General features: G+C 29.2%; 17 protein-coding genes, 1 long non-coding RNA gene and 1 pseudogene across 28 annotated transcripts in view; 11 read left to right on the top strand and 8 right to left on the bottom strand.

Moving 5' to 3' along the window:
* Positions 1-481, top strand: part of LOC112759512 (short-chain dehydrogenase reductase 3b-like) — a 1,092-nt gene extending 611 nt beyond the window's left edge. The window contains exon 1 of the mRNA XM_025808052.3: positions 1-481. This exon is cut by the window's left edge and continues 611 nt beyond it. Within this exon, the coding sequence (XP_025663837.1) occupies positions 1-278 (278 nt within the window). The 3' untranslated portion in view covers positions 279-481.
* Positions 439-4,537, bottom strand: LOC112759486 (carotene epsilon-monooxygenase, chloroplastic-like). Of its 2 annotated transcripts, none has more exons than XM_025808050.3 (9): positions 3,864-4,537; positions 2,848-3,144; positions 2,561-2,758; positions 2,316-2,417; positions 1,754-1,894; positions 1,538-1,645; positions 1,172-1,254; positions 889-1,051; positions 439-733 (listed from the first exon to the last, which is right to left on the bottom strand). In XM_025808050.3, exons 1-9 carry the CDS (start codon positions 4,347-4,349, stop codon positions 704-706), a joined length of 1,608 nt encoding a protein of 535 aa, XP_025663835.1. In that variant the 5' UTR covers positions 4,350-4,537; the 3' UTR covers positions 439-703. The 2 variants fall into 2 exon arrangements, with proteins under 2 accessions (XP_025663835.1, XP_025663834.1); XM_025808049.3 differs by having other exon boundaries at positions 1,538-1,663; positions 3,864-4,401.
* Positions 4,538-9,995: 5,458 nt separating this feature from the next.
* Positions 9,996-14,573, bottom strand: LOC112759460 (probable 2-oxoglutarate-dependent dioxygenase SLC1). 2 transcript variants are annotated; one of them, XM_025808048.2, is made up of 6 exons: positions 14,438-14,573; positions 14,009-14,162; positions 13,822-13,876; positions 13,158-13,405; positions 11,252-11,612; positions 9,996-10,445 (listed from the first exon to the last, which is right to left on the bottom strand). In XM_025808048.2, exons 2-6 carry the CDS (start codon positions 14,155-14,157, stop codon positions 10,185-10,187), a joined length of 1,074 nt encoding a protein of 357 aa, XP_025663833.1. In that variant the 5' UTR covers positions 14,158-14,162; positions 14,438-14,573; the 3' UTR covers positions 9,996-10,184. The 2 variants fall into 2 exon arrangements, with proteins under 2 accessions (XP_025663833.1, XP_025663832.1); XM_025808047.2 differs by having other exon boundaries at positions 13,822-14,162.
* A 16,360-nt stretch (positions 14,574-30,933) lies between these two features.
* LOC112759443 (purine-uracil permease NCS1-like) lies at positions 30,934-33,251 on the bottom strand. Its single transcript, XM_025808046.3, has 2 exons — positions 32,720-33,251; positions 30,934-32,494 (listed from the first exon to the last, which is right to left on the bottom strand). Exons 1-2 carry the CDS (start codon positions 33,114-33,116, stop codon positions 31,182-31,184), a joined length of 1,710 nt encoding a protein of 569 aa, XP_025663831.1. The 5' UTR covers positions 33,117-33,251; the 3' UTR covers positions 30,934-31,181.
* A 2,169-nt stretch (positions 33,252-35,420) lies between these two features.
* LOC112759411 (protein RGF1 INDUCIBLE TRANSCRIPTION FACTOR 1-like) lies at positions 35,421-37,467 on the bottom strand. The gene is made up of 4 exons (XM_029293849.2): positions 37,339-37,467; positions 37,011-37,149; positions 36,683-36,898; positions 35,421-35,934 (listed from the first exon to the last, which is right to left on the bottom strand). The coding sequence occupies exons 2-4, from the start codon at positions 37,113-37,115 to the stop codon at positions 35,701-35,703; spliced, it is 555 nt and encodes a 184-aa protein (XP_029149682.1). The 5' UTR covers positions 37,116-37,149; positions 37,339-37,467; the 3' UTR covers positions 35,421-35,700.
* Positions 37,468-45,324: 7,857 nt separating this feature from the next.
* Positions 45,325-47,374, top strand: LOC112759427 (vacuolar protein-sorting-associated protein 37 homolog 2-like). The gene is made up of 7 exons (XM_025808045.3): positions 45,325-45,499; positions 45,773-45,904; positions 46,397-46,484; positions 46,612-46,651; positions 46,772-46,818; positions 46,904-47,024; positions 47,131-47,374. Exons 1-7 carry the CDS (start codon positions 45,474-45,476, stop codon positions 47,289-47,291), a joined length of 615 nt encoding a protein of 204 aa, XP_025663830.1. The 5' UTR covers positions 45,325-45,473; the 3' UTR covers positions 47,292-47,374.
* LOC112759395 (uncharacterized) lies at positions 47,287-49,614 on the bottom strand. The gene is made up of 3 exons (XM_025808043.3): positions 49,146-49,614; positions 48,139-48,469; positions 47,287-47,817 (listed from the first exon to the last, which is right to left on the bottom strand). Exons 1-3 carry the CDS (start codon positions 49,418-49,420, stop codon positions 47,725-47,727), a joined length of 699 nt encoding a protein of 232 aa, XP_025663828.1. The 5' UTR covers positions 49,421-49,614; the 3' UTR covers positions 47,287-47,724.
* A 1,028-nt stretch (positions 49,615-50,642) lies between these two features.
* Positions 50,643-54,175, bottom strand: LOC112759379 (DEAD-box ATP-dependent RNA helicase 38-like). Its single transcript, XM_025808042.2, has 8 exons — positions 53,462-54,175; positions 53,057-53,350; positions 52,644-52,871; positions 52,380-52,445; positions 51,598-52,002; positions 51,383-51,506; positions 51,050-51,135; positions 50,643-50,886 (listed from the first exon to the last, which is right to left on the bottom strand). Exons 1-8 carry the CDS (start codon positions 53,699-53,701, stop codon positions 50,824-50,826), a joined length of 1,506 nt encoding a protein of 501 aa, XP_025663827.1. The 5' UTR covers positions 53,702-54,175; the 3' UTR covers positions 50,643-50,823.
* A 5,559-nt stretch (positions 54,176-59,734) lies between these two features.
* LOC112759331 (aspartic proteinase 36-like) lies at positions 59,735-63,993 on the top strand. 2 transcript variants are annotated; one of them, XM_025808039.3, is made up of 10 exons: positions 59,735-60,239; positions 60,879-61,008; positions 61,116-61,363; positions 61,491-61,718; positions 61,942-62,104; positions 62,452-62,525; positions 62,614-62,710; positions 62,811-62,874; positions 63,203-63,274; positions 63,363-63,993. In XM_025808039.3, the coding sequence occupies exons 1-10, from the start codon at positions 59,980-59,982 to the stop codon at positions 63,524-63,526; spliced, it is 1,500 nt and encodes a 499-aa protein (XP_025663824.1). In that variant the 5' UTR covers positions 59,735-59,979; the 3' UTR covers positions 63,527-63,993. The 2 variants fall into 2 exon arrangements, with proteins under 2 accessions (XP_025663824.1, XP_025663825.1); XM_025808040.3 differs by having other exon boundaries at positions 59,846-60,233.
* A 2,999-nt stretch (positions 63,994-66,992) lies between these two features.
* On the top strand, positions 66,993-68,994 carry LOC112759358 (serine/threonine-protein phosphatase 7 long form homolog). The gene is made up of 4 exons (XM_025808041.3): positions 66,993-67,061; positions 67,479-68,221; positions 68,307-68,394; positions 68,479-68,994. The coding sequence occupies exons 1-4, from the start codon at positions 66,993-66,995 to the stop codon at positions 68,992-68,994; spliced, it is 1,416 nt and encodes a 471-aa protein (XP_025663826.2).
* Positions 68,995-73,438: 4,444 nt separating this feature from the next.
* On the top strand, positions 73,439-78,088 carry LOC112759275 (polyadenylate-binding protein 7-like). 2 transcript variants are annotated; one of them, XM_072222260.1, is made up of 10 exons: positions 73,439-73,876; positions 74,960-75,078; positions 75,184-75,377; positions 75,532-75,791; positions 75,890-75,996; positions 76,070-76,259; positions 76,524-76,813; positions 76,958-77,080; positions 77,407-77,589; positions 77,675-78,088. In XM_072222260.1, exons 1-10 carry the CDS (start codon positions 73,666-73,668, stop codon positions 77,870-77,872), a joined length of 1,875 nt encoding a protein of 624 aa, XP_072078361.1. In that variant the 5' UTR covers positions 73,439-73,665; the 3' UTR covers positions 77,873-78,088. The 2 variants fall into 2 exon arrangements, with proteins under 2 accessions (XP_072078361.1, XP_072078362.1); XM_072222261.1 differs by lacking the exon at positions 73,439-73,876 and adding an exon at positions 74,251-74,366.
* A 618-nt stretch (positions 78,089-78,706) lies between these two features.
* Positions 78,707-84,150, top strand: LOC112759186 (splicing factor Cactin-like). Of its 3 annotated transcripts, none has more exons than XM_025808008.2 (14): positions 78,707-78,961; positions 79,543-79,903; positions 80,003-80,094; positions 80,301-80,400; positions 81,245-81,316; positions 81,433-81,495; positions 81,600-81,740; positions 81,886-81,981; positions 82,145-82,429; positions 82,521-82,653; positions 82,761-82,909; positions 82,995-83,171; positions 83,255-83,521; positions 83,769-84,150. In XM_025808008.2, exons 2-14 carry the CDS (start codon positions 79,574-79,576, stop codon positions 83,886-83,888), a joined length of 2,025 nt encoding a protein of 674 aa, XP_025663793.1. In that variant the 5' UTR covers positions 78,707-78,961; positions 79,543-79,573; the 3' UTR covers positions 83,889-84,150. The 3 variants fall into 3 exon arrangements, with proteins under 3 accessions (XP_025663793.1, XP_072063370.1, XP_072063378.1); XM_072207269.1 differs by having other exon boundaries at positions 78,771-79,065; XM_072207277.1 differs by having other exon boundaries at positions 78,777-78,961; positions 79,561-79,903.
* LOC112759198 (peptidyl-prolyl cis-trans isomerase FKBP16-4, chloroplastic-like) lies at positions 84,142-86,570 on the bottom strand. Of its 4 annotated transcripts, none has more exons than XM_025808032.3 (11): positions 86,299-86,548; positions 86,167-86,204; positions 86,052-86,100; positions 85,907-85,968; positions 85,729-85,784; positions 85,280-85,337; positions 84,997-85,071; positions 84,812-84,901; positions 84,659-84,736; positions 84,463-84,503; positions 84,142-84,376 (listed from the first exon to the last, which is right to left on the bottom strand). In XM_025808032.3, the coding sequence occupies exons 1-11, from the start codon at positions 86,381-86,383 to the stop codon at positions 84,349-84,351; spliced, it is 660 nt and encodes a 219-aa protein (XP_025663817.1). In that variant the 5' UTR covers positions 86,384-86,548; the 3' UTR covers positions 84,142-84,348. The 4 variants fall into 4 exon arrangements, with proteins under 4 accessions (XP_025663817.1, XP_072063385.1, XP_025663815.1 ...); XM_072207284.1 differs by having other exon boundaries at positions 85,907-85,962; positions 86,299-86,534; XM_025808030.2 differs by having other exon boundaries at positions 86,052-86,204; positions 86,299-86,570.
* Positions 86,571-87,364: 794 nt separating this feature from the next.
* On the bottom strand, positions 87,365-89,812 carry LOC112759180 (protein CHUP1, chloroplastic-like). Its single transcript, XM_025807998.3, has 3 exons — positions 89,169-89,812; positions 88,376-88,826; positions 87,365-88,010 (listed from the first exon to the last, which is right to left on the bottom strand). The coding sequence occupies exons 1-3, from the start codon at positions 89,552-89,554 to the stop codon at positions 87,552-87,554; spliced, it is 1,296 nt and encodes a 431-aa protein (XP_025663783.1). The 5' UTR covers positions 89,555-89,812; the 3' UTR covers positions 87,365-87,551.
* LOC140176397 (uncharacterized) lies at positions 89,379-90,031 on the top strand. Its single transcript, XR_011867728.1, has 2 exons — positions 89,379-89,517; positions 89,769-90,031. It is a non-coding gene; the product is annotated as an uncharacterized lncRNA (long non-coding RNA).
* A 17,402-nt stretch (positions 90,032-107,433) lies between these two features.
* Positions 107,434-111,501, top strand: LOC112759169 (threonine dehydratase biosynthetic, chloroplastic-like). The gene is made up of 9 exons (XM_025807991.3): positions 107,434-108,023; positions 108,782-108,961; positions 109,076-109,345; positions 109,431-109,637; positions 109,898-110,146; positions 110,230-110,300; positions 110,438-110,555; positions 110,701-110,835; positions 110,923-111,501. The coding sequence occupies exons 1-9, from the start codon at positions 107,550-107,552 to the stop codon at positions 111,061-111,063; spliced, it is 1,845 nt and encodes a 614-aa protein (XP_025663776.1). The 5' UTR covers positions 107,434-107,549; the 3' UTR covers positions 111,064-111,501.
* Positions 111,502-117,557: 6,056 nt separating this feature from the next.
* LOC112759158 (probable glycosyltransferase At5g03795) lies at positions 117,558-121,761 on the top strand (annotated as a pseudogene).
* Positions 121,762-123,806: 2,045 nt separating this feature from the next.
* Positions 123,807-128,077, top strand: LOC112759148 (probable glycosyltransferase At5g03795). Its single transcript, XM_025807972.3, has 5 exons — positions 123,807-124,204; positions 125,076-125,305; positions 126,022-126,370; positions 126,577-126,706; positions 127,393-128,077. The coding sequence occupies exons 1-5, from the start codon at positions 123,899-123,901 to the stop codon at positions 127,926-127,928; spliced, it is 1,551 nt and encodes a 516-aa protein (XP_025663757.1). The 5' UTR covers positions 123,807-123,898; the 3' UTR covers positions 127,929-128,077.
* A 583-nt stretch (positions 128,078-128,660) lies between these two features.
* LOC112759131 (uncharacterized) lies at positions 128,661-130,741 on the top strand. 2 transcript variants are annotated; one of them, XM_025807957.2, is made up of 4 exons: positions 128,661-129,394; positions 129,577-129,762; positions 129,853-130,106; positions 130,397-130,741. In XM_025807957.2, exons 1-4 carry the CDS (start codon positions 129,067-129,069, stop codon positions 130,643-130,645), a joined length of 1,017 nt encoding a protein of 338 aa, XP_025663742.1. In that variant the 5' UTR covers positions 128,661-129,066; the 3' UTR covers positions 130,646-130,741. The 2 variants fall into 2 exon arrangements, with proteins under 2 accessions (XP_025663742.1, XP_025663749.1); XM_025807964.3 differs by having other exon boundaries at positions 129,004-129,394; positions 129,586-129,762.
* Positions 130,742-142,077: the final 11,336 nt, after the last annotated feature.

The following is a 142,077-nucleotide window of genomic DNA, read 5'->3' as shown; positions in this document are numbered from 1 at the left end:
TGGGTCTTGTGCGTTCGGCATGTGGTGAGCTTGGAGCTCATGGAATTAGGGTTAATTCGATTTCGCCTTATGTTGTGGCCACGCCTTTGGCGTGTAGAGAGCTTGGTATGGAGGCAAGTGAACTTGAAAGTGCTGGTGCTGTTGGTGCCAATTTGAAGGGGATTGTGTTGAAGCCAATTCATGTTGCTCAAACAGCTTTGTTTCTTGCTTCTCATCAATCTGCTTATATTAGTGGCCATAACTTAGTTGTTGATGGCGGTTTCTTAGCCCGCCGGTAATCTGGCGCGAGCGCCACTCTCAAAAAATAAAGGGTTTAACTATCCTGTGTCTTAAGAGCACATTTTAAAAGTATAATAATAAACTTTTTTTAAGTTTTCGATGTATTTAGTGCGTTTGAAAATGTAAAAAAGGTTCTCTTTTCAATAACTAAGAAATTAATTAAAATGAAGCAAATAAAAAGAGTACTTTTTTCACTTTTCAATTCAGTTTCTTTACAGCATTTAGAAATTATAATGAATGATTGAATTGTTGAAAAGAATTTCTATTGAATACATATTTGCTAGATATTTAGCATGTGCCTTTGTGCTAATCATCTAGGGGGGAAAATGAGGGGGAAAAAGAAACATCATAGGAGTATAATATGATGATTATTATTATTATTAAACAATTTCGTTAATTAAGAAATAGTTAATGTTAACCTTGTCTACCGTTTGCTCAGTTTCATGTACAAACCCTGCAGAAACAAAAAGAATATGTGTTTGGTTGTTAAGAAAATACTGGTATCAAAAACGGTTTTCAGCTATTAACTTTATATGAAGACAACTACATATGATTCTTTACCTTATTTTAAAGAATGTATGCATAGCGAGATTGTAATTAAAACCTTACATTTGTTGTATGTATTGTTGCTCCTGTGGTCATACTGATATTCTGATCAGGAACCAGCTCAAAGTTCATGTTCTGTAGAAAGATTGTAAGGGCAACTATGGCTTCCAATAATGCGAACTGGTCGCCGACGCATTTGCGAGGGCCTCCGCTGAATGGAATGAATCTGTCATATGTTTCGAGTCAAAGTCTAAGCTAGCGTGCACAACAAGTAACAGATGTAGCAAAAAGTGACAGTGACTGATAAAAAGAATTACTATTGTTGTTGCAATGATATGATGCAAACCTGAAATCCGTGTTCGTCTCATTCGGCACCGGCCCATCCATGTCGAATCGTTCTGGCAAAAACTCTTCAGCCCTGTCCCAAACCTTGCAAAATCATTTGTGGAATAGATCAAAATGGTGAATTTGAAAGTAGGCAAAAGCACTTGATTATGCAACACAGTGCATTAAGATTTAGGTAAAAACTCACATGTGACTATTTTCATGTGAAGTTGACAGTTGAAAACCGTTAGATGACAATTTAGTCAAACTTGTCAAATCATCTAACAGCTCTCAACTATCAACTTCACATAAAGACAACTACATGTGAGTTTTCACCTTTAAGATTAACATGTAGCAAAGTGAAAATGAAAGAAGAAAAAGAATATACCTCAGAAGAATGATGTATATTGTATACAGAAATCATAATATCTTGACCAGCATTGACTTTGTAAGAACCAGGAAGTTCATCAGGAACTTGAGCTCTTCTTATCAACACCTTCAGGATGAAAATTAGCTATATATTTATTCACAATTTTAGCCATCAATTTTCAATGTTATCAACCCAAGTTATTACAAAATCATTCTGAGAAGCATAGGAACCTACTGGAGGATGTGGATAGAGACGGAGTGACTCGATGATGCAGCGTGTCAAGAACTTAAGATCTTTAATATCTTCATAGGCGGGACGTCTTCCCTGTAAAACTCTGTCTACCTCTTCTTGTGCTTTTGCCAATGCAGAAGAATCCTGCGCAAAATGGAGGTCGGGGGACGAAAAACCATGGTGAAACTCTTATTTTTTCACTCAATGCTAGTAATCATATGGAAAAAGATTCTCTAAAGTGAGGAGAATTGTAAAGTAATAAAGTAAGGTTAATCACTATTGAATTTGTAACTTCTATCATGTGAGAGTCCTACCATCTTAATTCAAGGGTGATTAGACTTTCACTTTCTCACTTTAGCAACTTCCTCGCTTTAGAGGAGGTTGATCCATAATGATATGTCAAAATACATAAATAGAGACACAAAATATATGCAGCGAGCAACTCATTGATGCTGAGGTGAAATTGGAGGGAGGCTTACTAATCAATTCATAAAGTCGATTGCGAAAAAACGGAAATCTTATCTTCAAGAAAGAAGAAAAGGAGCAAAGAAAAGCAAATTTGTACCTTACTTAGAAGATAAAGGGTCCAGGTTAACACTGAACCAGTGGTCTCATGGCCAGCAACTAATAGTGACAAAAGATCATCCCGTAATTGCACACTCGAAACCTGCAACATAAGAACCATCAAGAAAAATAATCAACATAGAAAAGCTCTTCATACCAGAAAACAATTTTAAGATACAATTTACTTAGCTAAGCTATGATCAATCAATATCTCAGTTTATGTAATTTAGCATTAAGTAAATGAACCTCTTCTCTGCTGGCAAGCAAGAACCGGAGAATACTAGGATCGGTGTCATTCACATATTCTTCATCATCAATTCTTTCTCCCTCAGCTTCTACGATTTCTTTACACTTTTTAATAAGATCTTCGACTGTCGTCCTGATAATACTAACGGCCTTTTCAGCCTTTATTTGTCTGGGGATAATCTTGCAAAGAAAGTTAATCTGCAACAAAATAAGAAGAATGAAAAGTGGCATAACCAATACAGAAAGAAAACTCTCATCATGGATTGGCGAAATGAGAAAGAACTTGCCTTCCAATATGGCAAAAGATCAGTGGACCGAGCCTCTGCCTCTTTCAATGCAGTGTAAACAGCTTCGATAACAGGACTATCGGAATTCAGCGAATCGAAATTGTAGTTGAATACAGATAAACCGATAACATCAAGAGTCAACTGCGAAAACTTGTCCTCCATGTTAACTGCAGTTCCATTGAGTGCATCAGGTTGTAGCTTCTCCACTAATCTCTCAGCACATCTACAAAATACCCTATCGACTATAATCGACAAGTATCGCTTGTGAAGAGAAGGAACCACAGCCCTGCGCCTGGCCTAATACATTTCAGAAAACAGCTGTAATAAAGAGCTAGTTGCCTAAGAAAGTATACAAAATCATCACAAGCACAACCAGTACCAATCTAACCAAAAGAATACATGGTTTACACAACTAAGTGGTTGTTTTCGGGTTGGGCTCGTAGCAAAAATTTAAGTGAACCGGCAATAAAGTAAGCACAATACATTTTACATGAAAACACCCTTCCAAAGATGAATGTTAGCCTTCAAAGTTCAATCGACACTCTCCCTCCCCCTTTACTTTCCGGCCTCCACCGGCACTTGTACCCAACATTTTGTGCCTACCAAGGAATTAAAGCAACGACCTTCACTCAGACACAAGTTGATGGTTCAAGTGCAATGACTCTCCTAATTAGATTAACCAGGTTAATGGCTTAACTCCAATTTAAATCTAACTAGTGATAAAGAACTGGAATTCGTAGGACCACATAATCAAGCACTTCTATTCTAACTTATGAACTAGCATTACTTAAGCCTATTTCACCATAATCCATTGCCAACAAAGGCATTGCATCTCATTACTTCAAATTAACAAGTTTCTAAACTTGAAAGCACAAACAAAGCACACAAATTGGTATAACCCCACAAAAGATTCCTATTCTCAAAAATCCAAATCAACCTTATAAACACATAAACACCTTCAAAATTGAAAATTGAAAACATGCTCATAAGAAATTCAGTGAAGAAGGAAACATTACTGTCCAGAGAGGGCCTTCAGCTATGGCAAAACCAGAACCAAAGAGAAACTCAGAAACCTCAGCAACAAGACCCTTAGCATATTTGCCATAGTTCTTGAGCACATGCTTGGCAATGGCAGGGTCACTAACAACAACAAAGTTCCTAGGCCCAGCAGCCAAACGGTAAATGGGTCCATTCTCTTTCATCCACTTGAAGAGAGGCAAGAATAATGCACCACCAAGAAGGTCAGAAACATCATCAAGCTTTGCACTTGCTATGGGGATTCCAGAATCATCATCTTTTCCATTCGTGAGGGACCTTGAGAGTGATGTGAGCCAATCTGGACTCACCCATGAACTTGTTTTGGTGTTGGTGGTGTTCTTGTCAATGGAGGATTTGACTGAGAAGCGCTGAGGGAGTGATGGTTTTGGTGGGTTGAGTTTTGTGTGAGGAGGGAAGAGAGAGAAAGATGAGAGAGAAAGTAAGGAAGAAGAAGAACAAGGCATTGTTTGTGTTAAGATGATGAAAATCTTTGTTGGATTTTCATGTTTCCATTGAATAGAAATTATTATATAATATTATAATAAGCATTTTTATCCATTTTTTTTACTCTCTATAAAAAATGTTAAATAAATTTTACTTTAAGAATATAAAAAAAAAGAAGAAACATATTCACTAAAATGAGGTTAAGGACAATACATTTATCTTCTATTTTTTCTTTATTTAATGGTTGGAAATTTGTACATGAAAAGATTTTGACATTTTTAAATTAATTAATCCTATTAAAATGGGAAATTAATCATTATATTTAACAAAAAAATATAAAAAAATTAACTATAACTAATCGAGTAATCGATTCATAGTTTAATTAAATTTTGTAAAATTTAAATTTTATTTTTTATATAGAATAATTTATTGTCTAACTAACAATAAATTCTTAAATGCAACCTAATTAACTTTTAGGAGGGGGAGGGAAAATGGAAATGGAAATTGGAAAATATCTCCTAATAATTATGATAAAACAAAAATCTATTTTGGAACTATTATTATTTTTTTTTCTTTTTTTTTTGGTCATATCATTATTTTTCTTTTATCAATTCCTCTCGTTTTTGTCTTAATATTGGGCTGATCTTGTATCATTTCTTGGGGATTGGGCCTATGATTTGGTAATTTCAGAAATCAAGGCCCAAACAATTAACAGAAAACTAATCAGATCTTCAGAAGGAAAAACCTTTCTCTAAATAAACCATATCTAGTAACCCAAAAACAAAAATAAAACTACCTTTGATTTACAATTGAAAATTTAAAGTCCAAAAAAAAAAAAACTTGTAAAAATTTAGAGAAAATTTTCAAACCAATATGTTTGTTATCTTACATTTCAATGTTATATTTAATAAATTTTCCACCTTTATCCTTCATACGGATGTTATTTAAGGTTAAAACAGTCATAGGAGCTTAACACCTTAACTTGCTTTTGCTGTGTGTATTTCATGATTTATTTAATCAACCAACTATGAATATATTTTGAGTAGGGATGATCAAATTCTAAAAAGTATACGTGGATATGTGTCATTGATCTATATTTTAAGCATATGGTGGGACTTAACTATTTATGGATTAATTAAATTGACAACCACCGAAACGAAAAAAAAAAATTGGCAAAAGGTGTTGAGCATTAAAACATAGTAAAAGAATGATTGAGAAAGGAAAAAATAATATCACTTTAAATAATATATCTGTTATTTTGCAAAGTTTAATGTGATAATATTAATTGAACTTTTTTTCTTTAATTTTATTCTGAAGACATTGTTAAACACATTCTATAATGAAATATTTAGATCACAATTTTATTATTAAATAAAGTTATTGTTGTAAATATTTTTATATTTTATTTTTATGTCATTAATAATTTTTTAAATCAATAAAAAAATACATAAATACTATAAGAAACATTGTTAAAATATCGATAACAAACCGTCGAAAAATATCGACGAAAGAGATAGTTATCGATTTATTGCATCGAAAAATACGTTTTTTAATATAGTAAAAGCAACACCAAATATATAAATCAAGAAAAGCAAATTAAAATAATCCTTTCTACAAGTAGTGAAAGTTATATACATACACCAAACAATCTAACCAAAAAATAATTGTGACTTCTAATAAATAATATTGATTTTAGACCTAGAATCTAAAGGATCACATCGGTTAAAAACTAAAACATTAAAACGAAACATATTTTATAAAGACATAAATATTTTTCTTTTGTAAATATCTTTTGTTAGAATATAATTAAGATCAATTAGTATTATTTAGTATATCTGAATATTTATTATAGGAGATTACATATTTATTATTACGATTCTTTTAGTACCTATAAATATCTTTTGATATTGTATCATTTCAGATAACTTGAATACACTCAATAATACACAAATCCTTTTTTCAGCATAGTATCTTGTTTTCTAACATCTTTTTAATGAATGAAATAATTTTTGTCCTCCATCAATAACAAAATTATAAGACTTGAAATATCAAAGCTGGCAATATTCTTAAGTGGATGAATTGGACTGTTACATATAAAATCCATATTTACAATTATATTTAATATGAACACATGGCAAAGACCAAAAATAAAAAGTATGAACACATGGCATGTTTTGTGTATATTTGGCGTAGAAACTACTTTTTAGTCAAGTGATACCAAAGACCTAAATATGGGTGGCTTCTTGAGTCAAAGTCAATCCAAAAAAAGTCAAGGTATGCGCACACAACACTTTTTTGGCTACTAAATATGGATTTACCAAGTAAACCAAGACTTGAGAATAGGGCAAAGTTAATTAAAATATTGGACTTATTGTAAAGTTGTTTAAAAAAAATTAAGCACGTTGTATTAATAAGTTTATCAAAATCTTAATTTGACATTAGCTTATTGATTTATCAATAATCATCAATAGACATCAACTTTTAAGTTTAGCATTATTATTCTTCAACAAAAATTTAGATACAATCAATTTTACATAAAATTAATAGTTAATAATTGTTAAATAATTTAATAAGTTAACTAAACTGTCATCTAACGACTCTCAATTATTAATTTCAGACGAAGTTAACTGCACCTGAATTTTTACCTTATTCTTTTACTCATATATAAGTTTTTTGTGTGCTTTTTTCCATTATCATCATAATTATTACTATTCATTGGTTTTATTTATTTATTTATTTATTTATTTTATTGTTGTATGAAATCTAATGACTTTGCGACACAAGAATCAACAAAATGCATGGCCCCATTAAAATCAAGAAAGAAAATCGGACGAATTATTTGACTGCTTTGTGAAGCCATGCATACAATCTAGAATGCCAAACTTTGTGGAATTAGAAAATTAAAAGAAAGTCATAACTTTTGACAAGAAAAATAGAAAAAGACTGTAAACTATTAGTTAGAATATAAAATTATATAAATCACTTATTACTTATCAGTACACGTAAGGTTTGAAAAACTTACAAAAGATAAGATATCAAACAAGCTAAACATATATATATGACGAATTCTGTTAATTATATAAAATAATGATGATATTTAGGGTTTGCATGTATTTTAATTTTACACGCATATAGATATAGTTAACGCTTTCCTCTTTTGGTCTCATTTTTATTTCAAAAAATAAAAAAAGAATTGACAGATATTACTTGAATAAGATTGTGAATTATCTTAGGGTTTTTTTCTTAAAGAAAAGACAAATATATATTAATTAATTGATCATAAGTTTGTTCATATCTTATTAATAATTTACGTTCACATTTTTTGAATGTCATTTTTCTAGGGGAAGGTCAAATCATCAATCCGGGAAAATTTCAAAATAATAATTGATTATCTTATTCTTAATTGGTGTACTAAAAGACACAGTAATTAAATTATTTTAAGATGGAAAATTATTTCCATATCTATGCATATATAGGGTTGTTTAATTTATTTGATCACTTGATAAACCAAAAAACAATAAATGTGTTTAATTTTTACAGAGCAATATACTAATAAATTAAATATTTAATTACTTTGTCAGTTTCTATAGTTTTATTGAATTTTTAATTAGGTCATTATACTTTTTTTTTTCTTTTTGATTGAGTTCCTATACCATATCAGATTTTGTAATTAAGTCCCTACTGTAACAAAAATGATAGAATTAATAGAATATTCCGTTAAACAAATTGAATATGCCTAACACTTTATAAAATATTCAGTATAATTTAATATAATATTCCGTTAATTTTAACATTTTGGTCATGGTAGAAATTTACTTACAAAATCTGATATAGTATAGGGACTTAATTAAAAAAAAAGTATAAAGACCTAATTAAAATTTCGATAAAATTATAAGAACGGAGAGAATAATAATTAAACTTAAATTAAATTAATTATTCAATTCAACCGTATATTCTTTGTACGTACTACATACATACTTGTAAGGAAGATCAAAAGTAGCAAATGGATATTTATTTTTATGCTTTATTTATTAATTACTATACAAATTATTATTTCTTTGGTGCCACCATATATTATTCGGTTTGACAGTGCGAATATGAAGGATATCTTGCACTTGCAGGATATAATATTTAATTACTAATTTTATTTATTTATTTTGCGGCTCCAATAGTACAAACCATGCATGTATTGAATTATATGCTTTACATTTAATATATAGTTATTAGTTAATTAGTTGGATCACAATAATGTTCTTTCACGAGTGTATATATAAAAAATAGGGCCTGTATATATAGGGTTCCCATGTAGGCATCAAGCATCACGAGCCTGATGATAAAATAAATAAATAAAATCGAGTTTAATATAATGAATGTGTATTTATATAACTCAACAACCTAAACAGTATTTAATTTGATATTTGTATGGATTTTTTTTTTTTTACAATGATATATAATATGTGGAACGAAGTTATTAGGCTCAATAATAATGATGATGATAAATATAAAAAATAATATGTCAGGGAGTCAACAACTATAATCAGATAATTTCAATCAATAAACAAACAAATTTATACTATGGGAAACACAAATTAGTGTCAGATTTAACGTTGATATTTTATGTAAATTCAATGAAAAATATCGTTATTAACGTCGAATTTATAGGATTTGACGGAAAAATATTTCAATATTAATGTCGGATTTTTCTGATGCAAAAAGTTTTTATTTTGACAAATTATATTATCGAAAATAAATTTACCTCATTATCATCGGATAATTAGACGATAATTAAAAAATATTTTAAAAAAATTATACCTGTTTAAATATATATATATATATATATATATATATATATATATATTCATAATTCTGGGTTCAGAATTTATTTTTAAATCACTATTAGACAAATAAAAAATTTAATAGTATTTTATATTAAAATAATAAACTAATTAAAATGTCAACAATACAAATTAGAGTGTACAAAATAAAAAACGCATTACACAATAGAACAATTAAAGTGTATTATAGGTCTATATAATTATTTGCATCGTTTTTTTTTCTACAGTCATATATCCTCTTACAGTATCAGTGATTTTAAAATATTAATCAAAACGTCACATTTAAGTTAATATAGAAATAATCCAACAGTAATTATTTTACCAATTTTTTAAATATTTTTATCATTAGATTGCCAATTTAAAAAACAATTTACGTCTAATTTAGCGACGGTTTATAAAATTCAAAAAAAAAATTTTAATTTTACATTTTATCCATTATTAGTAGACATTTTCATAATAAATCAGCTATTAACATTTTTCTCTTACTATTTTTCTCAAATTAAAGATTATTCTTAGATGTTGTAATTAGGTAAAGAAACATATTCTAGATCAAAACTACAAACATTATATAAGCAAAATAACTCACATTAATAGACATATAATTATTGTTGACAAACAACAAAAACTTACTGAAGAAGCTAAGCAAAGTAGTTATAATAATGTACTCATGAATTAATTAACTATATATATATTTTATATATAATTCTGATCCGACCGACCTCACAATGAAATTGTAACAAAATTTCTGAATTTCTAACAATATTTCTAACAAGATAAAAATATTGCAGAAAAAGTAAGCTAAAAGTCTCTGTGACAAGTGGTCCTACCATGTTGAATCATTGATGATTGATTAATATGTTATATTATATGATAAAAATAACAAAAATTTCTCTTCCTCCAAAAATCTAACCATCACCAATTATTGTACGTGCATGTAGGGCACATCTATATATGGCACTTCATTTCAATAATTAATTAATAATGATGCATCTTTTTTTTTTTCCTTCTATAGTTGATTAATTAATGAGAAGTGAAGGAAGTCAATTTCCTAGAGTGAAGGAAATCCTTTCCCTTGGGCTCTCGTGAGGAAACATAAGCAAGAAATGTATGAAAATCAGTGTCTTTGTAACGCTTTGGATTAGCGTCATTAATGAGTTTTAGCGACGGTTTCACAGTGCAATTGAATGGAAGGCTATGCAATGATGCCACTGAAGTTCTACTCTTTCTTGCATTCACCAATACCCTATGTAACACGCTCTTGTATATCCCATTGCTAAATATCTGATCATAAATAAATAAATAGGATCAGCAACCAAATTTAATTTAGGATATATATAATAATTAAAATATCAATTTTAACTCTTCAATTTTTTAATATTATGATTTTAAATAAATAAAATTATTTTTTTAATTACTAGGTCAGATAATTTTATGATTTAAATATTATTATCATTACATATTTTAAGTAAAATCTCTTTTTTCTATACCTTAATCAAAATGGTTGTCATTTAAAGAAATGATAAATAAACTTTTTACATTATTATCAATATAATGCATAAAAAAAGATTTAATTACTTTTTCAGTTCGTATAATTTTACCGAATTTTTAATTAGGTCCCTATATTATATCAAATTTTATAAGTAAGTCTCTACCGTGACAAAAACGTTGAAATTAACAGAATATTCTGTTAAATTATATAGAATATTCAGTAAAATATTACTCATATGCATATTCGGTTTGTTTAATGGAATATTCTGTTAATTTCATCATTTTTGTTACAGTAAGGACTCAATTACAAAATCTGATATAGTATAAGGACTCAATTGAAAAGAAAGAAAAAAAAAGTATAAAGACTTAATTGAAAATTCAGTAAAACTATAGAGACTGACATAGTAATTAAATCTTAAAAAAATAAATTCATAAATATTTTTTCTTTCTCTTTTAGAATTTTCTATTTATTAAAAACTTTATTAATTGAATGAAGTAACGAGTCTTACATTATATCCTTATTTTAAATTGTTACTATTATTGTTGATGTAAAATATAAGCTAATAATAATTAAGGGTGATTATGAAATAATTAATTACCTCTAAGTGGTCACCAACATTGACAACAAAGGCATTGGAAATGGGTTTAACAGTGAGCCAGTTTCCTTGAAATTGAATTTGCAAACCCTCAACCTCTTCATCTTGAAGTAGCAATGTTAGAAGCCCATAATCTGAGTGAGGTGGCATTCCAAGTGTCAAATCTGGCTCAGGACATGGAGGGTACAAATTTGCCACCATCATTTGGCTCCCACCTTCTTCCAACTTCTTCATAATATTATTATTATTATCATCTTCATCTTCATCTTCTTCTTCTTCTTTGATCCCTAAACTCTCCAAAATTGCTTCCATTAACTTTAAAAACAAGTTATTGGTTTCTTCTGCGTAGGTAGCCGCCACTTCCCTTCATTTCATTTAAAAACAACATTAAAAAAAAAAAACAGTATTATAGGTCAGCAAATTTTATTATTTTTTACTAATACTTAACTAAATAATAATATTTTTATACATATATATATATATATATATATATATATATATATATAATACATTAGTATATAAAAATATCATACTGGCTAACACTGATTAAAATTGATAAAAAAATATTAACTCCTTAATTTTTTTGAAAAAGAAAAATATTTAGTATATTTAATTATGTTACAAATTTTAATTTTATATAAATATTAGAATATAATTAGAATCAATTATGATCAATTAGTATTATTTAGTATATCTGAATATTTATTATAGAAGATTACGTCTTTATTATTATAATTCTAACATCCCTCCTCAAACTCAAGTGATAACTTGAGTTTGAAACCTTTAAAATAACTAAATAAAAAAAAATGCAAAAACTACGATTATTTCACCACAAGAAAATAATCTATTCTATTCAAGGAGGATACCGTGGCTCTGATACCATGTTAGAAATAAGATACTAAACTGGAGAAATGATTTGTGTGTCTATTCAAATTGTGTGATCAAGTTGTCTAATCAAATTATTTAAAATGATACAATATAAAAAGATATTTATAAGTATTAAGAAAATAAATCAATTTTTAAATAAAAAATTAGTCAAAAAATCAAAATTTACAAAACACGCCATATACTTGTGAACAAAACCCTAGCTAATAAATTATTAAATAACAACCTAAAAGAATAGGGTAAAGTACTAGTTAAACTTGTCCTTATTATGCAATAGTAGTGTAGATGCTGCTATATGAATAATTAAATATAGAGGTTATACACTAGAGCAAGAAATGATGGAGCCATTTATATTGTCGACCATGTATTGAGAAATGTGCGTCCAATCAAATTAGAAAGTAGAAACTAAACCAATGGTGGACACCCTCTAATTATATTAAGACCTATTTTGATTTAAAATATTATTGTGCACGTAGGGATAAAGGAGAAAGAGAGAAAGTGGGAGTGTGCTGGAATTTGATTAATCAAAACAAAAGAATAATTTGTTTAATTTTCTTAACTAAGTCTTTTTTTATTTAATGAATTCGGCTACATGAAATAAATAAGATCATTTAATTTTGAGTGTTTTATGATATTATATATATATATTCACACTACTTAGAATTAGCAATGTTAATAAGATGGTGAGAAAAAATTAGTTAGAATACGCTTTAGATATATTTATAAAAAGAATAGATATATGGATCAACTTTTAATTAATTAGTCAAATTATAAAATTATTTTTTAATTTAATATTTATAGTTTAAATTTTAAATAAAAAATAATTTTAAAAAGTTAGCCGATATTATGTGAAAAAAATTAACTCTCTAATTAAATTGTTTATTGTTTTGTAATGTGGTTAATAATTAAGTAAGACTTGTTAAGAAATTAAAGTAGCTACTAATTAAGTTTATTTTTAAGTAATTTGTGTAATAATAATTAAATAAAAAGCATATAATAATAATAATGAAGAAGAATGAAGTACCTAAGGTCCATAGGGGATTGAGGCCAATGAGGAAGGTAATGAGACAAAGGATGGCAAAGAAGCTTCAAGAAATCTCTCCAACAAAAGACAGAGTCTTTGTTTTGGCTGAAGCTTGTTCCATACCTAACAGCAGCTTTCATGTCACTTGTCATATGCTTTGCTCTTTCCTCATATGCTTGGTTGAAGAATCTTCCCATCACATCCTTCATCTTCCTTATAACTTCCTCTGAGATCCCATGATTCACCAACTGCACCAATTTTGTTCCAACATGCAACCAAATTCAACTTTATTTAATGAATTTCGGTCCAGTCATTATATATTTATGTATATTTCTTGTATCTCGTCTAATAAAAAAGTATGTATTTTTTAATGGTCGAAAAAAAAATTTAAATATGCTATTATAATACGTCATTTACGTTGATTTTTAATTTAGGGTTTGAAACTTAAGATTAATATCGATATATTTAAAATGATTTATTACTGTAAGTTTTTTACTTACCATAAAAATTATAATATATAATATTAATATATTAGAAATTGAGAACGTAACAACTAACCCTAACAATAACTTTGTTAAAAATATTGTATGTCGATCATAAATAATTAAAAATAACAGTATCGTCTATGTATCAAATTTAAACTCAGTTATCGAATCATACTGACCTGAAAAAATCCGTAATGTTGACAAGCATGGGCTAATGATTGAAGAGCTTGAGGCCTATTTGGACCAATCAATTCGAAAAAATCAATGATTGGCAACTCAATTTTTGGATTTCCAACAAAATTTGAATCATCATCTTGTTCTTCACTCGTAGTGATGATTGGTCTGTCAGAAGCTGGAAGTATGTACCTTTGAGGCAGTGTGTGGATTCTTCCATTCTCAACAAGCTGCTTCACTCCCTTTTGATATTGATGATGATAAACTTCTCTCTCATCATTATCTTCATAACTCTCTTCACTTTTCATCACCATTGCAGGGGACATATGTGCTACTAGCATATAACCTATAAATTGAAGTTAATTAGTTAATTAATTAACTAATTAATTATTAAGAACATAATGCATGTTCATATACATAATTAACAAATAAAAAAAGAAAAAAATTCAATTTTTTATATATTAATATACAATCATCACATAATAATTGAACAGTAATTTTAAACTGTTGCAAATAGACAGTTTAAACCGTCGCAAAAACTAATTTTTATGCTGTGCTAGTTATATAATTCTAACATATCTATGTTATTGAAATTCAAAACTACTAGAATTTTTCACATACCTCAATAAGTTGTAAAGACAAAAATAAAAAAACAAAATTGATGAAATTTTGGAAATTGGATAGTGTGATGATGAATGTGGTGTTGGTGTTCATGGTATATATAGGGAAGGGAGGAAGAGAATATAAATGATGAATAGTAAGAGGTTTTGAGAAACCAGGTTCAGGGCTTTGTAAACAAGGGAAGACAATTTCTATATTCCGAAATTTCCAATTAACAATTCCGTTGACTAAAAAGTTTCAGTCATACCACGAGTACTAATATGTAGTAGTAGGGTCACAGACAGATACTATTTCATGCCTCTTATATATAATTTATTTATAAATTCATTTAATTTAATTAATAATTATATCCATCTCTATATATTTATATATTTATTTATTTATTTGTCCCTTTCCTACCATCTATCTACACCTATTTGTTTTAACAAAAATTTAGGTGGGTTTAGAACTAATCATTTGGAATAATAATAAATTAATAATAATATATAGAGAATATATATCCCATTTTATGTATAGAGCTATTTATGGATTAATAACTATTAATTAATTTAGAATCTACAATTTTATAGGATATCTATTTAAATATTTCTCATCATGTGAGTTAACTCACATTCAAATAATATGACTTACACGGATATATTATATATATCGTTTAATTATTTTGTTGGTCCCTATAATTTTACGAAATTTTTAATTAGTTTTTTGTACTTTTTTTTAATTGAGTTATTGCACTAAAATATTTTTTTAATTGAGTCCTTATATTTTTTTCTTTTTATTTAGGTCCCTGCACTATTTTTTTTTTGGTTAGGTCTCTATAAAATTAAGCCAATTACTGTTAAGAATGACCTAATTAAAAAAAAAATAGTATAAAGACTTAATTAAAAAAAATATAAAGACTTAATTGAAAATTTTGTAAAACTATAAATACCAACAGAATAATTAAACCTATATATATTTATAATAATATTTTAATCTATTGATAGTTACATATGATAAAAGTCTAAAACACCAGCGTATATATTAAATGGTATTTGTGGGAATTGCATATAATTATTATCATAATAATAATTGTGACTATTTGTTTATTATTTATCTACCGCTGACTTTATACATGTATCATTATATGTTTCAATAAGTAGCTAGAGAAGCTTGTAGGATCCTTCATAATATTTAATTAATTTTATTTGAATTCATAAATAAATATATATAATGATTTTCACTTTTGATGGCTTTCAACAACTGTATATGTTGTATGTCTGCCATGTTTGAATCCTTTTCAGCTCAAAAAGAAAAACACCCACATTCTTAAGTAATCTCATGTCTTTCATTTTAATTAGCAGCCCTGGGAGGAAGTTCTTGATGGCTTTTAACCTTCCCACTTTAATTAGTTTATTTAATATTTTCTTATTAATAATGTGGATGTGAATTCAATTATTTATATCTTTACCAACATGTCCTCCAATAAAACAGACTAATAATTAATCTGTCATAAATTTGAATTTTATTTAATAATGTTACTGTGTATATATATAATAGAACTTAAATTTTTAACATTTTATTAGACAAAATTTGAATGATTTATATTGTTGGCATAATAAATATGATCAACCCAACCATGCAAAATTTTGTCATAAAATTTAAATTTTGATGTGTCACGACCAAATTAAATTAGAGCTAACTGTGGTGACCACTTAGACAATAATCTAGTTTAGATTTTGTTATGTCAATATTTTTCATTAATTATGTGATGAAAAAAGTTTTAGGTATCATACTTCTTTTTTAACAAACTTAAGAAAATATTAATTAGTTTAGTGGCTTCCAATGACAATGTACTTGAAAAATAAATCATTGAGTATATATGAGAACACTATTAATAATTGATAGGTAATTACTTTTTTTTTTACTTAACAAATTGTTTCTACATAAATCCAACAATTAAGAATTCAAGAAGCGTTTTGTCTCGACCTAAACCTAATATCTTGACCTAATAAGCCTTAAGACAACACCAATTGAAAGCAGCTGAGGCTTAGACCCAGTGGCAGAATTTATTGCCTTACAAAGAGTTACACAATTAACTATAAATCCATTAAATATCAATTGAAGTAATATTTATTATAGAATTAATTAGTGTATATATCCGTACGATTGCATACAAAATATTTAATTTTTTATATTTAAAGTATATTTAATAAAAAATATTATTTGATATATTTAACTTTAAATTAAGTTTATATATTTTTTCCCGTTTATGCCAAATTGCCAATACTAAATAAAACAACATAACAAAGAAATTTACAAAAAATTTATATTAATTAAAAGGAAAAAATATAGTAGGCAATAAATCAATATTTTAATTTTTATAAAAAAAATATGCGTACATTTTTTTTTAAAAAAATCTAAAACTTTAATTTATATCTCCAACATTGATCATTGTACATTCATAGGTCGTAGCTCTGATTCTGTATCAAATAAAATTTTAATTTAAACTTTAATCTCTATTAGTATTTTCACATTTAATCAAGTGATTTTCAAGTCTCCTAACCTATGGTTGTGTACTATTGTATAAGTTATTTGATTGATCTATATTCTTAAATAATATTACCGGAACACCAATAATCTTAAGTGTGAGCTTATGAGGTTGAAGACCATAAAAATTAAGAGCATTTAATACTTCTAGACAAAAAAAATTTCATGTGACTTTTTATATTATCTTTTTTAACACAAAAATTGTCTAAACTAAGATAGACTTTTTCATCACCAAGAACAATTGACAGTAATTGACTAATTATCTTGTCAACAACGTCTAGGGTCGGTGTTAGTAATGTTCGATCATTAAAGTAATTACTTGACAAAATGGCGAAGCACTAAGTCCAGGAAGACAAAATCGATTAACTCATCAAATGTCTGTTCGAAATCTAAAACTATCATATCCATAGAAATCTCAATATCTAACTCTCCATCTAGGCTATCTCCTAGTAGACCATCACTAATTTTTAACAATCAATCACTACATTTCTTGAATTTCTATTAATTTCTATTTTCACATCTCATAATTAATCTCATGTTTCTCGACAGTTGTAAAACTTCAGCGAACTCCCAAAAATATAAAGAATTTATAATTGTATGCACTATATTCTCTTGAGATCCTCTTGTAATTACAGATAATATTTGTCTAAAATCTCCACTAAATACAACCATTTTTCTTTCGAATAGAAACTCGCAATTAGCAATTAATGTGTCCCTCATAACAATACATACTATGTATAGGTACTTCATCTCATATTAAACATGTCCTTTTCATTTTTTTAATGAGTGAACATCCAACCCAGTTTCTGTCCTTTTTTTTTCGAAGGACATCGCGATCCTTGTCCAAAAAAATAGGACAAATCGGTCACTATCCCATACTTCCATGGGACGTCGCGGTCCTTCTGTTATCTCTCCTTATCAAAACAGACAAAAATGTCATATGTGTCAGTTAACATTAATGATGTGGAGGTTAACACTCTGTTAAGTTCCTCGTTGGCCATTAAAAAATAGACAGAGGTCGATCTATCGCGCGTTATAAGTAAAAAAACAACGTTAAAGTAACTAGTTTTAAAGTTATATAGGATAATTTTACCTCCTCTAATTGAGGGGCATTCTGTGACAAAGGAATCTCTTGAGATTGACTGTCTAGACCTACACCACTTATTTTTTTTTCTCTTCTCTTGGTAGTTTTTTCTTATTTTTCTTAGCTTTTGTCTAACAATGATCACAATAGCACCACCAAGAGCTAAATACATATAACAGTATTATTCAGTTAGGACAAAAATAACAAAACAGCCTTAGGGACAGTTATAGCTCCAGTCACATTAATGGCCTTATTGCAATTTTTCTCTCCTCCTTCCTGTTATCATATGTAACAAATTAACATTACCGTCATTTTTAAAGACAACTAAATCCTTGATCAAAATAAGTTAGGATATTTAAACCCCTGACCACTCAATGCTAAAGACAAATCGATCCCTATATAACTCCAAGACAATGTACCTGCACATTGGTGGTGTTTTCTGAGACATCAATTCCAATCGTTTCAGCTTTCTTCTTCACTCCATTTGCCATCCTCTTTTTTCTGTCGTTGGTTTTCAGTTTATCAGTTGGAGGATTGGTGCATGTTTTATAATAGTGACATTTCTGGCCACATCTGTTGCAAGTGACTTCGAATATTTTCTTTGCCTTGTTTGGGTTCATCTCAGTTTTCACTGGATCAATTCTTCTATTTATCTTTGGTCGATGTGCTGATTTTTTAATTAGTGGAGGTAATGGTTTTGGTACATCAGTGAGCTTCTAGTACTCCTCATTATTTACTGGTTTCATTGTGTGGGCGTAAATAGTTCTGGTTACATCCATTGTTAGCCACGTGTGAACCAAGTCTTCAGGTTTCACACCAATTTTGTACATTGCTGCTATTGCATGTCTGAAAATTTGATGATGAATAATGCTCTCTACTACCAATCATGGTCGTCTAGGATTTGTATTTGGGTTGGGAGAAGAGTGAGAGATTAATTGCGTTGAATCACTTTTAAACCATTTTGTTTCAGTGAAGACAAAAAAATGACATCGATTTTTGTTTTTAATGCGAGACAGATCGACTTCTATCCACTTTTTAACGGTCAATGTGAAACTTAATAGAGTGAACATCTACATCATCAACGTTAACTGACACATAGGACATTTTTTTCTATTTTAGTCAAAGAAAATGATGAAAAGACCGCGATGTCTCACAGAAGTATAGGATAAGGACCAATTTGTTCTTTTTTTTTTTGAAAAAGGGTCGCAATATTATTCGTAAAAAAAAAGACAGAAATCGAGTTGAGTGTTCACTCCTTTTCTAACTTCACAAATTATTCCTGCATAAACCCAACAAATAAGAATTCAAGAAGCATATTGACCCAACCTAGACCCAATATATTAGCCCAAGCCTTAAGACGAATTACTAGGACCTAACTCATCTTAGATAAAGCATATTAATAACTACATTATTAATCACGCAATGAACATCTATCAAATTGATTGAAGTAATATTCATGATAGAATTAATTAGTTAAAAAGGATAGTAGGAGAAAAATGTAGTTCCACGTGAAATGTGTAAGTTTATGTGATGTCATAAAAGATAAGGGTATGTACCAACAGCTCAGCAATTTTAGATTATGTAGTTGGCCCTTTTCATTCGGATTGATTATTAATTAATGTAAATAATTATGACTATTGCACAACAGATAATTGGGCTTTTCATAATTAACATTTGAACATTGATACAAGCGTACCACCAAGTTGCTTAAATATAAAAATTTAATCAAATACATATTATAAAGCCATGAATGGAGAGTCAAATGCTATTTATAACACGCAATTAGCAACTTTTCTATTCGGAAAAAAAAAATTTGGTCAACTATTATCTTATATAATGTCAAAACTAAAAAATATGCACGTATGTATATGTATATATGGGAGAATATATATCTTCTCCTTTGTTGATATAGTAACAAGTGTAATTAGTTTTTTTAAAAAAAAAAACAAAAACTCTTTTGACAAAACCCAAATTGGCATATAAGAAATTAATTAATCCGATACGATATCAATAGAGATTTGAGAGGCTTTAGGTCTCTTATTAAAAAAATAAAATATTTTATTAAAATTTTGACTAATTATTTATCATCATCATATATATATATATATTATTTTTAATACACTGTCAATGTAAAGTAATTTTTTCCAATTATATAATATTATGTCAATAAAAATAATTACTTTTAATATCGACTGCGTGAATGATCAACGGATGTGATTGCACGACTGTGTAAAATGATTTACACTGTCAGTGCATCAAAATTAAACTATATATATATATAATATTTTAATTTTTACAATTTTAAAAGAATAAATATAAGGAGCTAACTTTTAATTAATAAATATAGGTAATTTTTTTATCGTAAAATTATTGTTAACTCTGATTTTTTAAAAGCCTTAGAATTTAAAATTTAAAATAAAAATATAATTTTAAAAAATTAACTAATATTAACTAGAAAAATTAATTCCCTGCTTAAACTTCAAAAGAATTATTCTAGCTCAAAATATATATAATTAAAGGAATCAATAGAAATGCGTATGAAATACATTGACAATTTGATGTTCAATCCATATATCCACACACACACACACATATATTAATTACATTGAATATACAATAATTACTAATTGCTCAAAATTACTCAGAGTATTTGCAAAGGATTCATTGCACGGACCTTATAGTTATAGACACAACTTCCATCCCCATCAAGCAACTTGATTTGGTGAAAACCATCATAGACATATAAACTATAAAGAGGTTCATTCTAGCTACTATATACAAATAAAAATCTATGTACTGGTTTTGGCTAACATGTTCATATAGCTAGTAACTACTAACTAAGCTATTAGTATTTGCAACTTGCAAATTATTTATGTCCACATTAAGACACGACCAACCATTACTAATTGTTTCAATTCTCAAGTCCCGTCAATGCCATAGTCATATGATTACCTATAATTCCCTAAAGCTGCTCAACATTCATAAAAAAGGACTATACCATAATAAATAAATAAATATTTAAAAACAAAAATTTTCTGAATTTCTGGGATTTTTCTTATTTTAATTTTCTACGGCTCTAAAGACTCAACTAATAGGTACAAATTAAAAAATATTATTTTTCCACAGTTCCTTATGAGACAAAAACTATGTCCCGGTTTTGCATTTTTCACATACACTTGTGCAAATGGAGTTGTACTTGTCAAATAATTAATATAGTATTTAATTTCTTAATATTTGATAAATACATAGTTGTCTTTTCATTACCTAATTAAGCCAATTGGCTAAGTGGTCAAGTTATAAGTGTGCTTCACAGTTTATAGGGTGCTACCATGCTTTATATTTTCTGTGAATGTCGGTGGAAATTTACCAATTTAAAATGCTAATGAATTTATTTATAAATAAACAAAATTATATAGTATTTACGAAAGATAATTTTTATATAATAAAAGTATCTAAACAATATTTTTATTTATCAATATATTTATTAATATTTTAAATTTTAATAGTATAAATAATAATTTATTCATCTTTTGTAAGTACAACAAATTAATTTCATTAATTATTTCTAGATAAATTCATTAGCATTCTAATTTTTTATATATAGTTTACTCCATCTTTTGTTTAAGTACACTAACTTTTTAATAGATTAGAAATAGTAAAAAAGACAATATTAATAATTTTAAAAAGGAGAAAATACAGTTATAGCGAACAAGTAATTAATAATAATAGTTTTGGAAAGCTGACAATAGAAAGCAGAAAAGCTAACTTATAAGGCAAGTCACATATCTAACAAAAATAACAACTTTTCCTTCTTTTTTTTTTTTCATTTAGAGAGACATCAATTCTTACATTACTTAAAATTAAAGGTCTTATAATCTTTATAAGTGTAAAATAATTATTATTTTTTTAATTAGTTTTGAGTGTAAATTAGACTCACTTAATTTCTAATAAGAGAAAAGGGTAATTTAGTCAGTACTCATTTTCTTTTCTCAATAATATTATTACTCTCTTCAGCCTTGATTATTATCTAAAATCACTACTCTTCCCATTGACAAGAAAGAAATTAAACCAAACCTGCCTAACAAAAATTTTTGGATATTAATAAAACCTATAAAATGAAACATTATTGCTGGCTTTATTCTATTGGGTTTTTAATTAATTTGTGTTGTATTTTGTAATAATTTTTTATTTAATTAATTCTTCAATTTCTGTTGATCAGTCTTTTCTATATGTATGTACTATAATTCTTATATGATAAATAATATTTATGCATGAAGCTAGCTACTAAAAACTAAAATTTATTCCGACCAAAACATTTCTTGGATCCATCTAAATTAAGAAAAGAGAAAACTACAAAGAGTTTGGTTGAAAATGCATGCATAGTAGCTAAGCTTATCCATGCATTACAGCTGTTGACTATTAATTCATGAACTTATGCACTTGTACTTATATATTTGTAGCACTTGTTAATTTAATTTATTAACAACAACAATATATCATATATAATAATAATAATAAGGTGAATATATATGCGCGTCAACCAATTATAATATTAATTAATAAGCTGAAGCCACAAATAATGAAGTCATGCTGAAGCTAAGTAGTAGGTGATCATGAATTATAATTAATTAAGTAAATTATTATTATTATTGATAGGGGATAATTTTTTATAATTAATTTATAATTTGCTGCTGAAACCCCTCTCTTATTGGATCACATCCCATGCATATGTATAGGTGCATGATACCAGAGTGTGATTGGTTTGAATTAAAGTAATATTTTGAGTTCAATAATTTTAAATAAATTAAAAAAAATAAAAATTAAATACAATATTATTAATGGATAGAAAATTATGCATTCTAATTTGTTAGGATTGTAAATTATATTTTTTAAGATAAGAAATACTCTCACGTATATCTTTACTAGAATAGAAAATTATGTATTCTAATTCGTTAGGATAGTAAATTATGCTATTTAAATTAGAATGTATAATTTTTTATCATAATAAAGATACACATGAAAGTATTTTTGGAGTATCATATTTATACTTAAATTATAGAATATTTTTATGTATATCTAAATAATCTATTAATAAATATAAATAAAACTTTATCTAATAATAATAATAATAATAATGAAGATGCATGGTGCACGTGTGAAGTGTGTGAGTTTAGAGAGAGAGAGAGAGAGAGAGCACTAATCTAAGCAAATACTAATTAATTAAGGTAAGATTATTTTAAGTATTACTATAAACAAATGTTAATTATATCTTGGAGTGTGTATAACTAAGTACTGCTTATTAGGATTGGGGGATGCTAATTGGTCACAATTAAGTTCCAGGTTTGGTCAAGGGTCATATAAATATTGGTCCCTATAAATATTTAATTAGTGTAAAATCAATATGATTAATTAACTATAAATGTAGGTTTATTGGTTGTCCTATGTTCCTGATTCTTTGCATGGTATTGTTGAATTAGGGTTTGGCCCACATCACCTTATAATATATTGTATGTGAATAATTAAAAAGAATAGTATATAAAACCAATTTTAAATCGGTCAAAAATAAAATAATTTAGTTAATTATAAATATAATAATTAATTTTATTTATTTATAATTTAAAATATTGATTATTAAATGTTTCACTACATTTAAATTAAAATAAGATATGTTCAGTATCATTGTAACGTGAATCATGGAAATTGATTTAATTAGTTTTCGTCTCTTTACCTTCTTTTTCTCTCTAAATGCCTAAAATACGATAAATCAGAAAACAGATTCAGAACCATCCAATTTACAAAAAAAAAAAAATATCTTAATATCTAGCATAAGTATCATCCACATGAAAATTTTAAATTTATCGAAAAATATTTGACTAATTTTTTGCTGAACCATTCTTTAGTATTATTGTAATTAAAACTACAGGTAGTAGCTTATTCATCTTATTTTATGTCCGGTAAGCTGTTTCTTTATTTATCTATTATTAATTTAATTTCTTCATTAATACCATCGCCTTATTAAGACCTTTTGAGTTTTGGTGAGAGTTTTTTTAGTTTGCAGAGAGATAAGAATGTTTGAAAGAGAATAAAATAATAGTTTATTAAATTTTAAAACGGCTTAAAATTAATTATTTTATATTATTTAATTATAATTTATCTTATTTTGTATTATTTATTTATTGTTCAAATAATTGAATAATATTAAATGTAATAACTGTATAATTATAAATATGAAATTATAGATATTAAGTTAAATAAAATAATTTTAAATTATTATCTTTTTAGTGTTGCTGTACAAAAATATTTACGAGACAATAGTAAATTAAATTAATATTTAATTTGGTCCAAAATTTTGCAAGTAAATTTTAATTTAATCTTAAAAGTTTCAATTGCCTATTTTTAATCTCAAAACTTGCAAATGTGTCTCACACTGGTCTTGGGGACAATTTTTAATATAAAAATATTAATGAAACTTTGATATGGATAAATAAATGTCACGTTAAAACTTGTAAAATGATACATTTTTAATTTTGGTGTTCAAATAGCCAAAAAATAACACCTTATCATTTGCCTTCTGAGAAAAAATTTCAATAAACATCATTTACTATGTTTTTGGGCTATTTGAGTGCTAAAATCAAAATATACTTATTTTACAGCATCTAACATAGCATCCAGCTGTCCACGTCAATATTTTATTAACGTTTGTACCTCGAAAATTGGTTCAAGGACTAATATGATGAATCATGTTCACAAAGTTTGAAGACTAAATAAAAATAATTAAAATTTCAGGGACTAAATTAAATCTTGTGTGCAAATTCAGAGATCAAATGGACTATTATCTCTAAGAAATCATTACAAAGCATTCCAAAGTTTTCTTACTTATTTTGCATTTTTTAATAATAATAATAATAATAATAATAATAATAATAATAATAATAATTATTATTATTATTATTATTATTATTATTATTATTATTATTATTTTGTATTTGTTAATTACTTCTTAAATAGTTGAATCATATTAGATATAAATGTGTAATTATGAATATTACATGTATAAAATTATAGATGTTAAATTATATTAAATAAGATAACTTTAAATTATTATCTTATTATCTTCCTAGTATTACCTAATTTAGAATTGCATTATGAAATAAGTGAATTATAAATATGGTGGAGAACATAAATTATCATAAAATTACTACTTCTAAAGGTTTAAGATGATAAAAAAGAATACATAAATGATTATATTTCTATCACGCTTTGTTAAGTAAGAATTTTTTTTAAATTTGTTTATATGTTTTTTTATTTGTCTTATATATTATTTTTATTTTTTGAAGTTCAATAAGAATTGAACTCTAAATTTTTTGTGTATAAAAATTTTAATACCATATCATTAAATTATTTTTTAAAAAATTTAAACTAATAAAAAAATATATAAATAATTATATGTCTGACCATTATATTTTAGGAGTTGTGTTATTTACATATATTGAGATATTCGTGTGTTATTGAAGTTTTGAATTGTAATCGGTTTAATTTTCCTGTGTATTTAGTTGAATATTAATGTTAAGATTAGACATACACCTAGCTTACATTTATAACTTCATTTCACACGTAGTGGAGACTAACATAAAGTTCAAAGTCTTTGAATTACGTTGACCAGAAATAAGCTGCTAGCTAGGAATCAACAAATAGTGACAATCAATGAAATTTAAAGGATATAATTAGGGTTTCATATCTACCTATTTTGATTTTTATATTCTTTTTTCACAAAACCCTCTTACAAATAAAAAATATCCAAACCTTAAATCTCAATATCTCAATATCCAAACTTTTTAAAAATATAATATTTATATATTTTTAATAAGGGTAAAGTATTAAATTGATCCTTTATATTTGGACGTAATTTTAATTTTATCTTTAAAGTTTAAAGTGTCCAATTTAAAATCAACAAAGTTTTATTTAGCTTCCATTTAGTCCTATCATGAAGTCAGAGTTAAATAATTAATGAAATATCTTACATGACAGCAGTACAGGAACAAAGTCGATAATCTGAAGAATAAGTACAAGCTCTAGAGGTACAAAATCAACCGTGGATGCATCAATACATTTATTTATCATTCTCCTTAATTCTATAGAAAACATTTCATTTAAATTGTAAGAAAAATAATAAATAAAAGTATTGATGCATCCACGGTTGATTTTGTGTCTTTGGAGCTTGTACTTATTCTCCAGATTATCGACATTGTTCTTGTACTGTTGTCATGTAGGACATTTCGTTAATTATTTAACTTTGATCTCATGAAGCTAAATGAAACTTTTTTTTATTCAAATATGACACTTTAAACCTTATGAACCAAAACAGAATTACGCTAAAACATAGGAGACCAATTTAAAACTTTACTCTTTTAATAAATTAAATTAAAATTGATTTTCAATAAAAAATATAAATAACAATAACTATATTTAATAAAATAATTTTAAAATTAAAAAAAATCAGACAATATTAGATATAAAAAATAATAATAAATTTAAATATTGATTAATATATAAAATTTTATTAGATTTTTTAATATTTAATAAGTACAAATTTATTTATTTATTTATTTATTCATTTTTTAATTATGTGTGTATAACCTAACCTATATGAATACCTAGGTATCTAATAAGTGGCCAAAATTCATAAGCTATAGATAGCTTATTGCTTTCTAAAGACAAAGCATTTAACTTCACAGCCAAGCATATGAGTTCGTGATTACTGACAATATTACTATAAAAGCTCAATAAAAAAGAACATATTGATCAGTTGTTCGTTGTCCAAATTAAAATAGATGATGAATTGATGATGATGATCGATGAGCATATTCTTTAATTTCCAAAAAACAACTAAGTTCAGATTCTAAGTATCTATGCTATTTTAGATTTGTGGTATACATTAAGCCTCGATCTTTGAAAAAGAAAATAAAATCAAAGCAAAGAATCGGATCGAAGAGTGTACTTTAAATTAATTAATTAATTAATATAATAAACATAGTTGAATAATCAACTGCAAACAAAAACAACTTTTCCCCTTTTTATTTATTTATTTACTTATTTAGGTAAAGAAGAATATATATAATGAAATAAATTCAAGTAAATATGAAATCTTGAAAAGAAGTTTGCCAAAGAATTTAATGAGACCGTTTGAATTCGATTCGTTAGTAATTTGTCCATAAACTAAGTTCATGACTCATAAGTTTGTAAATCAAGTTTAAATTTAAATTTGAACTCGTATATTAAATGAAATGAGTTTTAAATTAGATAAACTCAATTTATTAATTCATAAACGGACTTGATTATATATATATATATATATATGTTATAATTAGTTATATTAATATATATTTCGTATTTTATACACATATATACAATTTTTTATATGTAATTATAACAGATAACATAAATAATAATTGATAGAAATAGAAGTTTTTATATAAAATTATAGATTATGTTGATATTATTTGAGTTAACTCACGAATTTGAACCTACTTATGAGTTTTTTGTGAGTCAAATTTAAATTTTACAAATAACTTTGATTGTTAATAAATTGAGCCGTGAGTCAAATTTAATTTTTGTGAGTCAAATTTAAATTTAGTCTTATTCAACTCAAGTAAACTTAAGTTACTTTTAACTTTATGTAAAAGCTATAAATTTAGCCCTTTTGTTCCAAAGAGCAATTATTATAAACCTAAACAATATGAAAATTGATATAATAAATATTTAAAAGATGACAGATATAGTAAAAAAAAATCTAAAATTAATTTATTTTTGTATTCATTAATTACTACTAAAATAATTAGATAATATTAAATATAATAATTATATAATTATAAATATTATGACTCAAATTATAGATGTTAAATTAAATAGAATAATTTTGAATAATTGTAATGTTACTGCGCGCGTGTGTGTATATATATATTTTCCTTAAACAAATAATTGCTCTCTTTTATTTTACTTTTTTAGGTAATAGCTCTCGTTTATTTTCGATAGGAGAAAATGGCCTCTTTTCCAAAATTAAAACTGGGCCTAGGCCCAAATATTGCAAACAAATCCAAAAATGAGAGATGAAAGCATGGCATGGCATCTTAATCCAAAACAAAAACCAAGACCCAAAAAATTCCAAAACAAAACCCAACAAGTTCTTGATTATCTAAGCTGATGGCATGCATCTTAATTAATTGGTGGATTCAATGGTGTAGAAAGAAAATTATTTCTACATGTGTAGAAGGATAGGTGTTAATGTATTAGTAGTTTATATTAATGGCTCTTGGATGGGAAAGAATTAATTAGAGTACATAATTGTTGATTCATTGGACCCACAAAAAAAAAAAGAGTGTGTGACATTATATCTATGTCATAAAGACAACTTATTAAGTTTTTTTATTTTAATAAATTAAATAAATATTTTATTTATTAAAATAAATAATTTAAAAAATAATTACCATGTAGACGAGATATATGTATTTATAAATATAAAAATATATTTTATAAAAATAATAAAAATATTAATAATTTAAATTAGACCAAACTCTTAAAAATAGAACATTTCAATTAATATGAAAGGTGTACGATCTTAATCGTACTACTTCCATCCACCGGCTTTTTTATTAGAATTTACACTAAATCAATTCAAATAATAACAAGGCTGGATTCGAATCCCCAACACTTACTTAAGCAAACTAGTGAGCTAACCACTAGACCAAGTTCATTAATTAGTTAGTTAAAACCGCCTATTTCTTCTATTATTTTGAAACTGCTCATCTTTTCTATTATTTGAAACTGCTTATCTTTTTTATTATTTGAAATATTCTATTTTTAAGAGTTTGATTTAATTTAAATTATTAAAATTTTTTATTATTTTCAAAAATTATATTTTTATATTGAAAAAATACACATATCTCGTTTATAGTAAGGAGATATATAAAAATTGAAAAAATACACATATCTCGATACGGATAAAATTATCTCATTTACAGTATAAACAAGATAAGAGATGCTGATGTATTTTTCTAATAATTTTTTCAATTATTTATTTTAGAAAATAAAATATTTATTTAATTTATTAAAATAAAAAAATTTCCACATATTATTTGATTTATTGTTAATAAATATGTATATCACTAATCAAATTAGAATTAAGTCCATTAGATGAAAAAAATTTTGAAAAAAAAATAATATTTTTTTAATATTAACCAAAATATTTTTCATAGAATTTAAAAAAAAAAGATTTGAAAACTAACTTACTTTCACTCTTAAAATTATTACTATTAAAAACGAAAGAATGTATAATTTAAGTAATAGGTAATTACTATTCATTTGCTATGGTTAACAAATTTAATTTATTTTTATAATTATATGTCCTAAATATATTACTAATTATTTTTGTCTAAAACATTTTATATCGTTCTAATTTAGTCTTTTGTTCAAAGTTAAATATTTTCTTCTAAAAAAATGAGACACCTTTAATTATAGTAAATTATCAATTCAATTTATAAATTAAAACATGTAAAATATTAAAAATATAAAAATAATTAGTAATATATTTAGGACATATAATTATAAAAACAAATTAAATTTGTTAACCACGGTAAATGAATAGTAATTACCTATTACTTAAATTATACATTCTTTCGTTTTTAATAGTAATAATTTTAAGAGTGAAAATAAATTAGTCTCCAGATTTTTTTCTTTTTTAAATTCTATGAAAAATATTTTGGTTAATATTAAAAAATATTTTTTTTCAAAATTTATTTCATCTAATGAACTTAATTCTAATTTGATTAGTGATACACATATTTATTAACAATAAATCAAATAATATGTGAGAATTTTTTATTTTAATAAATTAAATAAATGTTTTATTTTCTGAAATAAATAATTTTAAAAATTATTAGAAAAATACATCAGCATCTCTTATCTTGTTTATACTGTAAACGAGATAATTTTATCCGTATCGAGATATGTGTATTTTTTTAATTTTCATATATCTCCTTACTGTAAACGAGATATGTGTATTTGTAAATATAAAAATATAATTTTTGAAAATAATAAAAAATATTAATAATTTAAATTAAATCAAACTCTTAAAAATAGAATATTTCAAATAATAAGAAAGATAAGCAGTTTTAAATAATATAAAAGATGAGCAGTTTCAAAATAATAGAAGAAATAGGCGGTTTTAACTAACTAATTAATGAACTTGGTCTAGTGGTTAGCTCACTAGTTTGCTTAAGCAATTGTTGGGAATTCGAATCCCGCCTTATTATTATTTGAATTGATTTAGTGTAAATTCTAATAAAAAACGCCAGTGGATGGAAGTAGTACGGTTAAGATCGTCCACCTAGAGTTTGGTCTAATTTAAATTATTAATATTTTTATTATTTTTATAAAATATATTTTTATATTTATAAATACATATATCTCGTCTACATGATAATAATTTTTTAAATTATTTATTTTAATAAATAAAATATTTATTTAATTTATTAAAATAAAAAAACTTAATAAGTTGTCTCTATGACACAAATATAATGTCACATACTCTCTTTTTTTTGTGTGGGTCCAATGAATCAACAATTATGTACTCTAATTAATTCTTTCCCATCCAAGAGCCATCAACATAAACTACTAATGCATTGACACTTATTCTTCTACACATGTAGAAACAATTTCCTTTCTACACCACCTAATTAATATAAGAATAATTTAATTTCGAGGTCTTCAATTCTTAATGTACTTTTGTCTTCCACTTTAATGTTCAACTTCTAAAAGGAAAACATAGTTAGATCAATGCATGTAACACAGGAAAAAAAATACTAAAAAAATTAAGATATCTACTCAGAAGTTTTTAGTAACATAAGCTCTCTGCATAATTGATTAATGCCATATTACATAATCAATCATAAACAATATGAAATCTCTTTCACTTAAAAGAAAATTGTTCTGAACATTTTTAACTACCAATGTGCTTATGTATATACAAACATTGAAAAAAATTATGTCCTAAGAAAAACCTGCATAATTATACTATTCAAATAAGTCAAATTTCTTCTAATAAAATTCAAATATCGACCATCTAAAAAAAAGAATTATTTACTTTGACGAGGACAAAAGAGATTCTCCTCCGACATCATATTTATCCGGTTTACTTCTGAAACTTGACAAGATCCAATGTAAGAATCCTGCAAAAAAGAAGCTAATAAACCAAGCATTGTTGTAAATCACAACAAAAACATCAGGAACAGAACTTGCAATTCCAACTTTCCACAAGAAACCAGGAAGCACAGGCAAAATCCCAAGAAGTAGAGCCACAATTGCAGCCACATTAAACCCCTTATAATAATAATATGCACCATAAACACTCCTTGAATACAAATCATTAACACTCAAATGTGTCCTCTTTATAAGATAGTAATCTGCTAGAACAACTCCTCCAATTGGACCCATAATTGCAGAATAACCAACTAGCCAAGTGTAAACAAAACTCTCACTTGATCTCAAAAGCCTCCATGGTTGAAATGCAATGCCAAGTAGTGCTGTTAAAATTGCACCTCTTCTAAATGTGAAAATCTTAGGACTAAGATTAACAAGTGCATTAGCAGGTGCAACAACATTAGCAGCAATGTTGGTAGTTATGGTTGCTAGGCTTATACCAAAGATTGCAAGAAAACAAGTTGTTAATCCTCCAATTTGACCAAGAAGCTGAATTGGGTTTGAAATTATTCTACCAAAAATGACCTTAGTAGATGATGTAACAGCTAAACCAACAAATGTGAATAGTCCCATGAAAATTGGTAACCCCATTTGACCAATGATTTGATCATGTTGACTTTTTGCATACCTAGTGAAATCAGGTATGTTAATTGCAACTGTGGCCCAAAAGCTTATATTAGCAGTGATTGAAGGGAAAAAAACAGACCAAAATTGTGAGCTTGTAAGCCTAGAAGACAAAGACAACATGTGACCAAATCCACCAGCATTAACATAAGACCAAACAAGTAAACATGTTGTAAGAAGAATTAGTATTGGAGCTGAGTACTTCTCAAGAATTCTAATTCCATCAATTCCTCTCCAAACAAAACCCAATTGGGCCACCCAAAAGCCCAAAAAGCAGAAGAATTCAAGTGGGGAAGTTCCAAGCCAAGGTAGGTAGTTTGAGAGTGATGAATTGTTTTTCAATGATTGTGGCAGGAGAAGGAAGATTGCTTCACCACCAATCCATGATTCAATTCCATACCAACCACAACCAATTAAAGCTCTTAAGAGTGTTGGAATGTGAGCACCATTGATTCCAAATGAGGATCTTGCAAGAACTGGGAATGATATGCCATAGAGTGTGCCAGGGTGGCCAGTTAGAACAAGTGGAACCAATAGAATCATGTTTGCCACAACAACTGTTCCAATACCTGTAACATGTTTTGGCCCAAATAGCCAAATTAGTACTTTTCAACTTAATATTTTAGTATTTTGTTTAGTAGCAATTACAACTACAATATATAAGAAAATATATAAGAAAATTTTCAAGTGTATCGTAGTACCGGTATTTCAGTGATTTTTAAGCGTTGACCTAATCACTGATACACCGGTATGATACACCGGTATGACGATAAAATCTTCCCAATATATAATACCTTGCCACCATGCCATGCCAAGATCAACAAGGGAACCAGCAAGGTAGTATGAAGGGACACCAACAACAAGACCAACCCAAAGGCTTGCCATTTCAAAACCTGTGAGTGTTCTTTGGCTTGGTGAAGTTGGCTTGAGATCTTCATTGGTGAGAGATGGATCAGGCTCAAACAATTCTGAACCATCATCATTTGATGACGATGGTATTGAGATAGAAGAATTGGAGCATTTCATTGACAAGTACTTGAACTTATAATAAGGTGATGGGGTAGCATGAAATTGATGAAAGGCCTTGTTATTCAAAACTAGTGAGAAAGAAGAGCTTGGAATTTTTGGATTGGAATAATGAGATTGCTGCTGATGAAGAACATGGAATTTAGATCCTGATAACATGTTCATGGTTGTTGTAATTGATTAATGCAATGAAATGCAATGAAATGGGGAGTGTGATAGTGATAGAGATTATGAATGAGTGGTGGAAATTTGGTAACGTCACTCTATAGATTATACATAGATAATATAAAATACAAATATGTAAAATTAAAATATATTATTTTAATATATATTTTGCATCTTTGGTTTAGTATCTTGTCAAAGTTTTATTTTATTTTTTGTGATTTTTTATTTAAATGATAAATGTTACTTGTTGTAATATGTTGGTAAAAGAAGATATTAAAATTAATATATTTTAATTTTTTTATATGGCATTAAACTCTTTCATTATAATAAATTAATAATTAATTTTTGTGGTGATGATGTTTTTTTGAATTATTTTTCTCTACTCTCTTTAGGTTGAGTACTAATAAAACTCTAAAAAATATTATTAAATTAATTATTATGTATTTTTGTATAAATACTTATTTATTTATTTTTAATATATATTTTATACAAATAATTAATTTAACAACTATTTTTTTTAATATATTGGTTGTAAAACTATATATAAAGAAAAAGAATGGTTAAAAATATCCTGCATATACAATTATTGGTGATTATCCAAATATTATTTGTAAATCTAAATAAAGCTATTAGAAAATGCTACATCTTGATGCAACTACTCTCTTTTTCTTTTCTTTCCTTTTTAATTTGTTTTTAAAGAGGATGTACCTACTACTTCTTAGTTAAATGTGGATGAAGCACATTTTTTTAAAATTGAAAACTTTGAGTAGCCATCAATTCATATCTGCTCTACCTAATTGCATTGGCTTATTACTTTATTTTAATTAAGTAGAAAAATAATATTTCGTAAAAGGTAATTAATCCTTCATTTTTTTGTTTTACTCTCCTCATTTTCAAATTCTATTCTCTTGGACTAAAAAAGCACCGAAATAAAAGAAATTAATGAAATTAAGAGTCCGTTTAAGAAATTTTAAAAGTAATTTTTTTGGGTTTTCAACTTATGAAAAGTAGTAGTATTAATGTCTAGTACAATTTTTTAAATCAAATTATAATTTTTTAAGAAGTTATTTAAAAACTTATAAAAAAATTAAAAAAATAACTTTTTTTCATAATACTACTACTTTTATCATATTTCTTTTAGAATAAGCACTTTAAGAATTAAAAATATAAACATAAAATAACTTATTTATAAATTATTTTTAATATAGTCATTTATTATTTAAGTTACTTTTTAAAAAAACTTAATTAAATTATTTTTTCAAATTGGGCTAAGCAAAGAAAGTTTTGACTTTTGAGTTTTGACTAAAGCGTTGAAGTTCTCCTAATATATGTAATTTGATTACAAATTAAAAAAAATAATTACAATATATCTAGACACAAAGTTTACTCTTTTTTAAGGGGAAAGATTTACTTGAGAAACAAGGGAATAATATAATATAACTTGAATTTTAAAATAACTAAAAAGAATAAAAGAAACATCCTATTCCCAATAGCTATTTAACATTTACATGCACATATTATATGGAATGCAATAATGCATATGAATGATATAAAACAATGCTCAAAGGTGGTGTTATATTCATGTGAAATGGCCCATGTGGATGGTGGGCCATTCAAAACTAAAAAAATGGACACCTCAAACAAAGTCTTGCTTTTTAATTTGTTAATGACATCTACACTAGAAATTATCAAGGATATATGTTAAACAATTTTGCATTATTGGTTCTTCACAAGGGATAATTTGTTGTTTTGGGGACCCATGATCAAAAGGAAGGAACTTTCCTATACCCTTTTATGTTCTTTTCTTTTGCATTTGTGGACAAATGAAACCCTCTAACCAAACCTACTACTATTCCCTTTTCTTTTTTCCTTTTACTAAAAAAATAAATTATACTAACAAGATTCCCCAAAGAAGGGTTGTTTGTTTGTTTCAAAAGGAAGGGAAGAACAATAGTAATATTATTTTCTATAATAAATTTTCTAAATTGGTATACCTAAAAATTACTTATATCTATAAAAAATAGTTCTTGAATACTATATAAAATGGAAAGAGTTTTAAGTATACCGAAAACATTGGTATTCCAGTTGTTTTAAGTATATCGAAAACATTGGTATTCCAGTTGTTTTAACTGTTGATCTAAATTATAAAAAATATATATAATATGTATTAATTGAAATCAACGGTTAAAACAACTAGAATATCAGTATTTCCGGTACACTTAAATTTTTTTCTATAAAATGATAACATACATATTGTAGTACTATAAAATGAGATTTTGAATTAGAAAATTGTTAAGTTGACAATTCCACAAAACTATATCAAGACTCCAATTTTATTTCAATAATTAAAAAGTGGACATTAACTATGGATACCATATAGAAAAAGACATGTATGTATTATGCCTTTAATCTTATCTAACATAAATCAAATTCTTTGTTTTTTGCATTTATGCTGTTTATTCTTAATATTCACTTTTAATATACAAATAATTAACATGAAGAAGAAAAATAATTGATGGGGTGTTGAATATTGAATTATGTACCAATTTTTGAAAGATTAAAAAAAAAGGGAGAAGAATAATGACTAGGAACCAAAAGGAGCCCTATGAGGAATGCCTTTTCTTCTTCTTGTGTTTGAAGGAGGTGGAGGAGTGTAAATGTTTTGTGGTGATCCTTCACCCAATTCTTCTTCTTCTTGATGATGATTCCTTGAAGACATTGATGATCTTCTTGATGATATTCCCTCCATTGCTAATGCTTCATTGATCTTATCATCCAAAACAAAGCTTGCATCCCCATTCCTCTTTATTCCCACAAGCTAGTAATTCAATCACATTCCCAACAAAATAACAATTAATAACCCTATCAAAATGGACCAATTATATATACATATATATATATGCATCATGCCATGTGCCAATCAATTATTCAATACCTAACCCAAAATATAAATAAAGGGTAAAAATTATAATGTTCTTTTTATTTCTAAAAAACTAAAAAGTAAACTTTGTTTTAAAGAAAAAAAGAATTGAAGTAATATGTGACAATGAATACTTTTTTGTACTTCATAAAATGTAACATTAACTTCTATTTTAAGAAACTATTTTATGTGATATTTACTTGATTTCAAAAAAGTAAAACCTAATTTACCCAAAAGTATAACTATTATTACATTATTACATATGTATGTATATATAGGCTAGTTATACCTATGATTAATATAGTTAGGGGAATTATAATGATGATGGTGATGGGCTTTCAAAGGTTGGTGATGATGTATGGGTGGTTGGGTGTATTACCCATATGATGAGAGGGAGATTTGAGTTATGAAATGATGCTCATTTTGACAATGATATATGAAATAAATTAAATTGAAAAAAAAAAAGTAAAATGGTAAATTAATTAATAAATTCACGTGAAGTTGATATCTAAGAGTCGTTAGATGAAAATTTAGTCAAATCAATCAAATTATCTAATAGCTCTCATGTATCAACTTCACGTGAAATCGACTGCACCTGAATTTTCACCAAATAATATATGTTAATGCTAATAAATAAATTAATTACCTTGCATCCCAAAGAACAGAAACGAAAAGGGTCCAAAAGGCTTCTTCCACAAATCTCACAAATGTGAGGAACCCCTTTTCCAGATTTGGGTTGTGGCCTCTCATTCAAGAACAGAACTCTAGCACTGTTGATTACATATGTTTGAACTCCACTTATGTCCAACACTTTCTGAATTTCAACCACTCTTACAACATCATGGTATGAAGATCTTCTTATCTAAATAAAAAAAAAAAACCCAGGAACAATAATGAATTTCATAATGTATATATAGAATGTGCATAAGATATAAATGATGCTACATTATTATATATTATATAGTTTTTTTTACCTGAATTACTTGATGATCCTTGTGCCTTGAAGAGCGGCAATAGAAGCAAAAAGCATCACCATTGTTGTTATTATTATTATTATTATTGCAGTCAAGGCAGAACATGTTACACTCACTCCTAGCTGCATCTCCATGAATCCTACATACATTGAAAAATGGTGTTTGTAGCAATCTCTCTAGCCATGGAGGAACCAACATTGAGTCCTGCTCAGACCCCAAATATTTTGGGAGACCAAGAAAAAAATTGAATCAATCTAAATCATTATGAGAATTGGAAAAAAAAAATAAATATATATGGTACATTATATACATATTAGATATTACATACCATAATAATAATGTAATAATAATAACAATGTGCTTCAATGGTTGAGTGAAGAATGATATTGGGATTTCCAATGAGAAAGAAAGATAGAGAGAGAGAGAGAAAGAAATAGAGAGAGAAAGGAAAGAGGGTTGAACTAAGAATTCAACAATACACAAGAAGCTAAGACTATAGGGACAAAGGTGGGGAGTGATTAAATTAATTAAATTAATTAATTGTTAATTAATGAATGAATTAATTAATGAAGGAAATGAAATAGTGCTATGTGAATGGAGGGCTGAGATTGAGTGAGGTGGCTGAGGAGGAATGAGAGGCGTTGGATTTGTTGCTTACGATTTCATAGTTTGGATCTTGTTAGCGTCTTTATATGATGTTTGAGTCGGCTAAGGCATCAATATCACACCTCACTCAATAGCTGTATCTCCCAAATTCATCCACGATCAAGAAGCTAGCTACCTGCCACGTGGCATTGTATCTACCGTCCATCTAAGATTGGTGGCCCCCATACTCCTAATTCATGTCATCACACATTATATTGTACTTCCTAGAACTCTAAGACATGCCATCCCATTTATTTCTTAATTTACTCATTATTAATTGAGATAGTTTTTAGGTATTTTATAGTGTTTATCAATAAAATGATTTGTTTTTTTTAGATGTTTTGCTAGTAGTAAATACAAGAAGAGTAAATCTTCAAATTCATTTTTAAAACATCTCATATTTTTTAATTTGGCTTTTAAAGATGTTTTAAATTAAATTTATCTTTTAAACATTTTAAATTGTTATATTAATATTTTTATAATTTTCTTTGCTCATGATATTAGAGTTTATTGATATAACACGTTAAGTGACATCACAATAATATACAACTGGCAATTTTAATTGACTACTATCATAATAAATTTATGCTATTAGATCAAATTAATTCTAATTGATAAATCTTAATCCATTGAGATCCTCCTTAATTTAGGATTAATTGCGCCATGTTCGCAAATTTTAATGCAAAACTAACACGACTAACTTAAAATTTTTGAAAAGTAAATTTGATTAATTTTTTTAAAAGATCAAATCTAAAAAATGAGTGATATTTTAGGGACGATTTTGATTATTTAATCAAAAAAATTATTCTCGTATTGTATATAAATGAAAAGTTATTCATGGGATAAATAAAAAATATTAACTATCACAAAATTATTTTAATTATTGAAAATGTGAATAAAAATGAGTTTAAGAAATCTTTAAAGTGAGTAGAAGAAGACAAAAATTTTATCTTTGGATAATTAAAATTAAAATTATTTTTAAAGTGAAAGCCTCACTTTAGAAGATATAGACCTATAATGTTGAGATGAATAATAATAATAATAATAATAATAATAATAATAATAATAATAATAATAATAATAATAATAATAATAATAATAATAATAATTAAACAACAACCGAACAAAATAAATTTGTGAGGAAATTAAAACTTTTGATAATTATTGGGAGGCAAATGGGTTATATATATTGAAGAGGAAAGTATAAATAATTGATTAAGTGAAAAGGAATGGGAATTATGCGGTGAAATGTGTGGCTCCGAAGCTTGGTATCCAAACAAAGTGTGGCTTCTTATATTTTCATCAAAAATTCAATAACCTTGCTATCAAGCAAGACATGCTTTATTGGTGTTAGCCCCTTTAATTAGTTTCATTTTTAGATGGTCATGAAATAAATTAAAGCTCGAAAAACACAAAAGGTAAACATAGATCGCACATTTCGCATTTGCAAATTCAAGAAAATGATTGAATCACTAAAAGGTCAATATACAAAAGAGAGACCTTAAAGCATGAACTTCCTAATGGAAACAAATATATAGAGAAAAAAAATGTCAGCATTGTTTGATTTGCAAATTTTTTTTTACCTTTTTAATATTTTTTCATAAAATTACAAAAAAAAAAGTGAAACAAGCCCTTAGAATTTGATCTTTTTAATGCAATATTGATGTAACAAATTAAATTTAGTTGTTAATGAAATCTTATTAAGAAATTATTAAAATAGTGATCGATTTTAGCGATCAATAAAATTAGCTTTTTTTAATACAAAAAAATATTGATCGTTAAATCAGTTGCTAAAATGTTAACAATCGAAATTGGTCGCTAATTCTAATTTAACAACCGATTTAAAAAAATGAATTACTAAATTGATTGCTATTTCTGTAATTTCTTGTAGTGAAATATTGTCGTATCATTGTATTTTTTTATAATTAAAAAAAAAGTAGAACAAGTCCTTAGAATTTGAATTTTTTTAATGCAATATTGATGTAACAAATTATTAAAATAGCGATCAATTTTAGCGATTAATAAAATCAATTTTTTTTATACCAAAAAAAGGTTGATCACTAAATCAGTTGCTAAATATTACCGATCGAAATTGGTTGCTATTTTTAATTTAACGATCAATTTAAAAAAAATCGATTCCTAAATCGATCTTTATTTCTGTAATTTATTGTAGTGATATGTTGTTGTATCATTATATTTAATTGAGTATTGTAGTTTACATAATTTTTTCAATTTGTTGATGAATATAACCATGATATAGTAACACACATAAAAAAAAATTGTGAGATAAATTATGTTAAAAGTTATTCCAATCATTGGAGTTTAAGTATAACCAACAATATTGCGTGCAGCTTTTGTCAAAGTACTTTTAAGTACAATTATTCATTAAAAAAAATTTGTTCATATTTTTGTTTGATCTATTTGTACTTCAAATTATACTACTGACCTAATTTGGCAGGTGCTATATTTTCCTCTCCGGAAATTCTTACCAAGGAATATATATGTGACCTAAAAAAGTTAAACATGAAAAGTACCTGTATTGTGTGAAGTTTAAAAATAAAGGGAAAAGTTGGAATAATGTTAAAAAAGTTGAACTAGTGTTTTCACAGTTAATTTTCATTTCAATTTCATTTTCTAATTAAATATAGGGGGCTCATTTTATAATCAACGTAATGCAAGTTTAATATGAGCAATTGATATGGACCTTGACCAATAGTTTCATGTTGCAATCATAGGTCGGATATATAATAAGAGTAATCAGTGCTAGAAAGAATTATGTCTTTTATCAAATTTTTAATTAAATATAATTGTGTTTAGTAGACATTTACATATGGTTTTGGCTTTTCATTTAAAAAATAAATACTCAAACTGGTCTTAGAAATTTTATATTAAACATTTTAATTTTTTTTATTTTACAATTCTAGATGTTTTAGAGAAAGGTTAACCCCTCTATAAAAAAAGTAATTTCTTTTATATTAATATTTTTTTAAAGGTTTAATTACTTTGTTGGTCTTTATAGTTTCGCAAAATTTTCAATTAGGTCCTTATACTTTTTTTTAATTGAATTTCTGTACCAATTTTTTTTTTCAATTAGGTCCCTCTTAACAGTAATTTGCTTAATTTTATAAGGACCCAACTAAAAAAAATAGTGCAGGAACCCAAATAAAAAGAAAAAAATGTAGGGACTCAATTAAAAAAAAATTAATGTAAAGACTCAATTAAAAGGAAAAAAAAAAGTACATGAACCTAATTAAAAATTTTGCGAAACTATAAAGACCAATATGATAATTAAACCTTTTTTAAACTTAATATTTTGTAATAAAATTTGCAAAAGATATATTTGTTTAACATACATATTAAAAGTTTTATTAGAATTAATAGAAATACTAATTTGTCGACAAAAATAATTTTGAGACTTTTAAATAATAAAAATATATAAAAAATCAGAGTGTCCAACCTGAATATTTGTTAGAAATTAATTTAGATGTTTACTCTAAAAAAAAACTTAAATATTTATTTTAGTATTTACGTTTAGATTCTAATTTTATTTTTTTTAAAGCAAGTAATTGCCTAATCTTTCTTAAATGTAAGTACACATCCAAATCAACCAGGTTAGTAATTTTTTTTGTGGGATTGTTTTAAAAAATTACAACACAAACTTAATAAGATGTAAGGTGTTAAAGTTATCCGATAAAAAAACCAATTTAAATTGGTCAAGTGATCAACTTACTCATTCACTTAAGTAAGTATCGGAGGTTTGAATCTCACCTTGTGCATGCAGCTCTCCATTAGTCAACAACAAACTCTAAAATAGAGTTTAGATCCGTGACGGATCCGCGGACAACAAAAAAAAGTTATATGCTAAAAAGGGTTAAGAAAAGTAAATAAGCTACATATAATTAATTCAAAGTTTAAGAAAGTAAAGTGTAATTTTTTATTATTATTATTATTATTATTATTATTATTATTATTATTAAATTGCATATTTGAAAAATAAAAAAAGACTCAGATTATAAATTTGTACATTTTAAGACTTTTAAAGGCTACAATAGGCATACGAATGTTAAAAGGATAAAGTGTAATTAACCCTACTAATTATATGCTAATTTGAATGTGATTACTAAAAGGCCAAAGCATTTATGTAGTGATGAAATGAACAAAGCTAGGCTGGCAAACAAGTTGGCTAACATGGGAATGTAGAAAAAGGGAAAAATACCAATTCATATGCAATTGCATCATCCTCTTTATTATTTATGCTTCTGGCCCTCATGACCTGAAATTCTGTTTCCTTATAATTCAAGCTTTGATTAATTAGCTCTTAATTAACCTATTTAAATGTATGTGTGGATTTATTGATACATACATGTTCTTATGGCGCATCATATGCTGCCACAAAATCACACTTTTGAAGCCTAAGATCAAGAACAACCTGTCATATTAATTGTAAATAGCTAAAATTCATTGTCCCTTTTCCTTCAAATAAAGCAAATTTCTATCCCTTAGTAGTGGATCTAATGCATTGGTGTCTCTTTTATGTTTATTCATGTTTTAGTTATTTGTCCCTTGTAACTGCATAATTTAATTCTTCTTGCATGTTATTCGTAACATTAACAATAAGCACTTCAACGAGTAATAGCTCAAATAGCATAGTCTTCCCATACTCAAGTAAGAGGTTGTGAGTTTGAGTCTCCTATCTTTAGTTAAAAAAAAATGAACACTCTAAAAAAATGATAGTAATTTGGTAAATGAGGATTTAAAAAATAAAAAATAAAAAAAAATTTAAGATAAGAGTTGAACCCAAAATAAAAGAAAAAAATTCAAGATAAGAGTTGAACTCTTAGGTGAAAGCTAGATATCTTTACCGATGGACAACAATGAAATCATGTTTATCTTTTACCATCAAATTTAAATATGATATATTAGATAAATTGGTAAAAGGAAAACCATATATGTTTTTGAAAGTGCCAAAGTGTTTAAAAAAGAGCATATGTATATTGAAAAATTTTTAAGTGTATCAGTCCACTGATGTTTTAGTATTTTTTAATTGTTGATCTTAATTATAAAATTTATATATAAGATATATAATTAAAATTAACGATTAAAATTTACTGAAATCTTTATTTTTATAGACAAATAGAGAGCTTATCTGCTGACGTGACACTCATACGTTGAGTCTGGAGTTTATTTGTGTAGATATCGTCACTAGAAATTTTTAAATTTATATTTATAAATTATAAATTATTATTTATTTTTAAATTTTAAATTATATATTTAGATTGGTATACTTAGATTGTTATTTTTTAAATTTTAAATTATTTTATTTAAGTTTTTATTTTTTAAATCTTAGATTGTTATAGTTAGGTTGTTATTTTTAAAATTTTAAATTGTTTTATTTAGGTTATTATTTTTAAATTTTAACATTATTTTTTAAAAATTTGTTGATTCCGTTTAGCATTGTTTTTTAAATTTTTATAGATTTTTTTCAAAAAATAGAGCTACATACATATATTTAGAATTTTAAAAATTGTTAATATATTTATTTACTTTATCTGCAAATTTAATTCAAATTTAAATTAAAGTCAATTAAATTTAAAAAATTTTAGCTATGAGTCAACTATAAAAGTATAAGTTATGAGATATGTATAGCACCATTATTCAAAGTACATTAAACCATTTCTTTACGTACATCCAAAATCTAATTTTTTTCTACTTATTTCAATCGCTCGTATTCACAAAATCGCAGAAATCAAATATACAATCGACAATTTGTGTATACGTATACAAGTGATACGGTTATAAACACTACCAAAATTACAAAAATTCTTCATTGCCATACTCAATTGAGATGGTTTGATCCGACGAAGACGTGAGTTTTCAATTAATATTTTTTTATTTTATTTTAAATTTATATTATTTATATTTTAAATTTGTTTGTTTATTCTCGTCTAATTGTTCTTTGATTTTTGTTTATCAATTTTAGGAAAGGAAAAATACACGCCTCGATCAAAAAGACTCTTGTGTCTCGATTCATAAATTTACTAAAGGAAGGAATATCTTACCAAATAAGATATTTTAGTGTCGGACTCAATGATGGTAACTTCAAAAAGTGTTCTCTTTGATTAATTTAAAAAACATATAAAAAACATTGCTTTAGTGAATTAAAAAAACAACATTTATAATATTCATATATTACCCTTAAGAGTTGCCTTTAAAGATATATAATAAACTTGTGGTGGTAAGCGTTGCTTAAATATTTTTTATTATATTTTAATTTCCTCCAAATATTTTAATAGAATTTTTTGACTCCAACATTAAAATATCTTATTTGGTAAGATATTCATTCCTTTAGCAAATTTATGAATCGAGACACAAAAATCTTCTTAATCGAGGCGTGTATTTTTTCTTCTCTATTGATAAAAAAAATAATCAAAGAACAATTAGACGAGGATAAACAAACAAATTTAAAATATAAATAATATAAATTTAAAATAAAATAAAAAATATTAGTAGAAAACTCACGTCTTCATCGGGCTAAACCATCTCAATTGAGTATGGCAATAAAGAATTTTCGTAACTTGGCAGTATTCATAACGGTATCACTCGTATACGTACACACAAATTATCGATTGTAGATTTGATTTTTGCGATTTTGTGAATACCAGTCATTGGAATAAGTAGAGAAATTTTAGATTTTGGATGTATATAAAAAAAGGGTTTGATGTACTTTGAATTGTGGTGCTATACATATCTCATAACTTATACTTTTATAGCTGACTCATAGCTAAAATTTTTTAAATTTGATTAAATTTAATTTAAATTTAAATTAAATTTGCAGATAAAGTAAATAAATATATTAACAATTTTTAAAATTCTAAATTTATGTCCATTTTTTGAAAAAAAAATCTACAAAAATTTAAAAAATAGTGCTAAACAAAATCAACAAATTTTAAAAAAATAATGTTAAAATTTTAAAAAATAACAACCTAAATAAAATAATTTAAAATTAAAAAAAAAACAACATAACTACAACTATCTAAGATTTAAAAAATAATAACCTAAATAAAATAATTTAAAATTTAAAAAATAACAACCTAAGTATAACAATCTAAATATATAATTTAAAATTTGAAAATAACAAGCTAAGCAAATAATTATTTATAATTTATAAATATAAATTTAAAAATTTTTAGTGACGATACCTAAGCAAATAAACTTCTAGATTCAACGTATGAATGTCACGTTAGCACATGAGCTCTCCATTTATATTACTATAAAGATAAAAGATAAAGATAAAGATATAAAGATAAAGATAAAAATAAAAATAAATATTACAAAATATACTAAGATAAAATAGACAAAACATACTAAGTATGCCATACATGTTGTTGTATATTGTAGTGACCAATTTGATAGTTTAGAAAATAGTATTAAGAATTAAAGTAAAGAGCTGAAGAAATATTACATTAAATTATTTTAATTCATTTGAAAGTTTCATTCATAGATTAGATTAAAAGTGTTTTGATTTTTAAGTTGATTCTCACAATTTGTACATGACATTTAAAATGTCAAACACAGAAATTAGATTAAAAGTGATTCCAAATAAAAAAAAATTAAATTTCAAATACAGATTTTTTTTTTCAATAAAATGGATTTTTTTTAATCTCATATTAAAAAACTTTCCATTAAATTTTAGTTGCGGTGGGAAGATTTCTTAATGTTAAGAAGAAAGAGAAAGGTAGACGGAGTCATAGATTCACATTAACACACGCGTTCTACATTCATTCGGTTCCTCAAATTCAGATACGTTTCTGTTCATCAATGTCTTCAATCTTCACTAGATTTTGGTAACTAACTCTTCCATTCTCATCCTTTTCATTTTCATTTATATATTTTTTCATTTTCAGTTATATATATTTTCAGTTAAGATTCAGATAGTCATTTTTTTTTCTATTCTTATTGTTATAGCTTGAATTTCAATTTTATTTACCATGAATTGCAAATTGGTTATCAAGTAGAAGTTTTGGTTAGGTTTGTTTTTAGGGTTTGATAAATTGTTTTTAGGGCTTAATTTTACTTCTTTTTATTATTATTGTCATCATTATTTTTTTAATGCTTAGGGGATCACAAGAACAAGAACATTTACATCAGTCATCTTCAATGAGCTACACAAGTTCTTCTTCTTCTTCTAGGCCTTCACATGTTCCACCTGCTGAAGCTGCTGGAGTTATTGCTGCTTTGAAGGACAAAAGGTTCACCTTAAAACTACACCTTTTGAAATCAGTGTTTGATTGATTCCGGTTTCGGTTTGAATCCTACTGGATTTGTTAATTATTGTGTGGCCGGGAAGCATAATTTTGAAATAGTATCACATGAAAGAGGGTTGGTTTTAGCTACAATATTCTTGTGCTTAAAGCTTTCAATCATGTTAAAGAAATCTTAAATTGCTTGGATGGTAACATAGCTAGTTCTTTAGATGGTTCTATCAGTTAGCATTCTCTGATCAATCTGAAATTATGGAATTAAGCACCATTAAAGGGAGAAAGTGAGTCTAATCACCATTGAGTTAAGGTAATGGGATTCACACATAATAGAAGTTATGAATTCAATGGTGATCTCTTACTTTATTACTTTGTAGATCTTCTCATGTTACACGTTAGAGGATCTTTTTCCAAAATTATGAACCATTTAATCCCTTGAATGATGATGATTTAGTGCTTTCCCCTTCTTTACAAATTTGCCAGTGTTGATGAGTTGCGGAAAATTTCGTCCGAGAAAGATGCTTATCAACGGTTTTTACAGTCGCTTGAACAGGTCAAGATTCAAAATAATGTAAGTTGCATGTCATTGCTTCACCTTCAGTGCTTGATGTAGAAATATAGTGTTTTTTACACTTGATCCTGCAATGACTATACTTATTTATGTTCTTAACCCCTTTTTTGCTTGATGATATGATCAGCTGAAAGATGAACTATGCAAGGAGAATATGCTGCTTGTTGGTGAGATTTTTTATATTTTATTTTCTTTCTTTTATTATCTGATAAAAATATGTTTCTTGAACATAGTCATTATTTGTTGTATTATGAGCTGACAAACAACTTGTGTTTTTGTTAACTCAGATGAAAATCTACAAAAGGAACCTCGTGTTTTGGGACTAAAAAATCAGGTAAGAAGAACCTGAAGGAAGTAATTCTTATGATTTGTGTAATTCTTATGCCGAGTGTGGAATATTCAACATTCTATGTAAACAGTGTAGAATCATTCGGACAAGTGAACTAGCTGCTGCACAAGAGAAACTAAAGGAGCTTGAGAAACAGAAAGAAGAAATGTTGAAGTTGAGTTCCCTACCATTCCTTCTTCATAGGATTCAAGGTATGCTCTGAATAATGATAAATTGATAATCAGTCATTATAATACAAAGTTTTATCCTGATCAAAAGTTAAAACCTTCCTTATCATACGATACAAAAAATCCGCAGGGGCTATGAACAAGACTGAAGAAGAATCAGAAGATCTGCACCAACAATTACTTGATAAAGAGATTGATCTTGGAGCTTTTCTGCAGAAATACAAGAAGCTACGTATTGCTTATCACAGTAAAAATCTGATACATCTTGCAGCTAGAACATCAAATATTTGAGAACCAAATTATGAAATATAGAACTTGAGAATGTAACTCCTTGTTTGTCAAAAGTACAAAAATCAATAATCTCTGGTTACATACGTCTATGTTCTTTCTTTAATCTTATTCTCCATTATCTTTATCATATCATCAAGTGACAAAATTGTCTTTGCAAATATAATATTTTCCCCTACACTAAGACTGAATAATACTATCACAATATACTTTATCTTTAGAAAACCCTGTTCACATAAGGGATTACTAAAGTTCATATCCTATGCTTATAAGGCATAAATTAAAGTAAATTTTTTATGACAACTTGCTTGATTACTACATTCTCGTTGTATATATCTTGATCTTCTTCCATTTCCCTTGGTTGAAGAACCTCTACAACGGTAACCAACTGGCTCCAAAGATAAATACTAGTAGTAGCAAATAGCAACAGCGAATCTCAGTCTTGTTCTTGTAAATAACCTAACTCTTTCTCCCACTTGAGACCAAACATTTGCCTACCAAAAGGCACAATGAGATTATACCGGAAAACCTACAAAATAAGTATAGATTTATTCGTTATTACTTATTACACATCATAAATATCAAAGAGTGCACATTTCCCTATTCCTAAGTCCTAACAATTAGCAAACAATAACAACCAAGTCTTGTCCAAATTGATGGGCTCAGCCATAATCCTATAGTGTCCAATCATAAATCACATTAACATCTAACCTTATCCCAGTAAGTGAAGTTGGCTATAACATTGTAGTGTCCATAAATCATATTAACATCTAACCATATATCCATCAGAACTCCTCTCCCCATTGCTAGAAACAAAACCCAATTTTCATAAATAAATGACTTGACTCACCATGTTGTTAATGTCTCTTAGCTGCAATTTCAGAGCCTCTGAACATTCATACCACTTAGAGTGATCTCCACTGCATTTACTTGCCCAAGCTTTCTTCAAGGCTGTCCTAAATTCGGACACCTTAGATCTTATCTCTTTGTTAAGCTCAACCCACTCTGGTGCACAACCATTTTTGGACAAAATCCTGTATAGAGTGTCTTCAGCTGGATCAGCATGAGGGTTTGTGTCGAGCTTAAGCGGCTTCCCCTTCCCGGGCAAGTTCTCAAAATGGCCTTCTTCCATGGAATGCCATATCCTTTGCTCAACCACATTGATGATGTCAGTTTCAGACCTGTCCAACATCCAACAGGTATTGTCAAATAACAAATACTAGAGAATGGGGGAACCAATTCATCAATTCCTTAACATGCTGGCAATTTTGGACATTTAGGGAGTGTTTGCGAGTTTTGATTTTGGAGGGAAAGAGAGAAAAGCAAAAAGCGAAGGCTTGAAGTGTTCTCTCTCTTTCCTTCCGAAACACCAACTGGCAAACACATCCTTAGTGGATGTGAAATTAAATGATCAATAGACTCCCAGCAAAGAGTACTAGTATGGTGCACGTTTCATCCACTAGTATATATCTGATTTCAATTTTCAAATCCATCTTCTTCATTCACACACTAAAATCAACTAGTTATCTACTTCTCAGATTGTTTCATATTGAGAATCGATTGGTTCTTATTTCTTAACGTATTAATACAAATTATAACACTGTAGTTCTAATATAAACCTAATTTCAATGAGCCGTATCAAACTTTATAGTTTCTATAATCACACTGTACCTTATTTGATCAGAATCTTCTCATACTCCTCTATTCTAACATAACACTCATATTCAGTGAAGAACAAGAAATATCATATATACATAAATATATACATCAGATAATGAATTATCAACAATTAAAATAATGGAAGCTGAAAGTTGCAGAAGCCAATAATGAAGTAATTAAGTAAAATTCTGTTGTGACCTGACGTTGTTGCGCTGGCCACGTAGCTCCGGAGGGAGTTTACGGTCGTGTACGGCGTCGATGACGGTGGAGAGACGATCCACCAGCTTCTTCCCAGCCTTTGGAGATTTACCTGAAGAAGAAGAAGAAGAAGAAGAAGAAGAAGAAGAAGAAGAAGAGAAGGAAGAGTGCTGTGTGGTGGTGGTGGTGGTGGAAACAGCAGGAGAGAGCGGCGGAGATCGGTGGAGATAGAAGAGAAAACGCGATTTGATTGGTTCCCGAAGCAACGTGGCCATTTATGAATAATCGTTCTGTTCTCCTCTTCTGTTCTCTTCTCTTCCTATTCCATCTTCTTTCTTCTTAGTTCTTACTACTTCCTGTCTTATAGGGTTATGTCTACTTAATATAGCGCTTCAAATTTCAAGGGACTATGAGAATTGAGAAATAAATAAACAAACCATTTATAATAGTGCAATATTCAACTAAATAGAATAACATACACGAAAAGTTTCAAATGTATTGGAAATACCCGTATTCCATCAGTTGTTTTAATCGGGTATTTCCAATTGTTTTAATAATTAATCTAAATTATAAAAAATATATAATATATATTAATTGAAATCAACAATTAAAACAATTAAAATCATAAATACACTTAAAATTTTTCATATATATATATATATATATATTTATTGGTATTGAATATGGGCCATAGTCCATTAAAGAATTATATTGAAATTAATCGAGGCAGAGACGTTCGTTGTTCATCATCTGTTAATAACCTAAAAAACTCTCTAATTCTGGGTCTAGGTTCAAATTTTTGCATGCTATATTTAACCTATGAGTGATTCAAATTTTATTTAATCATAAAAAAATTGTACAATTTAAATATAAGCAAAGACAAGTAATAGAAGGTAAAAATTATAGAACACCATATCTTACTTAATTAGTCCAACAAATATAAATTAAATTGAAAGTGATTTTTATTTCCAAGGTATGGAATCCTGATTTTTGAAAATGCTCATTTAGTGGGAGAAAGAGAGAAATCTTATTTACTACTTTAGCTCTTTAAAATTTAAATAGAATATCGCTACCTCAATATTACTTTTACTTTCAATATACACTATGGTCTATGATAAATAATTTGTTACTCACCAGAATGCTACGACTTAAATAATGAGCTACTAATATAATACATGAAGTTGTGTTTTGTCAATTGTATTTACCTTAACTAATGCTACTACAATATTTGCGCGTTGTATATATGTGCTATTACCTAGAGAATATTACTTATAACTAAATTTCATAGACCACTCAATTATGTCATAACATTGTTTTGATACTTAATATAAATATAAATTTCACCAGAAAACATATGAACCCTCAACTTACTTATATTACCAACCATGTTTATATACACTTAGAACTACTTAAACCATCCAACTATTGACTAACAGATAAGACACATACGTGCTTCATTCACATAAATGTAAACCCTTGAACAATTTGCTAGCAGGATTGAACTAATGAATATAGCGACATATTGTTTCCCTTTAAATCAAATTCCTCTTGGTATCTTTTAGTACAAAAATGGTATCAAATAACCTGTCACCAATACTAAATACAACCTCATAATTTTCATGTATAATTAAAAATAGAACACCCTATGTAACTATTTCAGACCACACACATTCTTGGCTCATTGTAATAAGCCGGCTTCCTTAAGAGCAGCTTTATAGTCTTCAACACTTTTTTCTCGTACCTGCATTTCATTGACATGAAACACGAGTTATTGAAGATGGGTATTCTGTTCAATGACTTTTTCCACAAGCATACTAAGCCATAATCAAATTCTTCAGATTCAAGTATGTTCCATCGTACTCTATCGAGCATCATATCCCAAAAACCATCATGACATAACATACCTCTGATACACGGGTGCCAAAATGGTTCTCGATCTTTGACATCAGCCTTTCATCTTTTTCATCATATATTAGGTTAAACACAGCCCCTGTAGGATCAAATGAAACAAGTTACTATTTTGCATTATCACTGAAAATAAATACAAAATATGAAGAACAAAATCTGGAATTAGTTTCCTTTGGAATGAAAGCATAAAAACTAAAAGTTATATGTAAAGAAATTCTGTGGCCTAACAAAGTTCATAACAAGTTACAAGTCCAACTAAGAGTCTATATGTTTAGGAGTGGAAAGTAAAGTAAAGATGTATTAGTACATTACACTGAACAAGAACTTACCCTTACGGCCAAATCGACCAGCCCTACCAACTCTGTGCAAGTACACCTCATAATCAGGCTCAAATTCCCGTGTATACTCCGCAGTATGTTTTATTGGGAGATCATAGTTGATAACCAAATTGACCTAAATAAAATTGTAGGATGTCATAACTTTGAAAGAAAATACACACAAAAAGAAAGGAAAAGGAGGAGAGAAAATTGAACAAATTCAGCACCTGTTGCTGATCAAAGCCTCGAGCAAGAACATCCGTGGATATAAGAACTTGAGTCAAACCATCTCTGAACTCTTTGACAATTTTGTCTCTCTCTTCATGGTCAAGAGCACCTTGTATCGATGTAACCTCGTACCCCATGTCGACAAGTGACTTGTGCAGCATTTTTGCACTCTGTCTCGTGCGCACGAATATGATGGTTTGGCCCACATTTTCTCCTAATTCGAATATGTAATCTTTTATCACCTCAATCTTCGACAACTCATCAGGGCAGCGAACTTTATACTGCTTCACTGCGTCTAAAGAAAGCTCTTCTTTCTTAACAAAAAGTTTATTATGGTCCTTTTTAACTGTCCTCTCAACAAAGTTCTTGACAATGTCATTGAATGTGGCAGAAAATAGAAGAACCTGGAGATTAAAAGAAACAAAAATATATATATCAACACCTCACACAAGCATACCCAAATATTTGAACTAAATGCATAGAAATTACATCTAGGCCAATAAATCAATTCAAGTAATGATGCAACGATTCAGATCATTAAGGTGAAGTGGTGAAGATGCAATGACACAGTACATTTAAGTAGATGCAATTGTTCGGCTGCACAAATAAGAAGTTTCTCAAATATCAAGGAACAATTATATTTTCCTTCAACACAACTTGCAACCTAATTAAAGCAATCAATTAGGATATACGTTTCATCTTTATATCTAAAGAAGAATTCTCGAATGGATTGAACTTTGCATACATGCATGCAGACTATAAGAGAGGCAGTTCAACATACCTGGCAGCTAGAATTGAATTTTTCTATTTCTTTCATTATCCTCAAGGAATCATCCTTAAAACCATCCTGCAACAACACAGTTCATAGTTGTTTAGGAAATTCACAGTTCATAGAGTCAAGTGATTTACTAGTGCTCTCACCCTCTATATCCTCCACATAAGCGGAGAAGCATCACAACTTCAAGTTACAATTCTAAACTACAATGATACTTTAAATCCTAACTAAAAGCAATCGCATTACATTTCATCAGAATGCAAAACTTACCTCAGCAAGCATTTGATCAGCCTCATCAAAGACAAGAATCTTCAATCTGGTCACACCCAATTTCTTGAAAGAAATCCACTTCTTTATGGTGCCAGGAGTCCCAATAACCACCTGAGCCTTAATTGGCTCCCGTTTTTGAATTGGAAGTGAATCCCTGCTATCTGTCGGAACGGCACACTCCGAGCTAATCCCTGTGTGCTTCCCCATCTTCCGGAGAACTTCAGTGTTCTAAGACACACAGAAAAAACCAATCACTTCACACTTCAAGTAGATACACTTTTTTGTTAAGTCTATTACTAACATGTCTGGATAAACTTCTCTGAAAAAAAATACATCCTCAGGGTTGAGGAGGAATTAATTTTCTACCCTTTTTTAGAAAGTGACATTTTTCTTATCTCTATCAAAAAGTATACCTGAATAGCAAGCTCCCTCGTTGGACAAATGCAGAGAGCTTGAGGAGCTTGCACCGAAGGATCCACACGACTAAGCATCCCTAAAACAAAGCACGTGGTCTTGCCGGAACCGTTGTGAGCCTGAGCGATCAAATCACGATGCGGCGGATTCAAGATCATCGGCAAGCTTATAGCTTGGATCTTGCTCGGTTTCTGGAACCTCATCTCAACGTAGAGTCCTCTCAAAAGCTCCGCCGACAAATTCAGATCCTCGAACGTCGCCGCCGAGGTGTACGGCGTGTCGCCAGAAGTAACCTGCACCGAATCAACAAAAGTTAAGAAAGTGTAAACCCTAGCTGATGAGAAATTGAGGAGTTGAGAAATCGCGAGACGGAGAAGTCGCGATTGGAGAGAAAGAGATCGAACCGCTTGGATGTTGGAGTCTTCCGGATCGTCTAATAGCTTCGGAGGTTTCTTGTTTTCGTCGATCGATAATTCGTCGACGTTGAGCGACGGCGATGAGCTAGATGGAACCGCTGTGGTGGGGGCGGTTGTTTCATTGGCGGCTTCGGCATCATCGTCGGCTTCGTCGGCCCAGCTCTTGTGTTGAGCTGGTGGCGGTGGCGGAGAAGATGTTTTATCGTCGGTGGCGGCGGGTTCAGACATGGTTCTGTGCGGAGAGAGAATAGAGAAAGTGGACTGAGAGTGGAAGACTGAGAGAGAACAAAAAAGAGACTGAGAAATTCTTAAAATAAAATCATAAAATTTATAGATTAATTAAAGATATGATTTTAAATTAATTTTAATTAAATTTAATCTTAATAAATTAGATAAGATTTTATTTAAATTTTAAATACCTAAAGATATAGTAACTAATTTAAATTAATTATATTAGATTTAATTAAAATTTTAAAATTTTTAAAAATATAATTAAACAAATTAAAATCGAACCTAAATTAACCAGCTTAAAAATAGAAAAAAGAAAATAACTTAATTAGAATTAAAATTGAATTTAATTCTGATGTATTCTAACAATAATTTTTTTTTCACTTGATTACTTAATCCTCAAGTAATTTTTAAATCTGAATTAAATTTAATTAATTTAGTTACATACGGTCTAAATTTAGTGAATTTTTCAATATTTCATGATTATTTACACGCCAAATAATTTGAAGAAACTCTTGTTCTTTGTAATCCAAGTCAATACAATTGCACTTGAATAAATTCTGAGTCTGCGTAATTTCTAAGATTGGCTTAATATAATTTTTTGAATAATAAAATCTTTAATCTTGACAAAATTACTATTTTGCGTCTTTTGTTGTTATAATAACGAGAATACCTTTTTCGGGATACTGATAATGGAAGCGTGAGAGAGAAGAAAGAAGAGACTAGAGAGTGATGGAAGCTGTTTCTATAAAAAAATGGGCTCACATTGTTATTGGGCTTACATTGCAATAATGGGCCTATATGTGTTTGTAGAAGTTATTGGCCATAAAGCCCATATTATTTATTCTGACAAAAGAAGTCATTTTTTGTATTTTATTTTATTTCATGCATGGTTCATGCACATTAACACGTTAACGAGAAAACGAGATGCAATCTTCACTATAGCTTAAGAAAAAGACCTAGGAAATGAAATTAAAGTGTGTGTATTTCTCGTAAAAGTATTTTTCTGACTAGCAATATGCTTATGGATTTAATTTTAATGTCATATATACTAAATTACATGATATCACGTTAATAAAAATAATTATTTTTTATATTAACTATATAAATAATTATAAAAATTAAAAAAATTACGTTATATATACAAATATTTTTGGCTTATAAATCTTATGAGTTGAGTAAAGTCTAAATTACTTGCAAGCATGATATTGTCCACTTTGGCATACAATACCTCACGGTTTTGTCTTTGACGATAGGGATGCTAGCCGAAACCACCCACACTCACTCGTCAAAATACATCATACTAGGGAGAGGTATCCACACCCTTATAAGGCATGCGTCCACCCCCCTAAGGGAGCCCAACACCCTCGCTGGCACATCGATCCGGGCTTCGGCTCTGATACCATCTGTAACAGCCCAGACCACCCGCTAGCACGATATTGTCCGCTTTGGCACACAATACTTCACGGTTAGGGATGCTAGCCGAAACTCCCACACTCACTTATCAAAACACGTCATGCTAGGGAGAGGTATCCACACCCTTATAAGCCATGTTTTGTTCCTCTCTCAAACTGATGTGGGACCTTACAAAGCGCGCTCTTACTCACCATTATGGAAAACGCTTCTTCTTCTTCTTCGCGTTCCTCTTTTTCCTCCTCCTCCTCCTTCTTTTTTTCATTCTTCTTTGTGTTTCTCTTCATTTTTCTTCACGTGTTTCATCTTCATCATTGTTTTTTTTATTACTGTTGTTGTTGCTGCATTTTTTCTCCTCCTCTTTCTATTGATTTTGCAACATTATATATATTTTTTCTTCTTCGTTTGATATTTTCTCCCAAAAAAATTATAAGAAAACAAAATAAGAAGATGAGGAAGAAGAAGCAATAGCAGATGCGGAGGAGGAAGAAGAAGAGTTTTGAATTATGCAGAATTAATCAGAAAAAATACACCCAAATATTTTCTTGTTACACCGAATTTTGCTGTAAATACAGAAAAATAGTTTCTCTAATGCTGTATTTTTTTCTTTTTTTTTCTTTATTTCTTTCTTTCTTTTAGTTAATTGAATGTAAGTTGATCATCTTCCAAGTAATTTGGCAGCATTATGTGTTTCTTCTTCTTCTTTGTTTATTTTTTGGTTTTTATTTTTGTTAAGAGAATAAAATAATAAGAAACTTGATAAGGTAAAATAGAAAGGAAAAAATGAATAAGAAAAAAAATAAGAAAATGATGGTGATGATGATAAAAAAAGAAGAAGAAGCAATCAAGTAGTAGAAGATGAGGAGGAGGAAGATGAAGAGTTTTAAAATATGCAGAACTTATCAAAATAAAAATATACCAAAATATTTTCGTATTATATCCAAATATCTTTGTGTTACACCAAAATTTGCTGCAAATACAGAAAAATATTTTTTCTAATGCTACATTTTTTTCTTCTTCTTTTTTTTTTATTTCTTTCTTTCTTTTAGTTAAATGAATGTAAACTCATCATCTTCTAAGTAATTTTGTAGCATTATGTGTTTATTCTTCTTCTTTGTTTGATTTTTTTGTTTTAATTCTTGTTAAAAGAGTAAAATAAGAAGAAATTTGATAAGGTAAAATAAAAGAAAAAGATAAATAAGAAAAAAAGAAGAAGATAGTGATGATGAAAAAAAAAGGAAGCAATAGAAGATTAGGAGGAGAAAGAGGAAGAGGAAGAGTTTTGAATTATGCAAAACTTATCAAAATAAAAATATACCTAAAAATTCTTAAAATACACCTAAATATCATTGTGTTATTATAGCCAAATATCTTCGTGCTACACCTAAATTTGTTGTAAATACAAAAAAGTATTTCTTCTAATGCTATTTTTTTTTCTGAATTAAACCATATCTCAACCACTTGATTGGATTCAAAATAATAATCAATTTTGTTTTGATTCAATTGACAATTTTGTTACGGCCTGGCCCAGATCATTCGCGGGTCAACCTGACCCACTGATGACCTGACCCGAACGGTCGGGCACTTACAGCTCACTCAGCGACCTGGACACGCGTCCTCATTAGCTCTCCACTACAGCTGTGAGAGGAAGCTTCAAGGAAGGTGGACCTGTCCTTGCAGGGTCCACCTCTGACACGGTATAAATGAGGAAGGACCTGTCCCTCCCCCAAGTTACGTGATTCACCATTCTACCTCTTTCTCGCCTGCACACTCTATTGACTTGGGCGTCGGAGTGTCTTTATAGGTGACACCCACTTCACATCGAGAGCTCGGAACGTCGGCCCACCAACTTCTCCTTCGCTAGCTGACTTCAGGCTACACCCCACCTATTCAACCGAGTACCACTCCCGAATCGTCCGGTACCGAACAAATTTAAAATTAAATTATTTATTATTTTTAACAACGAGATAATTGATAATAAAAAAAAGAGACACAAAAAAAATGTAAAAATATATAAATATAAATAATTTATATGACTTATATGAAAAAAATATTCGTACATGGAAAATAATTTAAAATTAAAATAGATGTTATTAAATAACCGTATCAAACAATTAACACTTATCAAAATTAAACTATGGTTATATATGCAATTTCGGAATCTGTCATATCTTTAATTAAAATTACTATTACTACCGTAGTACCAATCAATTTTAATTGAACATTTCACTTGCCTTGATGGGGATTAATTACTGTCTAGCTCAACTTTAAGCCAAATCAATTGAACACTTTGATTACAAATGATGAAGACTAGAGTAGATGGTTTCAGCATCAATTAATCCACGTTTTTCCTATTCACTTAGTACTATATAATAATAACAAATGTCCATTATTATAAGTAAATGAAAATATGATCAATGCCACGTGTTTCATTTAAAAAAAAATAATTTTAAAAAAATCTAATAAATGTCGTTAACCAGCGTCTTAACCAGATTAGTAAGCAAAATGTAAGTGAAAGAAAAATCAAATATTGTTCTTAATTGAAACTTATTTACACAGTATATATGTATATATGGTTTTATGTGAATAATTAATTAATATATATGAACTTCAAACTTGAAAGCACCTTCCTAAAAAATTGCAAAGTACGTAGTATGATACTATATTTTTTGGGAGACTATTTCTTTAATATATATATATATATATATATATATATATATATATATATATATATATATATATATATATATATATATATATGAACAGCTACAACAAGTGATAGCCAGCTTTGCATGTGTGGGACATTAGACATCCCTTTCATTTTACAATTTATAAAAATTATTTTGCTGATTATTCTTTAAAAAAAAAACTATTTGAGATGCAAAATATAAAATGAGTAATAAATAAATACACCATAAAAGGAGGGAAAAATGATAACCTACTTAATATGGATGATTTTATAAAATAAAAAATATAACTGCATTTTTTTATTATAAAAGTATTTTCTTCATTTTTGTTTATTTTTTCTGCCCCTTTAGCTTCCTATATTGACTAAAAAATTTAAATATAAAAATAAAATAAGTGATATATATTAATATTATAATTTTTAGTATTTTTTAAAATTGTAGAAGATACATAAATCATAATGTCTAAATAATAAAATTAGAGGATTCAATTTTTATATTTAAAAATTAGATTGTCCGATTTTTGTATTTTTCAAAACTTGAACAGTCCAATTTTTACTCTTTAAATTAAATTATCTTACGTTTCAGAAAAATATTACAGTAATTCACAATTAAAAAAATACTATTATTAATCTAATATTAAAAATAAAAAAATGTCCTATATTCATATAAGTGTTCACATCACACATGTCTTGTTCTATCATTTTCAATCTTGGTATGCTCAACTCACATAGTAGTATGTGATTTTCAATCCAAGATAGTGTAAGAAGGTCACATATATTATTATATATATACATATAAAATATTAATATTACTATTAATAATAATTATATTTTATAACAAAAAATGTGAAATATTCTAAAAATATAAGTATTTTAGTAATTTTAACTATTAATGTTAATTAAAAATATATCATATATATTAATTGAAATAAATAATTTAAGTTATTGAAATATTTTTTGGTAAATTATTAAAAATTTACAATTTTATATAGTTATATTGTCTCTGACAAGTATACTGTTATATTCATCTGTGATCCACAAAACAAATACATTTGAATTTAGATGAATTTTGTTGGTAGATAAAGTATAAAAAGCACTAAGTGTTAAAGGGTCTCTTTCATGTGGATGTGGGGGATATCAAACATATCTATCTTGTTATTTTCATCATTATAATCCATTCCTATTTTACTAAATCCAAATCTAAGTCTATTATATTAAAGGTTATACAAATTAACAAGTATAAGATTTTTAAGGCAAAAGGATCTACCGAGTGACAAGACCATAGCAAGGAGGACACTGAGATTTAGAGAATTAGAGGTCATTTTTAGTTTTATGAAGCAAAAATACAAAGGAGGAAAAATACACACTTTTGTTTCTAACAAGAAAAAGGAGAAAAGAAATAAAGAAGGAAAGAGAAAAAAAGTATGTTAAATAAATGTTTATTAGAAATAAAATTCAGTTTTCAAATGAAAGTAAGAAAAATATATGATGTGTTTTATTACTTCATTATTTATAAAAGCTTGAAAAATAAAAGTTAAAAGTGTGTGGATAGATTCGGTTTTTCTATAGTTATTTAGTCATTTAAAAAAAATAATTTACATTATTAATTTTTTTGAATTAAAATAATAAGACTTATGAATAATAAATATTATAAATTTAAAATAATTAAAGTAATATTTTACCATTTTATTAAGGAAAATGTTAGAAAAACAATAATTATTTTAAATAACATAAACAACCACCAATTAAATAAAAATACACTAAACTTTTAAATTAATCTTCTAAATTTTAATATTAAAATAACCATCTATACACTAATAAAATAAATATTCAATATATCTATTATTTACATTATTTAATATTTTCACCTATACTTTTCCTTTTATTAATATTCTCAGTTTATTAAATAGACCATTTACATATAAGCATACTGCATACATTTCAGTGTTAATCTCTTTAATCCAAACACACCAAGTAGCAAGCAAGCTAGCAAAAGCAACTAATTCATGTAATTAAGCACTAATCAGTAATTAATCACAGTCTATTAAAGTGTCACTCACACTCTTCATTCTCTCTCTGTCTAGCTTCACAAGTTTCAAAAAGAACATTTCAATGCACCGACTCCATTAGACAAAAAAAGAAAACAAAATACACAGCACAAAAACGAAGAATCGAAACAATGCGGTGTTCTCTTACAGCGGTGGTTTTCGTTCTGGCCACCGTGGTGGCGGCGGTGGTGGATGCCGGCGTATTGCTTCCCTTGGAACGCGCGGTTCCAACTACTGGCAGCAGGCGCGTGGATGTGGAGTATCTGAGGGCGCGTGACAGAGCGCGTCATGCTCGAATCCTGCGTGGTTCTGGTGGTGGCGGTTATGGTGGTGGTGGCGTAGTTGATTTCTCAGTACAAGGAACCTCCGATCTTAGCTCAGCTGGGTACGGGTAATCCTCTCTCTCTCTCTCTCTCTCATTTTTTTTTTCTTTCTGAATTTTAATACAAGAATTCATAAATTCTGCTTAGGAAATGAGTATAGATTGTAGAACCATTTTAGCTTAGCTAAAGTAGTTGTTAGTTTGTTATTGTGATTTTTGGTGCACATTGATATATTTAGAGTTTAATTTTGGTGCACACTCATTCACACTTGAAAGGTTCTCAAAGTGACAAATATGGTGGAACAGAGTGAGTATTAATAAATGAATCTTCATTGATATGTCCTCTTTTCTTTATTTTGTAGCAAGCATTTATTGCAATTTGTGTATTATTTAGAAAAATCTGCATTAGATTGTGTATTTTCTACTGAATTTCGTTTTGTTGTTAATGGATAATTGAAAATGAGATGGTTATTGAGTGTTTATTTATTTATTTGTGTTCATTTTATTTAGTTTAGACTAATGTTTTTCGTGCTTGCTATTGCTAGTGTACCGTGAATTTTCCTTTCCTCAGCGGCTTAATCTTTGATATTGGAAAGTTACTCTTTATTCTTCACTGACTTGTTTTTAACTAACAAATACCATGTAATAATGGTTTGAACCTGGAGGATAATCTTTTCTTTTTCTCTTTTCCTTTTCCCCCCTCTGAAGGTTGTATTTTACCAAGGTGAAGATGGGAACACCTCCAAAAGAATTTAATGTGCAGATTGATACCGGAAGTGACATCTTGTGGGTTAGCTGCAATACTTGCAGCAATTGCCCTCAATCTAGTGGACTTGGGGTGAGGATTTTGGCACTTGTCTAATCATGCATGCTCGTGGTACCTTGGGAAACAAGGTTCTAATTTTGAGAAGAATTTATTGTTTTTCTTGTTGCCTGTGTTTGCAGATTGAGCTCAATTACTTTGACACGGTTGGCTCATCCACAGCTGCGCTGGTTCCATGCTCAGACTCGATATGTGCTTCTGAGGTTCAAGGTGCAGCTGCTGAATGTTCTCAGGCTAATCAGTGCAGCTATACATTTCAGTATGGAGATGGAAGTGGAACGACAGGATATTATGTTTCTGATGCAATCTATTTTGATATGATCCTGGGACAGTCTTCACTTGCTAACTCTTCAGCGACTGTTGTTTTTGGGTGAGTATGTGTGCTTTTTACTGTGAATAAGGTTTATGTGTCATCTTACTCATCTATTGGTTTTGCTATTACTCCCATGTTTATTTTGATGCTTATATGGTCCGGTTGATGATTATTTTGTTAATAGGTGTAGCAACTATTTGTCTGGAGAATTGACTAAATCAGATAAAGCAGTTGATGGAATTATTGGGTTTGGCCCTGGTCCTCTATCTGTTGTATCACAATTGTCTTCGCGTGGTATAACACCCAAAGTTTTCTCTCATTGTTTAAAAGGAGATGGCAATGGAGGAGGCATACTAGTTCTTGGTCATATTTTGGATCCAAATATAGTTTATACTCCACTGCTTCCATCACAGTAAGTTCTTCTGCACTTTGTCTACTTTAGCCCCTTGCTAGTGACCCGCTTTTTTTATTTTTTCAAAAGCAATATTAAAAGAAATTTATGGATATAAAATATGAAGTTGCTCAAGAATTGGGTTCTTAAAATGTTTGTTATCCTATTATGCTTGCTGTACAACTAATTGATAGTTTTATGAGATATATTACGTAGGTTTGACTATTTCTTGCTTAAATTTCAGACCTCATTACAACGTAAACCTCCAGGGCATTTCTGTCAATGGACAACCCCTCTCAATTAATGCAGATGTATTTGCAACATCTGCCAATCGAGGAACTATAGTCGACTCCGGTACAACATTGGCATATCTTATTCAAGAGGCTTATGATCCTCTCGTCAATGCAGTAAGTTCTCTTGTTACTTAGCTGGAAATTTGAGTATTCCACTTTTCCAGGACAATATTCTCTCTTTGCTTCATCCTTGATGAGGTATTTGTATTGTAAATAAATAATGAGGACATTTCATTGACATGTCTATCCATTGAATTCATTTGGATTCTTGTATTCATATCTTATTTGTCTGGTATATTTTATGATTTTAGTTAAAAGTTGAGTTTGATCCTTAAGAAATTTTCAAAAGGGGAACAGAAAGGAGGCAAATAAAATCCTCACCTTGTCTATCTTGTAATATAAGAAATAATATTCTCCCTCGCTATAACATAGTCATGATAAATTTCTGAATGAATTTCCAGATTACTACAGCAGTGTCACAGTCTACAAATCCTTTTATTTCAAAAGGACTTCAGTGTTATCTTCTCTCAACCAGGTTATTGTCAATATCTATAAATCCTTATTCATCATGAAAGGAGAGTTTTTCCATATCTCATTAGAATTTATGCTTGTTATGTATTCAGTATAAGTGATATATTTCCTCAAGTCAGCTTAAACTTTGAGGGTGGGGCATCAATGGTTTTAAAACCAGAACAGTACCTTATGCATAATGGTGTCATGGTAAGTATGTCTATTAAATGTTGATCATATTATTTTCGTAAGATATTCTTCAGGATTTATGCTACTAATGGTACTCTTACATGCCACTTTGCTTTAACAGGATGGTCAGTCATTGTGGTGCATCGGTTTCGAGAAAGTGCAGGAGGGAGTCTCAATTTTAGGAGGTCGGTTTCTGTACAAATGATTTAAATACACCAAAATCTGCAAGGACTTGAAGGAAATTAGAAATTTCTTGTCTGTCAATTGTGATGGTGAAAACTCTGAAGATATGCCAGCACACTGCTGCCCTTATCTTTATAATGCTGTGTATTTTGATAATTAAAATTTGATTTTGTTTTACTTGATAACATCCTAAATAAGCATGCTATTAATGAAGTAGTACCTTTTTACCTGTTTGTATTACATAAATTATGCATGAAACTTTTGGATCAGCAAGTGAACACAACTATGTTATTTTTAGTTTATCAGCATTCATTCCCCTTCTCCTTGCAGATCTGGTTTTAAAAGATAAGGTAATCATCTATGACTTAGCACATCAACAAATCGGATGGGCCAACTATGACTGTAAGTTCACCACAGGAACTCTTTTACTTTCTTGCAAGGAGTCAAATATGATCCTTTGCCTTGTCTTAAATGTTGAATTGCTACTCAGGTTCCTCCCCTGTAAACGTTTCTGTGGCTACAAGCAAGGATGAGTACATCAATGCCAGACAAACGAGTGTCAGCGGTGCAGATATAGGCATCCTCTCCAAGTTATTACCTGTAAGCATTGTGGCTCTCTCTGTGCACATAGCAATTTTCGCTCCATTTTTGTAATTTAAATCCAAAGGCTCAAGTTTTATTTTTCAACCACACCTCGAAAGCTACCTTAGATGGCCGATGTTTTATTTGTTCTCGGAAAACCCCTCTCATGTTTGGATCATGAGTGGTAGCTGTTTCTATTCATATTTATTCTGATTGGGGATGCTCACAAGAAAAAACAAAAAGAAGAACAAGAAGAGGGTGTCTTCCATTCACCTGATGAATTTGTAAAGGAAGCATTCTCTTGATAACGTGTAGAAATATACATTAGTGTCTGTATCTATGTAGTAGATAATGGTGTATTTTTTATACAGTGCTGTGAGGGATTTGTGTTTTTCAGCCCTATCAAGTTTAGCCAAGTGTATAGGAATTTCATATGGTTATGGCACCATGGTTGGTGTTCAGGCATTTTATGACATTCACTGATTAGAATTGTCACCTTTTTTTCTCAATAGTGAATACTTGTTATTTTTTCGGTGCAATATGTTATATGTTACTATGTCATTTTCAGATTGTATGAGAAAATTTTGTTGATCATGATATGATACCCCATGCAATGACTTCCATTAGAAAACAGAGTTGTGTAGCCTCTGTTCCTGGTGAAATTGATTGGATGAGTGAATTTGAATGGGATTAGTCAGTTATCTCCAACAAAATTTTGTGTCAACTTGTTAATTCTATCTAATCCTACTTTTGTTGATGAATGATTGTCAGAATGCTATTGATCTCTGATAAATTATGGGTTAGCTGGTGATGCTTTCTTTCATTTTGATATGAGAGAAAAAGAAATGTGATTTGGTGATACCTGCCGACATTGTTGTGCTGAATATTCATCAATAATGTTACACACATTAGTTAGCACGTATTGTTTTTTTATATTACATATTTACATCTTTTATTGGTTATTATTGAATTGTTTGTTGAGTCCTGCTAGGGAGTCAATGATTTATTTATACAATGTGTACAATGGGCAATATAAGTTACAAAATGAACATCACACATAATACTCAGAATAATCATCCGGGTACTAGGGATAATAAACATCTCATGTCATAAAATCACTCATCCCAAAAACTTAAGCAGATTTTGGGGTTCACTAAAGATCAAACTCTTGACCTTTCGGATCTAAAGCACTAATTCTATGTCATGATACTACTCATCCCAGAGGTTTATGCTAATGGAAAAAGGTAACACTAATGGTTATATCTCTAATATTTCCTAAACTTTCATTGTATGCATTGTACAAATATTCCATTAGCTCTCCATACTTTCTCTTGTTTTATTTGCATGGTTATACTTCCTCTCTTAATTTTGTGTTAATTGGATTTTTTACCTCTGAATTTTACCTGATGTGCATTTTAATTTCCAAACTTTAAAAATATGTAACATGATTTTTGAACCTTTCTAAATGTATATTTTACTCAAAATAAGCGCATTTTATTCTTTTTTGAATTCTGGATTATGTGCAAACTACTTAATATCTTTTAAACAATCTTTAAGTGAGTATCGAAAGATTATGTCATTTGAGGCATAATTTATTGGTAAATATGTGCTACTTTTGTTCATAATTGATAAGGAAAAAAAATTTCGCTAACATGGTTAATTTGCACTGTTGCACATATGCGAAAATTGGGTCAAATGAGGAGGTTGGTAAAGTCATCAAACAATATTTTAATCACTTTGCGAAAATTGGGTCAAATGAGGAGGTTGGTAAAGTCATCAAACAATATTTTAATCACATTTAAATGATGAGAATGGAATTTACAAATAATACAAGTTATAAATTTAAAAGTGATTAAAATATTATCTGATTATTTTATTAATTTCTTTATTTTAGACTATTGTTTTATAGGTTGTTTGGATTATTTTTTAAAGATAAACTAAATTGTATTGTACTTAAAATGTTTATAAGGAGGAATGTAGAATTAGTCCTACTCCATTTTACGAAGTGTTTGATTAGAGGAAGTTGAAGGAAAAGGTAGTAGGGACTAGGGGCAGAGCTACATAGAGAAAAAGTGAGGTAATGGTCTTTTTAATTTTAATTTTTTATATATAAATTACATGTAAATTTTAGTTTAATCTCTTTTAAAATTTTATTTTATTGTATAACTATTTTTGATCCTTTTAATATTTCATTTAGCTTCCTACCTGGTAGGGACTAAGAAGGGAGAAAGAAAATTCTTATGTGAAAACTTGAAAAAAGCATTTTTATTTGGGAAATGCTATTTTTACGGAAGATTTTTTTTTAATATGACAAAAAAAATTGTTAGACACCACACCATAAACAGAAAATGTTAATAAAATGAGGAATATGTAAAATAAAAGAGAAAACTACAAAGAGGTCATTGATCATGCGTAGATACACAATTTTTTAACCAAAATGAAATATTTTTAGGTCTTTTAAGATAGAAATTCAGGTGCAGTCGACTTCACGTGAATTTAATATCTGAGAATTGTTAGATGATTTGATTGATTTGACTAAATTTTCATCTAGCTCTCAGATATCAACTTTACGTGAAGCTGAGTTCACCTGAGTTTTCACTGGTCTTTAATTATTGAAAAATGAGACATACAGTTCTCTTGTTAAAACACAAATTTCTTAATTAGTTAACTTTGATTAATGGTTTATGTATATTCACAAAAATAGTAAATGGCTTATTTGTCTTTTTCTTGAATCAAAAAGAGTTTTTTTATTTATTTATTTAATTTTTCAAAATGCATGTATTGTTGGTACTTGGTATCCCTCGTACTAAAGAGTATCTTTTTTTCCTTTTCTCTATTCACTATTAATATGCAAGTTAAGTGTGAACTTTCTCTTTTTTGTCTTATTAAAAGAAAACTTCAGTCATTACAAAATTATTAAAAGCATTTATGCCACATATTCACGCTTTTCAGGAATTCTTGCATAAATTGCATTAAATATCTATCCATGTACAAGACAAATAAATGCATCAAAATCTAGTATTTATCATACAAAATCGTTTGCATCGACGAAAGCAAGCATATGTAATTAAAAGTATTATTTATATACTAAAATTAAGGGCAAATGACATATTTAAATAAAATCAATAAATTCGTTACGTAAATGTGCAAAACAGAAATAGGTTACGTGGTTGTGCAAATTCGTATATTATATAAACCGTGGGAGTCAACCACGGTTTACTATTTGAACATAAACCGTGGCTGACAGGGACGGTTTCTGGAAGATACAAAATGAGCATAAACCGTGGCTACCAACCACGGATTACGAAGGAAAAAATTAAGGCAAAACCGTGGGTAGCTATCACGGTTTATGTGGATATTGGCTTTGAACGTAAAATCTTGTAGGCTCCCACGGTTTACGTTTATAATACTATATATACATAATTCGCTGAAGATGAGCACGGATCATTTGGAAGGGGAAAAAAATCTGCAAGGTGAGTAGTTGGAAGAGTTTGAGAGAGAGGGTTGGAGGATTTGGTGGAGTTTGGGTTGTGGAATCATGGAGGATGAAGCTCGCTTGTACCGACTAAATGGTATTACTCATGTGGCTGGATCTATTGATGATGAGGTTAGTCATTATTATTATAATAAATATACAATAAATATTGTTAATATTATTCTCATTATTTATATAGTAAATATAATTGTTTCATTATTAATGGAGTCAATTTATTTTATTAGCATTGTTTAGATGATTATTTATTTAGATTATTAATTTTGTTACTATTATGATAATCGTAGTTATCATGTTACCTTTATTTTCATTAGTACCTGTAGCTGTTGGTCTCGTAAATGCTGTTATTCGTAGTTGAGTTATTATTGTTGGTATTTTTATCATTATTTTGGCTTTCGTGATCTTTCTTACTATAATCTAAAAGAAAATGGAAAACATATGTTTATATTTATTTAAATTTTTTTCTAAATGGAATATGATTTGTTTAGTATTGGTCGTATGTTGAGGGGTTTCTTTACCTACATATTGCAGCCCACTAAGATTATTAGTGGCGTGAGGAGGCAACAGAATATGCCTTTACACGAGCGGATCATACCGTACCTGGAGACCGCCGGGTTGTATCATTTGGCTAGACTGAACAGTCACTGGTTCTGGGTTGACGAGCCTCTACTCAGCGCATTTATTGAGCGGTGGCGTCCTGAAACGCACACCTTCCACATGCCATTTGGTGAGTGCACTATCACGTTGCAAGATGTGGCATATCAGCTTGGTTTGCCAATTGATGGGGAGCCTGTCAGTGGGTGCCTGACTGACTTTGAGAATCTGATGGAACACGGTAGACCGGCATGGGACTGGTTTCGTGATTTGTTTGGTGAGTTACCTCCGCAGAATAAGGTAAAGCAGATGACAGTGTGCTACACATGGTTCCATGAGAGGTTCCGGGTTCTCCCAGCAGATGCTAGCGAGGAGACCGTGCGTATATACGCGCGAGCTTATATTGTGATGCTGTTGTCCTCCCAATTGTTCGCCGACAAGAATGTGAACCGGGTCCACCTTCGCTGGTTGCCTTATTTGGCGTCGTTGGACGAGTTGGGGAGATACAGCTGGGGTTCGGCGGCACTTGCCTGGTTGTACAGATGTCTCTGTCGTGGGACAAACAGAAATGTTGTTAACTTGGCCGGGCCACTGCAGCTTCTTCAGTCTTGGATTTTCTGGAGGTTTCCCAGCTTGAGACCTGGTGGTTTTGATGGATTCGGGTTTCCCTTTGCATCGAGGTATCCTTTAATAATTTTGGTTTCATTACTTGTTAAACAAGCTATTTCCTTCTTTGTGATGACATCATTTCAATTATAATTGTAGGTGGGCTTCATATCTACCTAGAAACGATGCAGTGGGTCAAAGAGTCTTGTCTGCACGCCTTATGTTGGATCGATTGCGTGTCCAGGATGTGAGTCATTTAGTTTTTTTCTCTTACTTAGAGTAGTGTAGATTTTATTTTATGTGTTGACGGAGATGTCCTATTTTGAAACAGTTTGTGTGGGAGCCATATTCATCTGTCGAGGTTGCTTCTATTATTCATCCGGAGATACTAGTTGACCAGCACCGTAGGTTATGGACGGCCATCACTAGCCTGATATATTTTGCTGCGATTGAGTGGCATCAGGTGGATCGGGTGATTCCTCAGTTCGGCGGTGTGCAGCATCTTCCTCAGCCAGCTCTGAACATAGATTGGTTACATGGCAAGGATGGCAGGGGTGGAGACCGATGGTTCCCTAGATATTATCGAGAGTGGCATGAGCATTGGGAGAACCGGCTTTATTCAGTCATACCGGTCCAGCGAGCTGCTGACCCCGGTCCATCAGCTGAGTACTTGGACTGGTGGTGCCGTGTGGCCCACAGATTCCTCTCCGCAGATGTTGCATTTCAGGATCCGAGGCCGATTGTTTTGACCGAGGAGACTATTCACAGAGGGTCGTCCCAGGCCCCCCCAGGGTGCACGTTTACGACAGACCAGATAATAGGCGTGTCGATCGGCGACGCCGTATAGGCACCCGTACCACGGATCGAGAGTGGCGATGGCTGGTCGATCGTATGGATGAGGACCAGCCAGTTCCTGGGGTTGGTGATGCGGTCGATCATCGTGTCCCTCGTCGTAGAGCCAGACGACAGCCTGCTCCGGATGGTGGTGCACGTTCACGTGGTCGAGGACCTGCGGTTGAGGATGAGGTTACTCAGCACGGTGCTGCTGATGATGTCGGTGGTTCAGCTACAGGGATGGATCAGCCCACGTACGATGTCGGTAGTAGCTCTCAGATGTTTGGGAGTTTCGAGCCACAGGCATTTGCTGACTTTACGACCACTGCTGTCGGGATGGACATAGATGACCATGTTAGTCAGTCAGAGTTCTTTAGTGATATAGCAGACATGCTCAGGGCGGACGATGCCACCCATTATAGACCAGAGATGCCTGAGGTTCATCCCCATTTTACTGATCAGCAGCCACCTACTACTGATGTTCAGCCTCAGTTGCCCGTTGACCTGAACCAGCCTGCAGCTTCTCCTTACGAGCCATGGATCCCGTTGGGTGGGACACCAGCTTCAGCATACAGTGCCGTTCCTCGAGCGACAGCAGCAGCAGAGCCAGACCAGAGACCTAGGAGGGTGAGGCGTCCTCCTTTGTGTGGCACCGGAGGTCATCTTCTTGGTCAGTTTGACGATGATGACAGTGATACCATTGAGGATTCTGACTAGTTATGTTTTTTATTCCCTTGTTGTTTTGTGTTCTTAGTATGATGTTTAGGGTGAAATGTTTTAGGTGTTATGTGAAATATTATCAGCCATTTAATTAATATTATCGGCAGGTTATCGACAGTCCGATCCATACTACCACGGATCCTGGTTGCCTTCGGACGACCTTCCTTTGCACGCCTCATGTTAGGATCGGGAATGATAGTTGGACCAGCATAGGGGGGCCATAGCCCTTCAGGGATAGGCGGAACGAAACCCTGCTTGTATACCTTGAACACCTCACTCATACGATAGACCTCGTGAACATAGGAGGCCCAATTAAGGCGCGAGTAGGCACAACAAGCTATTGCGTGGCAACAGGGATAGTGGAGCGCCTGAAAGTGGCCACAATCGCAGGTTTGGTCCTTAAGGGAAACTCTGTAGCTACCCAGAGAAAAGTTCCCAGTCGGTGTTGTCTCGGCCACAGTGTACTCGGATTGATGCCTGTCGTATAACGTCACTGTGAAGCACCTTGACTCTCTAATGTTCCTTTCCATAGCCTTAACCAAAGCCTGACAAAACTCTTGCCCGGATCCGAGTTGTGCCTCCGCTGTCTGTCCACGGATAACGAATAGCTCTGCAAGTCTCCCGTACGTTGACTTAACCAACGATGTCACCGGGAGGTTGCGAGTTCCTTTTAACACGGAATTCACACATTCACTAATGTTGGTTGTCATGTGCCCGAACCGTCTACCACTATCCTCATGTTGTGTCCACTTCTCGTATTCCATCCGATTGGCCCAGTCACACATTGCCGGATTCTCAGACCGCATGATGTCAAATCAATAATAAAACTCTGCTTCAGTTTTTGCATATGCAGCATTGACCAACATCCTCCTCGCATCCTTACCTTTAAAGGTAAGGGCAAAATTTGCAGCCACATGACGGATGCAGTAGGCACGATAGGCACGTGGAGGTAGCCATCCAGTCTCAGGTGCCTCAAGTGCTGACTTGATGCCATTATGCCTATCAGAGATAACAAGGATGCCCTCCTGTGGCGTCACATGCGATCGTAGGTTGGACAAGAAGAAAGACCATGACTCTGCATTTTCTCCCTCAACAAGGGCGAATGCGATGGGAAGGATGTTCAAGTTCCCATCTTGCGCTATGGCCAATAGCAGCGTCCCTCCATACTTGCCATACAAGTGGGTGCATCAATACTGACGAGGGGCTTACAATGCCGAAATGCCTCGATACACGGTGGAAATGTCCAGAAAAGTCGATGAAAGTACACCGTGGACTCATCAACCTCACCCCCAACACGAACAGGAGAGGTCTTCAGAACAGTAACTGCCCCAGGCATGGTAGACTGTACCCCTAGCATCCAACGTGGCAACTCCGCATACGATTCTTCCCAATCTCCATATATTTGTGCCACTGCCTTCTGTTTGGCTAGCCAAACCTTCCTGTAACTAGGCTTGAAACCGTAGTCTACTTCTGTAGCTTGTTGCAATACCTTTACCGTAACCGCAGCATCTGTCCTAATCAACGGAAGAATCCTCGCACAAATAACGTGGTAATCTAGCTGACGGTGATCACTCGATATAGACGTAGCTAAGCAGGTGTGTGGGCCGTTGTACCTCCGAACCTCCCAAGTGCCCTTGCGTGCACGGAGCGCTACGCGAATCAACCAAGTGCAACCCTTGCCAAACTCCTTGCATTTTCCATGATATTTCAGATGATCTGATTCGATGACTCTGTACTCAACACCTCTACGGATGTTGTAGTCCTTCACACTCAACATAACCTCTTCTTTATTTTGGAATGACTGCCCAATCTGAAATTCCGTAGAAGACCCACCAACTGTGGGACCACCATCAGCCGCCTGTTCACCCAGAGCCTCCAAGTTTAGAGTCGAGAAGTGTGGAGGGTATTGCTGAGTGCCAGAACTTGAAGCCCCATGCTGTGTAGGTGGATTGGCAGCTGTGTCATCATCACTGTCCCCAATGATATCTACAGGCTCCTGGTCAGACTCATCATCATACATTGTGTTCTCTACTCGATCAGGTTCCCCAAACCCTTGCACATCAGGAATCAAGCCTCCACCGGTGCCCACCTCATATGCCTGCCCACGGACCCCTGGATCCTGCAAAGGTGCAGAACCAACACCCTTCAATCGATCTAAATCAGCCGCGAATGATGGGGATGCCACTAGCAGAACAGCCGGTGCTATCACAGGCATCGAACAAGACGCACCTCCTACGCCACTTGAGTTATGTAATGGAGCTGATGCCCCATAACTATCCACCCCAACATCCAACTTTGCGAATAACTCGTGTATTCTAACCTCTGGAAAACTTCTGACACAATGGAACAGAACCCTAATGTCTTCATCAGCCGCTAGCACAAAGGTGTCATACTGAACCCGGGTCGAGACAACTGCAATGGGAATCTTGTAGAATAACTTCTTCACAAACTTGCTACCAGAAATCCCAACCTTCTGTAAAATGCTGTTCTTTAGATCTGACAACGTGCTTGTTGAACTGATGAAAACACTCACCGGTTCTCTATCAGTGAACTTCACACCACTTCTTTTGCTTTTTTTAATTTTTCCACAGCAATGCACTAGAACAAGAACACTCTCCTCCTCACTTGCCATTATGATAATGATCTCTCACTCATGCACCTGAATCTCACCAACATATATATAGATTTTCACTCCTCATAAACCGCTGTAGGCTACAGGGTTTTCTGTAAAGTAACATTCCTTCTTCATAAACCGTTGCTGGTAGCAAGGTTTTATGAAGAGTTTCATGCAATCATAAACCGTGGTAGCTACCCACGGTTTCTGCCTTAGTTTTTTCCTTCGTAATCCGTGGTTGGTAGCCACGGTTTATGCTCATTTTGTTTCTTTCAAAAACCGTCCCTGCCAGCCACGGTTTATGTTCAAATAGTAAACCGTGGTTGGCTCCCACGGTTTATATAATATACGAATTTGCACAACCAGGTAACATATTTTTGTTTTGCACATTTGGGTAAGGAATTCATTGATTTTATTTAAATATGTCATTTGCCCTAAAATTAACTATTAAAATTAGTTATTATATATTTGTGTATATATATATATATATTATTTAATTTATTTTTAATATATATTTATATTTTAATATATATTTTATATTAATAATTAATTTTAGTAGCTGATTTTAGTATACATTTAATATAATAATTTTGATTATTTTCATTTCTAAGACTAAAAAAAATAAAAAAGATCTTGACTATATACGAAAATAATTTTAAATAAAATATTGACTAATGACCTATTTTCAACTTTGATTTATTATTCACCCTATAAAAATTTGAGGTAAATTTTGCTATATTCAACTCAATAGTTCACCTGCAATATGATGTTAAAAATATAATGTATTTTCTCTCATTTTTAAGACTATTTTTGGTTATGTAATGTCATAATTTAGATTTTATGACTAATTAAACAATTGGAAAGTTATTTACAAGTATTCATGAAAAATATTGAATGAATTTAATAGTTTTAACTTTAAATTATTGTCGATCATAGAGAGTTAACTTGGTCTAATGAGATTAGTAATTTATCAAAAGATAATTTCTCTTAAAAAAAAGAAAAAGAAAAAGAAATACTATTGTGCATTGTGCAGTCCGTGAAAGTAACGCGCCATATTCGCGCGTGAAAGTGATGAGACGCTTACTACAACCCTCTAATACTGAACGGCCAAACCTTCCTTTGCGTCCATTACTCCATGCAATGCAAAAATCCTCTCACTAATTCATCGCACACACTCTCTCTCTCTTTCTCTCTCATAATTTCTCTCTCTTCATCTTCATTCTTCTTCTTCTTCTTCTTCTTCTTCTTCTTCTTCTTCTTCTCCTCTTGAAACTAATCGTTTTCTACGTTCTCCGTCGTTGTTCTTCTTCTTTTTTGCTGTTACCGTGAAATTGAGAGGATCGTGTTGAAATGGCGGCGGCGACGGTGGTTCCGGCGACGACAGTGGTTCCGGCGACGGCGTCGCTCTACGTTGGAGACCTGCACCCTGATGTGGTAGACAGCGAGCTGTTCGAGGCGTTCTCGGAGTTCAAGAGCATCGCCTCCGTTCGAATCTGCAAAGACTCTGCCACAGGGAGGTCACTCTGTTACGGTTACGTCAACTTCATTTCTCACCAAGACGGTATAAACGTGATTTCTCTCTCATGAATGAATACAATTGAATCGCATTGATTCTTTATGTTTTTTATTTTCGTTTAGTGATATTTGGAAATGTTTTGAGCTGAAACTGTTACACGTAATGTTAACGATTTCTAAAATGAGCAATAATTGCGTTCATGCTTTCGTTCTTTTGCGTTTTCGATTTGTTGTTTTCTCTACGTGGTTCTGCTTTGTAAAGATATGTAGATTTATTTTCTTTTGTTAATTATTATTAACGGAATAAAAAAAAAATGTTGAGCTGAATAGAGTACTAGCGCGAGCTGAATGGATCTTGTGTTTGTCGGTCTTTTTCCTTTTCTGTTTTCTTTTTTTTTCTTTTCATTTTTTTTGTTGAGGAAGAACTTGATTTCCAAAGAGTGAAGGATCTTTAGCTGGTAGCGTTAACATTCTTTCCCTGCTGGCTGCTGCATCGGATTGCTATTCCCTTTGCTTTTTCTGCGTTGAGCTGAATGGTGAACTTGAATTGCATGGATCTTTGTGTGTCGTTTTTTTTTTCGGTATTATTATTGAAGCGCAGCATCTTGAGAAAAATCTGAGTTGGTTTTGTTTTGAAAATTAGAGTTATATGATTGCGATGTGAACGAAGTTTATACTGTAGGAGAAGGACAAAGAACTTGCGATATGAGATTTTCTCACATTATCGATGATTTTATTTGATTTCTTTTTTTTTTTTATTAGTTTGGGGATATGTGGATATAAGCTTCAGGCTTCCATCAAGCTGGGCTTGTGTATCGGTTTTTAATAAATTGGAAATTGTAAATTGTAAAGAATATTCATACACGTGATTGATGTTTGATTAAACTGTATCAGCATGGAACTTACGAGATAGATTTTACAATGTTCAATTATTTTTGCTAGTCGTTTCTTCTAACCAAGTTGTGTTACTACTATTCTTGATTTTCATATGTAGGGTGAAAATTCTAAGTTTCCACTAACTAAAAAGGATTGAAAAATAAAATCATAGCATATTAAGAATGTTATCTTGTTAATTAATGTAGTCTAATTACTGTTAATTTAATTCGTTGTCTTTGATTTTCATGAATAGCAAGTCGTGCAATTGAGTTGAAGAATCATTCTTTACTACATGGAAAAGTGATAAGGGTCATGTGGTCTCGTCGCGATCCTGATGTGAGAAAAAGTGGCAGAGGGAATGTTTTTGTTAAGGTATATGTCTATTTGTTTGCAGTCTTGATACACCATACTTAATCATATGCCAGGATCAATATCATTTCTAAAGTGAATTCTTTTGTTTTTCTTGTACTGCGGCAGAACTTAGCTGAATCCATAGATAATGCGGGATTACATGATTTATTTCAAAAGTTTGGAAATATCTTGTCCAGCAAAGTTGTGATGTCGGAGGATGGGAAGAGCAAAGGGTATGGCTTTGTTCAATTTGAGTCAGAGGAATCTGCAAATGCTGCCATCGAGAAGTTGAATGGCATTACTGTTAAAGATAAGCAGATGTATGTGAAGCCCTGAATATTGCATAATATGCAAAAGTTTATCATCGTCCGTATATTCTTATGATTTGAAATCTTTTTCTTTTCCCTCTGCTCTTTATGTGCCCTTCGGTTATTTGATATTCTCAATTTAATATGATTCTGATTCCTGCTATAGATATGTTGGGAATTTTGTGAAAAAGAGTGAACGCATACTGCCTGATCCTGAAGCCAAATATACAAATATATACATCAAGAATTTGGACTCAGATATTACGGAAGAACTCCTTCAGAAGAAGTTTTCTTCTTTTGGAAAAATTATGAGCCTGGCTATAGCAAAAGATGCCAATGGGATGTCAAAGGGTTTTGCATTTGTGAACTATGATAACCCAGAGGAAGCTAAACAGGCAATGGAAGCAATGAATGGATCACAATTTGGTACTCTTTTTCTTACTGCATAGATTTCTGCCCTTTAAAATACAATTTCATGGTGTTGATTCTGTATATATTTTCTTGTTTTGATTTCTCATAAGCAGGTTCAAAGATTCTATATGTAGCCAGGGCACAAAAGAAGGCTGAGCGTGAGCAGATCTTGCATCATCTGTTTGAAGAGAAACGTAAGGAACACATCTTGAAATACAAGGTAGCTTCATGCCCTTTCTCCCACATTTATCTTACAAGTAAGCTTTCTTAGTACATATTTATTTACCTTTCAGGGATCAAACATTTATGTGAAGAACATTAATGATAGTGTCACTGATGACCAACTACGAGAGCACTTCAGTGCATGTGGCACAATTACATCTGCTAAAGTCATGCAAGATGAGAAAGGTGTAAGCAAGGGGTTTGGCTTTGTCTGCTTCTCTACCCCTGAGGAGGCCCATAAAGCAGTGAACACTTTTCATGGTGAGTCAAGCTAAGATTTGTATTTGTCGATACTATGAAATGGGAATACAATGCAAGACTTTTGATATGTATTGCATTACAATTACAATTTGGATATCAGTTTATAAATTTTGATTGAGAGCTCGAATATAATTGGTATTCTTTATATGCTGATTTTATTTTTCTATGATCTCTCCAAAATTCATTATCTCCTCTCTTTTAAAGCATTTTCTTTACCAATTGTAAAATATTTATGCTTCACTTAAGCTTTTACCATTGCCACAGGATGCATGTTCCATGGTAAACCACTATATGTTGCTCTTGCCCAGAGGAAAGAGGATAGGCAAACACAGTTGCAGCTCTACTTTTCTCAGCAATTACCAGGGCTAGGTGCACCTTCAAATGCAGTTATTCCTGGTGGATATCCTCGTTTCTACTATACTGGTGGTGTTCTTTCACATGTCCCTTCTCAACCTGGGATGATGTATCAACATCTTGGATCGAGGTCAGGTTGGAGGGCTAATAATGCTTTTGCACCTCCCACTAGATCATTTCAGCAGTCTGCAGCTCCTAACGTGAGTAACAATTTTCTATACTACCTAAAAATATACTGGTATCTCATTATGAATAAGCAGTCATTTTGTACCCAACTATTTCCCCTTCATTTCATCATGATTCTCTTTTGTATACACATACTTATTTACTTCTTTCATGCACAGGTTTCAAACAATACTAAGCAGCATAGGCAAAACAGAGGTAGGATGAACGGACACACAAATTCACATGGAAAAGCATACTCTTCTCAGTCAGCAGCCTCTTCTAAAGACTCAAGTGCCCAGCAGGTTTAACTTAGTGAACATGATTCCAAAGACATCTTATTTCTATTTGCACTGTTAGATGCTAAAACTGAAATAAGAAATAAAGACAACCGGGAAGGTAGCAAATGCATATATATATATATATGCAACATGAGGCATATAAAAACTGCCTTCTCAAAATTTGAAGTTTCAACCGAGATAATTGTGTTTTTTAGTGCTCTCATTCATAGCCTTTACAAAATTTGATCAGTCCCAATATACTTAGATGATGGAAGGGTACTAGATTTTGTTTATAATTTGTGCTTCCTAGTTCCTACCTCTGATTTCTTAAGTAGTATGCTTCATTGCAGTCTGGACAGGCTATTTTTGTTCTCGGTGGACACCGGAATGTGATGGAAAAAGGATCTGGAATTTCATCCTCTGGAGGGTCTCAGGGATCAGAAATGCTGCATAGTATGCTTGCTACTGCTGTCCCCGAGCAACAGAAACAGATACTTGGCGAGCGTCTTTTCCCACTTATCAAGAAACTCAAGGTTCAATGCATTTTTCTCTTTCTGTTATTCTGTTATTCGATATTTTAAATTCTTAACTGATGATTTGTTTTGTTATCTTGTACAGCCTAACTTGGCATCAAAGATTACAGGAATGCTTTTGGAGATGGACAATGCAGAATTGCTGCTGCTCCTGGAATCACCGGAATCACTTTCTGCAAAGGTGGAAGAAGCTGTGCAAGTGCTTAAGAATTCCACCACCAAGGTTTCTGGCCAGGAAGCATTTCATCCGAACTTGCTTTCGGCCGAAGTTACCGTTAACTGAAGATTTTAGCCGGAGATGAATACCTATTTGAAGCTTTGATCACGATGTTGTTAAAGCTTCCAAAAAACTCTTACATCTAATCCTGTGATACAAGATTTTTTACTTCTATGATCCTTAAGAGCTTAGAACTTCTATGTTTTCTTGCCATTTTACCATAGCGTTTGAAACTTTTATAGTATTGATAGTGAATAGAGATGATGATAAATTTGCCTTGGATTTTGCTTCAATTAAATTGGTGCCTTGGATGAAAACGGTTTTAATATGTTTTTATAATGTCCAGTAGATATACTGAAATAGCAAAATTCGTTTTGATGGTGTATATTAGAATTTTTCATCGTTTTCACGATATTAATGGCTTAAACAAAATTTAATTCCTCCTACATTTTTTCAAGGCAATAATCATTACAGGACTAAATATTACTTAGTTTAATTTTGGTGCATTAATAAATATAAGTTATTTTTATAAATACTAATATTACAGGATTAAATATTTTATATACTTGAATATATGTATAAAAAAATTTTGCATTGTCAAATATATTAAAATTAGATTCAATATTTTTAAATACATGCCCAAATTTTAACAATATTTATACATGCTTAATAAAATAGAATGCCGAATTGCCTATTATAATTTTTTATAGTATCACATATATTAATACTAATAAAATAAAGTGGAATGACAATTATACCAAATGGAAATTTTACACAAATAGATTAAAATACATAGAATATTAACAGATTTCTTAAAAAGAAAATGGTTACATTTTTTACTATAGATATGTAGCCATTTTTTTAACTGTATATAAATTTAAAAAAATATATATAAACCACGATTATGTATGAATTTACTCCAAAAATTTGTTTAAAAAATATATATATTTATTTTTAATATTTTAGTCGCATGGTTTTGTTAATCTTCCCCCTTTTACGCTCCGAACTCTGAATCTCGTTCCCCAATTCATCCATTCGCTAACCCCAGAACCCGTCATCTTCAACCTCCACAACCGCCGTCGCCGCCGCCAAAAACCGCCGACGTCTGATCTTAGTTGGCCCATTTTCCCCCTCACCCCTGCTCCTCTCGCCCAAGTATTTCTATCAATTTTTTATTATTATTAATTATTGAAAATAATAATGGTTGCTTCTTCGTTCTTCCTGAAACAACGATGCCCTAATTAACTCTACAACCCTAGGTAGTTACAAGTTAGTTGTAACAGATTTTCTCTCATTTAGTTCTAAAACTTGTTTCCTTTGCATGATTATGCTTATTGTTGCATGCCCTATTATTTCATAGAAGTTCTTTTTTCTTCTGCAGCTATACTATTCAGAATTTGCTTTTTAAATTGTTCCCTGTCATCATGCATATTCCTGTTAGTTCAGTAATTTAGTTGTGAACAACTTGTTTCTCTATGTTGAATCAGTTATTACATACCTTTGATTACACAGAAACCACTTTGTGCTCTTTGTAGTTTAGGTTAGTGGTAATCGGAGCTGAAAAGTATAATTTAATCGGGATTCTGTAGTAAGAGTATGAAAGAAAGAAGTTTAAGCAATTCATGATGTGTTTTTCCATAAATGATGCCCATTATTGCATACCCTACTTTAGGAACAAAGAATTTTAAGCAAATCATTTAAGTTGTTTCAAATTTTTGTGTTTTATTTTGGGTTAGGTTGAATTCTCTGAACAGGAAGTAGAATAAAATGGGTAGTAAGAGTAGGAAAGAAAGGAGGTCTAGAAGATCAGATGATTCTGAATCAGAGTCGCCTTCTTCACGCTCAGATGATTCAGACAGCCGTGATTCATCCCCTGAGAGGGGTTCCAAGAGGCGGCAGAGAAGCAGTCGTCGCAGCAGTCACGTTAGCAGCAGTAGTCGATCCCGGAGGCAGAGTAGGCGTGACTCAGATAGTTCCTATGAAGATGACAGTGATGATAGTGCTGATAGGGGTGGTAGCAGGAATAAGAAAAAATCCTCCAGGAACATCACTGAAGAGGAAATAGCACAGTACTTGGCTAAAAAGGCCCAGAGAAAGGTTTTGTCTTGGTTTTCCATGCCTATTTTATTTCTTTATTTTATTCGGAAACAGAATTTGGCTGTTGATGTTGCAATTTCCTCTTGAATATGTTCTTAGGCTTTGAAAGTTGCTAAGAAATTAAAGACTAATACTGTATCTGGGTATTCAAATGACTCGAATCCGTTTGGTGACTCTAATCTTAATGAGAAGTAAGTTCCCTCTATTCCTATTCCTCCTGTTTTAAGCAGTTTCTTTATATATATATATGGTTGGAGAGGGGGGACTAGGTTGCTCTGTTGGTAGTTCCGTGCTTAAAAATGTCCTAGAGGTGGTTATTTAATTTCTCACTAGCAAATATTGGATTAGTGCTGAGTGATGCACATATTTGTCAAATTGACAAAATTGCTATTTGTAGGTTTGTCTGGCGTAAGAAGATTGAGCGCGATGTTTCTCATGGGGTGCCTATTGATGCTTTTTCAGTTAAAGCTGAGAAAAAGAGACAGAGAGAAAGGATGGTATGGTTTTTTTCTTCCCTGCCCACTACAAAAAAAAATTCTGATTCTGTGACTGTGATGTATTTGGATATATAGTTGACGGTGAGTAATGATGTTTGCATCTGCTTTCCCATGATGAATTTGTTCTACATTTTATTTACATGGCACACAAGTTGGCATATGTTGATATTTTGTTTTTAATATGTTTGGACGAAGGCACATAACATTGTTGTATATTGCCTTTTTCTCTTTTTTACTTTTAACAAAAACAAAATTGTTACAGTTTTATTTAATGAGGGGAATAATGGATCCAGGCCGAGATTTAAACGAGTTAAACTTCTTATATAAAAAGGTTACAGATGTTATCTTGTCCTAGGAATGCTATCTTTTTAGGGAAGTTTTCTGGTTAAGTGTGGCACTTATTGTAAGAGTTTACTTATGTAGTATGCATCTCTACACATGTCCTGTAGAAGGACTGCTTGTCTGATCTTATAATCTATTAATAGTCTATTATCTTTATAGGCATCTCTTAAGTTGGAATATGATATACTTATGTTTTCTCTGTAGGAAATGAATTTTGCTTGAATTTGTTCTGCTACATACATGATTATTTGCTTCCTTTTCAAGAAAATTGAATGATGTTTCCTGGCATGTATATAAAAGATATATCTGCTTTTGTGTTTATGATATCTAGGGTTGGGGTTCTGATTTTTGAAAATCATTGACTTCCAATGGTAAATGATATTTTATATGCTTCTTAAAGTTACTTTGTTCTTTGTTGCTAGGCTTATTAATTTGTTATATAATGACATGGCCACTATCTATCATTAGCATTACTAAGCTCTTGTTAAAAATTATAACGCAGGCTGAAATTGAAAAAGTGAAAAAAAGAAGAGAGGAAAGGGCACTTGAGAAAGCACAACATGAGGAAGAGATGGTAAATATATCCTCACAATATTTTAATGGTTGTCTTTTACTCTTGTATCTTTTAGTGGCAAAATCCATAATGTATGTTGTTTTTCTCGGCATCTACTTACATTCCGTCTCAAACAGGCTTTGTTAGCTAGAGAACGTGCTAGAGCTGAGTTCCAGGACTGGGAAAAAAGAGAAGAGGAGGTATGGGTCCTTGAGTTCCTTTTATTTTTTTTTTTTCATTTTGTTGTTATTGATAATTTGATAAAATATTGGCAATCTGATAATTAATATAATTGCATTTGCAGTTTCATTTTGATCAAAGCAAGGTTAGGTCAGAGATTAGATTGCGTGAAGGGCGTGCCAAGCCAATTGATGTTCTAACCAAGCAGCTGAATGGCTCTGATGATTTGGATATAGAAATAAATGAACCATACATGGTCTTCAAGGTTAATATTTAGCTTCATAGAATCACATGTTTCCTTATCCTTTAAATGTTATAAACTTGCTATGTATCGCATGTCTCAAACTTTTAAAATCTCTGCTGAATCACATGTTTCCTTATCCTTTAACGACTTCACATATATGCTGCAGGGTTTGACGGTGAAAGAAATGGAAGAGCTTCGTGATGACATCAAAATGCATCTGGACCTTGACAGGGCCACCCCCACCCATGAACAATATTGGGAGGTATCAGTACCATTCATTTTCAAATGATCCGCTTGTTTATTTTGCAGTCCAAAGAGTAGTTGTTATGCAATAAATTCTTCCTAATTCATGTTCCTTTTATTCCCCCCCAAAAATTGTAATATATTATCTTCAAGTTGAAGACTTACTGGTTTAGCGTATACAGGCACTTCTTCTGGTGTGTGATTGGGAGCTAGCTGAAGCACGAAGAAAGGATGCACTTGATCGAGCTAGGGTGCGAGGAGAAGAACCTCCAGCCGAGCTGCTTGCAGAAGAAAGGGGTCTGCATGCTAGTGTTGAGGAGGACGTGAAGAAGCTTTTGGAGGGGAAGACACATGCAGAGTTGGAAGCTTTACAAGCTCATATTGAGTCAGAGATGCGTACTGGTACTGCAAAGGTGGTTGAGTATTGGGAGGCTGTTTTAAAACGTCTCCATATATACAAGGCCAAGGTAGTGTTCATCATATTGTTGTCCTATGTTTATCTTGTGTGCCTTTGATTAATGGCTTGCTTAACACCATTATTAATTGCTGCAAATACAGGCTTGTTTGAAAGAAATTCATGCCAAAATGTTGCGCAAGCATTTGCAACTCCTTGAACAACCATTGGATGGTGAGGATAAAGTGGAAGATGCTCATGCTTTCAAATCTGAGGAAGAAACTGAGGATCTCAAGGGTATAAACTTTTTGCCAATGTTTTAATTGTTTGTAGAACATATCCCCTATTTATAGGCTTCCTTTGTCCCAAATTTCTGTTGATATTTACTTGATACTCTTTTGTAGTCCGATCCGCAGATGAATCATTTTCACCAGAGCCCATTAGAGCAAAGGAACATGAAGTTGAAGATGAGCCCGGGTCATTTTCGCCAGAACTATTGCACGGTGATGAAGATGAGGAAGCCATTGATCCTGAAGAAGATCGGGCACTATTGGTAATCATTTTAAGCGTTGTTTTAAGTGATGATCTCGTATCTGTGTATGGGATAGAGTAACTAAATCATGCTTGTACTTTCACAGGAGCGGAAACGTATGGCTGTATTGGAAGAGCAGCAAAGACGTATTCAGGAAGCGATGGCGTCAAAGCCTGCTCCATCTGAAGATAACTTCGAGATGAAAGCCATGAAAGCTATGGGAGCTATGGAAGATGGAGATGCAGTGTTTGGCTCTGGTGCTGAAGTGAATCTAGATTCACAGGTAACTTGTTAACTATTAACTATATTCTTATTCATGTTCTCATATTTTTAAGTTTCTGACTTGATTGATAAATGTTGGAGCAGGTTTATTGGTGGCACGACAAGTACCGGCCGAGGAAGCCGAAATATTTCAATCGCGTTCACACTGGATACGAGTGGAACAAATATAATCAGACTCACTATGATCATGACAATCCACCTCCAAAGATTGTGCAAGGGTATAAATTCAATATTTTCTACCCTGATCTTGTAGACAAGACAAAAGCCCCAACCTACACTATTGAGAAGGATGGCAGCAATGGCGAGACTTGCATCATAAGATTCCATGCAGGGCCGCCATACGAAGATATCGTAAGCCTTTCCTATTACTTCCATAGTAGCTAAAGTTTTGATTGAACTCTTGAATCTTTCGATATTACGATTTTGAATAACTCGATCGATTCTAAAAAATTTCTACTAGGTCAGACGATTGTTATGACTTCATATTTTACGTATTTATTTACTTTTCTGATTTTACGGAAAATTTCGATTCTCTCTACCTTGCTTACTGTTCTTAGTGGCTTTCTGTACAATTTTACACCTTTGTCTTCCTTGGCAGGCTTTCCGCATTGTTAACAAGGAATGGGAGTATTCTCATAAGAAGGGATTCAAGTGCACCTTTGAGCGCGGAATTCTACACGTTTACTTCAATTTCAAACGCTACCGTTACCGCCGATAATCTCAGGTGCCGATTCACTTTCCGGAGAGGTTTCCATTTTGCATGTGTATTTGGATGTTATGAGAGACATGGGAGGATCTTTCCATAGCAGCAAGAGATTGCAATTACGCTTGGTTTATCTGTCATGGCTTTCACATTTGTTGGAAGGAACTGTATGAATGTTACTTGAAGCAAAATTTTTATTGGTGTATGATATGATATATATTTGACATGAAATTTTGAAGTAGAAAGCAATAGTGAAATACAAAGTAACTTGACATAAGGTTAAACAGTGTAATACCTTCAATTTCAAATCATTAACTATTAGTTTTTGGTTTCATGTACCAATTATTTGAAAAAAATGTAAATCTATACAAGAAGGTTTCCATTTCTTTTGCAAATTCAGAAAGAAAAAAAAAAGGTGAAATTCTCTGTTCATCATATAATTATCTAACTTAGACTTTGATAATAACTCATGGCATTAACCTTCAACAATCTTTACCGCAGTCCTGCTCCAAATAAAATCACTGAAATTAACAAGAATAATGGAGTACAAATAATAGAAGTAGATAATGTTTTTAGCAGTGTTATTTACCCGAATGGACTTTGTTTGATTGAAAGCAGTTCAACATCCAACTGAAATTAGAAATTAGCAAACAATAAAATTGGATAGTGAGATAAATCCACCTTAATAAGAGCATATAGAAAAAAGATAACAAACAAACAAATAAATAAAAACAGAAGCAATGTTTTCTTGACCATTTCGGAATCAAGATATCAGAATGATTCACCTCTATTGTTGCATTTGGAGGTATTTCTTGGACTCCCTTCTTTCCATAGGCAAGTTCTGGAGGAACAATTAGTAATCTCTGCAGGGGAAAAATAAATACTATCTTAATTATTGCTTCATGCAGATTATAATTCAACCTAAAATGTGTTCTCACCTGGCCTCCCACTCTCATGCCTTGTACACCTAAATCCAACCCTTTGAGAACATTTCCCCTCTCGGATTCTCCTACATCAAATCCATAGGGCTGCAATATTTAACCATAAATGTGATTATATCTTCAAAAATAATATTTTCCCACATAATTATTTGAAATTTGGCTAAGTTAACTTTGGATCATACCGTTCCTCCTCCAACTCCCATTCCTTGTCTACTAGTCATAAATGTGATACCTCTCCACTTAGCAACATAGTGAACCTACAAAAACATTACAATCTCATTATTTCTGATTTCTTAGTAATAGTTAATTTATTTGACTTTAAACAAATATTGGAAATGAAAATCAGGGTATGTATGCATTATAGATCAATCATTCTCAGGAATGTGAAAACATTCTGCAAACCACACACACACCCCCCCCCCCCTAAAAAGTTAATAATATGAAAGGTGTTCTAGCAGACCGTACCGCGACACGAGATCCTTTTACAGCCTCGGCTCCTTGCCCAACCTTCAAATCATAGTACCTGAAGATGTTAGAGTTCATCACTCAGTGCTATAAACTAGCTTTGAAGATCATATAAAACTCTTCACTAAATCACACATAATCTTTGACACAATGCAGCAGCATTTCAAATTTTCCATGTCCATATTAATTTCTATTCTTCTTGGAGTATAATGAAAGCCAAAATTCTGTGGAATGCTTACTAGCAAAGAAAATAAGAGTGCCTCTGCTTTGCATTTTTATTCTCAACGTCTTCTTTTTTAGGATTCTGTGAAGGAAAAATAACAGTTTATTGTTTTTTCTTTTTCCTTCGCAAAATCCTAAAAGAGAATACACTGAAAATAAAAACACAAACCAATACAGCTGAATTGTGATACAAGTTATTATTGTTGCAATTAATAAATAGTACTTACTTCAAGCCATTAGGTAGGGTTGTAAAATCAGTTTCAGGAATTTTTGCTCCTCTTAGCTGAAAAAAAACAATTTCAATCAGTAATTGGATTATTACTTAGCTTGTTCAACTTTAAATACATAATTAAGATGGTAAACAAACAATTAAAGAAATTAATTAAGTGAAAGAGTAACACATACAGCTCTTCTACTTGTGCTAACAGCTTCAGCATCATCACATGCATACACTCCACTAACTGAAACTATTATTAATTATTATTAATATTATAATACATGATTAAAGATGGAAGATGAATGCATGCAGATTAGGAATTTCTGAACTAACAAGTGGTGATGAGGAGACAACTGAGCAATGCCCTTCTTCCTTCATCAATCTTTGAAGTAATTATATCAGCTTTGTTGGAAGAAGAAGAAGAATATGAACAATTGCATGGTAGTACCTTATATGAATTCCTATTGTAAAGTCTTGTTTGTGTCCCTATGTATGGATTCAACAAATATTATTAATTAACTGATTAGCAAAAACAAAATAGAATTAGAGAGAGAGAGAGAGAGAGATTGGTTTAGTTTACTTGTGAAGTGAAGAGAGTTAAGAGGGCAATAATTATGAAGGAGCATAGGGTGGTGGTGATGATGGAGGAACAAAGAGAGTTGCATGATCCAATTGATGATGTTTTTCAGTTTAGTTGAAACTTTTTCAAAATGAAATGTGAGACCAGAATCTCTTGCTTGAGTTGCTTCTTTTGTTTAGTTTGGTTAGAAAAAAAAATATATAGAGACAGTGGATAATGTGGCTAATTCCCACCACAATTTTGGAAACACTTGGAAATCATAGAACATGACTAAATACAATAGTGACACTTTTCTCTTTTCTTTATTTGTTTAAAAAAATAAGTTTAATTATTCTATTAGTCATGTAGTTTCACGAAATTTTTTATTAGGTCCTTATACTTTTTTTTCTTTTAATTGGATTCCTGCATCAATTTTTTTTTCAATTAGGTCCCTTTTGACAATAATTTCTTTAATTGTATAGGGACCCAATTTAAAAAAAAATTGGTGCAGGGACCCAAATAAAAGGAAAAAAAATTTAGGGACCAAATTAAAAAAAATTGGTATAAGGACTCAATTAAAAGAAAAAAAAGTATAGAGACCTTAAAAATTTTGCAAAATTATAAAGATTAATTGAGTAATTAAACCAAAAAAATATAAGCTTTTTTTTAACTAACTGATTTTCTTTTTTTACTCTTTCAATGATATTAATGGAGTATGCGGACATACTATTTTAATTTTTCATAAGACAAAGAGATACTTACATGTAAATAAAATATAAAATATTTTTTAGATAAATTATAATAATAATAATACCTTATTACTTGATTAATATTAAAATACATATTAAATTTTAAGTGTTTTAAATATTTTTTATTATATAAAATATTTAAAAGAATATTTTGATTTTAATAATATAAGTAATTAAAAATAAAATTAAATATACTAACACATAATAGTGTATAAATGTATTTAAGTATATTCAAAAAAATATTTTTTATTTTTTATTTAGATACAATTTAATACAGAAGACACACTTGAAATAAATACTAGACAAGTATTATTTAAAAAATGTGTGCTACATGACAATTTAGCAAAATTTTTGTGCTTCATAGTTATTAATGATATAATGAAGCAACTCATTTTCTCCTCTACTATGAGATATAAGATATAATATAAAACACAAATTATTTGTTTGTCATAAAAAAAATACAATAATCCAAATGTGAAACTATAAATGAAAACACATGAGAATTTGTTACAATAATATTTAAAACTAGATTGAGGAGCAAGAGTTCCTTGAATTAGGAACATGATGAGGATCAAAATTCATAGGTTTCACTCTAACAACCTTTTCATCACTTCCTTCCACCCACCTTCTAAGCCTTCTTATCAATCTTTTCCTTCTTGAGAAACCATGATCATGATGATGATGATTATCACTTTGTGTTGAACCAAAGCAAGAAGGGATATTATTGTTACAATGCTCCATAAAAGAATGATGCAATTCATGGTCTGATTCATAATGCATGATTGCACTCTTTTCTTCAAATTCTAGCACCTTATAATGATCATGTTCTTGTTCTTGTTCTTGTTCATGGTTTAATAAGCAAGAATTATTAGACAAACGCAATTGATTAAGTTCTTCAATTTCAGCTGCACGTTCCTTCTTGATTTGCTCCAATTCATTGAGAATCTTGTTGTAATCTTCCTTGCTTACAAATCCTTCTTTAATCTGCAAATAACAATAATAACCTTGTACTTATTTTTTTAAAAAAATATTTTCTAACATCAATGACAATAAAATTTGAATCTAATACCTTAGACTTTGCTATTAACTCATGAGTCTAATTAGGAAGTTAATTTTTTTTCAGTTAATTTTTTTATTTTTAAATTATTTTTTATTTTAAATTTTAAATTCTAAAATCCAAATTTTCTAAAATATGAAGTTAAAAAAATTACAATAAAAAATTAATTAATGTTAATTAATTAAAAGTTAGTTCCTTATGTTTATTCTTACCTTACCATAGTTGGTGAAAAATCTTGCTAATATTTAAGTGAATTCAATTTTATATTCAACATTTAAACTTATATATGTACCTTAGTTGCATATGCTTTTTCTTGTGAATGAAGCTTCTTTAGAAGTTCATTCTTCTCAAATTGTAACTCATCCAAAACCTTTTGCATCTCTCTCATCTCATCCTCCAACTTATTCATCACACAAACACTTCTTTGTAATGCCTCATGACTCCTCAGAATTTCTGTTTCCTCTGCTCTTATCCTCACATTTTGCTCCTTAATTAGTCGTCGTTGCGCATTTGATCTCTTCTTCAACCTTTCAACCTTCTTTTCAAGTATTTTGTTCTCTGATTTCCATTTCTCAATTTGCCCAAGAATTTTAAGGTATTGATCCATAAAATTCTCCAATTTCGTGTTCTCTGTCTCCAGAAATGAGATCTCCTTGTCTAAGAACTCGACTCGCGCCCTCTCTAACCATAACAAGTTCTTGATTTCTACCAACAAAGATTCTTGCTCTTTCATGTCACAATACCTGTGACAACAATATAGTACAAATACAAATACCAATGTTAAATAATTAAAAAAAATGGTGAAAATTCAGGTGCAGTTGACTTCACGTGAAGTTGATAACTGAGAGCCGTTAGATGATTTGACTGATTTAACTAAATTTTCATCTAACGACTCTCGGCTATCAACTTTACGTGAAGTCGACTACACCTGAATTTTCATCTAAAAAAATACATTGATATGATCATCTTATAAAGTATAAATTGAGAATAGAGTATAATATATTACATAAATAATATTATGATTTGGACAAATTTAAAAATTAGTTACAAGTTAAAAAAAAAAGTATTTATAGATTGTAAAATACCTATCAAATTGCAAACTCAATGCCAATTCTCTCATTTGCAAACCTTCAATCCTGCTTCTTAAACCACTAATAATATCTTGTTCAAAACAATGATTTTCATGGATCACCAATTTCTCAGAAGGAACACTAATATGGCTACCAATTGTGATGCCATGTTGTTTTTCTTCTTCTTCTTCATCTTCCATAGAAGAAAAGCTATGAGAACATTCCTCATGCATGGTTCCATGACCGGAATCTTCTTCGGATTCCGTGATTCCGGCTTTGTTGTTGATTTTCTTTGCCATGATCCATGCATAGATGACACCAGCCATGGACACAGCTAAAGGAACACCAGCTTTGAGAAGAACAGGTTTAAGATTCTCTGCTTTCAATGTTGTGTTTTCCATAATAATCTATGAACAAATGATGTAGGAGAATTAGTAGTTCTTGGGTTAGATTTTTTTTTTCCTATGATTGGAAACAAGACTTAGCAAATAGTTGAATTAACCTTGATTTTGATCCTTCTTATGCTACTATCAAAGGGTATTAAAATAATAATACTAAAAAAAAAGTTGCACATTAATTTGGTTTAATTTTTATATAGTTTTCCTTTCTTTGTAGGAACATTGTTGTGTGTAGCTTTTTGAGCAATCCAAGAGGCCTTCTAAGGAACCATCATCAATAACCTTTCTTTGTAACCTTTGGAATCTGATTCCTTTCTAGATTAATCTATTATCATATTGGTTGTTTATTTATATAAGGCTTCTTTTCTTCCATTGGGTGCATGTGATGATATTAACATATTATATATATTGTTTACTACATGAGGGTATGTATGACCTATATATTGAAAATTAGTAATGAAAGTAAGCACTTTACAATAATATAGAGATTGTGACTTTAGATACCTTTATCCTTTTCACACAACATTATTTACTTTGGATATAAATATTATTTATTTATTTTTTTACTTTGATGTTTTAGATTATTACTATTGAGAAGTGTTATGAGTGGCTTGCTGTATTTGAGTGAGGCTGATGTGTTTTTATTGTGTGGTTTTATATTGTCAATGGTTACACGTGGATCATATGGTCTAATTATGCGTTGACTTTTTTATGGGGAAGAGAGTGGATTGTATACTTTGACTCAGGCAAGCATTATGGAGGATTCAAGTTATTGTTGAATTTGATTCAATTATTTCACTAAAAAGTTAACAGGGCTTTTCTGTTTTAACTGTATCTCTTAATTTGATTGGATAATGATTAATTTGTTTTAAATTTTAGTTTTATTTAAAAATTTATTATAATTAATAAATTATTGTATATATAAAATAAAAATTAAATTAATGACATTTATTGAAGTGGATCAAAGAGTGAACCACTTGATAGACCCACATTAGTTGTTTAATAGGCTTTTCTTTCTTTTTGGTATATCTTTTTTTTCTTTTTATTTTATTTAGGTTATTTAATAGGCTTTACCAACTCAAAATGTTACAAATACTTTTTTTGGAGGAACAGGAAACTAAAGCCTATATCTTCTTCCCTCCTCAAGACCCAAAAATAAAAATGCTGTTAGTGGCCCAAATATTACTCGAGTAGTTCTAAGTGGTTGATGACCAATTAAACATTTTAGGAGCAAGCCAACTTAGATTGATTTAATCATTTTAGTGGTTAGTTCATTAGTTTATTTAAGTAAGGATTGATGTTTAAATTTATTTTATAATTTGTATATGTAATAATTTATTAACTAATAAAAAACTCTTAAATGAAACTCAAATATGTAATGAATTAATCATTGACATATTGGGTTAAAAAATAATTAAAACCAATCCAAGTTCCAACTAATAACATGCATTCAAATTTCAACTTGCAGCTGAGGTCTAAAGATCAGATGGCACACTAGGTTGCTTTTTAAAAAATTATACTAGATTCAAATTTCAGCTAAGATTGAAATGAGATTTAAAAATTGATTTAATTATTCTGTTAGTTTTATAGTTTTATCAAATTTTTAATTAAATTTTTATATTTTTTAATTAAATTTTTACATAACTTTTAATTTTATAATTAGGTCCTTTCTAGTATAAAAACTTATAAAGTTAATTGAATATTTTTTCATAAATTGAAAATATTCATAATTAAAAGAATAAATTTTTATATACAAGTTATTTAACCAACCATGTCCAATCAAGTCCTTTAGACTCACATTCGCACATTCTTCTTTGCACCTCAATTGCACATTCTTCTTTTTCTTCAACACCACTTCTTCCTTCTCCTCCTCCTCTTCCTCCTCCTTCTCCTCCATCTTTTTTCATTGAAATTTCTTCTTTTCCTTTTTTTCTTTCTTCTCATCCATCATCTTCATCATCATGATCATCATCGTCATAGTCATTGTCGTCTTCTTCTTATAAGTATCGTCATTATCGTTGTCGTCGTTATTGTTATCATTATCGTAAAATTTTTGCCATATTGGTGATGTTGCCTAATTCAAAATTAATTTGGATGTATTTTTGTTGATAATTCAATGATTTTGCATGTTGTTTTCAAACTGACTTTGTGTGTTGCAATCATTAAGTAATTTCAGTACATCTCTAAATTAATTGTCTAATTGAGGTGCATTTGGTCTCGTTCACTTGGATTTGGTGTAACTGTGAAAATTTGTGCTTTTGTAACAAAATTTTAGTGTAAAAACTAAGACATTTATGTGTTATTGTTAAGAAATTTTGATGTATTTTTATTCTCATAAGTTTTGCATAATTCAAAATTCTTCCTCTACTTTCTCATTTTTTGCTGCTTCTTCTTTTTCTTTTTCATCATCATCGTCGTCATTTTTTTTCTTATTCATTTTTTTTACCTTTTCAAGTTTCTTCTTGTTTTACTCTCTTAACAATAATAAAAACAAAAAAAATCAAATAAAATAAAAGAAGAAACACATAATGTTATAAAATTACTAGAAAGAGAATGAACCTACTTTAATTAACCAAAAGAAAGAAAAACATAAAGAAAAAAAAAAGAAAAAATACAGCATTAAAAAAATATTTTTGTGTATTTGTAGTAAAATTTCGGTATAAAAACTAAAAAATTTATGTGTATTTGTTAAAAATTTTCGGTGTATTTTTATTTTCATAAGTTCTGCATAATTCAAAATTCTTTCTCTTCCTCCTCCTAATAATATGCTACTTCTTTATCGCCTTCTTCTTATTTTATTTTTTAATAATTTTTTTTGTTTCACTCTCCTAAGATAAATAAAATAAAATAAAAATAGAAAAGGAGAAAAAGAAAAAACGCAGCAATAAAAGAACAATGATTGAGAGAAAACACGCAAAGAAAAAGAAGGAACACAACGAAGAAGAAGGAGAAATGCGAAGAAGAAAAAGGAAGAATGCAGAGAAAAAGAAAGAACGCAAAGATGAGAAAGAATATGTTTGCGTTAGTGAAGCGTGTGTGTATATACGCTGCGTGTAATAAACCTAATTTTTGTTGATTTGGGATAATTTAGTTAAATTTGTTTGTCAAAAAAATTTGTATGTATAATAGGACTGCAATTAACAATCTAACTAGATATTTGATCACATATATTTTAAAAAAAATATTTTATTAATTTTAATATTTTTATAATAAAAATCTAATTACAAAATTAAAAATAGTGTAAAAATATAATAAAAATATATAAAAATTAAATTTAAAATTTGATAAAATATAAAAATCAATAGAGTAATTATATCTTAAAATTTTGATAGTGTAAGTGTGCGGGTGTGTGCGTACCGAGTAATATAATGACAAAAAAAATCAACTTAAAAAATATGTTCATCCGGGTTGTTAGTAATGTCAATTACTATTATGATGACTCCTCCAATTTAGGATACTGTTAAATAATTTAAATAAAATAAAATAAGATAAGAATTTTGTCTTCCTTGAAATAAGTGATCGAAGACAGAATCTTATATTAGTTTTCTTTGTTTCTATATTAATTTTCATATTTTTAGATGCTCCCTTGATTTATGGCTAACCTTATGAATGTCTATTAACCTACTCATTTTTATTTAGGTTGATGATCTCTATTTTTTTTAAGCATGTATGTTTTCTTAATACTAAACAAGATGCTATTCACCATCAATTATATGAAGAAAAAAAAAATGAATTTACTCTTATACGAATCTTATATAGGTGTAGTCTATGGTGACCACAAGTTTTGATGTTTATGGTGGCTATGGACTTCACAAAATGATATTTTCAACCAAATAAAATGAAAAATTAAAACACGTTTTAGTTTTATTAATAAATAATTACATGTTTATGAGTGTAAATAAAAGAAAACGATTAGGCCATTTATCATATTTTTTGACAAAAAAATGATCTATCGTTTTCTCTCGTCGTCGGACGTGAAATCACTGTCAATGCCCAAAATTTAAAAAATGATAGCATCTAAAAATACTTACATTGCATTAATTTTTTTTCTCACGTTAATAAATAATTATTTATATCTTTTATTTTTAATTAAAATATTTATTTTATTCTGCAATAAAAATTTTGAAGTCTAAAGTTACTGTTATTAATTAAATTTTAATATTAGTAAAGTGAAATTTAAAATTACTAATTACAAAAAAAGTATAAGTAGATAATGAAAATATTAATGCAATGTAAGTATTTTTAGATACTATCATTTTTTAAATTTTGGGCATTGGTAACGACTTCATTTCCGACGACGAGAGAAAACGATAGATCATTTTTTTTTGTCAATAAATATGATAAATGGTCTAATTTTTTTCTTTTGTTTACACTTTTATTAATAGAATTGAAACATGCTTCAATTTTTTATTTTATTTGATTAAAAATATCATTTTGTGAAGTTTATAGCCATCATAGACACTAAAACTTAGCCACCATAAACTACATCTCTTATATATAGTTTGACATTCAGAAAAAATTGTTAAAAATGACTATTATTTACTGCTTCAACTTTGGAAATTTTAACTTCTTTCTTAATTTACTTTTTATTTTTACCATAAAAATAATAATAATCTCAAGCGAATGAACTATAACTCAAACGGCATAATCTTTCCATATTTACTTAAAGATTGTGAGTTTAAGCCTCTCTATCTTTAATAATAATAATAATAATAATAATAATAATAATAATAATAATAATAATAATAATAATAATAATAATAATAATCTCAAATGCCGTAAAACTTAGTGGGCTCATCATCAACTAATGCTGCAAGTGCCAATCACTATTGGTTTCCACTCCTTGTATTATAAAATAGAAAAAGTTTTAAGTATACTAAAAATATCGGTATTTCAGTTATATTTTAAACATTAATTTTAGTTAATATATATTATATATATTTTTTATAATTTAAATTAATAATTAAAACAACTAAAATATTAATATTTTTTATACACTTAAAATTCTTTCTATAAAATATAAATAATATAATTATTCATACTGTGAATTTATACCTTCACTCATCGAATAACAAACAATATACGTAAAAGATATTTACAAATTTAATATCTTTTAATATTAATTTTATTAATACTCCAAATAACGGTCTAATATCGTTTTAAATATTTGATTACAAACGGTTATATACATGATTTTTTATGGTTAACCAACATGTATGTATTTATTGGAGTGCTAATAAAAAGCCATAACCAATATAAATATACGTGATTTATATAGATGTTTTATGCTAAATTCATATATATATATATATATATATATATATATATATATATATATATATAATTGTCTATTATTTTAAAAGAAGATAGTACTAAGTGTGTAATCATTTGTCTATTGAGTATTATTATATTTAGGAAAAGTATATGGAATATCAGTCAAAAATTAAACAAAACCACATTAATTTATATTAATAATTAATTTTAAATTTTTTAATTTAAAATTTAAAAATTTTAAATTTAATTAATTAAATCTAATTAAAATATATAAAAACCTTCTTCTTTACTTCCACATTAACCTACTCACTTCCAACAATGACTTCTCTCTCTCACACCAGTCCTCTCCGCCTCACCGCAACCCACTCTTTTTCTATCACCGACATCTGGCAAGACTGGTGATCGTTATTATGAGAATTGTAATTCAAAGAGATTAAGTGCAGATGAAGGGTGTAACAATGATTTTCAAGTGGAAGCTGAAGGTTCTTGTAGATCTACAGAAGTTGGATGGCACAGGAAGTGATCAATTGGAGAATCTTGCGGTGGAAACTGGCCACAATTTTAAAAATAATTTTTCCACCATTAATGTGTTCTCAGCCTCACAATATCCTTCCACTCATGTCAAACCAGAATATGCAATTTCCAATGTTCCAAGGTCCTACAACAGAGTTACTTCCATCAAAATCCAGTTTTATGGCCGGCAGCTCCTACAAATGGCTTGATGCTCTACCCACACCCGAATCATTATTTATATGCTAGCCCTTTTGGATATGGTTTGTGAAGAAAATCTCATGCCCCAAGCTGTTCAAGCTGTGATGTTGATGGTTTGATGAATCAGAAGGGATTAAGAGAGGGAGAGAGATAGGTTCTTCTCATTGTTGGAGAGAATGAAAAATTCCCCTTAGAAAATATTTGTTGAGTTATTACACCTTATATACTATGTACTTTTTTTTATGTACTCACACTAAAAAATAATTACAATGTTAAACCTATTATTGATAAAGAAATAATCTAGGTAACACCCTCCCGCAAGCTAGAATTGTGTAAATCTAACAATCCTAGCTTGGAAACATTGGCAAGAAAAGGACCCGGTGGCAGAGCTTTGGTAAGAAAATTAGCAAGTTGATCCTTGGAACGAACTGGCATAAGATGAATGAGACCAGACAAATGCTTTTCACGAACAATGTGGCAGTCCACTTCAATGTGTTTAGTTTTTTCATGAAAAATGCGATTATTGGCAATGTGAATGGCTGACTGGTTGCCACAGAATAGAGTGATAGACTTTTGAAGCGGCAAGCCAATGAAATCCATTAAGAAAGATAACCAACTAGCTTCACAAGTGGCAACAGCAAGAGACCTATATTCAGCTTCTGCAGAGGACTTGGCAACTGTGGTTTGCTTTTTACTCTTCCAGCTAATGAGCGAGTTCCCAAGCATGAAGCAATAACCGGAAATGGAGCGACGAGTATCGGCACAGGTAGCCCAGTCAGCATCGGCAAATCCAGTGAGATGCAGATTAGAAGTAGAGGAGAAGAAGAGACTAGTTGCAGGTCGGCCTTTTAAATATCGGAGTACACGAAAAGCAGCCTGTAGGTGAGAAGTTGTTGCACAGTCCAAAAATTGGCTCAAACGTCCCACAGCATAAGAGATATCGGGTCTAGTATTTGTGAGGTAAAGGAGTCGGCCGATGAGCTGTCTGTAAACAGTGTTGTCTGTTAAAATGGTACCTGGTTCCTTTGAAAGTTTCTGACTATAATCAAATGGAGTAGAGAGAGGCTTGCAATCTAGATAACCAAAATCTCTGAGAAGGTCCATGGTGTACTTCCGCTGATAAATGTGAATTCCAGAGTTAGAGCGTGCTACTTCCATTCCCAAGAAGTATTTGAGATCACCAAGATCCTTTATTTTGAATTTGTCATCCAAATCTTGCTTAATGGAATTGATTTCACCAATGTCATTCCCGGTTAAAACCAAGTCATCAACATATACTAGAATGGCAGTGAAGCTTTGAGATTGTTTCTTAATGAAGAGTGAATGATCATCAAAAAACTGCTTATAACCAGCATCCACAAGAGTCTGAGTGAGCTTAATGTTCCATTGCCTGCTTGCTTGCTTAAGCCCATATATAGATTTTTGCAATTTACAAACCAAACCTGGTTGTGACACAGCCAAACCGGGTGGTATCTTCATATAAACTTCTTTGTCCAAATCTCCATGAAGGAAGGCAGTGTTGACATCCAGCTGTTTCAAATGCCATTTCTTTGCCGCTGCTAATGCTAACATTACTCGTAGGGTAGTCATTTTGACAACTGGACTAAAAGTATCACCATAATCTACTCCTTGCACTTGAGTGAATCCTTTTGCAACTAGCCTCGCTTTGTGCCTTTCTATGGTTCCATCGGGATTGAATTTTACCCGAAAAACCCATTTGCAACCCACAGCCTTCTTGTCTTTTGGGAGTTCAGTGAGACACCAAGTTCTGTTCTGATCTAGAGCTGTCAATTCATCTTGTATTGCCTTTCTCCAACATTCATGTGCAGCCGCTTCCTCATAAGTGCTAGGTTCTTGATTTGAGGTGATGGCTAGAGAAAGTGACTTATATTTCGGGGTTAGTTTATCATATGACAAGTGTTGTGAGATAGGATATAAAGAGTTAGAGTTGGAAACATTGCTAGAGTGAGCTGTGTGGGTTGTCATACAATGATAGTCCTTCAAATAAGTAGGCGGTTTCTTGACTCTTTCAGACTTTCTAGTAATGCAGTCATGTGTGATGTCAGAGTGTTGTGGTGCAGGTGCATTATTAATGTGTGGTGTGGTAATGGGTGCAATGGTGTGTGAGGAAATTGGTGAGTGCATTGAGCTTGAGAAATGTTCATTTGAATCTATGAGTGTGGTATGTGTGGGTGATTGCAAATGATGTGTGGATGGTGTATCATATTGAAAAAGATCAATGCATTGTGGAGTACGAATGGGCACTACAGAAATGTCAGTGCTAGTGGAATGTAAAAATGGAAAATGAGTTTCATAAAAAATTACATTTCTGGATATGAAAATTTCATTTGATTTTAAATCAATAAGTCGAAAACCCTTTGTTCCTAATTTAAAACCAAGAAAAGCTGTTTTTCTGGCTCTTGGGTCTAATTTTGTTCTTGAATTTGTTAATGTGGAGGCATATGCAAGAGAACCAAATACTCTTAAATATGAAAGGTCAGGTAAGTTGCCATACAAAAGCTTATAAGGACTAGCATTATTCAGGTTAGTGCTGGGCAGCCTATTAATTAGGTGAATGGCGTGAGCAACTGCGTATTGCCAAAAACAATGTGGAATTCCTGATTGAAATAGCAGTGCTCTAGCAACACCTAAAATATGCTGGTGTTTTCTCTCTACAATCCCGTTTTGCTCTGGTGTTTCTACACAAGAAGTTTGGTGTAAAATTTCAGTTGATGCAAAAAAGGATTTTAGAGTGAATTCTGGCCCATTGTCGGTCCTTATACACTTAACTTGTTTTTCAAAATGTACTCTGACAAAATTCACAAAATTAATAACCAATTGTGATGCTTCAGATTTGGTTTTCATAAAAAATCCAAGTGAATTTGCTCTTACCATCCACCACAGTCAAAAAATACCTATGTCCTTCATTGGAAGGGACAGAAATAGGACCCCAGATATCCATATGAACTAAATCAAAACAATCTTTTATTTTAGTTGTACTAAGATTAAAAGATAATTTCTTTTGTTTTGCAAAATGACATGAATCACAAGGAAATTTTGAAGCAATACTATCTATAAAAGGATAATACTTCTTCAGAAAAATCAATTTATGCATGGGTATGTGTCCTAATCTAAGATGCCAAATGTTGTTGTGCTCACTGTGTGAAGGTGTGGTGGGATGAGTAGTAGTAGTAGTTACTGCCAATGAAGCTTGCTTTGTTGGAAGAGGGGGAAAATGAGAGAATTCTGGTTCTCTACTCATTGTATATAACCCTTCTATACACTCAGCAATGCCAATCATTTTTGATGTGGATCTATCTTGTATCTCACAACACTTATCATTGATTAACAATTGACAATGTAAGTTTGAGGTTAACTTTGACACAGATATCAATTTAAAATCAAAAGAAGGAATGTATAAAACATTTTTGAGAAAAAAATTTTTAGAGAATGTGATTGTGCCAATGATGGTGCTAACAGTTTTGGTTCCATTTGGCAATATCACATTGATTAGATCAATATTTTGAAAACTTGCAAAATCTTTTAAGTCAAAAGTCACATGATCTGTTGCACCGAAATCAATGACCCATAGTGCAGATTTTGGAGTGATAATGCTCATAATTCTCGCATTAAAATGTAATGCAATGGTTTTACCTGGAGTGGAAGTGTGAATGGAATTAGTCAAATTTTGATTTGCATTATGAGGTTGTTGCTGCACATTTTTGTCTTTGATCAACTCTAACAAGGCAAATCTTTGCTCTGGAGTGAATCCAGATCTTGATATTCCAATGTTCTCTTGGAGACAATTGAGCTGGAATTGTTTGTCACTGAGTATATCATCATGCCCCTCAGTGATCACGTGATTGATGGTGGTGTTATGTTGCTGCCATTGGGAGAAGTGGGAGGAGTACCCATGCTTCTTATAGCATACATCTTCTGTGTGGCCTTGCTTGTTGCAATGAGAGCAAGCCAATGTAGCTCCACGACCTCTGCAATGGGAGGATCTGTTTGCCATGTTTGCCATTTTGAGAAATCAATGAATCACAGAGTAATAAGGATTCAGATCTTCTTCCTTCCAACTCGTTGATCGGAACAGCTATGTTCACCAAGAAAAAATCTTGCGAAATAGCCTCTCATCAAACTCTATTGGATGAGCTTGAAGGAAGAGGTAAGAATGGGGGAAAGAAAATGTCGAAAGAAAAATTAGGGATAGAAAGAGAATGACAAAATTGGATTGATCTCAATTCACAACTTTTTTTTTTGATTCATAGCTTGGTTGCTCTCCACGCTCACCGCACCATGAAGAAAATCTCATGCCCTAAGCTGTTCAAGCTGTGATGTTGATGGTTTGATGAATCAGAAGGGATTAAGAGAGGGAGAGAGATAGGTTCTTCTCATTGTTGGAGAGAATGAAAAATTCCCCTTAGAAAATATTTGTTGAGTTATTACACCTTATATACTATGTACTTTTTTTTTTTATGTACTCACACTAAAAAATAATTACAATGTTAAACCTATTATTGATAAAGAAATAATCTAGGTAACAGTTTGAATGAGAATTAAAAAGACAATAAACTACACAATTACAAAAATATAAAAAAAATATTCATTTAATATGAAAAAAAATATTCTAATATTTAATAAAAGAAATATACAGTTATATTTTAACAAAAATAATTAAATATCTATAAAATTTAAAAAAATATATAAAATTCTTAAAAAATAGAGTTATTCACATTTGTAATACAAAAAAAATTTGAAAAATATATAAAAGAACATCCATTTAGTGTGAAAAAGAAATATTCTGATACTTAGCAAAAAAAATATCTATATATATTAACTCGTAGAGATTTTGAATTCACCCAAAAATATTTGGCTGGTTTTTGGCTAACACCCTTTTAGTTTCCTAGCATTGTTCTTATATTATTTATTTAAGAGTTGAAAATTTTTTATAATTATTAAATAAAAAATTCATAAGTGTTAGAAAAATATTGTCGTCAACTTTATATCAATTAAATATAAAAATAAATATATTTTAAAAAAATAATCTAATTATATCTTAAAATCACAATAAATTTAAATTTTGTCATTTTATTTTCGTCCTAATTTATCCAATAATATGTTGTTTGGATATTGATATAGATATAACATTTTTAAAAAATAAATTACTATTTATATCATAAAAGATATAAATGCTGACATATATATCCCCATTAAATTGAAACTAAATTTGTACTCACATAAAATGTCTTTTGTGTAACAAAAGTATCTTATCTTTAAAAGGTTGGAGTGCTACATATGATACTTTTGTCACATAAAAGATATCTTGCGTAGATACAAATTTAGTTTTGATCTAATAATACAAATATATATATTAATATTTTTATCTTTTATAAATATAAATGATCATTTATTCTCTTTTCAAAATATACAAACTAAACTAATTCGTAATCATGTAAAAATAGTATTTATTTATTAATAACTAATTTAATTTCTAGAACAAACTTAAACCATGTAACTTTTTAAAAGCAATAATTTTGTAACAACTAGCAGACTTTAAAGTCATATAAAAGTTATAAATAAAGTGGATGAGTCAACACAACTTTCGGTTCTTCCATTTGCAAAACCATTATTTAATATTTATTGAATATTTAAAAGACCACAAATTGCAGTGAGTTTACTAAAGTAGCCAAAACATTTGTCCTATCTGCTAGTTACCTTAATCATTGTCTTATTCGTATTACATTACATCATTATTATTCTACCACTAATATTTTCTAAATAGAGCATTATACTAGGAGAAAATAATAATAATAATAATAATAATATATAATCCTTTTAAATTTGTTGAAAAATTCAAATTAATTAATTTTCTTTCCACTCTAAAACTATATGTATTGATATTTAAATAGTTTTATATCTTTTAAGATTTACCCTGCAATTTGGAGAGAGAAAAAAAATCATTTTTTCTTATAAATAAAGAGTGTAATTCTGAAAAAGAGAATCGAAGTCCTTTTCTTAAGTATAAATTAATTTATTTGATAGATCACATTTCTCTTTAATAAATATCTCTAAACATATAAACACTAAGTTCTCACGAGAAAATCATCAAATAAAAAAATCAAATTTTTAAAAGAAAAATATCTGGATAAATAAAAGGATATTACGATAAATATTGCACAAAAATAAGAGTAAATATTATTATTGCAAATTTTTCGTATATTTAGTATTAAATTTATGTATAAGTAATATTTCAATATCTCTTCAACATTCATAACTATCTATGTAACTGGACACGAGCTATGAAGTATGAATACTTCGTTGAGTTGTGCGGATACAATATTATTGATGTGTCTGCTGTGTCTTAATAAAAAATAAAAAAAAATTTTCTGGACATGTTTGGATACACATAAATACTATCACATGTAAACATGTTCAATCGTATTCTTAACATATATTCTTAAAATAAATTTAAATATAGTATATATTATTATTTATTAAAATTAAAATATTTTAAATATTTGATATAATTAAAATAAGACATTAAAAATAATAAAAAATTTTAATTTATATTTTAATATCAATAAAATATCAAAATGTTATTATAATTTATCTAAAAAATACTTTATATTTTATATATATGCGTGTTCCCGTATTATATAAAATTATAAAATTTGTGTGTCGATATATTCTATAAAATTTTAAAATTCGTTTGTCAATATATTTTGTATTATATTATATTCCGTATCCGTATCAGTATCCGTGTATCATAGCGCACAAGGGTCTCATGAAAGAAAGGCCATCAAACTCTGAAGTCTTCTTTATTAAATGATAATTTGATTTGATTTTTCCCCACCTTCACAACACATAGTCACACGTGCAAGTAAGCATCCCTGAGAGATAATGACATTTTCACTATTTTTAAAAAATATCAAGCACATACATAGTAAAGTTTAATTTATTTATAATAATACTCCTTTTCAAAATATATCTAGGGCTATATATTATATATTATATACTATACGAATAAAAAAATATTGATATTCAATCTTTTTTAAAATGCCTTTTATTATTATATATATTTTATTATTATTTTCATATAATTTAAATTCAAAACTTCCTAACTAATTTATAAACTATTATTTACCATCTCAATTAATTATACTTTTGTTATATTTACATAAGTGTAATGAATAAAGGATTGATTCAATTGACAACAAATATACTAGTACGTATATATAATAATTTTAACACATTGCACATGAAATGTGAGTATGAATAAGTTTTTTTTTTTTTTTTCATTAGGGTAGGGATCTCATTATTTATGCACAAAATTCCAATGGCTCAACAAATTGTTCCTTGTCACTTAGTCATTTTTTTTAGGAAGATGCTATTTATGTTGGACCCACAACATATGGAATCACTAGAATCAGTCACGAGGCAATATCTTAGGTTTTATTGTTAGTTACACATATTAAAGAAATACATTATTATTGTTATTATTTTGAATTAATTCAGAGTTTTGGTACTTTCATTATTTTAAATAGATTCGCATGAATAATGGTTTAAAACTAAAATTTTATATATCTATCGTGTTGTTGCATGTGCCAATGGTTAGAAAATTATTAATTTTTTAATTTATTTATGGATAATACTATTTGTTAGAAATAAGAGATTAAACTGAAGAAAGAATGATATATTATTGAGTATGTTTAAATTGTTTATTTAGGTTATCTAGAATGATACAATATAGAAGGGTTATATAGGTGATAAGAAAATCATAATAATAATAACGTAATATTCTATAATAAATATTCAGATATACTAAATAATTCTAATTGATTCTAATTGATTCTAATTATATTCTAACACTATTAATAATCGTAAATTAAATTATTTTATATTAAATAACTTTTTTTTTTTGAATTAAGAAGTACTCAATACAACATGGTGGAACAACCAAATCCAGGAAACATAAGTAAATCTCAAAACACAAACATTACTAACAACCCCAAATTAAAAGTGATATCAATCTCTCGTCATCTTCGGTATAGCCATCAAAAACCCAAAGGGAGCACCACCAAATCACTCGTCAGAGAGCATAAAAGACATGTTGATGATTTCCACTACTCCTGACGCATGATTATTGAAGATTCTATCATTTCTTTCTAGCCAAATTGTCCAAACTACAGCAAAGAATCCAACCAACCACTTTTTGCATGCGTCCAGCTCTCAAAATGTTGCTTTAGTGTACCTGGTATGGTCCATGACCTTCCAAGGGCGATCAAACAGTTTGACCTGTATTATCATAAATGTTGAACACTTAAATAAATTATTATTACTTTTAATTTAAATTTATATGAGAATGAAATCGGAGATACTATTTTATTGGTAATACTAAAAAAAAACCAAGATTTATCTTATTTAACATTTATTAATTATTATAATATTAATAAATATTAAATAAAAAATTCTTACTATTTTTTGTTAATTTTTTTATTACTAAATATTTTTGCTATTTTATTTAAAATTTAAAGTTTAATAGATCACATTTAAATATAAATAATAATTTAAAATTTTATTAGTCTCCAACATATTCAAATCATCACCATAATCTTTTTCAGATACGCTTTTGTTCTCATATATCTTTCTTAATGATTTTTCCAGCACCAAATATTTTAGACTATGATGGAGGCTTATATTAATTATATCAGCTCAGAAAATTTCGTACAAGGTGTTAATGTACATACATTTAGTCATCACGTTTTTCTTAAACAAAGTATACATAATCAATTATCGGAGCAATATTGCGTTTTTCTTTCCAACAGAAAAGGGAATGGATTTTTAGGAAAAATAATTTTTTTTTTTGTAATACACTTTTTTTAACACATGGATGGGAAAACTTATAACTTTACATCAAGAAAAAACCTTTCTTTTTTTTTTTTATAAAGGAAGAAGGTATATACATCTTCTTTGTACAATTATGAGTGTCATTTTGATAGATGTGATGATCAATAATATTGCTAATAAAAAATAAATATATAGCCACACAATATTCGTAGAAGAGTTGCAAAATACTTGATCGTTATGTTAATCTGTGTGTCAAATTTTAACTATGTTACATGTATATAAAATTTTATTTATAAATTTAATTATTTTTATAGAATAATGTATATTAAAATATAAAGTATATATTAAAAAGGTATAAAATAACTAACATATGTCTTTACAAATAAATATATAGTATTTAATTTTATGATTAAATTTGTGTGTGTATATTTTGAAAAAATTTTTTTTGTGTAATATAAGTAGAAATTATAATAATTTATATGTATATGTGAAAATAAAACTAATAAAATATCAAAAGATTAATCCATTAGAATCAATTGTTAGTAAAATGTTATTCTTCTTGTTAATGAGTTATAACTCAAATAGTATAGTCTTTATATTCATTTAGAGGCTGCGGATTCAAGTTTAACTTTTAACTTTAAAAAAAAAATGGTTCTTTTAATTTTTTATGTACAATATAATCACTACCCTAATTTTCCAAAAGAAGAATTATTCAATCTCCTTGATCAACAACTTAATAGGATCTATCCATCGTCATAAATTCATAATTCCTAACCTGCCATAGCTACAAGCATAGCGTGAAATAATAGGGTTTACCCATTCAATATTTTCTTAGAGGAAATTCTCTTCTCTTGCTTGGCTAAATTTATTATGATTGAAAAACCGTAAAAAAATAAATGCATCAATTAATTTAATTAAATTTTAACCACAAGTAAAATTGATTGAGTTACTTGTTATCATACCTTAACTTATGTCACAAGTGTTTAAGATTTTAGAAAATGCAAACACATAATATAGTAAGTTAACAGAATGAATGATATCAACATTACCAACGTTATTATTAAGTTATATTTTTTATTATTGTGTTAGAGAAGCATAATTAAACTTTTTTTATAACATTATTTTTAATTTTTTTTTGTAAAAAATTTTCAAATTCTATCAATTAATTATTAATGTTCTAGAATTAAAGAAAAAACATTTATATTAATAATCATTGATGAATCAATTTTTCATACATATTAATATCAAATATTACTAACTCTTAAATATAATAATTATTTGTGTCAAATTTTTTTGAGATTTGAATAGGACATCTAAAATTTTTTAAGATTAAAATAAAATATTTAAAATATTAAAAATTGAATTAAAATTTATCTAAACATTAAAAAACAAAATAATATTTTATCAAAACAAGCCTTTAACCCTTCACCTTTTTAATAATACTTTATCAAAACAAGCCTTTAACCCTACACCTTTTTAATATGCTTGTACATTAGCATTATATGTACATATAATTTTATAGTAAAAAGTGTTAGGTGGTGAAATGATAGTGTAATTTAATTTGCAACGGCTCTTCTTTATCTATTATTAAAGAAAAATTAGAGTCATAATAAGTTAATAGTGTCATATATCTCTTAAATCTTATGAATCAAATAAAGTACATACAATGCATCTATTCATTTTCTTTTGACATATTTCATAAAAAGGTTTTCCAGTCAAATAATGCATTTCCCATTTGATGATTACCTAGCAAAATATCCATATATATTTTTCTAGTCTCATTAATTAACACAAGACTAAACTAATCTTTCAAAAAATTGGGATTTATGTTTGTGAGACCACGGTGTTATTTTAATTAATAAGAAGAATAAATTACAGAAGAATGCTAGATGATCATAAAAAATTATTATTTTTAATTATCAGTTTGTTATTAATATTTAAAAATATAGACTAAAGTATCTTATTAAATAATTAGACTAAAGAAATTAAATTAATAACTAAAAATAATGACTAAAATCAATAAATTTTGATAATTTTTTAATATTTTTTAATTACTAAAATAGTATCTAATAAAAGATATTAATATTAATAAAATGAGATTTAAAAAATAAGTCTTTCAATTTGTAACTCCTAAAAAGTCATAAATATTTAGGCCGTATTTAAAACAGAAATCAAAATTGAGTTGAGAGATAAAAATTAAATTATGCCTCATTATTGTATTTAGTTTAAGATAAATATAAAGATTGATAGATAGATTTATAAATTAAAAAATTAAATAAAAATATTTTAAAAGAAATATTATTAAAATTTCAGTATCTATTTTTAAAAATTTGAGTCTCAAACAGATATTTTCCTTTGATTTATTTTGTCAAAAATTATGTTTTTTGAAGCATTTTTTATTTAGAGAAGAAACCAATCTTAGATATTGAACACCTCATATGGACATGGTAGAGCAGACACATAACCTCACCCCTTTGGTCTCTTTTTCCTTTCCATTAATTGTTTATTAGAGAAGGATTAGCAACTTACTATTTTGACCAATATAAACATTAAATTATTATTAATAAATAATTTTAATAAATATATATATATATATTCTAAAAAATATAAATATAAATTATATTAATTTATGTACATAAAATTATAATATAAATATAAATATAAATTATATATATTTTATATATAAAATATATATAAACATAGATACAAATTATTATTGAGCAAAAATAATAATATTTGTTGATTATATAATATTAATCTATTTATATAAGGAGTAGTGGACTTTTGAATTAACTTTTAGTAATTTCCATAATTGAAGAATTAAATTATTTAATATTTTTAAAAATAGAGATTAATTTGTATGATACTAGAAAAAATATATTTATTTTTCCATTGAGATATAATACCACAAAAAATAATCTCGAATTATTTAGTTATTGACAGAAACATTTTTAATTTATGATAAAAGACAAAAATATTCTTTGTTATTAGACATTTCTTAAAAATACTTTTAATATATATTTATTTTCATAAATATATATAAAAGCTTCAAGTGGTTCCTCTCATTTCCCTCGCTGCAAATTGCTAAAGAAGGAGACCATAATTTCTCGAAAGCAAACAAGAAAACAAAAAAAGCGTCCAACTTTGTCTCTTTCTCTCAATCATGGACACTCTCCGATTCTCCACCACCACCACCACCACCACCACGCCGCAGCCACTCCTTAAACGACACGGTTTCACCAGAATGCCACGTAACCAGCTTCCTCAAACCCGCCGCAACTTCATCGCCGCCACCCTCACCAACCCTCCCTCCGCCGCCGCCACCGAAATCACCGCAATTCCCTCTTCCTCCGTCCCGGTCTCCGATGCCGTCGAAGATCCGTTGTTGTCAGTGTCTCCGCCACGTCCTCGGGTCTCACCCGATTCGCTTAGGTACCCACCCGGTTACGTAGGGGCAGTGCCGGAACGATCAGGCTCCGACGGAAACGACGCGGTAATCGGCGCCATGACCTACTTAACGAACATACTCTCTTCGAAGGTCTACGATGTCGCCATTGAATCACCTCTTCAGCTCGCTCCTAAGCTCTCTGAGAGACTCGGTGTTAAGGTTTGGCTCAAAAGGGAGGACTTGCAACCCGTAAGTTTTTCAATTTTGAAACTTGGGTTCTTTAGTTTATAACTCTGTTTCTTGTGGGTTGGTGTCAAATTTTGATTTTTTTTTCCTTAATGTGGATTGATTGTGTTGAGTGATTTGTAATTTGAGTTTTTTTTTTTTTTTTTCTGTAGAAAATAGCTGTGATGTTTATTGTGTAGATGGAAGGAGCTATCAACTTTGTTTCAATCAATCAGTTAAAGTTTTGCAGTAGTTTGTTGTTATTTTCTACCCTCACAAAGTTTTACACTTTCCTTGATTGTGACATCGGGAACTCTCTTAAGTTTAGCTGAAAGTTTCTGGTTTTAGGCATGTACCCGTTTGTTTACAGTTTTTTTTTTTTTTTTTGGATTTTGATGTGGTTTTGAATTTTGATGATGTTGCTTATTTTTGTTTGTATAAAGGAAATAGCTTTGGTAGTTATGGTGTAGATGATAGGAGCTATGGTCTATAAGTCAATTAGAATTTACTCAATTTAGATTGTTTGCTTATTTTAATGCAAAACTACTTATGATCAAAAGTTTCCTGAGTTAGCTTTCACTTTGTCCGGTTGGGTACACTTGAAATTTTGATTTGATTATGTAACATTTGCACTGGGAAGTTTAACATGGCCTTGTGCTTTAAGCAAATCATGAATAAATAGTGGAATGTGTATGTTTTGCAGTGGAATATGTGCGTGCGTTGAAGTGGTATATGTGCATTGTCATTGAGTTTCTGAGATTGTGGGCTATTGCCAATGCCAGGTTTTCTCATTTAAGCTCCGCGGAGCTTATAATATGATGGCGAAACTTACAAAGGAGCAGTTGGAGAAAGGGGTTATTTGCTCGTCAGCTGGAAATCATGCTCAAGGAACTGCATTAGCTGCTAAGAAACTGAATTGCAAAGCTGTGATCGCAATGCCTGTTACCACTCCAGAAATTAAGGTACTCGTCATTGATTTTTCTGCTCACCTATATGTTTGCTGTTGTATTTCAAAAGAAATCTAGTTATAAGGTGTTTTCATCGCTTCTTCTTTTTCGCCCGTTTGAACTTTACAGTGGAAATCTGTGGAGAGGCTGGGGGCTACGGTTGTCCTCATTGGGGATTCATACGACGAAGCACAAGCATATGCTAAGAAACGTGCAAAAGAGGAGGGCCTTACATTCATACCTCCCTTTGATCATCCTGATGTTATAATGGGCCAGGGAACCGTTGGTATGGAAATTGTGCGCCAAATTCAGGGTCCGCTACATGCAATCTTTGTGCCTGTGGGAGGCGGTGGTCTCATTGCTGGTATTGCTGCTTATGTGAAGAGGGTTTCTCCCCAGGTTCACATGATTTTATATGAATCCTTTTCCATTTCACTTTTCTTTGATTAAGAGCAATCAAATGACCATTAACATATTTACACAGGTTAAGATCATTGGGGTAGAGCCCACTGATGCAAATGCAATGGCTTTATCACTTCACCATGGTCAAAGAGTGATTTTGGACCAGGTTGGAGGATTTGCAGATGGTGTAGCTGTTAAAGAGGTCGGTGAAGAAACTTTCCGCTTATGCAAGGATTTGGTGGATGGTGTTGTTCTTGTGAGCCGTGATTCAATTTGCGCATCAATAAAGGTGAGATCTCCAGTGCTGGCTGGTTCAAATGTAGTTCTCTTGATGTTTGTTGCTCAAGCTATAAAATTGCTTAGGGACCTATAAAATTGCGTGTGAGAAGTTAAATTTCAAATAGTTGTACAACTATCTTCCATATAATATCTAGAGCCAGAGTTCATTGCAAAAATTATTGCACAATATACATTGGACGAAAAGCACATGGCAGATTCTATATGACTTGAACTGTTTGGAGATGATGACAGGAGTAAAACTTCTTGCAGGACATGTTCGAGGAGAAAAGGAGCATCTTAGAACCAGCTGGTGCCCTTGCCCTTGCTGGAGCCGAGGCATACTGCAAGTATTACGGGATCAAGGGTGAAAATATTGTAGCAATAACCAGTGGAGCAAACATGAATTTTGATAAACTTAGGGTGGTGACTGAGCTCGCTAACGTTGGTCGCAAACAAGAGGCTGTGCTTGCAACTGTTCTGCCAGAGGAACCTGGCAGTTTCAAACATTTTTGTCAACTGGTATATTATATATACGACTTCGAGTGACACTTTTCGTTAAGAAAAGGGTTTTTCATAGTTGATCTAACCCTTTGGCCTCGCAGGTTGGGCAGGTTAATATCACGGAGTTCAAATACAGATGTAATTCCGATATGAAGGCTGTGGTCCTCTACAGGTAAGATAATGCAATGAATTCATTGACATCTTTCTGGCTCAGATGATTGGCTTTTGATGACTTTCTTTTTGGATACGGCTAAATATCTATTGAGAAGTAAGCCGATAAATGTTATCATCCTTCGTATTTGTGTTCAGCGTTGGGGTACACACAGTGTCGGAACTAAGATCGATGCAGGAGAGGATGGAAACTTCTCAACTTAAAACCTACAATCTCACAGATAGTGACTTGGTGAAAGATCACTTGCGTTACCTGGTATATTGGTCACTACTCATTATTGAAGCTGTTACTTCTATCCAACCTAAAATTTGTATTTGATTAGAATTTCTTCTTATTCATAGCTTCTCTTGCAGTCTTTGTATTGTTGAGCTAAGTTAACTTTGTTTACAACAATTATCAGATGGGAGGCCGATCAAATGTTCAAAACGAGGTTCTCTGTCGATTTATCTTCCCAGAAAGACCGGGAGCTTTGATGAAATTCTTGGACTCCTTCAGCCCGCGCTGGAATATTAGTTTGTTCCACTATCGCGGGGAGGTGAGAAATTTTCGAGTCTCTTCTTCCATTTTTATTTTGGTATGGAATCTCTTGATCAATGCATCATGCATACTTGTTTGCCAACAGGGTGAAACCGGGGCGAATGTGTTGGTCGGAATACAAGTACCGAAAAATGAGATGGACGAATTCCATGGTCGCGCCAACAGGCTCGGATATGATTACACGGTGGTGAACAATGATGATGATTTCCAGCTTCTAATGCATTGATGAACTAAGCATCAAGCCTGCATTGTAGTGAACAAGATGATCATATTTATCTTCAACAACATTCCGATTCTTAGAGGGTAATGAGGAACAAACTCAAGTAGTGAAACCATGTTCATCAAACATATGCATCAGGTGAATAGAGGAACTAGTGTGATTTCTATATACCTAGTGCGGCACTATATATTACTTTCTGTTCTGGTAATCTATGATGTGTGTGTGTTGAATCTTGAATCCTCTAATGTTGTTGAGAATTGTCTTACATATATGTAATGTAATATATATGCATAAACTAGAAGGAAGGTTGCTTCTGCTTTTAAGTCTTTAACTTTCAGCAGCATAAGGATTATTAATATTGTAGCTGTTGGAAAGTTTCAAGTTGAATAACACATTATTAGAATAGCACTATAGAGAAGTAGTAGTGAGCTTTGAGAGTTAAAATCCTCCTTTAATATTAACCTTTTAAATTTAGATTTAATTGTATATGGTGCATATCGAAACATTTATTATAAAAGTATAATCATAATTATATAATGAAAATTCCTATCCTACCTATAATTTTTTATTTGATGATATAGAATATAAGAATAATAATTAAAATTTATTATTATTATTATTATTATTATTATTATTATTATTATTATTATTATTATTATTACAAAATATAATACATATATTTTTCAATTCAAGACATCCTAACCTATAATATACATAATATGTATAACCATTCTTGGGTGAGAAATGATTAATAATATTAGATATATTAATTATGCAAGATACAATTCTTGTACATATTAATTATGTGAGAGAAAATTAAGATTAATAATTAATACTAGACACAAATAAAATTATTAAATTATCCATATAATGAGCATAAAATAAAAACACACATTTCTTTTTTTTTTTTTGTTAAAGACCAAAACAGGTAAAAATTGGATATACTGTCTTTTTATCTTATATTTTTTATTAATGAGTTATAGCTCAAATGACATAATTTCTCCGTACTCATCTAAGAGATCGTGAATTTGAATTTCTCTATTTTTGGTAAAAAAAAGACCAAAATAGGTAAGATTTTAATATTTTATTTTATAATATGACAATTTTTATTCTCTAATCTTTCTATTTGTGCCAATTTTTTGTGATACTGTTAGGCAAAAAATTATTATCACTTAAGAAAAAAAAAGTTGTTTTAAACAAATAAATATAAGATAACATTATTATTAACTTATAAAGTCAGTTTCGGTGTATTAGGAAAATCTTCTAATTCATTAATAAAAAAGTAGTTCTTATTCAAAATTTGAATTGAGCCTAAATTATGAGACTGCCTTAGGACTTGCTATCGGAGTATATCCTTCCATGGTAACACAAAGATTGTATATGCGTCTCTATTCAATATTTCAAAATCTTTCTTACCAAAATTCGTATGTCATGTCAAATGTTTTAGTTTTGGGGTGTCAGGTTCACATAGGCTCCGTTTGGTTGATGTATAGGATAAGACATAGACACAAAGACACATACATTAAAGACATAGATATAAAATATTTGTGTTTATGTATTGTGTTTGGTAAAAACAATGAACAAGACACAAATATTTGAAAACGACTGAATTATCCTTCATTTAACCACAATTTTACCAAACACTAGTGCACACCCATCACCTCAAACGCTACATGTCATTACCATTAAATTTTTATTTCTTTTAGTATTTTTTCTTCTAATATCATCTCAAATTATCATTCAAATATTAAATATACAAATTTTTTAAAAAAAATAGAAAACCAAAGCCTAAAATTTATCAAAGATTAATTAAAATTCAAATAAATAAAAAATTAAATGTATAATTTTTTTTGAAAAAAACGGAAAAACAAATTTGGTTGTAAAATCTAAAAGAGGAAGTAAAAAAAAATATTTGGAGAGATAAAAGGATAAATTTTAAAAATTTAAAAATTGAATAAGGATGAAAAAGTAAAAAATTAGTGTCTCACAAATTATATCTCAGTGTCTCATCAAATTGGAGGTACACAAATTTAGTGTCTTCGTGTCCATCCATGTCCTCCCGTGTCCATCAAAAATTTGTATCTCACCAAACCAAACAGCAGACATGTGTCACTGTGTCTATGTCTCATTGAGACATGAACATCAACCAAACACTACGATATATCACAATATAACTTGTCACATGCCATTAATTTAGAAAATAACAATGCATATAATTCTACTACACCTACTGCTACTAAGGTAGAAAATCCTAGACATGTGTTTCCTAACATGTCAAGAGCTGTTAATCAATCAAGTCAAACTGTTGGATTTTTAGTAAACATTAGACAGCAGATGGGAGAGAGTTACTATGATCTAGTAAACATGTTAACTCATCAAATGGTGATTGTTTTGAGTTTTTTCTTAAAAAACACAAATACTAGAATTGAACAGTTAAATAGATAAGTTAATAGAATTGCTACTATGATAAATTTAAAAGAAAATGACAACTATAATTTAGGATTCAATAATGTCAACCAAAATGATGGAACAATTTCTAGTTATGATGTTCATATGTCTAGACATGGTCAAAATGCTGATAATATGTTGGAAAGGCTTAGACAAAACAATATTGGGAGACAAGATGTCAATTAAGTGATTGAACAAATTCTGAAAAGATCGAGAATTAATGTTAGATTTGCAAATCAACCTCAATTTATGTCTCCTTTTCCTGAATTTATCCAACAAACTAAATTACTTGAGGGATAGAAGTTTCCTAAGTTATTAACTACATTCTCTGGAGAAGATGAAAAATCGTCAATATAGCACATTGTTCGCTATACCGTCGAAATCAATGAAGTGACATCAAATGAGTATTTAAAAATAAAATTTTTTTCCTCTTTATTGACAAGAAATGCTTTACATAGTTTTCTACCCTAAAGCCAAATTCAATTCACTCTTAGATGCAATTAGAAAAAGAGTTTCCTAAACAATTTTTTCGTAGTGAATTAAGAATTAGTTTAAGTAATTTATTCTCCATCAAACGCAATGTAGGAGAATTAATTGATAAATATTTGGCTAGATTAACAAACATAAGAAATAGATGCTTTACTTCAGTTCAGACTCTGAAGTTGTCAAAATTACTATAACTGGATTAGAATTTGGAATTAAGAAAAAGTTTGTAAATCAACACTATCATGACATGACTCAACTTACTGAAAATGTTAGACAAATCGAACAGTTAAAAGTTAAAAAAGAAACAAAGAATAAAGAAATGATAAAAGAAAGATGAAATATTCATCAAACATCTCATTAAATAAGCCATATAGAAAATGATTGGAAAAAAATTTTCGAAGTACAAAGTAAATGACTATTCTGTAAATAAGGGGTAATTTTGATGGGAAAAAAATATGACAAAAATGATCTAATCTTCTTTATTTTTCTATCATATATTATTTTTGTCTCATTCTTATCTTTATTTTTTATTTTCTCTTTTCTTTTTCTATTTCTTTATCTTTTTTCTCTTTTTTATTCATCTTAATCTTTTTTACCTTTTCTTTCTCATTTTTTTTATCTTTTAAATTCCTATGTCTTTTTTGTCTTTTGGTTCTAATCATTTTATTTACCTTGTTATAGCTTTATTTTTCAACCAAAAAAAAATCAAGTTTAAAAGTATGAAACAAAAACAATCTCTTATTGATATTTGGATATATAATTCATAAGTACAAAATATTTAATTGACTTAAAAACAATCTCTTATTCAAAATTTGAATTAAACCTAAATTATGAGACATGCTATGTGCGAGAGTAGTTATTAACATAAAGCATTAAAGTAGGGTGTAGAACTGCCGTCAAGGAAGCAAGTGTGGACGGTTATTTAAATTTGAAAACTGATGAAGATCATTATAGGAGTAACTGTCATTTGACATTAGATTAATCTATAAATAGAGTTTGAGGCAAACATGGTAATCAATTTAGTTCTTTTAGAAAACACTTAGAAACCTAAAACTCTCTCAACTTTTTGGTATCACAGAATAAAATTAAAAATCTTAAAAGTAATTTTTTTGAATTCAAACACTTATAATTTATTTTTTTAATTTTTATTAATAAATTTTTTTTACTTTTACATATTTTTTTATATTTATATTTTTTAATTTTTTTTAATTTCTACAATTTATTTTAACTCTAACATTTTATATTTATGTATTTATTTGTTACTTTCATCCTTTTTAATTTTTATTGATATTACAATTATGGCATCGAAATATCCACATTTTATGGAGTTCAATTTGATGGAGTAGCTATCCAGCTGATGGTGTTTTAGTTATTGCGGTCCCCATGCACTTCAATGCTTGTATTACTAAACTAGTGATGTATAAATGTATTCCATTACCATTAAGTGTTTAATTTGATACATCCTTATATATATGGTGGGGATGCATCTCATCTTCATTTGCACTTTGCTAGGTTGATGGAGATTCTTGATATTTACTAAAGTCTGGTCAATTCAAATGTATTATACCATAATAAGGCAATTTTTTTTCGAGGCATTAATTTATCCACGGCTGGTCATCGATAAACTTTGACGCCACGTTGGTGTCAATTGGCGCGTGATAATATTATTGGGTGAAAATTTAGGTGCAGTCGACTTCACTTAAAGTTGATAGTTAAGAGCCGTTAGATGGTTTGACTGATTTGACTAAATTTTTATTTAACGACTTTTAACTATCAACTTCACGTGAAGTTGAATACACTTGAGTTTACATTATATTGTTGACGTGTGCTCTTTACCGTCGGTCTAGTCCGTAACTATTTATTCGGACTATTTATTTTTTAAAATTTAATTATACATATGTAAATATATATTAAAATTTTTAATATAAAAATAACTTTATATTAAGTTTTCATCATCGATAAACTTTAACATGTAAAATAATTTTTAAAAGAAATTAATTAAACTTTATTTATTATCGACAGCTCGGATATTAGTTGAAAATTACCAACATTCGATTTCTCCATGTATTTTTAGCGACGACTTAGTTGTCAATATGGCTATCAATCGAAATAATTCCTCTTGTAGTAATAAGTTTCTATTATTTTAATTATTTATCTTTTATAGAATTCTAAAAATAAAAATGCTAAAAATTAAGATAGGAACCAAACAAATACCTAAATTAATAAAGTTTATCATGTTTAAATTATTTTAGTTTGATTTCTACTTTAACAAATAAAAAGCTTTTATATTTTCACCATTTATTTTTAATATTAGAGTAGTAGTGGTGTTTTGTTTTAAATGTGAATTGTTGGTGTGTTATTCTCAAATGTGGAATCGTTTAATTAGAGAAGCAGAAATTTGATCGTCTGATTTATTAGAGGTACAGAAATTGGACCGTCCGACAGAAATCAGATCCTCCGATTTGTGTGCTTTTCACAGTTTTAAAAAATACAAAAAATTATAATGTTAAAGTATATCATCACTTTTATTTCTATAACAAAAAAAATTAGTCGTAAGTTAAACGAGTATGGTATATTCATAAATATTTCAATTTTAATGTAAAAAAAAAAACTATTTAGCAATAATAAACACATGCATAAAATCCAAGCCTTCCAAACGACATGAAGTAGTTAAACAACTTTCGCAAACGACACATGTATTGGACCATTGGCAATTAGGAATTTTTGTCAAAACCCAAAAGGAATCGAAGATCACTTAATTAACCAAAAAATAAATAAATAAAATAAGAAAAAAAAAGGATAATGGGACAAACATACAGAAGGGTATAAAAGGAAATCTAGAAAATTGCATGGCGAATCCAATATACATATTCTTGCATGTCTATCCTCTCTCTCTATATACGATGTTGATGAACTAAATTTCAGCCATAAATTGAAAGTCCAATGTTGTTTTAACACATTATGTGCCCTCTTTCATTGTTTGGATCCTTTGTTTCTCTATCACTCTCTTTCTATTGCGCTATGGCTTAATTAATGTGGACAAAGAAGAGATAAAACCCCAAAACCATATATAAAAATATTATTTATACACCAAATAATTTTTATATCGATATAAAAATTTAATTGTTAGTAATTAATTATATTAAATTATTTTTTGATTAAGATTTAATTACTCTGTTGGTCATTATAGTTTCGCAAAATTTTCAATTAGGTCTCTATATTTTTTTTTAATTGGGTTTATGCACTAATTTTTTTTCTAATTAGGTCCCTCTTAACAGTAATTGCCTTAATTTTATAGGAATTTAACTAAACAAAAAATTGGTGCAGAAATCCAAATAAAAAAAAAGAAAAGTATAGGGATCCAATAAAAAAAAAATTAGTGCAATGACTCAATTAAAAAGAAAAAAAATACAAGGACCTAATTAAAAATTTCGTAAAACTATAAAGACCAATAGAGTAATTAAACTTTTAATTAACAAAATAAAAAACGTGTTTAATTTTTAAAAAATACTAATATCAAAATAATATTTATTATAAAAAATATACACATAGCAAAATTAAGCTACATATATATTATAGCTTAAGACAAATTAACATATAAAGAAAAAAGAAAAAAGAGATAAGAGAAAAGAGAAAGCTCTAGCTATATTTGTGTCCATGATGGCAAAAATTCTCAAACTAAATTAAAGGGTTTAATTTTGAAATTCATCTATCAATGGCAAATTCTTCTTCTTCATCATCATCAACATCCATGAAGTTATTGTTGTTCATGGTTCCTCTTGTAATTGTTATGGTTCTTGCTTTATTTTTCCATGGTCCAAGTGTTTCCACCACCTTGGTCTTAAATGGAAAACACAAATTTTCTTCCTCTTCTAATAATAATAATAATTCATCTTCTTCATTATTTTCAAACAATAATGGTGGAAGTGATGATGTCATGCTTACTAAGGAGGAGAAGAACAAAACTATGGCTATCTCTGATGAATATTCTCCCCCAACACTTCATGAATCTGTAAGAGTTCTTTCCTTTTTATTTTTTTCTTGACAATTATTTATTTATTTTTCTAATCCCCTTTGCTGATTTCAATTATTCTTTTTATTTTTATTAATTAATTAACATAGAGTAGAATTAATTACTAGAGAGGTAGAAGCTTAAAATGGTATTATTACCTCCAATCAAAAGTAATTTTTTTTTTCTATTTGAAAGTTTTTCTTTCACAAATAATTATTCTATAAATAAAATGTAAACAAAAAATTAATTATATTTTGCTTACTATATCCATATTATTAAAGAGGCAGGGGATAATAAAGAAGAAAGAAGTTTTATCAAAAGGATAATGTTTAAAAACATGTATCTAACATGGTAGAAACTCAGGTGAAATCAACTTCACGTGAAGTTGATACTTGAGAGCCGTTAGATGATTTTACTGATTTGACTAAATTTTTATCCAACGACTCTCAGGTATCAACTTCACGTGAAGTCGAGTTCACCTGAGTTTCCACTATCTAACATAATTAATTATTAATAAATATAACAATTAGTTTGTAACCAGAGGTAGTAAATTAACAAATATATTATTAACTGATAAAGTAATTAAAAAGTGTTAACTAATAGCAGCATCTTTTAATTTGAACAGTTAAACAAAAATGAAGTTGATCTCAACATGTCATCAAAACCTTGGCAAGTGAATGAATCTTATTATGTTCCTCTTCCTCCTTTGAATGAATCACATGTTGTTCCTCCCAAAAAAGAGTTCAGCATGTTAGATAGAATAGAAGCTGGTCTGATTCAAGCCAGAGCTGCCATTAAAGAAGCTAGAAATTGGAATCAAACTCAAGATCCAGATTATGTTCCATTAGGTCCAATGTATTGGAATGCTAAGGCATTTCACAGGTACCTAATAATCCATTATTTTCTTATGTATCAAATTTTCTTAGAGTTATAACTATTACTGGGATGAGAAATAAGAGGAGTTTAATTTAATTAAAATATACTTTAGGGTTAATTTTAAGCATGTATAATACATAGATATTTCCTATCTCATGCTAAAGTTTCACTATTATTTGATATCTCATTAAATTTTTTATTATATTATTGTAAGTATATTTGATTATTTTATTATATGACAAATTTAATTATTCTAGCCACTGATTATTTAGTTAGAATATATATATATATATATATATATATATATATATATATATATATATATATATATATATATATATATATATATATATAGTGACTGATTTATTGATTAATTTTAATGTATATGTACTTTTTTAGGTTTAATTATTCTGTCAGTATAGTGACTGATTTATTGATTAATTTTAATGTATATGTATTTTTTTAGGTTTAATTATTCTGTCAGTTTCTATAGTTTAACTAAATTTTTAATTAAGTCCTTATATATATATATTTTTTTGATTGAATCTTTATACTATATCAGATTTTGTAATTAAGTTCCTACCGTGATAAAAATACTGGAATTAACGGAATATTTCGTTAAACAAAACGAATATGCCTAATACTTGACTGAATATTCTGTATAGTTTAACAGAATATTCTATTAATTTTAATAGTTTTGTCACGGTAGAGACTTAGTTACAAGATCTGATATGGTATAAAGACCTAAATAAAAAAAAATATAAAGACCTAATTAAAAATTCAATGAAACTATAGAACTGACAGAATAATTAAACTTTTTTTTTAATTACAAAAATTGAAATGGCAGGAGCTACTTAGAAATGGAGAAACAATTCAAAGTGTTCATCTATGAAGAAGGGGAACCACCTGTTTTTCATAATGGACCATGCCTAAGCATATATTCATCAGAAGGGCATTTCATCAATGCAATGGAGATTAATGAACAATTTAGAACAAGGGATCCTCAAAAAGCACATGTTTTTTTCCTTCCTTTCAGTATACAATGATGGTCAAATTTGTGTATAAATCTGACTTTGACTTTGGTCCCATAAAGAGAACAACCATTGATTATATCAATCTCATTGCTTCAAGATATCCCTTTTGGAACAGAAGCCTTGGTGCTGATCACTTCATGCTTTCTTGCCATGATTGGGTATGTAATTAACTACCTCACTATAATTCACTACTATTCTTTAGATTTTATTATTATTAGTTAAGAATTTAATTAATTTGACTTGAAAAAATATCATCATAATTGATTCTTCTAGCAACATGTTATTTCATTTAGTTTCTCAAGGCTACTATTTATGATTACGGTAACAGTGCGGAGACAAAAAAAAAAAGACAGTTAAAATTTATTTTATTTATTATTTATTAATTTCTACTGTAATTAATAAATATTAAATAAAATAAATTCTGACTGATTTTGGCTAAAAAAAAATTTTATTACTAAACATTTCCATTGTGATTATTGGATAAGAAACAAATTTACCTACTATATGATTGACTTAATAATGTGAGTAAGTAATAGTTTGAATAAAAGGATAACTAAATTTAGAATTGTTTTTTGTGTAGACAAATAAATTTTTTACCAAAATTAAATATTTATAGTTTTTTATTTATAGACAAATAATTTTTTTATTTAATAAAAAATCTATGTGTCTCGTTTTTTCAATGATTAAATCTATAAGTATTTAATTTTTGTTAAAAAATAATCATGAGAACATATTCATCATTTTTTCTGATAGTTGTTGTTATTATTATTATTATTATTTAATTATCTAAGGGAGTTTTTTTTTTAATTGCTATTGGAAACAGAGACTAGTCTCATTTCAAAGTATAATCAGATAGATAAGGAAGGAGAATTCTTAAGACATAATGTAATAAATATTTTTTTTTGTGAAAACTCAGGTGCAGTCAATTTCATATGAAGTTGATAACTAAGAGTCGTTAAATGATTTGACTGATTTGACTAAATTTTCATTTAACGGCTCTCAGCTATCAATTTCACGTAAAGTGGACTGCACCTGAATTTTTTCCTTTTTTTTTTCTTACACATGTTTGTTTGATTTCATTTTAATTTCAGGGTCCTGTGATATCATTTGCCATTCCAAACCTACACAAGAATTCCATCCGTGTGCTATGCAATGCCAACACCTCAGAGAGATTCAATCCCACAAAGGATGTTTCTTTTCCAGAAATCAATCTCCTAAAAGGCTCAATAGATGATTTTGTTGGTGGGCCATCACCATCACAAAGGCCCATTTTGGCCTTCTATGCAGGCAGGAATCATGGGCCCGTTAGGCCCATTCTCCTTGATCATTGGTTCAACAAGGATAAAGATATTCAACTCTACAAGACCCTTCCAAAGGGTGTTTCATATTATAGTATGCTTAGAAAAAGTAAGTTTTGTCTTTGCCCTAGTGGGTATGAGGTTGCAAGCCCAAGGGTAGTTGAGGCAATTTACACCGGTTGTGTTCCTGTGTTAATTTCTGACCATTATGTCCCTCCATTTAGTGAAGTAATGAATTGGAAGAGTTTCTCAATTGAGGTCTCTTTGAAGGATATTCCAAAATTGAAGGAAATTCTTTTGAGTGTTTCTCCAAGGAAGTATATAAAGATGCAAAGAAGAGTGGGACAAATTAGGAGACATTTTGAGGTACATTATCCACCTAGGAGATATGATGTCTTTCATATGATTCTTCATTCTGTTTGGCTTAGAAGATTGAACATTAAAGTTCATGATCATTAATTAGATAGATAGCCAAGAAGTTTATATAATTTGAGTATGTTGAATCTTTCTCATCCTAATAAATAAGAGTTTGTTGTCATTATTGTATAAATATCTTAAATTCTATTTTGTTTTGGATCTTATGTTTCTCAATATCAATGATATGAATATGATGTATGTATAAAAATAGAAATATAGAGACACAAGGATAAAAAAGATTATTTATTTAAAATGATACAATATATATAAATAATCATGATTAATCAAATTAAAATATAAATAAAATGTATATATTATTTATTTATTATTTAGTATGGATATGCGAATTGAATCCGTAAATACAGATGTGAGTGAACCGATTCTGTTAGAGTGTGGATTCGATCATCTTGCGGATTAGATGCAGATAAATATTACAGATGGTAATTAAATTGGGTTGGTCTAAGTGGTTAGTTCACTAGTCTGTTTAAGTAAGTGTCGATTCAAATCCCGCCTTGTGTATGCAGCAATCCATTTGCCAGTAGCAAACTCTTAAATAAAACTCAGTACCACATCGAATTAGTTTTTGGTCTGTCGGATTGGAGGATATCGTAAAAAATAAAAAAAATCACTAATATTTAAATATTGAATATGATCTAATTTATGAATACTTCTAAAATTAACCATCAATATAAAATAGATATTAAAATATAAAAAAAATTAAAATAATATATATATAATAACTAATTTAATAGTTAATTTTTTTTTCTTTTATGTAAATACAATTTGGAATGATCTTATCCAAATTGTTCATATGCACAACTGCATCTTACAATTACTCGTATATTGACTATTAAAAGGAGCGATATCTATATTAGTCAAATATATTTTTTATGAAGTTATTTTAAATTTGTGTTAATATGAAAAGAAAAATAATAATTAAGAGTCCCTTGTTCTTTTTATGGAACCACATTTAAGTTTGGTCGAATTAGATGTTGTTGAATTTAATTAGACTTAATTTATAAAAAAATTTGAATATATAATATTATTTTTTTAAATTTTATTAATAATTTAATTAGACTTAGTTTATATAAAAATATAAATGCATAATATTATTCAAATTTCTAATAATAATATTTATTTTCGGTTTTTATAAGTTATTCATATAATCCAAATTAATTTATGCTAAAATATCTAAATATTAAATTCAGTCCTACCTAATCATTAACAGTTTCTTATTATTGTAACTATTTTTTTTCCAGATTTCATTCAAATATTTTTTAAATTTAATTTCCTTTTTTAAGTTATAGTCAAGTCTCTTAGAAATAGGAAAATGAATCAATCCAACATTTTAATTTAAAATTTGAGTCAAATATCATCTAGATTCTAGAATCGCATGGAAGATATACAAATTCAACCACCATTCATAGTAGTATATCAAAATCTTCAAGTTTCTTTACCCATGAAGAATTCCACTATAGATTTCACACACACACATAATAATGCCACTCATCTTATGATCTTAATATATGAGCCACCCCAAACTGGCACGAATTAAACCCTATTCTCGGTTTTGGATCCTGTATATGTTTCGATAAATTCAAGGTTTTTGTCGCGAGAAAATTTAAGCCATCAAATATTACTAATCAATAGTTTTGGGCCCGATGCTAGCTTCGCTAACTACAAGAATTCTAACATATTGCGGCAGTTTTAGAGTCAGATAACGGCAGTTTTTAGCTGCCGCCAAATATATAATGGTAGTTGAATAATCGTTTAAAAATAAAAAATTGCTAAACAATTAGTGGCGATTTTTTTAAATCGCTAAAATAATTACTGTAAATCAAAATTTTGTGGCGGATCACTTTTGTGGCAATTATACCCGCTGTTATATTTAAAAATAAAAAAATAAAAAGTGAAATTAACTTAGTTGATTTGAATAATGATCCCATTCGTTCATTTAAATAAACATAAAAATTTAAATTTTTTTAATATATATAATAATTTATTAATTTACAATAAATTTTTAAATAAAATTTAAATCCACTCAAAATCGGATTTGGAATACTCTAATAATGGGAGATATCAAAGAGAGAGAGAGAGAGAGTTAATTGCATGCATGAGTTTCTGCTGCCATGTGTACATTTGTAACTGAAGCCACAGAGAAGAGGCAGCTGTAACATGAAAAGAAGGGAGGATTAAATTAAAATCATGCATGCCCAGATTCTGAAATCCCAAAAAGGCTTCAACTTTGAAATCAAATCATCATTACAATAATGGGTTTTTGTTATTGGTGTGGTTCTTCATCATTGAAGCCATTGTTGTTGATGGTTGTTCCTCTTGTAATGGTTATGGCACTTACTTTTGCTTTTCTGAATGGTCCAAGTAGTAACAATAATAATACCTTGGTGCCACTACTTTGGAGCTCTATAACTCCTTCTTCTTCTCCTTCTTCTTCTTCTTTATTCATCAACAATGGTGATGATAACAAAACTATGCATGCCTTTGATGATCATCACATGTCTTTCTTCAATAACCTCTCTTACTTCTCTCCTCCAGCACTTTCTCTTCCGGAACAATATGTAAGATCTCTTTCTTTTCTTTCCCTTTTTTTTAATTTCTTTTTCTTATTAAAAAAAAATCTTTTACTAGAACATGGTATATGTTTAGGACTTTAGCTATTAAGCATAGTCTAGTTGTAAGGGTTGATTGATGTTTCAATTTGATCTTTGAAGAATAATGAAGTTGTTGCAAGTATGCTTTGTTTTATGTTTTTGAAATTTCAAATGTATAGAGCCAACCATTATTATTTGTTGATGTGTTAGCAATGAGTCAACATGCATAGATTCAAAGTGTAATAGTAATATTAGTTTTAAATTACTCTTGATTTTAAGTTTAATTTCTTAATTTTGTTCAAGGGAAAGTAAGAAAATGCATCCCCGGTCATTTTGTATCTAGCAATATAATCTTACTCTCAATTTGGTAAAATTTTGGTTTTTAAAAAGTAGTTTATTATATTAAAGCTAGTGTTTTTTTTAACAGAAATCGAGTCAAAAATAGTCATAACTTGTCTTGTTTAGCACTCATTAATTGTTGGGACAATTAATAAAGACTACATAAGACAAATTCTGACTTTTTTTTTCTTCCTAACATTACCGTTTTTTTTAAATAGCTTTTCAAAAATTATATAATGTATGTTTGGTAAATCATAATAAAAGTGACTTTCTATACCTATTAAGTTATAAAAATTCTGTTTGGTAAAATTATTTTTAATTTTAAAATTACTTCAATAACATAAATGTAATAAAAATAAATAGATATTTATTAATATATAAAATTATATTAAATTTTATAATTTTGAAAAATATATGTTAACATTAACAGTTTATTTATAATTCACTAAAGATGATGACTCATTTTTTTCCTTTTTTCGTTTTTCCTTTTTGGGAACAGAACCAAACTGAGGTAGTTGATCATGACATCTCAAAAACTTGGGCAAGTTCAGCTCCTTTGAATGAATCTTATGTTGTTCCCCAAAGAAAATTCAGCATCTTAGATAGAACTGAAGCAGGTTTGCTACAAGCTAGAGCTGCTATTAGAGATGCAAGAAATTGGAATCAAACACTTGATCAAGACTATGTTCCAATAGGTCCAGTCTATAGGAATGCCAAAGCATTTCACAGGTAACATATTTAGTAATCATAATATGTCTCACTTTAATATTTTGTACACTAATTAAGAAAGTACTGTCAGAAAATTATTAACCAAAATGCCCTTAATTTATAATAATTAAGTCGAAGTGTAATGTTTATACTTGCTTATCAAACCAAGAAATTTTATTTTAAGTGATAGTTAGATATTAATTACTATGATTATAAATAATACTGGGGAGTATTTCAAGGGCAAACTAATGGGCCATAGGAATTCCTAGTGAATTTTTCTTTTTGGTTGCTTATGGCATCCCTAGCTCGACAGGCCAAAGACTAATCCGTCGTGGATCTGAATTTCATTTAAAGGTTTGTTGCTGGTCAATGGATTGCTGCATGTATTAAAATGGGATTCGAACCCTCCGAACGTATTAAAATGGGATTCGAACCCCCCGAACACTTGCTTAAGCAGATGACTGAGTTGACCACTCAATCAACTCAAATTAATTGTAATTCCTAGTGAATAATACTAGGTAGTACAACTCATACTCGCTGGTAGTAACAGGACGGAGTCTATATAAGATAAGGTAGGGCGGGGTGGAGTCAGTAGTGTGAAAACCCATCCCTATCCGTCTCGTTGTTGTTTCTAAACAATCCATTAAGAAATTATGATGAGTAACTATGTTATAAACATTGATTAGTACTAAGTGATCATCACTGGTTATATTAAATATCATTGTTATGGTATGTAGGAGCTATTTAGAAATGGAGAAACAATTCAAAGTATTTGTCTATAAAGAAGGGGAGCCTCCAATTTTTCATAATGGACCATGCAAAAGCATATACTCAATGGAGGGTAATTTCATCCATGCTATTGAGATGAATGAGCAATTTCGAACAAGGGATCCTAAGAAAGCTCATGTGTTCTTCCTTCCCTTCAGTGTAGTAATGATGGTCCGATTTGTGTACGAGAGGAACTCGCGCGATTTCGGCCCCATAAGAACAACCGTCAAGGATTATATCAATCTCATTGCTGGAAGATATCCTTATTGGAATCGAAGCCTTGGTGCTGATCATTTCATGCTTTCTTGCCATGATTGGGTAAGTAGGTCTAACTCGTTTGAAACTAGTTCCTTTAAAATAAGAAGGTTGGTAAAGTGAGAAAATGACGGTCTAATCGCCATTGATCGAGTCCTGAATTACATCTTTATTCATAATGTGATCATATTAGTTCTATGATGATCTTAGATGCATATGAATACACAAAATGATAATAATGTTGAGAATGATTATTCAAAATTTTTTAGGGGCCAGAGACTTCATTCTCTATTCCTTACTTATACAAGAACTCTATACGTGTATTGTGCAATGCCAACACCTCTGAAGGATTCAACCCTACAAAAGATGTTTCTCTTCCTGAAATCAATCTCCAAACAGGTTATTAGGTTATTCTCATCATTAGTAATTTAGTAATTTTCAATTATAGTCACTTTTCACTTAATTTCAATCAAAATAGGTGAGTGGTGAAAACTCTGGTGCAGGCAACTTCACGTGAAGTTGATAGCTGAGAGCCGTTAAATAATTTGAGTGATTTGACTAAATTTTCATATAACGACTATCAATTATCAACTTTAAGGCTGCGTTTGTTTACAGAGACAGGACACTGAGATACAAAATCGTGTTTGGCAGAGGAGACATGGACAGAGACAATGTGTCCAGAGACACTGAATTAATGTATTTTGTGTCTATCCTGACAGGAAGGACACTGAGACACTAACAAGAAACACAACTTATTTTTTATTTTTTCTTTCATTATTCTTATTAATTTTTCATAATTATATTTTTTATTATTATATTTTTTATTTCAAATTTTTTTAATGAAAAAAATGAGAATAAATTGGATTTTTATAATTTGTTATAGTTTATCACCAAACAGAATACAAGAACACAATTTTGTGTCTCTATCTATCAGTGTTTTGTCATGTCCTATTCTCAGTGTCTTGTCCTGTCCTGTTCTCGAAAACAAATGCAGCCTAAGTGAAGTTGACTGCACTTGAATTTCCACTATAATAAAAATACTATTGATACACGAAAGACTCCTGAAAATCCTTGTAAAAATGTAGGTACAATAGATGGTTTTCTTGGTGGGCCTTCCGCATCTAAACGCTCAATTTTGGCCTTCTTCGCCGGTGGGGTTCATGGGCCCATTAGGCCCATTTTACTTGAGCAATGGGAGAACAAGGATGAAGATATCAAAGTCCACAAGTACCTTCCAAAGGGGGTTTCCTACTATGGTATGCTTAGAAAGAGCAAGTTTTGTCTTTGCCCTAGTGGGTATGAGGTGGCAAGCCCAAGGGTAGTTGAGGCAATTTACACAGGTTGTGTTCCTGTGCTTATTTCTGACCACTATGTCCCTCCATTTAGTGATGTCTTGAATTGGAAGTCTTTTTCAGTTGAAGTTTCTTCAAGAGACATTCCAAAATTGAAGGAGATTCTAACAAACATCTCATCAAGACAATATATAAGGATGCAACGGAGAGTGGACAACATTAGGAGACACTTTGAAGTGCATTATCCTCCTAAAAGATTTGATGTCTTCCATATGATACTTCATTCAGTTTGGCTTAGGAGATTAAACATTAGAATTTATGATGATTAATTCAAATTGTTTATATTGCCAATTACCCTAACAAAATGTGATTATGGTATATCAAGGACCAAACTCCTAAAATTACTATTTATATTGAATGTAATATTTATACAATTCTAAACAAAAATAAAAAAATGTTTGATTTTATTCTTATTAAATTGATGAAATAGAATAGAATATATAATTTTATTTTTATTATTAAGTCATATTATATAAAATATTTAATATAATTATAATTAATCATAAATATGTGTTAGTCCACAATGATAATTTCATATTGGGTAAGATATATTTTTTTATTTTTGAAATTTGTCAAAAATTTTAAAAATATTTTTAAATTTTATTTTGTTTTAAATTTGTCCTATAAAATTTTTTATTTGCATCAAATATATATTTGATGGCTAATTTTTAAAAAAATTTAAGATCAATTCAACAATAATTTTATAAGAACAACTTTCAACACAAATACATCAAATATAATTTTCATATAATTTTCATGTATTATTATTATATTGGTCTTAAATTTTTTAAAAATTTAATCATAAAAAATATATTTAATACAAATAAAAAATTTTTATGATAAAATTAAAACAAAATAAAACTTAAAAATATTTTCAAAACTTTTAAAATTTGCTTTACTCTTTTATATTTATATCATGACTCCTGAGTAATTCTTCCGAAATCAAACTCTTCCAATTTCAAATTATACTACTAAAAGGTGATGATGATGCATTGGCCAACAGAACCGGGTTGACTATAAAGTATGAAACTCATTGTTTTTTTTTTTTTTTTTACAAATTGCCACGTGGACATTACAACTCTCATCCTCTCAGGTTTCCAAACATAAGAGGGCATCTATGTTTATAATAATAATAATGCCTTAAGAATTCTTAGAAGTGAGAACAATGTAGAATATGTCATGTCACTTCTCAAACACAACGTGTCAAACCTCCTAAGCATGGTTGCCACGTGTCATAACCCTTTCTTCCACGTGGTTCTCTATTCTATTAACACGTGTCCACTCACACCAACCGTCACAAACCTTCCTATACTATCCTTATAATCTTATCATATAAATTATCAAACACCACCTTAATTCTTTCACATCCATTACAAATTATTTGAGTGATTATTAGCATCATCAATCATGGAGTCAAGGGAACAATTGAAGGAAGAAAGCGCTGAACAAACTGCAAAAGATCTTGAAGAAGTTAACAAAGCTAGAAACCATGATCATGATGAACAACAAAAGCCAGGTGTAATTGGTTCAATGCTAAGAGCAGTTCATGACACATATGAAAGTGCTAAAGATGCTGTTGTTGGCAAAAGAGACAACACTACTACAAATGCAGCATCATCAGATATAACTACAACAAATAAAGGTGAAGAATTTGGAGGATTTGGTGCTGGTGAAGTGAGAGATATCTCTATTGGAAAAGCTAAGAATGCAAAAGATTATACAAAGGAACAAGCTGGTAAGTTCATACATATATTTAGATGGTTAATTCTAATTTTGTTTCTGCTTTAGAATTCAGATTTTTTCCTTCAATAACTCTTTTATTTAATCTTCATATACTTCTAGGTAACATCAATAGAATATGCCAAACAAAAACAATGTATCTTAGTGTTATTTATAGACTAATTGAAATAATATTAGATTATGCAGCTGAAAAGGTAAAAGAATCAAAAGATGCTACAGTGGAAAAGGCAGGTGAATACACAGATTATGCATCACAGAAAGCAAAAGAAACAAAAGATGCTGCATCTCAAAAAGCCAAGGAAACTAAAGATGCAACCATGGATAAGGCTAAGGAAGCCAAGGACAAGACAGTGGAAAAGGGTGGTAAGTAATACTAATTTTTTAGAATAATTTTTTAGAATAATCAGATGTTTAAAATTGGAAGTTTAAGAATGATGAGGGTGTTGGACATAGGTGAGTACAGAGATTATGCTTCGGAGAAGGCGAAGGAAGGGAAGGACACCACGGTGGGGAAGCTTGGGGAGCTGAAGGAGAGGGCGATGGGTTTCTTGGGAGGCAAGAAAGAAGAAACAAAGCAGAAGAGTGCAGACACAGTTGAAGCAACAAAGGACAAAGCTTATGATATGAAGGAAGCAACAGAGAACAAGGCTTCAGAAACTGCTGAGGCAGCAAAGCACAAAACCACTGAAGCTAAGGACAAGACCAAGGTCTTCAATTTTGTTCATCTTTTTACAAAAAATTTCAACTACTATGGTCAAATATAAGAAATATGATAACTATTTTCAATTAAAAAAAAATTATTGTCAACTATTATTTTAGTTGGTGAATAAAGTTAACAGTTGAGAATCGGTATTTGACTGATTTAATTAAATTTTTACGTAACTGCTCTCCATTATCAATTTTACCGTGTAAAGTTGCATGCAACTGAGTTGTTTCTATCAATTTAGTTGAGATATATTTGCTGAGTAATATAATGATGTTTTGATTATGAGTGAAGGAAAACTTGAGCGGAGCAGAGGAAGAAGCAAGGAGGAAAATGGAAGAGCTTAAGGTGGAAGGTGGAGGAGGATACGACAGAGATCTGGAAACCGCCGCCGCCGGAGACAAGCCGTCAACGGTGAGATTGCAAAAGACGCGACCGGTTGCGGTGGCCGAAGCCTTGAAAGCATCTGACCAGATGACAGGACAGGCCTTCAACGACGTCGGACGGGTCGACGGCGACGGCGACGAAGAAGTTTCCAAGTAAAACAATGAAAATAATACTACTACACTGTATATAAATAATAATTACTTTTGTAATAAAATTATTATTGTAGAATAATACTTTGCTTTGTTTAATTTCCTTTATTATGGCATGCTATCTACAGATCAATTTTATTTTATTTTGTTTAAGAGACTAATTAAGAAATAAGGAGTGTTTGTTAAAATTTAAAACAATGAATGGTACAGATGTGTTATCTTTTGCTTTAATATTGGGCCTCTTGGGCCCATTAAGGGTTTTATTATTCTTTTCTTTTGCTTTAAATATTGGGCCTCTGTTAGGCCCATTAAGGGTTTTATTATTCTTTTCTTTTGGCAGTGGAATGTTTTGTTTTATTATCAAAGATAATCTTCACTGCTTGATAATTTCTTTATGTAGTTGAAAGATCAACATTTCCATGACCAAAAAATTATTGTAATCCGCGGATAAACATGACTTAGAAAATTGTCTGTACGTCCTAAGAATTTTTTCCAAATTGATGGCTAGAAATACCGAAGAGGTAATGTTCAATTTGGTTTTTTAAATTTTTATTATAAATAAAAATAGTAGAAAATCTTGAACAGTCCCATTGAAGCGGCAAAGACATGGCATGTACTTCAGAACCGTCTTAGATAACTTTACAGCACTTTTTAGTTTGATGTGTCCAATTTGTTGTTCCTAACATCACTTCTTATTACAACACAACACATTGTCACTCATCATCTCATTATCTCGGTACCTAATAAATAACACCAATCTAATCAATTAATCATGATGCAAAATAATGCAGGATACACGTGTTCATGTGATTATATAGTAAATTAGAATGATACAGGCTTCAACAAACTTGGTGAAGAACGGAAGATAAATGGATAAGTTTTAAATTTATTTTATTTTATTTTATTTCATGTGTACAATTCATTATTGTTGTCGTGGAAAAAGAATAGTGCGACCCTAGTCAACGATGTAGTACAAATGTACCCTAAAGAAAAAAGAAAATCAAGGGTTGGTGTAGTACAACTCCACAAAATAGCGTTCCTTTTCGGCTAATATTACAATTCATATAATACAGCCATATGAAAAGTATTGGATAAAGAAAATAAAGGGTGGTAACGATTTTAAATAAGATAAAATATTTAAAAAAATAATAAAAATTGTGAATTATAATTTTAAATAAAATAAAAATAATTAAAAATTGTAAGTTGATTTTATTTTTTTAATTTTAAATTGTTCATAAGGACCGCCATTGTATAACCATTCATCAACAGATGCCGCTTTTCATATCGGGTAAAAGTGCAAACTTATAGTCGCTGAAGTAGGAATAATGGCACCCGAAATAATATTGTTTCTATAAAGTAGAGATCCAGAAACAGGTTCACGAATACCATCAATATCTATTGGAGGCGCAACAATGAAAGCGATAATAAATACAGAGTAGTACACCATTTTTTTCCTGCAATTTTTTAATTATTCTTTTGACTGCTCAAAATTTACAGATGAGATGATGACACGAATATGTAATTATACATATAAATATATATTTGACGTCCAGAAAAATATTAAATTGTTACAAAATTCACTACGCTTGATTAACAATATTATCGAACATGACAATTAGGGCTATTATTTTAGGCTCAACTACCATTTTTCTAATATAGCTTTTTTTTAAGTCTTTGACTAGTAACAAGAAAATATATAATAATTTGAAAAAATTGACCATAGTACTAAATTATAGTGTGTTATTGGTAGTGTATATTCTTATATATATATATATATATATATATATATATATATATATATATATGTAGAAATAAGGCATCCAAGAATATGCACATGTCTTACTGTCCTAACTCCCAGCCCAGCATATTCATTCATGATTTGGACTCTTCAATATTCCCAACTCATGCAAACATTGATTTTTGTCAACAAATATTGGTTTCTTCATATATAGCTCGTAGGGGATATATACGGATTTAATTTCTTTTTGAGTAAATATTTTTTTGGTGTCCGACCATTTGTTCACAATACAAAATTTTCTTTCGTAATTTAAAATTTTTTAACTGATTTCTAATAATTCAAGTAATTAATTTAAGTGATCTCTGTTATTTGTATAAATGTTTATAGATCAGATTTGATCTGTATATCCGCGATATTTATTTGAATCTGATTTAAAAATTGTGGATATAAATTCAATTTACAAAACTATCAAATCTGATTCGCACATTTATAAGATTGAATTACGGATTTTATGGAGATATCTACATATTCGATCTGCATATATACGGATTTGTAAAAATAAATTAAATTAAATAAATAAATATTCTTTTTATATTTTGCTAGTGTTAAACCCGTGCGATGCACGAGTTTATATTTTAATTTCACATGATAAATAAAAAATAATAGTTTATAATTATAAATTTTTGCAAGTTTAGTATAACATTATTATTGTCATTATATAATAAACGTATTTAATATGTTATTTTATTTTTATTCAAAGTAAAATACAAATGGAACAGTTTGAAGTTTATAATATTCTTGAGTTATAAAAAAAGAGACCTAAAAAAATAAGAACATATATAACTGTAATAGTAGCATGTTAATTTTACATTAAACTTTATATTATAAGACTAATGAAATTTATAAACAACCTAGTATTTTACTAACCTCATTAAAAAAGTAATTGGCATATGATGTTGTGTTCTATGTTACACATTTTATTTCAAGTCTGAAAGTATAGTTAATAAATTAGTTATATCTACGACAAATATTTGTATAAAAGTGTAAATCATAACATGTTACTAAAATGAAAATACTATTTTCTTATCTAAATATTATTAAAAATTTCGTTGAACGCGACATTTGTTATTGATGAGTTTGGATTACTGTCTTTATTTAGAATTAGAATGTTCAAGCCATTGCGACTCTTAATTCTTGACAAAATAACGTAAAGTTGCCCATTGATAAACACTGATTTTGGAAAGTAAAGTCCTACATGCGATAATGATTGACTACATAGTGAAATACTTTGGTTTCAATGTTTTTCTCCTCATATATAGTATCCCGTCAACCAATAATGTCTAAGTTGCATTCTAAATATGATTTAGTTTGTTAACACTATTAGATATCAATAGCATCACAAACAGTTTTCTCAATTAATGACCAGACCTCGTTAATAGCTGCAATGAATTTTTTATCGTCACACAGTAATCCCATAAAATAGAAAATATATTGGAAGTTAGGATATGTAATCCCATTAACTGTCCTAATAGACTCATATGTTGTGCAACTTTTTGAATAATTAACAAAATTCTTATATAGTAAATATCATATGTATCTGGTAGAACATAATTTAATCTCCCGATAAAATACTCTCTCTTGCGTGGATATCATTCCCTTCTTCTGTATTATAAACAAATTGATTTAGAAACTCAGTATACGTTAGCGTTTGACCTGCTTCAAATTCTTTGTTAGCCTCCATCCATGTTAAGAACATCGTACATTTCCCTTTCTCTTAATCAATGATTTTCTCAAGATTGTTATTGTCTTTAAAGATGATATTCTATTTTCTAGGTAAATAAAATGTTAATCTCATTACTGAATATTATAAGTCAAAGTTCTCCATACAGCCTCCCGTGTAGATAAATACCTACAATCATAAAATTATTTAATCTCATAATACATTTTTTTAAATATGTTTTATCATTTACCATACCAATAATAACATTTTAAATAAAAAGATAGAAAAATATTTATTCACCGAAAATAATTTTTTCCTCAACAAATTAAAATCCTTCCAACACAAAAAAATTAATATTACAAAAACATTTATAACAAAATAAAATTAAAATAATAATCTAGAGAATACTAAATTAAATAAATTTAAATTTATAGAATAAAATCTTGAAATAAATCTAAATAAATAAATTTACATTGAAGTTAATATTAAAATTTTTAGATTTCGTTTTACTCATTTAATACGTGTAACTATTTATATTAAAAAACTAATTATAACTTAAAAAATAATAACAAAAAAATTATACCAAATTATATACATATATATTTTATATTTTAAAATTTAAAAATTAACAAATTTAAAAAATTTTAAACACAATTTATAAATTATCTTTTATTAAAGAAATAGTTATAATTTAAAAATTAAAAATTAATTATTTATTTTATTTTATAAAGATAAAACTATGCAAAGTATTTTTTTAAAGTATGGTTATTTTGTATATTTTTGAAATTAATATATCAATAATAATATTTTAAATAAAAAGATAGAAAAAATATTTATTTAAAAAAATAATTTTTTAATAAATTAAAATCTTTCAAGTACAAACAAAATTAATATTATAAAATCTTTTTAACAAAATAAAATTAAAATAATAATTTAAATACAAAATAATAAAATATTCAAATATATAGAATAAAATCTTGAAACAAATTCAAATAAATAAACTTACAATGAAGTTAATATTAAAATTCATAGATTTCATTTTACTCATTTATTATGTGTAAGTGTTTATATTTAAAAAATAATAATTGATTATCCATCATCAATTTCTCTTAACAAATTCATAAATCGAGTCACAAAAGCCTTCTTAATTGAGATATGTATTTTTTAAAAAACTTTTTTAAAAAATTAATTATGAAAAAATAACTTAAAATTAAAAAGTAACAACTTAAACAAATAATAATAATTTATGATTTAAAAGAGTAATCTGTAAATAACTTAAAATTTAAAAAATAACAAACTAAGCAAATAATTTAAAATTTAAAAAATAACCACCTAAGCAAAATAACTTAAAATTTAAAAAATAACAACCTAAGTAAAACAATTTAAAGAAATAACTTAAGTTTAAAAAATAACTACCTCTTTTAAAGATGACGTTTTATTTCTGTTTTCAAATTTAAGCTATTATTATTTTGTTTTTGAACTTGTTTCTTACTATTACTTGCTTTTTGTTGTTATAACTTTTAAATTGTTGATTTCATTATTAAACAACTATCTTAATTTTAAAATAATTTATAAATAATATTGTTTAAATTAGTTCAATAATATTAAGATTTAAATATCTAACTACCTTGTTAATAAATTCGAAAACTAAATCTTTATTGATATTGATATCTAACAATCTAACCAAATAATTTATTTTTAAAAAAAATTAGTTTAATAATATTAAGATTTAAATATCTAACTACTTTGCTAATAAACTCAAAAACTAAATCCTTATTATTATCTAGCAATCTAACCAAATAATCTATTAATTTATAAATAAAATTACAAAAATTTCTAATAACGATATTTAAGAAAATAATCTCGAAACCCAACATATGAGCGTCACGTCAGCAAAAAGTCTCCCCATTTGTATTCAGTCTAGAGGAAAGATTATTTTAAATTTAAAAAGTAACAATTTAAACAAATGATAAATTATAATTTATAAATAATATTTTTAAAAATTTTAGTGATGATACCAAAGCAAATTATTAGTTCAACAATATTAAAAATTAAATATCCAACAACTTAAGAAAGTGTATTTAAAAATTCAAAAGGTAACAACCTAAGTAAATAAAATATGTTATAATTTATAAATAAGAGTTTAAAAGTTTTTAGTGTCGACATTTAAGCAAATAAATTTCTAAACTCAATGTATGAGCACCACGTCAGCATAAGAAAAGCTCCCTATTTGTATTACTATTGGTATAAAAATAAAGATACACTTATGAAATGTGTAATATAATATAAAAAAATATATTTTTTAAAATAAGAAAATATTTGATTTATTTTATTTATTTAAAAAATCTGTTAAGCATTTTATCGAGAGAATTGTCGTAATACTCCAAATTACTTTTTTAAATATTTTTTATCAAAAATTTTAGTTATAAATATATTTTAATCACAAAATATTTTATTTTATTAAACAAATGAGTTCTAATATCAAAATTCTAGTAAAAAGTTTTTAACAAATAATAAAAAGATTAATTTCACAGTTAATAAATTCAACTAATAGTTAAATTTTTTTTTCATTTCTTTAAATAATGAAATTGAAAATGAATAGCTTATAATTAAAAAGAGAAAAAAAATATGAAAGTACCTCTATTGTTGTATAGAAACAATGTAAATGGAATAAAGAGAAAATTTATAAACATGACAAATGAAAAAATTAAATTTAAAAATCGAAACGGTTAAGAAGTCACTTAATTAGGAATTAGTATTAGAATTTCAAATTTCAAATTTTTAAACAGAGTTTGCTAATTAGCTAGTGCAAATTTTAAATTTTTAAATAAAATTTTTTAATTAAATGTTCGTTGTTCATCAAGAATATATGAATTTGTTAATTTAAGAATGATTTTATTAGTTTCGTCATAAATAGTATTAATCCTATTATTTGTCGATAAAAATAAATAAAATTAAATACAATCTAAAAATTAATAACCTTATAAATTACGTAAATGTAGAAAAAATATTTAAAAAGAGAGAAAAAATGAAAGTACTTCTATTGTGCAGAAACAATTTAAAAGATAATAATGTAAATTGAGTAAAGAGAAAATTTATAAATGTGGCAAGTAAAAAAATTTAAATTTAAAAATCGAAATGGTTAAGAAGTCACTTAATTAGGAATTAGATTTAGAATTTCAAATTTTAAATTTTTAAATAGAGTTTTTTAATTAGCTAGTACAAATTTTAAATTTTTAAATAAAATTTCCTAAATTAATTCAATTTTGTCGAAACAATATTAGAAATAGAATTAAAATTTCCTAAAATGTCAAATTAATTTTTTTAAATAATATAAATAACCTCACATTTTAATAAGATTGATAATTCTATTTACTTTAATATAATCTCTTGTAATTAGCATAGTAACTTATAAATTATATAAAATTTTAAAAAATATTCTCAAACCTAATTGTTTACTTAAAAATTAAAAAAAAAAGTTTATTCGAATTTAAATTTAAAATTTTAAATATAATACTTTAATTAAAAATTATAATTAGATTTTCTTTTTAAAATAAGTACACATTAAAAATTAATAACTAACTTAATTGTATCAACAATAATCCATATGAAAAATTTATAACTTTATGACATTAAATACTAAATTAGAAATTAACAGAATATCAACGGTGTAAATCAAATTAAAAATAAAACCATAAATAATAAACAAATAACTTCAATTTATATTTAAAAAATTCTAAATTCCAAACATAAAAATCCAAAAGAACCAAAAAAAAAAATAACAACTCAAAAAAAGACAATGTCTCCACCAAAAACAAACTTAGCATTATTCTATTAGATATACTCTAAAAGGGATTCTAAAACATGTGCATCCAAATTCTCAAGTTTGATCTTCTTGCAAGTTGAGATATCTCCTTGCACCTTCGAATCTTCCGACTCCAAAGATAGTCGCTTGGTTAGTGTAATAGCATTTATCAATACTTCGAATTCATCACTGTCCACAACTTCATTGGAAAATTCAAGCAACAAATTCTGTACAAAATACTACGTTAAATTAAAGACTTCCTTCTCACCTTTGATTTTATCTCAATAATATTTTTTAATAAAATAAAGATCTAACTTTGAAAAAATAAACAAACAAAAAATTCATTTTTTGAATAAATACCTTAACATCTTCTACTTTTTCTCCTTCAATGATTGACAAAGCTTTTAAAGTTGGAAGCAAACCACCAATATAGTCAACATCCTAAAATTATAATTAGTTATTAATTATTATTTATAAATTAGATACTACTAATAATCAAAGAGGAGAAAATGTTGCATTTTTTTCAAAAATGTTTCCCTTAATAAAAACGTTTGTTACCTATTAATAATATTAATAAAAATATTCATAACAAAATAAGTTAAATAATAATGTAAAAAGATGAAAATATCAAAAATTTTAGATTTATAAAAATAAATATATGATTATCCATTATTAATCTCTAATTCAATAATAGTGTACTTGATAGATTTGCCATTCTTTTCAAGAATTCTCTCATTCTCAATTCCATCAAGATATCCAACAACATCTGAAATGATTCAAAATAAAAAAAAAATTGTTATCAATAAATTTGTTAAAAATCAAAACACAGCCGAAATTATCAATAAAATAAATAAATTTATAAATAAATTATACTTTTTCTAAAACAATAAACTTACCAACTAAGTAAGTGTAATCGTACCAAGACGTGTATTTTTTTCTCTAGAATTGATAAACAAAAATCAAAGAACAATTAGATGGGGATAAACAAACAAATTTAAAATATAAATAATATAAATTTAAAATAAAATAAAAAATATTAGTAGAAAACTCACGTTTTTATCGAACCAAATCATCTCAATTGAGTATGGCAATAGAAAATTTTCGTAAATTGATAGTGTCCATAATCATATCACTCGTATACGTACACACAAATTGTCGATTGTAGGATTGATGTCAGCAATTTTGTGAATACCAGCTATTGGAATAAGTAGAGAGATTTTGGATATATATAAAGAAAGGGATTAATGTATTTTAAATTGTGGTGCTTTACATCTCTCATAACTTATACTTTTATACTTGTATCATAACTAAATTTTTTTTTTTAAATTTGGTTGACTTTAATTTAAAATTTAAAAAATAACAAACTAAGTAAAACAACCCAAATTTAAAATTTAAAAATAACAACCTAAACAAATAATAATTTAAAAAATATAAACTAATGTAAATCGTTATAGTAATATTAGTATGTAACAACCGAAGTATAACTAACGTAAATTTTTTTAAAACTCTAAATTTCTTTAAAAGAATTTATGTAGCTGCAATTTAAAAAGAATCAACAAAATTTTAAAAAATAATACTAAAAAGAATTAACAGATTTTTAAAAAATAGTGTTAAAATATAAAAAAGAACAATTTAAGTAAAATAATTTAAAATGTAAAAAATAATAACCTAAGTACAATAGTCTAAAATTTAAAAAAAACAACTTAAATAAAATAAATTAAAATTTAAAAAATAACAACCTAAATAAAACAACCTAAACTTAAAATTTGAAAATAACAACTTAAACAAATAATAATTTATGATTTATAAATATAAATCTTAAAATTTCTAGTGACGACACGTCGGCAAATGAACTCCCAGACTCAACGTATGAGCGCCACGTCAGCAAATAAGCTCCCCATTTGTATATTATAAAGATAAAGATAAAGATAAAGATTATAAAGATTTGTATATTATAAAGATTTTAACTAATAATTATTATATATGTTGTATTATTTTAAATTTATTATTTAAGAAAAATATGTTTAATATTATTTTAAAAATAAATATATTTAAAAAAATAAAAAATAAATTTTTATTAATATCTTTTTAATAAAGAAAATTTTAAAAATATTTTTATATTTTACGAATATATTCGATAAGATCGAATCAAATTTAAATTTAAAAATAAAAAATATTAAATCTAATCTAATTCAATAATTTTAGTACAAATTAAAATTTTGATTATATCTAATATGATCGTATTCGAATTCAAGCGACGCCTGTTACTATAGGCGAAGCAACTCCTACATATATTCCTAGTTTATAATAATCTTTCACACCAATTATTTAATACATTATAAGATTATTGTTAATAAAAAATTTTAACATTTTTTTTTTGTTTTGTAATTTTTATATACATTCTTAAGATACAAGTTAGTTGAATATATTTTATAATAATACATTTCATACAGATAAATATGGATATTGTTATTGTGTATATTAATAATGTCTCTGATCTTATCTTTAACCTTACCTGAACATGAGTGAGAGAGTTTGTCCTTACCGTCTCTTTTCAAATATTTTTGTGGATGGAGCAAGAAAACAATTCCATTTAGGCTTTGACCTCCTAAACCAAATAACTCCTAACTATAGAATCAAGTAGTAATGAAATATTCTATTTTATGATATTATTTTAATAATTGAGACATGTTATCGAATTTGAAGAGTGGCATTAATTATCATTCTCCTAATTTATACCATACCTTATACCCACCTTTCTTCCTATTTTGTTGTGTCCACAAGATAATAAATGAATGATGCAAAAGGAAGAGACAAATTTGTTAATGTTGCAAGTGTGAGAAGTGTTGAAGTTAGTTCCACATTAAAGAAAGCATGGAAGAGTGAAGAGTTTATAAGATGAGAGACTCATTAACTTGACACCTTAAGGTTTTGAGTTGGATGTGGGGTCTTCTCATCTTATGTTCTCTCATCTTAAAAGATAATAAGATATTTAATAAAAAAATATTTAACTTAGTTTTTAAATTTTATTTTTATAAAATTGATTAATTTTTGTATTAAAATAAATTAATGTTTTTTTTTATATAAAGATTAATAAGTCCAAAAAAAAGATTAGACACCAAATTAGATATTTTTTTTTAGAAACTTCCTTATTTTTTCGAAATAATTATAAAGAGTCGGAAGAATATTCCTTCTTCATTTAAAAAGGAAAAACAGTAAAAGGCATAACTGATATTAATAATATAATATAATGAAGAGTCAAATTACGGAGCTTAATCAATTAGGTGCAAACGAAATCATAACAATATTTTTAATACTCAATTAGAATAGAAATAAATTAAAAGATATACGCTTTAAAATTACCATTATTTTTATTACTATTATATATTAGTTTGGTGGAACGAATATTAAGTAAAGTTAAAAAAGATTAACATAAAATTATTAGGAAATAATACATTGACAACAGTGCATCTATCATTGCATAATCAAATCAAATCAAATCGTTACACATGAGGTAATAAATAGGGAAGTTCTATATAGAGTAAACTTTAGGATTTTTTTTTTGACATTTTAGGTAAGTTTTAAAATTATATCTGGTATTTAAATGGTTTTATTTAAATTTTTATTATTTTAAAATTATTTTAATATTTTTATTGTCAATTATGTAAATAAATTACTAGCAACAAAATAATATTGAGATTATTTTAAAAGGTTAAAGTAAAATAAAATAATATATTTTTTTCAATTAATTTGTACCACATATGCTAAAATAATTTTTGTTATAGACACTTATTAATAACAATTTGTTATTCAATTAATATATCAATGTAAAAGTTATAAATTACATTGATAAATTTCAATAATTTTTTATTTTTTTCGAATACTATATTACATCTTATATGAGTACAACAATAATCATAATTCATCATTTTAGTAAAAAGTACGAAAAAATTATTAAAAGAATATAGAACATAATTTATGCATAAGTATTATTGTATATAATTGTTCATGATTCCTATAGAAAGGAAGATAAACAAAAAATAAATAAATAAAAGGTGCACAATAACTTTTAAATTTGTTATTTTATCGTTCAATTTTCGAAACTAAAAATAAAATTAAATATGTATAGAATATAATTTAAATATTAAGAAGATTTAACATGTAAAAAACTATAAT

This window comes from Arachis hypogaea, chromosome 2 (genome assembly GCF_003086295.3).
Source record: "Arachis hypogaea cultivar Tifrunner chromosome 2, arahy.Tifrunner.gnm2.J5K5, whole genome shotgun sequence".
NCBI lineage: Eukaryota > Viridiplantae > Streptophyta > Magnoliopsida > Fabales > Fabaceae > Arachis > Arachis hypogaea.
Note: the sequence above shows the minus strand (reverse complement) of the source record. Positions and strands in the feature narration are given on the sequence as shown.

Coding starts and splice junctions, on each gene's coding strand:
- LOC112759131 (XM_025807957.2), top strand. CDS start 129,067: ATGGAGTCAAGGGAACAATTGAAGGAAGAAAGCGCTGAACAAACTGCA. Junction 129,395..129,576: donor TTATACAAAGGAACAAGCTG/GTAAGTTCATAC, acceptor AAATAATATTAG/ATTATGCAGCTGAAAAGGTA. Junction 129,763..129,852: donor CAAGACAGTGGAAAAGGGTG/GTAAGTAATACT, acceptor TGTTGGACATAG/GTGAGTACAGAGATTATGCT.
- LOC112759148 (XM_025807972.3), top strand. CDS start 123,899: ATGGGTTTTTGTTATTGGTGTGGTTCTTCATCATTGAAGCCATTGTTG. Junction 124,205..125,075: donor TTTCTCTTCCGGAACAATAT/GTAAGATCTCTT, acceptor TTTTGGGAACAG/AACCAAACTGAGGTAGTTGA. Junction 126,371..126,576: donor TGCTTTCTTGCCATGATTGG/GTAAGTAGGTCT, acceptor AAAATTTTTTAG/GGGCCAGAGACTTCATTCTC.
- LOC112759198 (XM_025808030.2), bottom strand. CDS start 86,383: ATGCAACTCTCTTTGTTCCTCCATCATCACCACCACCCTATGCTCCTT. Junction 85,785..85,906: donor TTAGCACAAGTAGAAGAGCT/GTATGTGTTACT, acceptor GTTTTTTTTCAG/CTAAGAGGAGCAAAAATTCC. Junction 84,377..84,462: donor ATCAAACAAAGTCCATTCGG/GTAAATAACACT, acceptor TATTTGGAGCAG/GACTGCGGTAAAGATTGTTG.
- LOC112759275 (XM_072222260.1), top strand. CDS start 73,666: ATGGCGGCGGCGACGGTGGTTCCGGCGACGACAGTGGTTCCGGCGACG. Junction 76,260..76,523: donor AGCAGTGAACACTTTTCATG/GTGAGTCAAGCT, acceptor CCATTGCCACAG/GATGCATGTTCCATGGTAAA. Junction 77,590..77,674: donor CACTTATCAAGAAACTCAAG/GTTCAATGCATT, acceptor TATCTTGTACAG/CCTAACTTGGCATCAAAGAT.
- LOC112759180 (XM_025807998.3), bottom strand. CDS start 89,554: ATGGAAAACACAACATTGAAAGCAGAGAATCTTAAACCTGTTCTTCTC. Junction 88,827..89,168: donor TTGAGTTTGCAATTTGATAG/GTATTTTACAAT, acceptor TTGTTGTCACAG/GTATTGTGACATGAAAGAGC. Junction 88,011..88,375: donor AAAAAGCATATGCAACTAAG/GTACATATATAA, acceptor TGTTATTTGCAG/ATTAAAGAAGGATTTGTAAG.
- LOC112759358 (XM_025808041.3), top strand. CDS start 66,993: ATGGAGGATGAAGCTCGCTTGTACCGACTAAATGGTATTACTCATGTG. Junction 67,062..67,478: donor CTGGATCTATTGATGATGAG/GTTAGTCATTAT, acceptor TACATATTGCAG/CCCACTAAGATTATTAGTGG. Junction 68,222..68,306: donor GGGTTTCCCTTTGCATCGAG/GTATCCTTTAAT, acceptor TTATAATTGTAG/GTGGGCTTCATATCTACCTA.
- LOC112759169 (XM_025807991.3), top strand. CDS start 107,550: ATGGACACTCTCCGATTCTCCACCACCACCACCACCACCACCACGCCG. Junction 108,024..108,781: donor AAAGGGAGGACTTGCAACCC/GTAAGTTTTTCA, acceptor TGCCAATGCCAG/GTTTTCTCATTTAAGCTCCG. Junction 110,147..110,229: donor TCAAACATTTTTGTCAACTG/GTATATTATATA, acceptor TTGGCCTCGCAG/GTTGGGCAGGTTAATATCAC.
- LOC112759411 (XM_029293849.2), bottom strand. CDS start 37,115: ATGTTCTGCCTTGACTGCAATAATAATAATAATAATAACAACAATGGT. Junction 36,899..37,010: donor AGGATCATCAAGTAATTCAG/GTAAAAAAAACT, acceptor TTTTTTATTTAG/ATAAGAAGATCTTCATACCA. Junction 35,935..36,682: donor TCTGTTCTTTGGGATGCAAG/GTAATTAATTTA, acceptor TTGAATTACTAG/CTTGTGGGAATAAAGAGGAA.
- LOC112759460 (XM_025808047.2), bottom strand. CDS start 14,157: ATGCTAGTAGCACATATGTCCCCTGCAATGGTGATGAAAAGTGAAGAG. Junction 13,406..13,821: donor AACATTACGGATTTTTTCAG/GTCAGTATGATT, acceptor AAATTGGTGCAG/TTGGTGAATCATGGGATCTC. Junction 10,446..11,251: donor ATGTTGGTGACCACTTAGAG/GTAATTAATTAT, acceptor ATTTATGATCAG/ATATTTAGCAATGGGATATA.
- LOC112759186 (XM_025808008.2), top strand. CDS start 79,574: ATGGGTAGTAAGAGTAGGAAAGAAAGGAGGTCTAGAAGATCAGATGAT. Junction 81,496..81,599: donor GGGAAAAAAGAGAAGAGGAG/GTATGGGTCCTT, acceptor TTGCATTTGCAG/TTTCATTTTGATCAAAGCAA. Junction 83,172..83,254: donor AAGTGAATCTAGATTCACAG/GTAACTTGTTAA, acceptor ATGTTGGAGCAG/GTTTATTGGTGGCACGACAA.
- LOC112759486 (XM_025808049.3), bottom strand. CDS start 4,349: ATGCCTTGTTCTTCTTCTTCCTTACTTTCTCTCTCATCTTTCTCTCTC. Junction 3,145..3,863: donor CTGAAGGCCCTCTCTGGACA/GTAATGTTTCCT, acceptor GAAATGTATTAG/GCCAGGCGCAGGGCTGTGGT. Junction 1,664..1,753: donor GTCTCTATCCACATCCTCCA/GTAGGTTCCTAT, acceptor ATAAATATATAG/CTAATTTTCATCCTGAAGGT.
- LOC112759427 (XM_025808045.3), top strand. CDS start 45,474: ATGTCTTCAATCTTCACTAGATTTTG. Junction 46,652..46,771: donor GGAGAATATGCTGCTTGTTG/GTGAGATTTTTT, acceptor TTGTTAACTCAG/ATGAAAATCTACAAAAGGAA. Junction 46,819..46,903: donor TTTTGGGACTAAAAAATCAG/GTAAGAAGAACC, acceptor CTATGTAAACAG/TGTAGAATCATTCGGACAAG.
- LOC112759443 (XM_025808046.3), bottom strand. CDS start 33,116: ATGAACATGTTATCAGGATCTAAATTCCATGTTCTTCATCAGCAGCAA. Junction 32,495..32,719: donor TGGCATGGCATGGTGGCAAG/GTATTATATATT, acceptor AACATGTTACAG/GTATTGGAACAGTTGTTGTG.
- LOC112759395 (XM_025808043.3), bottom strand. CDS start 49,420: ATGGCCACGTTGCTTCGGGAACCAATCAAATCGCGTTTTCTCTTCTAT. Junction 48,470..49,145: donor GGCCAGCGCAACAACGTCAG/GTCACAACAGAA, acceptor GATGTTGGACAG/GTCTGAAACTGACATCATCA. Junction 47,818..48,138: donor TAAGAGACATTAACAACATG/GTGAGTCAAGTC, acceptor CTTATTTTGTAG/GTTTTCCGGTATAATCTCAT.
- LOC112759379 (XM_025808042.2), bottom strand. CDS start 53,701: ATGTCTGAACCCGCCGCCACCGACGATAAAACATCTTCTCCGCCACCG. Junction 52,003..52,379: donor AATTCAATTCTAGCTGCCAG/GTATGTTGAACT, acceptor TTTAATCTCCAG/GTTCTTCTATTTTCTGCCAC. Junction 50,887..51,049: donor TTGGCACCCGTGTATCAGAG/GTATGTTATGTC, acceptor AATGAAATGCAG/GTACGAGAAAAAAGTGTTGA.
- LOC112759331 (XM_025808039.3), top strand. CDS start 59,980: ATGCGGTGTTCTCTTACAGCGGTGGTTTTCGTTCTGGCCACCGTGGTG. Junction 60,240..60,878: donor CTTAGCTCAGCTGGGTACGG/GTAATCCTCTCT, acceptor CCCCCTCTGAAG/GTTGTATTTTACCAAGGTGA. Junction 62,875..63,202: donor GGGAGTCTCAATTTTAGGAG/GTCGGTTTCTGT, acceptor TTCTCCTTGCAG/ATCTGGTTTTAAAAGATAAG.